Source organism: Mobula hypostoma, chromosome 3 (genome assembly GCF_963921235.1).
Source record: "Mobula hypostoma chromosome 3, sMobHyp1.1, whole genome shotgun sequence".
NCBI classification, from domain to species: Eukaryota; Metazoa; Chordata; class Chondrichthyes; order Myliobatiformes; family Myliobatidae; genus Mobula; species Mobula hypostoma.
The window spans coordinates 37710356-37854534 of NC_086099.1; the positions used below are offsets into that span (position 1 = coordinate 37710356).

The 144179-nt window shown below is 42.2% G+C and overlaps 1 protein-coding gene across 1 annotated transcript; it reads right to left on the reverse strand.

Moving 5' to 3' along the window:
- Positions 1–1392: 1392 nt before the first annotated feature.
- LOC134343940 (embigin-like) lies at positions 1393–64195 on the reverse strand. The gene is made up of 8 exons (XM_063042901.1): positions 64010–64195; positions 32261–32341; positions 26572–26749; positions 11028–11116; positions 8839–8969; positions 4825–5095; positions 1549–1570; positions 1393–1465 (listed from the first exon to the last, which is right to left on the reverse strand). The coding sequence occupies exons 1-8, from the start codon at positions 64083–64085 to the stop codon at positions 1408–1410; spliced, it is 906 nt and encodes a 301-aa protein (XP_062898971.1). The 5' UTR covers positions 64086–64195; the 3' UTR covers positions 1393–1407.
- Between the last annotated feature and the right edge of the window lie 79984 nt (positions 64196–144179).

The following is a 144179-nucleotide window of genomic DNA, read 5'->3' on the forward strand; positions in this document are numbered from 1 at the left end:
AAAACAACAGTACAATGTATCGGTGATGTGAACTACAGTATTGCTACTTTTTATACTTGCGCATCAAGGTTTTTGATATGCTTTCATTTGACCTCCATCTAATACATTCACTGTCATTCTTTCAGACATCTGGTAGCTTCAAATTAAACTAACCAATTATCATACAGTAGGTAGAGAGGATGCTTAAGAATTGTATCATTACAGTTCTTATGAATGGATTATAAGAATTATATGGATACCAGGGTTAAATTGGCATTGGAATTCTCTTCCTAATAGGGATGAAGAGAAAGCAGCACTAATATTCCTCAAATACATTGATGTTTCCTTTGAGCCATAATGATTCATAGCAAAATAAAGATGCTCCCATACTTTTGGTTGTTCATATTTTCTGCAATGGAGAAAATAAAGAATATTAAATATTATTTCTAATTTAAAAGTGCCTAAATTGCAACAAAGCCACAAAGTAAATTGCATACACAGAAAATTACATATAGGAACAATATCTACAGATTAATCGCAAATTTAAAATAAAAATCAGTTGGTTACCAATATTGTAGATGATCTGGTGATTTTCAGACACTGGTATTAACTTTCACTATGCTTTTATTGTGCCAATGGGTCAGTGCTAAAGGCATTTAACAATGCCGAAGGGGATCAGTAAAAATAGGCAAATCTCACTGGGCTACTCAACAGTCTTCTTAAATAATGGAACTAAGGCCAGCTACATGCATGACATATCCAGTGCAGAGTTGAAGTAAAAATAATAACTCAGAAGTAATCGGATAAATCACACAGCTTCCATTTTAAAGCTTCAAAACAGATATCAAAATGTGCTGCATTCTTCACTTCTTCCCATTTTGGAGAACTTTTCACCCAGGGTTTCAAAAGCACATGTCTAAAATTAGGGTTAGATTCTTTCTAAGTGCATTTCCCCTGAATTATATGGATTTCCGTAAGCATTTTCAGGTATATCATAAAGCAATTCTAAAGGACAGGAAGGAAAAGTCAACATTGGAAAGAGAATGTAGCTTTCTTTAGGAATTAAGCCACTAGTTAGGGAATTCAATGAATAGAGAACGAAATGGACTTTAGACCAGGCTGTTAGTACAAGCTCTGTAGCTTTGAAATGGCCACATTTCTGATTTATTCTCATCGTACTTTGTTTGTAATGAGCCAGATTAATTCTTAATCAAACTTTGATATATTTTTGACAAGAACAAGAAGGAGTTTCACTGAGTTTCTTTCCAATGTTATCACCTTCATTCTCACAGTGAAGTAGGCCAAAAAAAAGTTCAAGGGACATCCTCCACCTCTCATCACCAGTTTAGTAGAGCATTGGCTTTGCCTTGAATGATGTTTAAGGTCCTAATTTATATGAATCTTTTCACTCACTTGCAAGGAAATAAGTTAAGTCTTTCTATGCCGGGCTCCATTTTCAGTGGATTCAAGCAGCTCTTCTGTGGTGCTACAAAGTATTGACAGTTAATTAGAACAGAAAGAATTTCAAATCAAACTTGGTAATAAAATTTCTGGAAGTAAAATGCTTACTGGTTGTTTGAAGTGTTGTTATCTTATAAATTGATATCCATTTGCCAGAAAGTTTACATGAAAGAGAAAATGATAAAATGGAGTTACAAAGCAAACATCCTTGTGGATGGCCAGAGGCTCAATGTTTTTTCCTTAAACAGCTACCCAATCAGTTCCCCTGTGCCACCATAATTTTATTGACTGGCTAAATATTCTCAATGAACAACTTTTCTTTTAAGTCCACTCAATTCCTCCAAATCAATGGTGTAGCCTTGGGAATCCATATGAATCATGCACCGGACTTTTTGTGGAATACAATCTCATTCAGGTCTCATCCCTCATCTTTTTGCCCAGGTGCATTGATGAGTCCATTGGTGTGACTCTCAGTTTGTAAGGAAGCCAACAGTATGTGAAAATTCATTGCAAAGATACTGAAAACAAAAGTAGGAAGCCACACTTCTGTTATACAGGGCCCTGCCACACCTAAAGGCCTGTGCACACCAACACCACCTCACTCTCATATTCACCTGCTCTATCTCTAACTTTTCCCTTCCCTTACTTGACTTCCCTATTTCAATCTCCAGATATAGGCTGGCATCCCATATCCAGTTCACACCTCCATTCATGCAAAAATAAGACTAATGATCTTATCATTACCTCTATGACTCTAAATGACCCTCATTTGATTGCTGTACCTTTAAACAACTCACAGTTTAAAAGCCCAAAAACAATGCACCATGGCTCAGAATTGAAGAAGCCTTTCAGATGAGTGGTAATATGTCTTCTAGACAACAGAGCAAGTCAGTTGCTTTGAGTCCTGACGAAGCGTTCCGGCCCGAAACGTTGACTGATCGTTTCCACGGATGCTGCCCGACCTGCTGAGCTCCTCCAGCATGTTGTGACTGTTGCAGTTGCCTTGATTTACTACTGTTCGTTATACAATGACCTGGATGACTGAGAACCTTCATGGGTGTTTCTTTACCCTTAACTAATGGCGCTTTCTCAGCACCATAGTTCCACGTGGCTCTCAATCTACCTGCTCCATTTCCCACATGACTGCCTTCACATCCTCTCCTCCCACCTCGAGCAGGGAAAAGATCACCTTCACCTCCATGAGCAGCATTTTATTTCAGACTTCCAACGTCAGCAGTTCTTTTTTGCTTTTTGCTAATCACACAGAATTTGCTCAGTGTTCAGGGAGTAATTTATCCACATTCTTATTTTTATTGAGAGGTTGACAAATCAGTAGATGGAGTTGTGAGTTTTCTTTCCCTTGGATAACAAGGTTATGAGTTCAAATCCCACTAGAGAGACAAACACTCAGCTGGCAAGATGCGTCAGTGGAGCTGAGGAAGTGTTGATATTTCTTCAGGTGAAATGTGAAACTGAGACCCCTTTTCTTTTTCCAGATAGATTCAATACAACCACTATTTTTCAGATCAGAAGAGTTATTTCCCAAGGTCATAGAACATAGAAATCTACAGCACATTAAAGGCCCTTCGGCCCACAATGTTGTGCCAACCACATAACCTACTCTAGAAACGGCCTTGAATTTCCCTACTGCACAGCTCTCTATTTTTGTAACCTCAATGTACCTATCTAAGAATCTCTTAAAAGACCTTATTGTATCTGCCTCCACCACTGTCACCGGCAGTGCATTCCACGCATTCACCAATCCCTGTGTGAAAAACTTACCTCTGACATCACCCTTGTACTTACTTCCAAGCACTTTAAAACTATGTCCCCTCGTGTTAGACATTTAAGCCCTGGGAAAAGGTCTCTGGCTATCCACACGATCAATGCCTCTCATCATCTTATACACCTCTATCAGGTCACCTCTCATCTTCCATCGCCCCAAGGGAAAAAGGCCAAGTTCACTCAACCTACTCTCATAAGTCATGCTCTCCAATTCAGGCAACGTCTTGTAAATCTCCTCTGTACTCTCTCTATAGTATCTACATCCTTCCTGCACTGAACACAGCACTCCAAGTTCAATCAAACTAAGATCTTATATAGCTGAAACATCACCTCACAGCTCTTGAACTCAATCCCACGGTTGATGATGGCCAACACACCATACACCTTCTTAACAACACTGTCAACCTGAGCAGCAGCTTTGAGTGTCCTATGGACACAAACCCCAAGATCTCACTGATCCTCCACACTACCAGGAGTCTTACCATTAATATTATATTTTGGCTTCAAATTTGACCTACCGAAATTAACCACTTCACACTTAGGAGAATGGGCAAGAAAGCAGCAAATGAAATACAATGTTGGAAAATGCATGGTTATGCACTTTGGTAGTAGAAATAAATGTGCAGACTATTTTCTAAACGGGGAGAAAATCCAAAAATCTTTATTGTCTAAAAGTATCAATTCACTGTAATAAAGAGCTTGCCATTGAGTTATAGAGTAAAACAGCTCAACATACCCATGCCCACCTAGGCTAGTCTTACCCACATTTAGGCCATATCCTTCTGAACCTTTTCTGTCCATATACTTACTCAAATATATATTTAAATGCTGCCATTGTATCTGCTTCTATTTCTTTCTCTGACAGCTCATTTCATATACACACCACCCTCCTTGTGAAGAAGTTGCCCTTTGGGTTTCTTTACAAACTTTCACCTTTCACACTATACCTGTGTCTTCTAGTGTTTGGTTCTCTTTTTCTGGAAAAAAGACTGAGCATGATCACCCCATCTATGCCCCCCTATGATTTTTTATTCAGGCTCACGAGTCCTGATAACATTCTTGTAAACCTAAAAACATTGTCTAAAAACCGAGGAAAAGCTCTCAAGGTAAATCAAGGAACAACTGTGGAACAAGGAACAAGGGATAGGGAATTGGAATCATTCACATTGGGGTCATGAAGTTTGAAAACTAAATTTGAATAAGAAAAATATAAGCAACTTTTACTTGAGTAAGTCTCACTATAAGATGTTTGTACTTCTACTGTGTTGAATGATAAGCTTCATGCTGTTTCAAAAAAAAGGTCCTAGCTAATATTTTCTCCCAAGTCAATATCTTGTAAGGAAGCAGTTTATCCTGAAGTTATCACATTATAGTTTATGGGAATTTGTTGTTCTTAATTTGGTTATAGTGTTTACTACATTACAACAGTAAATATATTTAAATACTTTGGATGTCTCAAAACATCACGAGAACTGATAAGTAAATGCAAGTCCTTCATATTTCACAGGATATAGACAACTTGGAATTATAACATTAAAAACTGAATGGTTCAGTTTTGAAGAAAAGATAAATGCTAATAGCAAAAAGCCAAATTCTTACCAGCAGGTTCTTCCTTCTGCTTCATCCTTCTTTCACAAGCAAGTATGAAGACGACTAACACAATTACCTCAGCAACGATACACAGAAACGGGATAAGTGCAGCAGTGAGGTCGTGAACTTTCAGGTAGATCTGCAATGTACTGACCCCCACTGAGTAGACAGCTTCACAGTGGTAGAAAGTAGTATTATCCACGATGGCACTTTTTATTGAAAGCATTGATTTATTGCCATTACTGTGGATATAATATTCATCTGTCTCATTCATCAGTTTCTGCATAGATAGAAAATAAAACTTTTTTAAACACTTGCATGGATGCACGTTGGAAAATTTAAAGCAGACAGGCAAACACACACAGAATAATTCCTTGCTCACACTCTATTACAAGAAATGAACCCCTATCAGTGAACCTTTTAATTCATATATATGATACAAGACCATAAGCCGTAGGAGCAGAATTAGGTCACTAAATCTGCTCTGCCATTACAACATGGCTGATCTATTATCCCCCTCAACCTATTTTTAGATTGTTGGCAAAGCTACAATTAAAAGCTACCTGATTGCCTTTTAAAAGGATGGTATAGCTTACTGTTAGTACTTCATTGAACGGAGTGAGAAAAACTAAAGTATTGAATTGAACAAAATACTTTGACAATAATTATTTTCTGCACAAATTCTGTAGATAATTGGTATGCTTGCCCAAATAAAATAATAATTTTACCAATTCTTCTGCAGCATGTTGATCTTTAAATTAGTATCTCAGAAATAGTTTCCTTTGTTCATAATTTCTCAATGTCCCTTTAGATTCAGCATTCCTCTCCTGAGGTACTGGCTCTCATTGAAATACTCCATGACTACCAGTCTAACTATCATACCTTTCTGAAAGCTCCTGTTAACAAAACTCAGCCAAACGCAATCCAGCTGTAATCTGTAATCTCAAGAATATAGGAGCAGAAGATTGCTGACGTCCTGTGACTAGTGGTGTGCCACAGCGATCAGTGCTGGGTCCATTGTTATTTGTCATCTATATCAATGATCTGGTTGACAATGTGGTAAACTGGACCAGCAAATTTGCTGATGATACAAAGATTGGAGGTGTAGTAGACAGTGAGGAAGGTTTTCAAAGCTTGCAGAGGGATTTGGACCAGCTGGAAAAATGGGTTGAAAAATGGCAGATGGAGTTTAGTACAGACAAGTGTGAGGTATTGCACTTTGGAAGGACAAACCAACGTAGAACATACAGGGTAAATGGTCAGGCAGTGAGGAGTGCAGTGGAACAGAGGGATCTGGGAATACAGATACAAAATTCCCTAAAAGTGGCGTCACAGGTAGATAGGGTCGTAAAGAGAGCTTTTGGTACATTGGCCTTTATTAATCAAAGTATTGAGTATAAGAGCTGGAATGTTATGATGAGGTTGTATAAGGCATTGGTGAGGCCAAATCTGGAGTATTGCGTTCAGTTTTGGTCACCAAATTACAGGAAGGATATTAATAAGGTTGAAAGAATGCAGAGAAGGTTTACAAGGATGTTGCCGGGACTTGAGAAACTCAGTTACAGAGAAAGGTTGAATAGGTTAAGACTTTATTCCCTGGAGCGTAGAAGAATGAGGGGAGATTTGATGGAGGTATATAAAATTATGATGGGTATAGATAGAGTGAATGCAAGCAGGCTTTTTCCACTGAGGCAAGGGGAGAAAAAAACCAGAGGACATGGGTTAAGGGTGAGGGGGGGAAAGTTTAAAGGTAACATTAGGGGGGGCTTCTTCACACAGAGAGTGGTGGGAGTATGGAATGAGCTGCCAGACGAGGTGGTAAATGCAGGTTCTTTTTTAACATTTGAGAATAAATTGGACAGATACATGGATGGGAGGTGTATGGAGGGATATGGTCCGTGTGCAGGTCAGTGGGACTAGGCAGAAAATGGTTTGGCACAGCCAAGGGCCAAAAGGCCTGTTTCTGTGCTGTAGTTTCTATGGTCATCTACACAGTCCTGCCCAACCTCCACTACCTATTCTATTTGTCCAAAAGTCTATCAATCTCATTCTTAAATGTAATCACATATTGAGCATCCACAGCCCTTTTCATCAATCTCTCTTAAAGTCAGGAAGAGGCTGTATCAATATAGATCTGATTCCAGTCAAGATATGTTTAATTTTGTTCCCTTAGACAATCACGTCATTCTACTTTTGTGAGCTAAAATTCAGATTCTTATATATCCATTTCCGCCTCAGAAGACAAAATTCAAGATTGGTGCTGAAAAATGTATGAATAAGCAAAAGTTACAGGTCAAAATGAGACCTTGCAGAGGGATCAGAAAATAACCTGAAACATAATTGGGCTTTGGAAGACAGTGGCTTGCTCTAAACCTAAATAAGTAAGTGACTGGCCGAAATACCTAATTCTCTTCATTCGTCATGGGTTTGGGGATCAAGCTTTGTGATTTAACACCAACTGCTATGTGCTGATTTTCAGATGTGGGTCTCCTGAGAATTACAGTAACAATGACAAACATTTAAATCGGTGACTGAGACAGGTGTGGACGAAGAACCTCATTTTCCACAAAATAGGACAACCCAGGGGCCTACGTATGATGAATGTCCTCATGTGTCATGGCGCAGTACAGCAATGATGTGCTGTGAGTCCTCTGCCACAGTTTTCAGAAGCATAACTTCATGAAGAATACAAGAAGCCAAAGACTAGTGGAGAGTGGGATGCTGGTAAAGAGTAGAGGCAGGGTTGGGAGAGGAGCAGGTTGACAGTCAGCATCCTCAAACGTCTGGAAGCAAATCAATTTGACACCTTCACCTGGAGTTTCATTACTTAAACTTGCTTGTTCTAGGTGTCACAAATGCTAAGCGTTTTTCAGAATGCCATGTACTAATTTTCCATACTATATTCTAAAGGGAGTGTTCTGTCTGGAAAGGCATTTATTGATGTACATCTAATGCATATATTGCAGAAGAAGTATAAATTGTGACTGGCCAAATATCCAGAACGACAGAATTTAACTAGAAATGCTTCAAATTAGACAGATAGATGGAAACTTTATTGATCCCAAAAGAAACTACTGTGTCACAGTAGCATTACAAGTGCACAGATATACAATTATTGGAAGAGAAGTAAGAAGGAATAAAAATAAGTTACCTTAGAAATAAGATGTACAAAATTTACAAGTCAAAGATTATGATCACTTCCCTGGCTATAGGTTGACTCATTATAGAGCCTAATGGCCAAGGGTAAGAATGACCTCATATAGCACTCTTAGGAGCAGTGCATTCCTTACATTATTACCTTTCATTCCAGAAAAATCACTGATTTTCAGACATGAAACACTTAGATTTTCCTTATTATACTTACTGTGTGTACAAAAGTGTCATTAAAAAACTTTGTGTACTATTCAGGCAGCTCATGCTATACAAACACTAATAAACAGCATAATTTGTCATATTCTCTACACTAAAATTGGTGTAAACATAGATTCCATTCTACATGTTAAAATTCTGTAAAAATTTTAAATGATTCAGCTGAAATACTGAAAAATTATTTCACCGCTGTAACTTCAGTGACAGTTTGCAGATAAGAAGGGTTTGCCTAATACTGTGGCCATTTTACAAATTCAACAAGATAATACCCACAAGTGACACAGCTAATAAAGCCACTGACCCACAGCACCAGCACCACAGTTTCAATTCTGACTGCTTGTATGCGTGGACCATGCATACTCCCTTAAGGCTGTGTGGTTTCCAATTTACTCCCACCTCCTGACAATGAGTGGGTTGCCAGGTTAACTAACCACTAAAATGAGTCCCTAGAGTGCAAGTGAGTGGGAGGAGAGAGGAAACTTGATGACATTGTGAGGGTAATTTAAAAAATGAGATTAACAAAGGTGATGGTCTCCAAGAGTTTTCCTCGCAGTTTTAGAAGTAATGCTCCCCACCCTCATATCTGGCCATTTTAGTAATAATATATTAATATCAATTAATAATCTATTAATAATCAATTGAGATTTTCCATACCTCTTTGCTGTCATGGACTTCCTTCAACCAAATCCATTTGAGTGGAGCATATTGACCACTTTCACAAGTTAAATTAACTTGATCGTGATTTGAGCACATCACACTTTTCTTTTTGGTCCAGATAGGGGGAACTGGGAATAAACAAATAAACTAGATTAACTTTGGTCCCAGACCAAAATTGAACAGAATTAATTGCTCTGGAGGAGAAGATGGCGGTGCGACGGCAGCGCGCACGGCCTCTCCGGTGAATGATATCTGTAAACTGTCAAGTAGGGGACCATGCACAATTCTGATTTGATGGAGACGGATGTGAGAGTACGGAGGAACATCTGCAAAACTTCTGAAATGCCCGCTTCGCTGCCGCTGCTACTGTGTGGTAACCGGAATCTCTGGAGCAGAAGGCCCCGAATCCTCGGCTTTGCTTGTTTCAGCGGCCGGGGCGAGGTCGAAGGCGCTCGGCAGAGGATGGCACTCAGGAGGCTGTATCGGAGAGGCTGGTCGGAAGCTCGAAGCTTTCAGATGGATGGGCTTAGTGTCGGCTGCGGTCAGCTGCTTCCAAGGTATCGGCAAGTTGATGGTGCCTGCAGGTTTATGGCAGGGAGTTTCTCCCTTTTGTTGCCTGCTATCGGGGACTCGGGAGTCGATCGACTCGGGGACTTTGAGACTTTTTTTTACTGTGCCCATGGTTTATTCTTCATCAAATTATGGTATTGCTTTGCACTGCTGTAACTATATGTTATAATTATGTGGTTCTGTCAGTGTTAGTCTTTGGTTTGTCCTGTTTTCTGTGATATCACTCCGGAGAAACGTTGTATTATTTCTTAATGCATGTATGCATTTCTAAATGACAATAAAAGAGGACTGAGTGTTCTCGTAATCTAATCTTTAGATGTTTTGCCATCAGTTCATTAGGTGTAGACTTCTGTAATTGAGCTTACCATAACAGCAAATGAATCAGCATCTTTGGGAGCAAATAGATAGTCAGCATTTTGGGTTGAGACTTTGCCAGGGACTGGTGATGTCACCTGACCCACTGAGTTTCTCCAGCATTTTGTGTGTTGCTGCAGTCAATAAATCATTTTGTTTTATTAAACATAATCACTATGGTAATGTTGGAATTGCACAGATAATCTGTGCACAACAAACCAGAAACAATCATGTGTTAAAGGGCAGATGTTCTGTTTTCACTCATGTTGAGTGAGGGAAAGAATTTTGCCCAGAACACCACAGTAAACTCTACTCTGGCATAAAAAATGCACCTCCATTTATGCAGGGCTCCCTTTGCCCGACTGAAATTAATGGAGTGGGACAAGAATACACTACATTCTGATTTAAATACAATTGAGCCACAACACATTGTCTGATAGGATAGCTGGATGGATAATGGCCCAATAACACCTTGAACCCTTTTTAAAACCAAACCTGTCAATAGTTTTGCAAACTAATCCCCTTACTAGACAGGTTTTAAATACTAGAGCTCAGATTTAACAGAATAAGTTCAGTATTTTTCAGCACACCTAGAAAACTTTATTTTTCCCAAACCCTGTTATTCTTTCACATTTATTCCTGAACCAACAGGCCAGCTATTATGTCTTCATCCCAAAGGATATATGCCCTGGACTTGATGTTTCTCTTAAAAGATACACCAGTAAGCCATTGTCCTATGGTCATGGGCTGGCCACTTGAAGTGAACACTCCTACTCTACATCTGTTACTGAACTGCAGTCTTCTTTCATGCTGTAGTTTTTAAATATGACCAATGTTTGAAATAACATTGGTGTAGCAAATAAATTGAATGGTAAATATTACTCTATTTTTCCATTATTAATTATTCCTATTAGCTCTCAGGTGTCCCATCAGCAGTATTGGTCTCAGAAGGGAGCTTAAGCATCAGTAGCTCAGGTAAATCATCCCATTAATTTTATTGTTGCTAACTTTTTACCAAAAGTCCCCACGCTGACTTGCATTATTTAAGGTATATCACTGATATATTAAATACTTAGTGAGAATTTTAAAACCCATTATCTGGTTTTCAACTTATAATATATGGAGATTTATCAAAATATTCACTTATACCATACACATGGATAGAGCCAGAAAGTCACAAGATTGGATACTCAACCTAAGATATGACAGCAAGCATTGGTAAATATTGGGAACCTTTCTGTTATCACAGATAACAAACTCACTTTGTACTTCAAACCTGCCTTCCAATTCGGGGGCTGTGTCAAAGATACAAGAATAGTTCCCAGCATCACTGGCATTCTGAAAATCAAACCTGCAATCACAAATCATGACAATTACTGATGTTAAGGCCCCTAATCATTTAATTATTCTTAAGCACATGACATTTCCCCTACTCTTAATTCATAATAAATAATGTATGAGCAAGGAAGGATGACAAGGATATGTTGGCGGTGTGAAACAAATAAGTAAATTGCAAAGAAGTTTTATGCTGTTGAGACAAATTATCTATTTCTATTTTATGCCATAATATACTTTAAAAGCCTTGAAGGTAAGTGTACAATTTATTAACAGATAACCAGTTTGGATATGATTAGCTGTATGGCAGACAAATATTCACTTTTGGAAAAATATTGCCTTTTTTGCATCAATTGAATACATTTTTATCAAAAACAACTAATTTCCAAACTGCATATTAATTCTTATTTGCTTTCTTCCATTAAATCAGATTACATAGTTTAAAACATGAACTGATTCTAAATCTATCAACAACTTTAACTTCAAAAGTAAAGCCTTTTTCAGTTCTTAAGCCGTCCCACATAACCAAGGACATGGGCTTTAAAGGTGTTGCCATAGGTGGGAGCAGGAGGTGCTTAATGGGTTGTGCAAGCAGGTAGCTGCAATGTTGCACAAAATAATATGTTAAAAATATATACAAATGAATCTTAAATTAACAACATCAAGCAAAATTGCTGATGATACTTTTTTTACAACACAGTGGCATTACATGGTTAAATAGTCTATGGAAACTTTTTTGTTAACACTTAGAGCATTATTCAAGTATAACTAAGTTGCTAATGCCAACTAGTTCTATTGGTGTCTTCAGGGCTAAAGATTTTAAAACAATATTATCAAATCCTAGTGATATTATGATCCTGCTGTTAATGAGTTATAATTTATTGGTGCTTAGAACTAATTGTGTAATGCAGAACAATTAAAATTTCACTCTGAATGATTATTATCAATTAATTAGTCAAAGGATATGAGTTGGGAAAATTTGTCTGAGCATGTTATCAAGGACCTCTGGTAAAACTGAAGAACAAAGATTGGTATCATTACTTGTACAAAGTGATTATAAAACCTTAATCACAACACTTCACACTAAAGACTTTTTCTTTGTCTGTGTTAGTTCTTATTTAAAAAATTGTTGATGTGCATTTATTTATTTAGATTTACAACATGGAACAGGCCCTTTCGCTGTCCATAGCCCACCTGCTTAGCACTAATCACAGGACAATTTACAATGACCAATTAACCTACTAACTGGTGCATCTTTGGATTGTGGGAGGAAACTGGAGCACCCAGAGGAAATCAATGCCATCACAGGGAGAACTCATTACAGACTGCTCTGGAATTGAACTCTGACACGCTGAGATATAATAGCATCGGACTAACCTCTACACTACTCTTTAATTTAGGTTTTCTTGTAAATGCTGCTTATATAACACTATGTGCCTGTGACACTGCTGCAAATAAGTTTTTTTTCCATTGCACTTGTGCATAAATGTAGTTGCAAATTACAGTAATTTTGACTTAGTGTAGTGTCAGCTCAGAGAGAAATACCTGCATGTGAAGTGCATGTAATAGCGCCACCCTGTGGATCAGGTAGGGAAAGATACTTAAAGGAAATTATTTATCTTGGGCAGTTGTATAATGAATGGTACGTTGAAAATAATAGAATAATTTTGCAAAATGTAAGAAGCTTCAGCTGTTTCCACATCCAGAGTTATTTCCAGTCACCAAATTTGAACAGCTTTGTGCTTGTAAAAGGTTCCAATATACTTTACAGTTAATTTTTCTATGACTGAAGTTTAAACAAATTTTCATATTCTGCATCAAAGCTAAGTTTTGGTCTTTTGTCTGGAATGTGCGCCTTCCTAAAATCTAGAAAAAAATGGAGGTGGAAAATTGCATAAGATGTTATGAATATTACACATTCTTAAACCTTTCAGCTATCACAAACCAGAACAGTTCTTACCAGTTTTAAACTGAGATGCATTTTATGCCTCTTGTGCAACAATTAGAAATGATCTCAGGAAATTCTATTTCACATTATATACTCCTTGATAAAGCAATGAAATCTTAGGAACTACAAGAATTTATATAGGGAGTGCTGAGATGTTAAATGAAAAAGATGTCAAAAATGACAAAGACAGATTATTTCAAGGTGGATGAATCAAGAATAATGACCATCATAAGTATACTGATCCTCTATTCTTAGATAGAATAAAATAAATAACACATATGGCAACTATGTTTTCCTTTAAAGATGCACTGAGATAAATTTCATGGGTGCAGGAGCATGAGTGTTTGACTTCCGATCAATTATTCAAAGGGCCCATAATTCATTGAGATTGTTCAAATAACACCTTCTAAGCTGGATATGTTTAAATTCAATTTATCAAATAAATCTGGAATTAAAAAGCAATTATCGTAATTAGTGGCCATGAAATTACTAACTTGTCACTATAAAAACATTTACTTCACAAACGCCCTTCAGGAAGGAAATCTGCTAATATACACTGACTCTAAGTCCACCAGAGTTCAACATAAATTCAAAGTTCAACGTAAATTTATTATCAAAGTACATATATATTACCATATACAACCCTGAGAATCATTTTCTTGCAGGCATACTCAGTAAATCTCATAACCATAATAGAATTAATGAAAGACTGCATGAACTCCGGCATTCAACCAGTGTGCAAAAGAAAAGCCACAAATACAAAAAGGACATAATAATACTAAATAAATATGCAATAAATATCAAGAACATGAGATGAAGAGTTCTTGAAAGTGAGTCCATGGGTTGTGAGAACATTTCAATGATGGGGCAACTGAGGTTCAGGGAAGTTATCCGCTTTGGTTCGAGAGCCTGATGGTTGAGGCGTAATACCTATACCTGAACACGGTGGTGTGTGCCCTGAGGCTCCTGTACCAGAGGGAAGAGAGCATGTTCTGAGCTAGGAGAGCGGTGGTCCTTGATGATGGATGCTTCTTCCCTGTGACAACGCTTTGTGTGGATGTGCTCAATGGTGGGGAGGGCTTTAACCATGTTGCACTGGGCTGTACCCACTAGTTTTTTGTAGGATTTTCCATTCAAAGGCATTGGTGTTTCTATTACCAGGCGATGAAACAGCCAGTCAATATACTGTCCATTACACATCTAAAGAAGTTTGTCAAAGTTTTAGGTATCAGATATAATCTTAGGATCTACGCAAACTCCTTAGGAAGTAGAGGCACTGCCTTGCCCAGGACAGGTTCTCCAAAATAGTATCACCATGGCATTTAAAGTTGCTGACCCTGTTTACCTCAGATCCTCCAATGAGGACCTGCACATGATTCTCTGGTTTTCTCATCCTGAAGTCAACAATCTGCTCCTTCAGCAGACTATTGACATTAAGTGAGAGGTTGTTGCTGTGGCACTACTCAGCCAGTTTTTCAATCCCCCTCCTATCTGCTGAATCATCAGCACCTTTGACTCGGCCTACGACAGTGATGTTGTCAGCAAACTTGAGTAGGACATTAGAGCTGTGCTTAGCCTCACAGTCATAAGAGTAAAGTGAGTAGAGCAGTGGATAAGCACACAGTCTTGGGTTGCACCTTTGCTGACGGAGATTATGAAGGAGATGTTGTTGCCAATCTGAACTGACCAGGGTCTGCAAATGAAAAAATCGGGGAACCAATTGCATAAGGAGGTATTGAGGCCAAGGTCTTGAAGCTTATTGATTAGTCTTGAGGGGATGATGGTATTGAATGCTGAGCCATAGTTGATAAAAAGCATCCTGATCTATGCATCTTTGCTCTCTAGTTGAGTGAAGAGCCAGTGAGATAGCATCTGCTATAGACCTGTTGCATATTGGAGAAAACTCGTCATTTCTCAGGCAGGAGTTGATATTTTTCATCACCAACCTTTCAAAACACTTCATCACTGTGGATGTAAGTGCTACTGGATGATAGTCGTTGAGACAGGTCACCACGTTCTTCTTCGGCACTGGTATAATTGAAGCCTGCGTGAAGCAGGTGGGTACCGCACTCTGCCAAACCTAGAGGTTAATACTCCAGCCAGTTGATCAACACATGTCTTTAGTACCTGGCCATATACCCCATCTGGTCTAGATGCTTTATGTGGGTTCACCCTTCTGAAGGCTGCTCTTCTGCCAGTCAGCCTCAGAGACTGAAACCACATGATCATCAGGGGCTGTTGGAGTTTACGACACACCCTTCATGTTTTGATTGATAAAGCAAATACAGAAGGCCTTGAGCTCATCTGGAAGCAAAGCCCTGATGTCACTTGGTTTACTTTCTAAGGTGATAGCATTCAAGCCCTGCCACACTGTCAAGCATCCTTTGTTGATTCAATTTAGTCCTAATTTGCTACACAGTCTATGAGATGGCCTTTTCAAGATTGTACCTGGACTTCTTGTAACTTTCTTGGTCACCAGACTTGAATGCCTCTGATTTGCTTCTCAGCAGACTGCAGATTTCATGGTTCATCCTGGCTTCTGGTTGGGGAATGATTTTGTGGGTAGACACTCCTCTACAACTGTTTTAATATCATGACAACCATGGAGTATTCATTCAGATCCACAGGTGAGTCCTTGAACACGGCCCAGTTCACCATCTTGAAGGAATCCCGTGAGCTGCTCCTCTGCTCTTGCAACCACCTCTTTGTTGTCCTAATCTTTGGAGCTTTGCTCTTTGACCTCTCTCTGTATGCAGGTAGGACAAGGACAACCAAGTGATCACAATTACCAAAATGAGGTCTGGGCATGGTAGGCATTCCTTATCTTAGTATAACAATGGTCTAGTGTGTTGGGTGCACTGGTGCTACAGGTTGTATGCTGATTATAATTGGGAAAGGTTTTCTTAAAACAAGCCTGGTTGAAATCCCTGACTCTGACTTGAAATGCTTCAGGGTGGGCTGTTTCTTGTTTGGAGATGGCATCATGCAGTATCTCAAACACTTGGTTACAGTCGGCAGCTGGTGTTATGTAAACTGGGATCAGGATTATGAAGAACTCTAAGTAAGTAGACAGACAGCACTTGACCATTAGCTGTTCAAGATCTGGTGAATATGAGTTCGACAAAACACCACATCGGAACACCACCTATCATGAAACACAAACCTCCACCTTTTGCCTTTTCTAAATCATCAGTTCAGTCCAACCTGTGAACCTAGAAGCCTATGGGTCTGATCGTCATATCTGGCTGTGCTGAGAGTAAGCCATGTATCATTCAAACATAAGAGCACAACAATCTCCCATTTCCCCCGATACAGCAATTTTTGTCCTCTGCTCCTCAATTTTATTCTCCATTGATTGCACATCTGCTAACAACATGTTGGAGGTCTCATCCCTCTGTATTTCAGCCTGGCTTAGAGATCACCCCCCCCCCCACCTCCTCCCTTACCATACTGGCTTTGACAGACGAGTCCTTCAGAAAATCGTGAAATCTGAAAATCATTAAGTTGGTTGGTTCCCAACTGCCCTCTGAAATCACCCTGAATACCCCTCAAATCATGGGGCAGCTACAGAGAGAAATAAATGGGGGAGACTTGGGAGTGCATATACATAGTTCATTGAATGTCTCAGGTCGTCAGAGTGCTGAATAAGGTGCTTGGAATGCTTGCCTTCATCAGTCACCCTGCTACAGGAAGAATATCATTAAACTGAAGAGGTTGCACAAAAGATCCACTAGGATTTTACTGGCAGAGGAGTCTTGAGTTACAAGGAGATGCTGGATAGTTTAGGACTTTCTTTCTCTCGACTATAGGAAAGTAAAGGGTAACTTAGTAAATTAAATGGGTAAATTGGTTTATTATTGTCACAGGTGCCGAGTTGCAGTGAGAAACATACAGATCAGTTCATTGGAATATGCAAGGGGAACAGAAGGCCAAATAAAGTGTTACAGTTAGAGTAGAAGGTGCGATACAGGTAGGGAGAGGTTTATTAAATCACAGTCACAGAGCAGGGAAGCACAGAAACAGGCCCTTCAGCCAATCTAGTCTATGCCGAGCCATTATTCTACCTGTGTCATTGGACTTAACCTGGACCACAGCCCTCCATACCCACTCCATCTATGTACTTACGGAAACTCTCATAAATATTGCAATCAAACCTAAATCCACTACTTCCGCTGGCAACTCGTTCCACATTCACACTACCCTCTGAGTCAGGTTCCCTTTCAATATTTCATCTATCACCTTTAACCTAAGACCTCTACATCTTAGTCTCACCCATCCTAAGTGGAAAAAGCCTGCTTGCCTTAGCCCTACATATCTATACCACACATAATTTTGCATACCTCTATAAATGTCCCCTCATTCTCCTACTCTCCAGGGAATAAAGCCCTAATCTGATCTGATCAACCTTTCCCAGTAATTGGGGTACTCAAGTCCAAGCAATATCCTTGTAAGTTTTCTCTGTACTTTTTCAATGTTTTCCTGTTGGTAGATTTCCAGAACTGCATGCAATGCTCAAATTAGGCTTCACCAATATCCTATACAACTTTACCATAACATCTCAACTTCTGCACTCAATACGTTGATTTATGAAGGGCAATGTATCAAAATCGTTCTTAATGACCATTTCTACTTGTGACACCACTTTCAAGAAATTATGGTCAGATCCCTTTGTTCTACCATACTCCTCAGTGCCCTACGTACACTGTGTATATCCTACGCTTGTTTGTCCTCCCCAAGTGCAACACCTCATACATGTCTTCATTGAATTCCATCTGCCATTTTTCTGCCTATTTTTCCAGCTGGTCCAAATCCTGCTGATAGCCTTCCTCGTTGCCTCCAATCTTGCGATCATCCACAAATCTGCCGATCCAAATCATTAACATAGATGACAAACAGCCAAAGATTTTTCCCTGAGGGTAAGGGAATCCAAAACATGAGAGCAGAGGTTTGAAGTGAGAGGGGAAAGATTCCAGTCCTTGTACACCTCTGTCCCCCATCATAAAGCCCTTCACTTCTTTCTGGACAGCAGATTCAACCAGTTCCCCTCCACCACCACTCTCCTCTATCTGGCAGAACCCATCCTTAGTCTCACTACTTTTTACTTTGGCTCCTCCCACTTCCTTCAAACCAAAGGTGTAGCCATTGGCACTCGCATGGGTCCCAGCTATGCCTGCCTTTTTGTCGGCTATGTGGAACGGTCTATGTTCCAAGCCTACACCGGCATCACTCTCCAGCTTTTCCTATGCTACATCAATGACTGCAATGGTGCTGCTTCCTGCACCCATGCTGAGATCGTCGACTTCATCAAATTTGACTCCAACTTCCACCCTGTCCTCAAATTTACCTGGTCCATTTCCAAAACCTCCCTCCCCTTTCTTAATCAAACTGTCTCTATCTCTTGAGATGGTTTATCCACTGATATCTTTTACAAACCCACTGATTCTCACAGTTACCTGGACTATATCTCTTCCCACCCTGCTACTTGTAAGAATGCCATCTCCTTCTCTCAATTTCTCTGTCTCCATCACATCTGCTCTCAGGATGATGCTTTTCATTCCAGAACTAATGAGATGTCCTCCTTCTTCAAAAAAGTGGCTTTCCTTCCTCCAGCATCAACTCCACCCTCACCCACATCTCTTCCATTTCACGCACATCTGCCCTCACCCCGCCAGGGATAGGGTTCCTCTTGTCCTCAACTACCACCCCACTGTCTCCATAACTTCTGCCATCTCCAATGGGATCCCACCACCAAGCACATATTTTCCTCCCCTTCCATTTTCCACTTTCCACAGGGGAAGGCTTTCTACACGAATCCCCTGTCCATTCATCACTCCCCATTCATTGCCCTCCTTGTATTTATTTTTGCACGCAGAACAAGAGCCACACCTGTCCCTACACCCCCTCCCTCACTACCATTCAGGGCCCCAAACAGTCTTTCCAGGTGAGATGGCACTTCACCTGTGAGACTACTGGGGTCATCTTCTATATTCGGTGCTCCTGGTGTGGCCTCCTGTATATTGCTGAGACCTCATATAGATTGGGAGACCGCTTCGCCGAGCACTTAGGCTCTCTTTGCCAGAGAAAGCAGGATTTCCCAGTAGCCATTTCAATTCTACTTTCCATTCCCATTCCAACATGTCAGTCTATGGCCTGCTCTACTGCCACGATGAAACCACACTCAGGATGGAGGAGAAACACCTTATATTCTATTCGGATAGCCTCCAAACTGATGGCATGAACATCGATTTCTCAGACTTCCGGTAATTGAACCCCCTTTCTCCTTCACCATTCCCTATCTCACCTTATCTCCTTACCTGCCTATCACCTCCCTCTGGTGCCCCTTCCCTTTCATCCATGTTCTTCTGTCCTCTCCTATCAGATTCCCCCTTATCCAGCTCTTTATCTCTTTCACCTATCAGCTTCTCAGCTCTTTACTTCACCACTCCCCCCCTCCTGGTTTCACCTCTCACTTACTACCTTGTACTTCTTCCTCTTCTCCCCCCACCTTCTTACTCTGACCTCTTCTCTCGCTTATCCAGTTCTGATGAAGGGTTCTCAGGCCGAAATGTCGACTGTTTACTCTTTTCCAAAGATGCTACCTGGCCTGCTGAGTTCCTCCAGAATTTTGCATATATTACTTTGATTTCCAGTATCTGCAGATTTTCTCTGTTTGGGGAAAGATTTATTGCTTTCCCATGTACTACCTCAATACACTGTTGTAATGAATTGATCCACAGGAACAGTATGCAGGACAAGCTTTCCACTGTACTTCAGTGCATGTGACAATAACAAACTCATTTACCAATTTTAAAGTCATCTGAGGGGCAACTTCTTCACACAGAGGATGCAGAGCATATGGGATGAATTGCCAGGGGAAAAGGTAGCAGCAGGTATAATCACGTACAACATTTAAAGTGCATTTGGGCAGGCTTGTGGATAGGAGAGGTTCAGAAAGAAATGGACCAATTGGCAATTGGGATTAGCTTGATCATCGTGAATGAATTGGGCCAATGAATCTAAATGCTGCCCTTGCCAGTGATATCTATATCCGATGAAGGAATAAGTTACAAAAGAAGTTCATTGGAGAAAAGCACAATAAGAATTTGCAGAAAAGTTTAGTGCAACACAGAATGGCATCCTACAAGTGCATGTAACTGGACGGCCACATCTGCACAAGGTGTGTCGAGCCACAGCCCTTTAGAGAGCACGTGAGGGAACTGGAGATGCAGCTCAATGACCTTCGTCTGGTCAAGGAAAGTGAGGGGTTGATAGATAGGAGCGATAGGCAAGTAGTCACACCGGGGCCTCGGAAGACAGGTAAGAGGGTAACAGTCAGGAGAGGGAAAGGCAAGAGTCAGATACTAGAGAGTATCCCTGTGGCTGTACCCCTTAACGATAAGTACTCCTGTTTGAGTACTGTTGGGGCGGGGGGACAGCCTACCTGGGGGAAGCAACAGTGGTCGCACCTCTGGCACAGAGTCTGGCCCTGTGGCTCAGAAGGGTAGGGAGAGGAAGAAGGCAGCAGTAGTAGGAGACTCTACAGTTAGGGGGTCAGACAGGTGATTCTGTGGACTCAGGAAAGAAACGCGGATGGTAGTTTGCCTCCCAGGTGTCAGGGTGCAGGATGTTTCTGATTGCGTCCACGATATCCTGAAGTGGGATGGTGAACAGCCAGAGGTCGTGGTACATATTGGTACCAACGATATAGGTAGGATAACAGACTACAGGGAGTTAGCAAGGAAGTTGAGAATCAGGATCTCAAAGGTAGTAATCTCGGGATTACTGCCTGTGCCACGCAACAGTGAGTATAGGAATAGAGTGAGGCGGAGGATAAATGCGTGGCTGAGGGATTGGAGCAGGGGGCAGAGAATCAGATTTCTGGATCACTGGGACTCTTTTGGGGCAGGAGTGACCTGTATAAAAAGTACGGGTTGCACTTAAATCCCAGGGGGACCAAGATCCTGGAAGGGAAGTTTGCTAAGGTTAACACAAAATAATCTGCAGATGCTGGGGCCAAAGCAACACCCACAACAAGCTGGAGGAACTCAGCAGGTCCGGCAGCATCGATGGAAAAGATCAGTCGACGTTTTGGGCCGGATCCCTTCGTCAGGACTGAAGAGGGAAGGGGCAGAGGCCCTATAAAGAAGGTGGGGGGAAGGTGGGAAGGACAAGGCTGGTAGATTCCAGGTGAAAAACCAGTAAGAGGGAAGATAAAGGGGTGGGGGAAGGGAAGCAGGGAGGTGATAGACAGAAAAGGTGAAGAAAGAATAAGGGAAAACACAATGGGTAGCAGGAGGTGGAACCAAGAGGGAGGCGGTAGGCTGCTGGGGGAGGGAACAGAGTGACATAGGGATAGAGGAAGGGAGGGGGAGGGAATTACCGGAAGTTGGAGAATTCTATGTTCATACCAAGGGGCTGGAGACTACCTAGATGGTATATGAGGTGTTGCTCCTCCAACCTGAGTTTAGCCTCATCATGGCAGTAGAGGAGGCCATGTATGGACATATCTGAATGGGAGTGGGAAGCAGAGTTGAAGTGGGTGGCTACTGGGAGATCCTGTCTGTTGTGGCGGACGGAGTGGAGATGCTCGACGAAGCGGTCCCCCAATCTGCGTCGGGTTTCGTTCAGGGCCCCAAACAGTACTTCCAAGTGAGGCAACACTTCACTTGTGAGTCTGTTGGGGTCATCTATTGCACCCGGTGCTCCCGGTGCGGCCTCCTCTACATCGGTGAAACCCAACGCAGATTGGGGGACCGCTTCGTCGAGCACCTCCACTCCGTCCGCCACAACAGACAGGATCTCCCAGTAGCCACCCACTTCAACTCTGCTTCCCATGCCCATTCAGATATGTCCATTCATGGCCTCCTCTACTGTCATGATGAGGCTAAACTCAGGTTGGAGGAGCAACACCTCATATACCATCTAGGTAGTCTCCAGCCCCTTGGTATGAACATAGAATTCTCCAACTTCCAGTAATTCCCTCCCCCTCCCTTCCCCTATCCCTATGTCACTCTGTCTCCTCCCCAGCTGCCTACCACCACCCTCTTGTTTCCACCTCCTACTACCCATTGTGTTTTCCCCTATTCTTTCTTCACCTTTCCTGCCTATCCCCTCCCTGCTTCCCCTCTCCCACCCTTTATCTTTCCCCTTACTGGTTTTTCACCTGGAACCTACCAGCCTTCTCCTTCCCACCTTCCCCCCACCTTCTTTATAGGGCCTCTGCCCCTTCCCTCTTCAGTCCTGACGAAGGGTTCCGGCCCAAAACGTCGACCGATCTTTTCCACGGATGCTGCCCGACCTGCTGAGTTCCTCCAGCTTGTTGTGAGTTTGCTAAGGCTGTTGGGGAGAGATTAAACTAGAATTGCTCGGGGTGGGAACTGAACTGAAGAGACAGAGGAAGGGGCGGTTCGCTCACTAATGGAGAAAGCTTGTAGACAGTGCGAGAGGGAGGACAGGCAGGTGATAGGGAAGGGATGTGCTCAGACCAATGGTTTGAGATGGGTCTATTTTAATGCAAGAAGCATTATGAACAAAGTGGATGACCTTAGAGCATGGATCAGTAATTGGAGCTATGATGTTGTGGCCATTACAGAGACTTAGATGGCTTAGGGGCAGGAATGGCTACTTAGAATGCCAGGCTTTAGATGTTTCAGAAAGGACAGGGACGGAGGCAAAAGAGGTGGGGGTGTGGCACTGTTGATCAGAGATAGTGTCATGGCTACAGAAAGGGAGGAAGTCATGGAGGGATTGTCTACTGAGTCTCTGTGGGTGGAAGTTAGAAACAGGAAGGGGTCAATAACTCTACTGGGTGTTTTTTATAGACTACCCAATAGTAACAGGGACATCGAGGAGCAGATAGGGAGAAAGATTCTGGAAAGGTGTAATAATAACAGGGTTGTCGTGGTGGGAGATTTTAATTTCCCCAATATTGATTGGCATCTCCCTAGAGCAAGGGGTTTAGATGGGGTAGAGTTTGTTAAGTCTGTTCAGGAAGGTTTCCTGAAACAATATGTAGATAAGCCTACAAGAGGAGAGGCTGTACTTGATCTGGTATTGGGAAATGAACCTGGTCAGGTGTCAGGTCTCTCAGTGAGAGAACATTTTGGAGATAGTGATCACAATTCTATCTCCTTTACTATAGCATTGGAGAGGGATAGGAACAGACAAGTTAGGAAAGTGTTTAATTGGAGTAAGGGGAAATATGAAGCTATCAGGCAGGAACTTGGAAGCATAAATTGGGAACAGATGTGCTCAGGGAAATATATGGCAGAAATGTGGCAAATGTTTAGGGGGTATTTGCGTGGTGTTCTGCATAGGTACGTTCCAATGAGACAGGGAAAGGATGGTAGGGTACAGGAACCGTGCTGTACAAAGACTGTTGAAAATCTAGTCAAGAAGAAAAGAAAAGATTATGAAAGGTTCAAAAAGCTAGGTAATGATAGAGATCTAGAAGATTATAAGGCTAGCAGGAAAAAAACTTAAGAATGAAATTAGGAGAACCAGAAGGGGACATGAGAAGGCCTTGGTGAGCAGGATTAAGGAAAACCCCAAGGCATTCTACAAGTATGTGAAGAGCAAGAGGGTAAGACGTGAGAGAATAGGACCAATCAAGTGTGACAATGGAAAAGTGTGTATGGAACCGGAGAAGATATAAGAGGTATTTATGAATACTTTGCTTCAGTATTCACTATGGAAAAAGATCTTTGCGATTGTAGGGATGACTTACAGTGGATTGAAAAGCTTGAGTATATAGACATTAAGAAAGAGGATGCCCTGGATGTTTTGGAAAGCACCAAGTTGGGTAAGTCACTGGGACTGGAAGAGATAAACCCCAGGCTACTGTGGGAGGCAAGGGAGCAGATTGCTGAGCCTCTGGCAATGATCTTTACATCATCAATAGGGACGGGAGAAGTTCTGGAGGATTGGAGGGTTGCAGATGTTGTTCCCTTATTCAAGAAAGGGAGTGAAGATAGCCCAGGAAATTATAGACCAGTCAGTCTTACTTCAGTGGTTGGTAAGTTGATGGAAAAGATCCTGAGACGCAGGATATATGAACATTTGGAGAGACGTAATATGATTAACAATAGTCAGCATGGCTTTGTCAAATGCAGGTCATTCCTTACGAGCCTGATTGAATTTTTTTGAAGATGTGACTAAACACATTGATGAAGGTAGAGCAGTAGATGTAGTGTATATGGATTTCAGCAAGACATTTGATAAGGTACCCCATGCAAGGCTTATTGAGAAATTAAGGAGGCATGGGATCCAAGGGGACCTTGCTTTGTGGATCCAGAATTGGTTTGCCCGCAGAAGGCAAAGAGTGGTTGTAGATGGGTCATATTCTGCATGGAGGTCGGTCACCAGTGGAGTGCCTCAGGGTCTGCTCTGGAACCCCTTCTCTTCATGATTTTTATAAATGATCTGGATGAGGAAGTGGAGGGATGGGTTAGTAAATTTGCTGATGACACAAAGGTTGGGGGTGTTGTGGATAGTGTTTAGGGCTGTCAGAGGTTACAGCAGGACATTGATAGGATGCAAAACTGGGCTGAGAAGCGGCAGGTGGAGTTCAACCCAGATAAGTGTGAAGTGGTTCATTTTGGTAGGTCAAATATGATGGCAGAATATAGTATTAATGGTAAGACTCTTGGCAGTATGGTGCATCAGAGGGATTTTGGGGTCCGAGTCCATAGGACACTCAAAGCTGCTGCGCAGGTTGACTCTGTGGTTAAGAAGGCATACGGTGTATTGGCCTTCATCAACGTGGGATTGAGTTTAAGAGCCGAGAGGTAATGTTGCACGCTGGAGGAACTCAGCAGGTCGGGCAGCATCCGTGGAAAAGATCGGTCGATGTCCTGACGAAGGGTTCCGGCCTGAAACGTTGACCGATCTTTTCCACGGATGCTGCCCAACTTGCTGAGTTCCTCTAGCGTGTTGTGAGCGTTTGCTTTGACCCCAGCATCTGCAGATTATTTTGTGTTTAGGTCATGTTGCAGCTATATAGGACCCTGGTCAGACCCCACTTGGAGTACAGTGCTCATTTCTAGTCACCTCACTACAGGAAGGATGTGGAAACTACAGAAAGGGTGCAGAGGAGGTTTACAAGGATGTTGCCTGGATTGGGGAGAATGCCTTATGAGAATAGGTTGAATGAACTCGGCCTTTTCTCCTTGGAGCAACAGAGGATGAGCGGTGACCTGATAAAGGTGTATAAGATGAGAGGCATTGATCGTGTGGGTAGTCAGAGGCTTTTCCCAGAGCTGAAATGGCTAGCACGAGAGGGCACAGTTTTAAGGTGCTTGGAATTAGGTACAGGGGAGGCATCAGGGGTAAGTTTTTTACATAGAGAGTGGTGAGTGCATGGAATAGGCTGCCGGCGACGGTGGTGGAGGCAGATACGATAGGGTCATTTAAGGGACTCCTGGATAGGTACATGGAGCTCAGAAAAATAGAGGGCTATGGGTAACCCGAGGTAATTTCTAAGGTAGGGACATGTTCGGCACAGCATTGTGGGCCAAAGGGCTTCTACTGTGCTGTAGGTTATCAAGTCTTACTACCTTAAGGATTGCTTCTGATAAAGGGTTCCATTAATGTGATGGAACAACTTGGAATTTCATTGCAGTATTTCAACTTGTGTTTCTTTCATGTGTCTTTTAATGTTGTCTCATTCTGCAATTGTTGAAAGTAGTCATTCTAACACTAATATAACTGCAATTTAATTTATCAATAAACTACAGTGGATGTATTCATGTGGAGTTGAAGGTAAAAACTAATGATATTACTGAAGAAATACTTAACATGGCACCTCATGCCCCAGAGTTTCTGTCCTTAATGACAACAAAATTTTCAAAATTTACTGTTTTCACTCTGCAGAGATGGAAGCACCATCTCTTTTACAGTGGTTTACATTGCAATATTTCCAAATATAATAAACATATAATAAATGTTGGGCCAATGGAACATCAACATTATTGCTCAATACCGTTAATTGTCCCCAGAAAAATAATTCTTTGGCTGTTGATCTTGGTTCCTTGAAAAATACTTAAAAACTTCCTTTATTTTTAAAATTGAAATATATAATTTTTACATTTGGTATATTTCAGCCTCTCCTTCAATCCTATCCATTTGCATTTTTTATTCTTTTTTTTGTACAATGAGTAAACTGAATTAAATTTCATGCTTTGCTGTCCACAAGAATTTCTCAGTCTGAAATGCACATAACTTGGCTTTCAACTGCTATTTGTTGGATGCCAATGATCCCCTATAAATGACAACAGTGAGAGTGGGAATCATTGCTCTGGAATGTACAAGATTATTATCCATATTGTCCAGCAGATAAAGCAGCTCTCCAGGATAAAGGCAACGGTTAGACTATTAATTCATCAACTGAGGTGTTAACTATTTAAAATACAAACCTTGTTATTAAACTGGTAGAGCAACGTCAATTGTTCTTCCACTCTGGATACAATGACAAATTTTAGTTTAGTTAAAATGCTTGCTTGCATTTGTGTCATTCGTCTACTTACTCGTGGGATATAGAAGCAGCTTTCTGGTCAGACTCAATTTCCTTTTTAATGATCTCCTCGCCATCTTTTGCCCAATGGCCAGTTGTTGGAGATTTCTGTGCAGCTTGAACTGTCAAATTGCAGGTCAGCCTAATTTTTGTGGCCATTGTTATGTTCAACTTTTCAACTGCATTTTGTCCTGAGTATGTAAAGTAAAAAAAAATAAATAAAATCTCCAGTCGAAAACTTAAATATCCAACAAACTATTTATCCATTTAATCAACAAGTAACCTTAAGAGTACTTAAGTACTAGGATTTGAAGGCAAAGTTACTATTAATGGATATTAAAGTGTATACAAACCCATAAATTAGCAGTAATGAATGCAGGAAATTTTTAAGTTTTTATTCCTGTAACTTGTTTAGATGGTAGTTTATTGAAATACCATTAAAAATCTAAGCTGGTGAAAATTTTGCTAATTTTCTCTGTTTTTAAGCCACATAAAAATAGCAGCAGATTAACACACTGTGGCCACTTTATTTGGTATGCCCTGTACCTAATAAAGTGGCCTCTAAGTGTATGTTTATGGTCATCCATTTTAACATTTGACAAGTAGTGGGTTCAGAGATGCTCTTCTGCACAACAGTGTGGCGACTCGTGGTTATTAGAATTATTGTCGCCTTCTTGTCAGCTGCTACCAGTCTGATGATTCTCCTCTGACCTCTTTCATCAACACGGCATTTCCCCCCAAAGCACTGCTGCACATTGGATTTTTTTTTTGTTTATCTCACCAATCTCTGTAAACTCTAGATACTATTGTTTGTCAAAATCCCAGGCACCAACAATCATTTCATGGTTAAAATCACTCAGATTACATTTCTTTCCCATTCTGATGATTGTTTTGAAGAACAACTGAACCTCTTGACCATGTCTGCATGCTTTTATACAATGAATTGCTGTCACCTGATTAGCTGATTAGATATTTGCATTTGCAAGCAGATATACAGGTGTAACTAATAAAGTGGCCACTGCATGTATACGTCTGCATTCACCTCCCAATCGACATAAGACTTAAATTCTGATTTAAAAGAAGCATGGGGATTCCTGGTTTATTTTGCACGTTCGAGCTGGGATACAAACAGATTAAATGTGCCCCGAATTCGATATCTAATAGATATCATGCCAACACACTTGGTGGTTACTTTATTAGGTACATCTGTACTTCTCATTAATGTAAATATCTTGAAAAAATGTAAACTAGTGACATTTATCCACCATTTTGTTCATGCAAATAAACTTAGTGGCTACTTTATTAGGTACACCTCCTTGTCAATATGAATATCTAATCAGCCAATCATGTGGCAGCAATTCAATGCATAAAAAAAGCATGTAGACATGGTCAGAAGGTTCAGTTATTCAGACTAATATCAGAATGCGGATGAGATTTGATCTAAGTGACTTTGACTATGGAATGATTGTTTGTATCAGATGGGGTGGTCTGAGTAAATGCCGTTCTCCCTGGTTTTTCATACGCAAGTCTCTAGTGTTTGCAAAGGATGGTGAAAAAAGACTAAAAATATCAAGTCAGCAACAGTTCTGAGGGCAAAAATGCCTTATTAATGAGAGGTTAGAGGAGAATGGCCAGACTGGTTCAAGCTGACAGGAAGGCAAAAGTAACTCAAATAACCACGTGATAAAGCATTGGTGTGCAGAAGAGCTTCTCTGAATTCACAATACATCAAAACTTGAAGTCGATGGGCTGCAACAGCATAAGACCCCAAATATACACTCAGTGGCCACTTTATTTGGTACAAGAGCTACTAATAAAATGGCCACTGAATGTAATTTGACAACAGTTGCTACATCTTACTCCTCCTACTACTACTGCAGTAACCAAAAGATTAATAATTAAACCAGTTATAATCCAATACTAGATTAATAATTAAACTGGTTCTAGTCCAATACCAGATTAAGTAGTTCTGCTCCGTGTGTGACAAAGGATGAATGTTACACATCATTTAAAACAAATTGAATTGATTGACAATATTGGGAAACTAAATTAATATAAATGTATAAGGTTACTCCAATATATAACAAACAGCTTATTGGAGCTTTCAAATGCCATTTGTTGTTCTATTCACTGAACCATACCCTAATATTGCACAGTGAATGATGCCAAGCCTGACATCTTGTGGCCTTATAGCAGAATGCTATGTTGATCCATTGGGAGTTTAATTTGCAATGTTCAAAGGCTGAAGTTCACACATTTGTTCGGTGTATCAAAAGAACACTACGTTTAGAACTATCAGGTATTCTGTTTCCCCACAGAAGGTAATGAAAATGGATGAAAGGACAGAATAAAATCATCAAGGTAGAAGCACGGGGTAAACCAGGACCCGCACAGTAGCTGACAGGATCTCCCAGTTAAACACAGTTTCCAACACTTTGCCACAGACAGGTGACAGAAGGTCACCATGGGCTGCTATAACGCATCCTTTGAGGGAAGACAGTTTGCGGGAGAGAGGGACAAGAGCTCCGCATTTCACCCTGCACCATCCAGGATGTTTATAATGCATCAATATAAATGTTACTATTTAATTATTGCAATGATTCATTCAGAAACACAGACAGACACACACACACATACTCTAGTCACACACATATGCACATCACACAAAGACAATAATCCTGCAAAAATGGTCTCGAACATCACAATCTGACCTCATCCCTCCACTGGCATCTGACTCCCCATCACCACATAATTAACTTCCTCAATGTCTTTCATTTTGACCAAAGCCATGAGACCGGAGGAGCAGATTTAGGCCATTCTGCTTAAGTCTGCGCCGCTATTCAATAATAGACAATAGGTGCAGAAGTAGGCTAATCAGCCCTTCCAGCCAGCACCACCATTCACTGTGATCATGGCTGATCATCCACAATCAGTACCCCGTTCCTGCCTTCTCCCCATATCCATTGACTCCACTATCTTTAAGAGCTCTATCTAACTCTTTCTTGAAAGCATCCAGAAAACTGGCCTCCACTGCCTTCTGAGGCAGAGCATTTCACAGAGCCACAACTTTCTGGGTGAAAGGGTTTTTCCTCAACTCCATTCTAAATGGCCTACCCCTTATTCTTAAACTGTGGCCTCTGGATCTGGACTCCCCCAACATCGGGAACATGCTTCCTTCCTCTAGCATGTCCAATCCCTTAATAATCTTATATGTTTCAATCAGATCCCCTCTCATCCTTCTAAATTCCAGTGTATACAAGCCTAGTCGCTCCAATCTTTCAACATATGACAGTCCCGCCATCTCAGTGCGGAGAGGTATGAGCAGTGCAGCAGATCACATCTAGTTGATGCTGCTACAACTGAGTAATCACCAGCTGTAGTACCATTCCTACTGGTGTCAATTTACATTGGCTAATGGTTGGTGCGTATGTTTAATATATTCATCTGAAAGCAATCCATTTTAGACGTATAGATTTTGAGTAACTATTCATTTGTGCTTCTACATTGAATGCATTTTCCCATATCTAATATATTTCCTACTAGAATTCAACATTTGCAAGATTTTGCTGATTTTTTTTGCTGTTAATTCATGTAGGTGTTACTGGAAGCTTAGAGTTTTTAAATAGCTGATTTATTATCCTTTTCAGCCCCATTCTCCTTTTGTCTCCCATATCCTTTGAAGCCCTTATTAACAGCAATAACAGGCAAGCTACTCATACTGAAAATGATGCCCATCAGATTTACCAGCACAGAAATACAGTGGGTTTCCTCCAATAACTGAGGTGTAGAAGAGCCACCAGACTCCAAACCTCCTCCACTGTAAATGCTATCTGCAACTTCCAGCTCCATTCACTCACAAGTTTCATTTCTGTCTTCTACATCGCTTTCAATTTGATCCTTCAATTTAATCAGTACTTCACAATCAGGAATGCTGGGAAATGCTTGAGATTCCACTTGGTGGAAGAGGAAGCACATATCTGGAGCAACTGTGAGGAGCCGGGTGTTCATCTCTCTTTCCTTTGAGAGGTTTCCAGGCTCTACAGGAATGTTCATTCTTGCTGAAAGCTGCCATGAACCTTCCTGAGCCTGGTGTGAACCCTAACATTGCTAATCCCAAATAGGATTGTTCAGCTGACTAAATCCTCCACCCAAAATGACCTTTGGTTCTTTCTCTTTCAGCCACCATCCAGAATGGAGCAAGGACTGCATTTACATTGTCTGGTTCCTTTCCAAGAACAAAACTGGGGACATTTTGGTGGCTTCAGTAGTGTGCAGTTTAATCCTGAAGTAGACGGGTAAGTGAATAAACCAATCTTGTGTATCCAGTCTGTGTAATGTGTATAGGTGTTGTGGCTGAACACCTGGAGTGACCTTTTCAGATATGCTGTGTGCGAGAAAAATTAAATTTATACTGTACATTCTATATCTGCATCCTGATTGAGAAATTAATTTGACAGGCAAGTGCTTGGGATTATGTGCCTGATATTAATGGTGTAGATAATGGAATTTGACATTTAAAGGTAAATGTATTGACCTTGACCTCTGTGAGACAGTACGTCCAAAGTTCTGGGCCAATGTTTACAATAGAATCTACAGATTCAATAATAGGACCCATAACTTGCAATTTAAAAACTCTAAGCTTCCAGTAACACCTACATGAATTAACAGTAAAAAAAAATCAGCCATATCTTGCAAACGTTGAATTCTAGTGGGAAATATATTAAATATGGGAAATTGCATTCAATGTAGAAGCACCAAGTGAATAGTTATTCAAAATCTATACGTCTAAAATGGATTGCTTTCAGATGAATATATTAAACATACGCACCTACCCAGTAGCCAATGTAACTTGACACCAGTAGGAATGGTACTACAGCTGGTGATTACTCAGTTGTAGCAGCATCAACTAGATGTGTGATCTGCTGCACTGCTCATACCTCTCCGCACTGAGATGTACAGAAGATTCACCAGATCAATTCTAAACCCTTAAGTTATTTTGCACTGCATGGGTGATCTATTCTGTTTTGTTCCCACAGCAACTTGGATTGCTTACTGGAATCTAGATTATGATGACATTTATAGTTATTGCTAGTTATTGATGCCCTAGTTAAAAATTGTAGGAACGAGCAGTTTAAAAAATACATTGCATCAAATTTTTACTGAAAATAAGATCATAAAACAATAAGATAGGAAAATTTTTGACCATTGGTCCATTGAATCTGCTCACCGTTTGATTATGGTTGATTTATTTTCTCTCATCCTCCACTTCAAGTATACCTAATGACTTGGCCTCCGAAGACAACTATAGTTATAAATTCCACAAATTCTCCACCCTCTAGCTAAAGAAATTTCTCCTCATCTATTCTAAAAGGATGAGGCCCTCTAGTCCTGGACTCTCCCACTACTGGAAACATTCTCTCTATGCCCACTCTATCTAGGCATTTCAAAATACTTCAAAGCAAGTTTAAAAGAATCTATAAATACATCTCAGGATCTCGCTAAGTGCTGTAACACTTTGTCGAATTCTAGAAAGTATATTTAATAAAAATCTTCAAGACATTTGGAAAAAAATAACATTATTCAGCTGAAGGACATCATGCTCATTGTGATGACAATCCATGCATAACAAACTACACTGAAGTAACTTATGCTTACACAGGTAATTATGACATGTAATGAAGGAAATATCAAATTGAATTTACCTAAAAGAAGAAACATCTCCACCAAAGGTAACTTATCTCCATTGGTATGAGGTACTGGTGCTGGGGTTGCAAGTGAATAACCTGGAAATTTAAAATATTTAGATATTAATAAATTGTTCCACATATTGTGATTTTGACAAAAAATGTAAAATGACTTATCCAATTAATCACTGACTTGCTTTATAATTAGATGGATTTTCCTACTTAATTCATTATAACGGGAGGAGAAGATGGTGGCGCGACGCAGCTCGCAGCGGCCACTCCGGTGGTGATATCTGTTATTTGTCAAGTAGGGTGCCGTGCACAATCCTGATTTGATGGAGACGGACGAACATCTGGTGAAACTTCTGAAATGCCTGCTTCGCTGCTGCTGCTGCTACTGTGTGGTCCAGAATCTCCGGAGGAGAAGGCCCCGAGTCCTTGGCTTTGCTTGTTGCTCGGTGGCTGGGGTGGGGTCGAAGCGCTCAGCAGAGGCTGTGTCAGAAGGGCTGGTCGGAGGCTCGAAGTTTTCAGATGGACTCAAGAGTCCGCTGCGGTCCGGTGCTTCCAATGGTGCTGCATCAGCGAGTTGGCGGCGCTTGGAGGTTCATGGCAGGGAGAGTTCCTCCCTTCTGCCGCCTGTGTGAGATGATGAGTCTATCGGGACCTTGAGACATTTTTTACCGTGCCCATGGTCTGTTCTTTATCACATTATGGTATTGCTTTGCACTGTTGTAACTATATGTTATAATTATGTGGTTTTGTCAGTTTTAGTCTTGGTTTGCCCTGTGTTTTTCTTGTGATATCATTCTGGAGGAACGTTGTATCATTTTTAATGCATGCATTTCTAAATGACAATAAACAAGGACTGTGTGTCCTCATAATCTAATCCAATCTAATCTAATCTTCTACTCAACAAATCCAAGGCTTCTCCAAACTTTCTTCAAATTTAGACCCTGCTGCTCTATTTAAACTTAAGGATGTTCAAAGGAATCCAAGTAGATTTTTTTTTATCAAAGTATATATGTAGTATGCAGTATACAACCCTGAGATTCGTCTCCTCACAGACAGCCAAAAAACAAAGAAAGCAATGGAACCTGTTCAAAATAAAGCACCACCCCTCCCCCCACACACACAAGAAACTAATCATGCAAACAGCAACAAAATGAATGCGTGAAAACACAGAACTGAAAACACAAAATAAAAGAGTCCATATTCAGTTCAGCTCAGTGTTCATCATCTGCAGGACTCCCCAATTCAGCCCCTAGAAACACATCATGGTGTGAACTACAGTCGATGGCACAGAACACATTGAGTAAACTTTGCTCCAGTACTGTTCTCCAACAGCGTCGTCGGGGAGGGAGACCGGCACATGCAGACCCCTACTCTGGCAGCAGCAAGCGAGAGGCTGGTAGACGGCTCTGAACACTTGCTTGCCTTCCGCACTCACCTCGAGTTTTCAATCTCCTCTGATGCTTTAATAGGCGAGATCATTGAAAAATGGAGTTGATCATGGGCTTGCACACCATCTCAAAACTTCTTGGCCTCAAGGAGGCCGCTCAACTCCCAGCACCCTCTCAGGGACAGCAAAGAGCCAGGTCACTCAACTGGCCCAAAGACACACCATCAATCTGTATACCACAGGATTTAAAAGTACCAGAACCATATTTGAAAGAAAAAGGAGATGTAAAGGAAGTGAAAGAAGCAGTTTCATGGACCATCTTGAGGATGTCATCTGTGGTAGCCTTGTTTGCAGGCACCATCTTCTTTGCATCTCCTTCAATACCGATGAGCAAAATTGGGCAAACACCACAGAGTATCAAAAACTCAATGTAGTACTTCAGTTGATTACATTCTAATCATTTTGCAACCCTGTTCACTATCTTGGCTTTCTGGACTACTGCTTAGCATTGTTCGTGTATATTGAATGCTGACTTCTTGCCATTCATTACCTGCTACTGTCTGTCCCAACTAGCTCTTGGGACATACAGTAACACCCAAATTTAATATTTTGGGTGGCAGTTACTTGTAAGGTACAGTAAAATGGTTAGTTAACCACAAATATGATAAATGTAAGTCACTCTGCAAGCAGCTGTTTTTACAAGAAGTTAATTGTTAATTGTTAAACTGTGAGCAACGTTATCAGACTGGTGATATGAAAATTTAAACTAGGTTGTAAAAATAGAAAAAAGCAGATGCGGAAAATCTGGAACAAAAGCAGGAAGTACGTGAAATATGCACCAGCCCAGACTATATCTGTGGAAAGAAAAACAGGGTTAGTATTGCAGATTGACAACTCTTTCTTAGTTAGTTTTCAGTGCCATAGAAGATGGAGTAAGGGGAAAAAAGATCAAAGGGAATATTGGTGATAGGGTAAGACCAAATATGTAATCATAAAAACATAAGAGCATAAGAAGTAGGAGCAAGAGTAGGCCATCTGGCCCGTCAAGCTTGCACTGCTGATCTCTCCACCTACCTGCCTTTTCCCCATAACCCTTAATTCTCCTACTATGCAAAAATCTATCCAACCTTGTCTGAAATATATTTACTGAGGTAGCCTCCACTGCTTCATTGGGCAGAGAATTCCACAGATACACCACTCTCTGGGAAAAACAGTTTCTCCTCAACTTCGATCTAAATCTACTCCCCCGACTCGAGGCTATGTCCCCTAGTTCTAGTCTCACCTATCAATGAAAACAACTTTCCTGCCTCTATCTTATCTATCCCTTTCATAATTTTATATGTTTCTATAAGATGTCTTCTCATTCTTCTGAATTCCAGTGAGTACAATCCCAGGTGACTCAATCTCTCCTCATAGTCTAACACCCTCTTCTCTGAAATCAACCTGGTGAACCTCTGCACTGCCTCCAAAGCCAGTATATCCTTCAAGTAAGGAGATCAGAATTGCATGCAGTACTTGAGGTGTGGCCTCATTGATACCCTGTACAATTGCAGCATGACCTCCCTGCTCTTAAATTCAATCCCTCTAGCAATGAAGGCCAACATTCCATTTGCCTTCTTGATAACCTGCTGCAACTGCAAACTAATCTTTAGTGATTCATGCACAAGCACTCCCAAGTCCCTCAGCACAGCAACATGCTGCAATTTTTACCATATAAATATTAATCTGCTCTTTCATTTTTCTTTCCAAAGTGGATGACCTCGCATTTACCAACATTGTACTCCATCACTTAACCTATCTATATCTCTCTGCAGACTTTATTTTTCCACTCAATTTAGTATCATTAACAAATTTAGATACACTACACTCAGTCCCCTCTTCCAGATTGTTAATATATATAGTGAACAGTTGCGGGCCCAGCACCGACCCTTGCAGAACACCACTCACCACTGATTGCCAACCAGGATAACACCCAAGTATCCCAACTCTGTTTTCTGTTAGTTAACCAATCCTCTATCCATGCTAATACATCACCCCCAACTCTTATGCATCTTTATCTTATGGACAAGTCTTTTATGCAGCACTTTGTCAAATGCCTTCTGGAATTCCAAGTAAATAACATCCATCTGTTCCCCTCTATACACTGCACTCATTATATCCTCAAAGAACGCCAGGAAGTTTGTCAAATAGCACCTGCCTTTGCTGAATCCATGCTGCATCTGCCTGATGGATCCATTTCTTTCCAGATGCCTCTCTATTTCTTCTTTAATGATAACTTCAAGCATTTTCCCAACTACTGATGTCAAACTAACTGGCCTTTGGTTACCTGCCTTTTGTCTATATCCTTTTTAGAGTAGTGGCATGACATTCGCTGTCTTCCAATCTACCAGGACTTGCCCAAAGTCCAGAGAATTCTGGTAAGTTATCACCAAACCGGTACTATAACCTCTGCCATTTCTCTCAGTACCCTGGGATGCCTTCCATCAGGACCAGGGGACTTATCTATTTTTAAGCCCCTAGGTTTTCTCAGCACTACCTCTTTAGTGATAGCTATTGTATCGAGGATCTCACCTCCCATCACATCCATAACATCTCTCCTTGACATGTTAGATGTGTCCTACACCGTGAAGACCGCCACAAGATAGTCAAAATAGCTCTGCCATTTTCTCATTACCCAATATCAATTCCCACTTCTTGTCTTCCAAGGGACCTGCGTTCACTTTAGCCACCCTTTTCCACTTTATATAATTATAAAAACTTTTACCATGTGTTTTTATATTTTTTGCTAGTTTATTTTCATAATCTATCTTCCCTTTTATTGCTTGCTTACTGGTTCTTTGTTGTTTTTTTTAAATCTTCCCAGTCTTCCAGTTTCCCACTACTTTTGTCGAATTTGTATGTACGAACTTTTAGTTTGATGTCTTCCTTTAGTTATCCAAGGTTGGTTCCCCCCACACTTACTGTCATTGCTGTTAACTGGAATATATTTTGTTGAGCACCATGAAAAATCTCTTTGAAATTCTTCCACTGTTCCTCAACCGTTCCACCATATAGCCTGTGTTCCCAGACTACACTAGCCAAATCCTCCCTCATCCCATTGTAGTCTCCATTGTTTAGGCATAAAATACTGGTTTTAGATTGAACAAATGCACCCTCCATTTGTATGAGACATTCAATCATACTGTGATTATCTTTCCAAGAGGATCCCTAACTACAAGATCACTAATTTTACCTGTCTCATTGCACAGGACCAGATGTAAGATAGCACATTCCCTTGTAGGTTCAGTAACATGCTGACTCAATCAGAAACAGGTTTATTATTACTGGCATATGTTGTAAAATTTGTTCTTTTGCAGGAAAAGAAGTCAATAAGTAGTGCAAAGTATGAATAGTAGCATAGTTCTCATGGGTTCATGAACCATTCAAAAATCTGATGACAGAGCAGAACAGGCTATTCCCAAAATATTGACAGTGCACTTCAGGTTCCTGCATCTTTTTCCCCAGGGTAGTAACATGAAGAGAGCATGTTCCAGATGAGAAGGCTCCTTCTTGATAATGCCAGCTCCTTGAGCCACCCTCTCCTTATTATGTCCTCAATTGTGAGGAAGGCTGTGCCCTGGATGGATCTGGCTGAGTCTGCATTCCTCTGAAGACTCTTGTGATCCTGTGTATTGGAGCCTCCATACTGGCCGTGATGTCCCCAGTCAGAATGCTCTTCACATTGTAATCAATGCACAGCAGCCTGACATATGTCTTGCCAATGTCTTGGTGCTCCAAAGGCGACGGAGAGGCTGCTGGATTGTGTCCACTGTAAAACTGTTGTAGCGATAACCAAGTTGCAGTGGGTCAAGGTCTTTGCTCAGGCAGGAATTAATTCTGGTCATTACCAAACTCTCAAAGCACTTCATCATGAATTGAATTGATAAGAATTGCCTTCTGTAGGTTGTACCTGGATTACATGCGGGGTTCTGGATGGCTGCTCTTGAACACCACAGATCTACTCCTCAGCAGACTGGGAATCTCTTGCTCATTCAGAGCTTCTACTAGTCCACAGTTCATAGCAGAGTAAACTTCACTATCTGTGTAATAAAACTCTTCATATTTTTAATTGCAGTTTAAACTCATTAACACAATTAAAATGTGATCCTCTCTACCTCCAGAAAAGCAATACTCAAAATGTCTGCATGTAGAAAAAGACAAAGGACTCACAGGCAAATTTGTATGTTAATATTACAATGCAAAACAGGAGGTACAATAAGATATGTCTCTCCTGATTTCTTTTTTTCTTTTCTGGATGCAAAATAAACAGGAAGCATAAGGAAGAGAAATACGAGAAAGACTTGCAGAGAAAAGGGTAAGCATAGATTCCACTAAAAAATTGATAAGCTGAGTTTTAATGTGATTCAATGTGCATAAGGCATCCCCAATTACTTAGACAGAGGAGATGAGCGAGGGATAGGTAGAAAATGACTTTCAGCATGTAACATCCGTGTTGTTCATGAATCAACAATATTAATATGTTTCACCAACAATGATGCCATTTCAGTGAGATGCCATTCAGAATTTCATTGCCATGGTTCGAAAGAGCCACACCTTAAAAGCCTGCCATGTGATATAAGGAAAATTTTAGAGGGCCATAAGACCATAGGAGCAGAATTAGGCCATTTGTCCATCAAGTCTGCACCGCCATTTCAATATGGCTGATACAATTTTCCTCTCAGCCCCAATCTCCTGCCTTCTCCCTGTATCGCTTCATGCCCTGAACAGTCAAGAACCTATCAATCTCTGCCTTAAATAAGCATAAAGACTTGACCTCCACAGCTGCCTGTGAAAAATAATTCCACAGATTCACCACTCCCTGGTTAAAGAAATTCCTCCTCATCTCCATTCTAAAAGGGTGCTCCTCTAGTCTAAGAAAGAAGAAAGATTTAAAATTTTAAAAAATTAAGTGCAAAGGAGGACAGAGTTCCCTCACATGATATGGACAACCAGGGACATTCGCCCAGTGTAGAAATGGCTAATACGAGGTGTAAAGGGCTAGATTAATCAGACACCAACTATTTAAATGTCCGGGAGATGTGGTAATAAGTATACAAGCATAACAAAGTAACTTGAGCCTAAATTATTATCTTAAAATAGAAACGCAAATAAACCATGCAAAATATTACATAGCAAGTCACAAAGATTGCCACAAAGATTTCTGCAGGGCACCAAGGTTTTATGGCTCATGATTCTTAGTCACCACTTAATTGCTGCTGTTCTTGGCAGAACTCTGAAGTTTGACTCACTCATGAAACCACCCCTGGGCTTTAAGCACTGATCATGATCTCCAGTCCCAGTTGCAGTCCAACAAAGCTGGAAAAATCAGCACCATAAATACAAGTTACACAAGTGCAGAGACAACCTCTTTGATCTATTAGTCTCAACACCGCCCCTTTTTTTTCAAATATATTCTGTGTCCATCAACATATTCTTCATAAATCAGACATTTCCACATTCACTCATGTTTAGGCACACAACATTCCCTTGAACTTACAAAAGGGCATTAGGGTTTACATATAAGCGATAAGCCCGAAACCAAAAAGAATCATCAAGCCAACCATCAAACCACCTGACATTTGCATTTTAATGGTGCCTGAGATTAAGAAAGAATTCAGCTGCTATCACAAATATTCTTCAGATATTGGCGGTGTTAACTCACTAACTGGCATTACTCACTAACCGACATATAGACTCCACATGCTGTGAAAGCAAAAAGAGTTAAGTTGTCATTTTGACCTTCCAGACATTCATCCAATGTTTTACAAAATCTAATATGACACACAAGGGAGCATAATTTTATGGTGATAGGAGGAAAGTACAGGTGTATATCAGAGTTAAGTTTTTAACTCAGAGAGTAGTGGGAATGTGCTGCTGGGGCAGTGGTAGATGCCGATACATTAGAGGCATTTAGATGCTCTTGGACTGGCACATGGATGATGGAATATTTGAGGGTTATGTGGGTGGGAAGGGTTACATTGATCTTAGAATACGTTAAAAGATTGGCACAAAATCCTGGGCTGAAAGGCCTGTACTGTGCTGTAACGTTCTATGATTTTTTCAGATGAAACTTGACTGTTTCATGGTCCGGTCCGTGAAGTCCGTATTCCGGTTCACGGTCCGGTCCATCGACCCTTGATCCAGGTTTCCCTGCCTACCCTGTTTCTATTCCTGTTAAGCACTAATTAAGGCAGCTGATGCTAGTTGGGACTGGCTGCATAAATACCTCCAGAGACCAGGGCGTGGCTGCTGGATTGTTCTTGTCCTTACTCCTTGTATCCCTTTCCCTGCTTTCTGTTTCCTTGCCTGAAGCCCTGCCTTGTCTTGCCGGTAACTTTCGCCTCGCCTGAAGTTCTGTCTTGCCTTGCTTTGCCTGAAGCCTTGCCTTGTCTTGCTGTCTTGTCCTGGAGCCACCCTGTACCTAGCTCCCTTCCTGTCCCTTGCCTCCGCCCAGGTAAGCCAGGCCGTCTTGCTGTTACCTGGGGTTGGTTCTGTCCCATCCTGTCCCTTGCCTCTGCCTAGGTAAGCCAGGCCGTCTTGCCGTTACCTGGAGTTGGTTCTGTCCCTTCCTGTTCCTTGCCTCCATCGGGTAAGCCAGGCCATCTTGCCGTTACCTGCGGTTGGTTCTGTCCCTTGCCACCGTTGGGTGGTGATCCGCGCCCTGCCCAGGAGGAGCCAAGCCTCGTCTCAAGTCTCCAGCTCTCTGCCAAGCCTCGCCTCAAGTCTCCTGCCTCCAGCCTCCACTCGCCTCCTGCCTCCAGCTTCGCCTCACCTCCAGCCTCCAGCCTCGCCTCATCTCCTGCCTCCAGCCTCCAGCCTTGCCTCAAGTCTCCAGCCTCCTGCCAAGCCTAGCCTCAAGTCTCGTCTCCAGCCTCTTGACAAGCCAAGCCAAGTCTCTAGCCTCTAGCCTCTTGCCAAGCCAAGCCAAGTCTCTAGACTCTAGCCTCAAGCCTGAAGACTCCAGCCTCATCCTGCCTGCCTGTCAAGCCTCATCCTTGCCTAGTTCTGGGGTCCGAGCCAGAGGCAAGACCCAGGTACTGGGTCCTTGTCCAGTCTCTGGCTCGGAGTCCAAGCCCAGGCTCCTAGCTCTCTTGTTCAGTCCTGTTCCAGGTTCCTGGTTTTCGTGTCCATGTCCTTGCCATCACCCTGTATCCTAGTCCTGACCCTAGTACTTCAGTGTCTGTGTCTTGCACTTGGGTCCGTTCCCAGCCACCCCCATATGACAGACTGAACAATCTGTAACTACAGAGGAGTTACAGTTTTTTGGTCATATAGTTAAATAAATTCTTGTTAAATTGATATGCAACTGATGAATTCTTGTCAGTGTGATTTCAATGACCACATTCTCAATTCATGAGCCAGTGGGAACATAATGAAAGGAAAATCATGTCTGACAAATCTCATAGAATTTTTTGAGGATGTCACTAGTAGAGTGGATGGGGAGAACCAGTGGATGTGGTATATTTGGATTTTCAAAAGGCTTTTGACAAGGTCCCACACAGGAGATTAGTGTGCAAATTTAAAGCACACGGTATTGGGGGTATGGTATTGATTTGGATAGAGAATTGGTTGGCAGACAGGAAGCAAAGAGTGGGAATAAACGGGACCTTTTCAGAATGGCAGGCAGTGACTAGTGGGGTACCGCAATGACACGAAGCTAGGTAGCAGTGTTAGCTGTGAGGAGGATGCTAAGAGGATGCAGGGTGACTTGGATAGGTTAGGTGAGTGGGCAAATTCATGGCAGATGCAATTTAATGTGGATAAATGTGAGGTTATCCCCTTTGGTGGCAAAAACAGGAAAACAAATTATTATCTGAATGGTGACCGATCAGGAAAAGGAGAGATGCAACAAGACCTGAGTGTCATTTGTTACGAGAATACACATAAAATTAAGATGTTTGCTGGCCTGGGCTAGCATCAGTGGCATCAGCAGTTGGTCTGCCACCTGCCCTCAGGGGAAGGAGAGATAAGGAACAATGGAGCAGCGTCTGGAGATGTGTAATGAAGGGACGTGGGAGAGAGAGTTGTCTGGAGCGGCTCCCCCTTTGAACCCTGAACTGTTTGAAGTGATGGACAGGCGATACCCCAGCAGGGGGATAAAAAGGGACAGGTTCGCTAAGGCAGGACACACGCCACCCGAGGTAACGAGACCCTGGAAGCGGAGTGGGGTTCTCGTCCGCGATTTTGAACGCTAAATTTGGGACGGAGTAAATTGATTGGGTTAAAATTCCCGAAAGAAAGAAAAGACAAACAGCAGAAATGGAGGTTGAGGAATTTATAAAGGCGCCGACCTTGGAGGCATTAGAGGATGCCAGGAAATCGGAATTGATAGCTGTGGCCAAACGGGTGAATCTTGCCAAGGTGAAGTCGACAATGAGGAGAGAGGAGATACACAGAGCTATTGTAGAGCACTATGTATCTAAAGGTGTGTTTCCCCAAGGTGAGCTGGGGGTGGTGTCTATTGAAAAACCTGCTGGAGACGCGGTACAGGTACAGCTTGAAAAACTGAGACTCGAGCACGAGTTCCGGGTACGGCAGTTAGAACACGAAGAGAAGCAGTTAGAAAGGCGGGAGAGAGAGAAAGAGAGGGACAGACAGTTGGAGAGAGAGGAGAAACAGAGGGAAAGGGAATTTGAGCTGGAGAAGTTAAAGATAAGGGCCGAGCAGGGGCTCGTGCCGAACCAAGGTGGAGGGTTCCGGGCGACCCAGGAGGTTAGGCTGGTTCCCCCATTTGACGATACTGATGTGGATCGGTACTTTCTCCACTTCGAAAAGGTGGCTATAAGTCAGGAATGGCCGAGGGATAAGTGGGTTGTTTTACTTCAGAGTGTACTGAAAGGGAAGGCCCAACAAGCTTACTCCGCTTTATCCGCGGAAGATGCCCAGAAGTATGAGGTGGTGAAGGAGGCCATCCTCAGGATTTATGAGTTGGTCCCGGAGGCATACCGGCAGAGGTTCCGGAATGCGAGGAAGCGGTGGGACCGCACGTATTTGGAGTTTGCTCGCGAGATGCAAACATATTGTGAGCGTTGGTGCGCCTCGAAGGGGGTAAAGGGGGATTATGACAGACTGCTGCAGCTGATTCTGATTGAGCAGTTTAAAGGTTGTGTCCCTGAGGGTATGAGACCCTACCTCGATGAGAAAGAGGCAGCCACGTTAGCCGCAACTGCTAAGTTAGCGGATGAGTATGCGTTGACGCATAAAATGAAGGTTGCCCCGAGTAAAGGCTACCAGAAGGGTAGTCAGGACGGCGGGGAGAGTCCGCCGGAAAAGTCAGAAAGTAAGCCGGGGACTAGTGAAAAGGATAAGGTAGACCGGGAGCAGTCTGGTAGGAAGTCTCCTGGGGTCGTCTGTTATAATTGTGGGAAAGTCGGACACTTTGCGTCCAGGTGCTTTGCCCCAAGGAAGGAGACGGGGAAAGGAAAAGCGGAAATTTTGAATGGCTGTATTGAGCTGTTAAGCGAACCGCTAGGGAAGGACAGGTCTGAAAAAGTCCAGGAAGGGCGCGAGAGGTTTATCTCGGCCGGACTGGTGTCAGTGAAGGAGAGGTTAAAACCAGTTCCAGTGCGGATCTGGAGAGACACGGGAGCGTGTCAGTCACTAATACTGAAGAGTGTATTAGAGTTTAGCTCGGAGACCCAGACTGGGGAGGTAGAGGTCAAAGGTGTTGGGGAAGGGACAGAGTCGGTCCCTTTGCACCAGATACATTTACAGAGCAACCTGGTCTCTGGACTAGTCACGATCGGGGTGAGGTCCGAATTACCGATGAAAGACGTGGAAGTCTTGCTCGGTAATGACATCGCCGGAGGAATCGTGTTCCCAGTCGTGAGATTGACGGGTCAGCCTGCCAGCATGGAGGCCCCGCCCGCGATGGTGAATTTGGCTGAAACATATCTGCCAACCTTGTATGAGACAGGGTGTAGTGAGATAAGAGGTAGTGAGGGAGCTGGGACGGACGTAGCAGTAGCCAGGAAAGAATTTGTGCAGACGCAGGAGCGAGACGAGGGGCTGATGGTTTTTGCCGAGACCGCTCTCTCTGACACAGCCTTGACAAGCTATTGTGCGGATGAGGAAGTGCTAAGGAAGAAAGGGAAATCAAGTACAGTACCCGCAGATGAGGAATGGGGGGTGGTGCAAAAGAGTTATGGGGATGAGGTTTTTAACATGGCCCACGAGGTACCCCCCGGTGGACATTTTGCGGTGCTGGAGGAAACAGTTGGTGGAATCATGAAAGAGAGTTACCGGCTGCCCAGGGGGAAAAATGTTATTGATCATGACCGACGCGAACTGAGACGGTCACCGGCTTTTGATATGCTAACAAACCTAGTCGGTGTTAGCGTGGAAATCAATGAAGCTAGGGGCCCCTTGATAAGAGAAAAAAACCATTTTGAAAAGATTAGGATGGGATCGGTCAGATGGGAGAAGGCTATTGTTTTGGCCAGGTCTACTGATAAGGTCTCTCCCTTAATCCCCAAAGGAGTAATTAAACGACTCGCACCCATGTGTTTGATTGTCCCGAGGAAATGCAAAGAACTGGGACGTTGGGTGATTGTGGTTACAATAGGGCAGCCAAGTAAACAACACCCATATTTTTTGAGTAATTCAGTGACTAAAGGGCTGATGAACACAGAGGTGTGTATTGGCAATTTAATACGGCTGTCTGAAGCCAGCTTGATAGTGAACCTTGAAAAAAATGAATTCGGCCACACGAGGGTCACTTACCTGGAAATTGTGGTGACACAGGGGCAGCTGGCAGCGATGCAAGCTACACTGCAGGCTATCGCTGACCTCCCAACCCCGACAGACAAGAGGGCCCTCAGAAGGCTTTTGGAGATGGTGGGGTACTGCAGGAAGTTTTGCAATAACTCTGCGGTCAATACCCGTTCCCCTCCTACTAAGCCCCTGCGAGAGAAAATTGAGTCGGAATGGGACAACCCTTGTTGTTGTGGTCCGGGACAAAACCAAATGAGAGGTTACATTGGTCGCAATTCATCAGTGTTTTTGGCCACTATGAAGTTTGCTGAGTTGGAGCCTGGTCTAAGGGATTATTAATAACACGTGTAAAAGGAACAGAAAATGTGATGACTGTCTGTCAAGGTGTTGACAGCTTCAAATTCTCTGTATTAGCTAAATAACTGTTAAAGATGTATATTGTGTATGTATCAGATAATGTAGTCATGTTTGTAATTTTTACCTCCCGGTAAAAATCCTTAAAGGGGGGAAGTGTTACGAGAATACACATAAAATTAAGATGTTTGCTGGCCTGGGCTAGCATCAGTGGCATCAGCAGTTGGTCTGCCACCTGCCCTTAGGGGAAGGAGAGATAAGGAACAATGGAGCAGCGTCTGGAGATGTGTAATGAAGGGACGTGGGAGAGAGAGTTGTCTGGAGCGGCTCCCCCTTTGAACCCTGAACTGTTTGAAGTGATGGACAGGCGATACCCCAGCAGGGGGATAAAAAGGGGACAGGTTCGCTAAGACAGGACACACACGCCACCCGAGGTAACAAGACCCTGGAAGCGGTGCGCCTCTCACGAGTGGGTGAGAAGTGCCAGACAACGACAAGGGTGGAAAGGTACGATCAGCGGGAACCCGGTGTGTGTCCGCCCTTGCCTGGGTGCCGGGTTCACTGCAGAGGATCGACCGCATCTGGAGGAGGGGTCACAGTCGGTGACCTCAGGTGACATCACCAAGGACCCGCCCAAAAGCTGTTTGTGAGCCATCTCGCTGGTCTGTGAGCCATCTCGCTGGTCTGTGAGTGAAGCCGTTCTGAATGATAAGTTGTTCCTATTCTATGTCTCTCTTCCCCCACCTTGTCCATCGCCATGGCAACGATTACTGCGAACTGAACTACTAACTGGACTGAACTTTGAGTCATTTTGAAATTGGTCATTTACCCCTAGACAACGATAGAGCTTGATTGATGCTGTTATCTTAATGCTGTGCACATGTGTGTTTATCATCACTGAACTGTTGCATTTATTATCCTTTCGATTACTGTGTTGCTTGTTTCTTTAATAAAACTTTCTTAGTTCTAGTACTCCAGACTCCAACTGAGTGATCCATTTCTGCTGGTTTGGCAACCCAGTTACGGGGTACGTAACACATTATACACCAGTCATTGAAAGTGGGCATGCAGGTACAGCAGGTAGTGAAAACGGCGAATGGTATGCTGCCATTCATAGCAAGAGGATTCGAGTACAGGAGCAGGGAGGTACTACTGCAGTTGTACAAGGCCTTGATGAGACCACACCTGGAGTATTGTGTGCAGTTTTGGTCCCCTAATCTGAGGAAAGACATTCTTGCCATAGAGGGAATACAAAGAAGGTTCACCAGATTGATTCCTGGGATGGCAGGACTTTCATATGATGAATGACTAGATCGACTAGGCTTATACTCGTTGGAATTTAGAAGATTGAGGGGTGATCTTATTGAAATGTATAAAATTCTAAAGGGATTGGACAGGCTAGACGCAGGAAGATTGTTCCCGATGTTGGGGAAGTCCAGAACGAGGGGTCACAGTTTAAGGATAAAGGGGAAGCCTTTTAGAACCGAGATGAGGAAAAACTTCTTCACACAGAGAGTGGTGAATCTGTGGAATTCTCTGCCACAGGAAACAGTTGAGGCCAGTTCATTGGCTATATTTAAGAGGGAGTTAGACTTGTGGCTAAAGGGATCGGGGGTATGGAGAGAAGGCAGGTACAGGGTTCTGAGTTGGATGATCAGCCATGATCATACTGAATGGCGATGCAGGCTCGAAGGGCCGAATGGCCTACTTGTGCACCTATTTTCTATGTTTCTATAATATATTTACTATGAATTTAACCCATAAAGTGCAAGAGTTTTACAAGTCAGATTTGTGAGTGAAGTGGGTGAAGAGAGGATTACATGGCATGTAAAATGCCAAGGCTTCTGGTTTCAACTTACTTCAATTAAAAATTCAACAACAGATCAGATATCAGGCTGGAGCATCTACTGCAATTCAACCTAGGGTGCTCAACACATGGTGTTTGGGTAGTAACCTTTCCCAGCAACTTAATTCCATGATGTTACTGGGTCTGCTGACTGTAAAGTCCTAAAATTAAATGAAGACCTTAAGTCCTATCTGATATAAATAGCCACAAGTACTCTTGCTAAAGGGAGATAATACTATAGCTACCTGATCTTCCTTGTTTGCTTCCCCATTTATTTTCAACAGTGAATTTAGCTGCCAGTACCCACTACTTCAGCAGTGGATCCCTTCTCTCTGCCAAGAAGAAACTTCCAGTCAACAAAGTAGTTTAAAACATAGTTCATTTGTTTTCAGTGAAACATGTTTATATCCACACATTCTTAATACAAATGTAAAACTCTCAGAGGAACTCTATCTTAAACATTTCCAAATGACAAACCATTTCCAACACACAGTTACAATTCCTATAAACTGAAAAGACATACCAATGATGCAGGTGACGAAGTCATATGTTGCAGAAACCGAAACCAGAGGAATTGATTATATGATTGTTCCACATTTCATGATGGTCTTTACCCATTCCCGACAAGCCTGAATGGTTCTATACATTTAAACTGTTTCTCTACCACTTGGGTGACTTTACACATATATGATATTTTCGCCAGATACCCTTTTAACACAAACAGCCTAAAAGCAGCTTGGAGACATAATGTCACGGTCTGGTCCATGAAGTCCGCATTCCGGTTCACGGTCCGGTCGCCGGACTCTGGGTCTTCCAGCTGTTCTATGTTTCAGTTGGGCTTAATCACCGGCACCTGATGCTCATCTTGGGGCTGGGAATATAAGTGGCCCTGGGTTCATGTGTGGTTGCTGGTTTGTCTTGTCAGTATACAGTCCTTGCCTCCGTGGGGTAAGTCAGGCTGTCTTTGCCGTTACCCTGCAGTTGAATCTGTCCCTTCCTGTCCTTGCCTCCATTGGGTAAGCCAGGCCATCTTTGCCGTTACCCTGAGGCTGGACTGTTCCCTTCCCTTCTCCTCCTTTCTGAAGCTTTGCCTGCAACCTGTGTCTGGAGCCTTTGCCTGCAACCTGTGGCTGGAGCCCTTCCTGCAACCTTGTCAAGTTCTACCACCGGAGTGAGACTGGAGCCTTGCTGTGTCAAGATAAGGAGCTGTCTATTGTTGAGTTGGAACTGTCTCTGTGTCCACGCCTTTGCTAGGTAGGTCCGGCCATTTGCCACTACCTAGTGTTGTGAACCATCTCTGTGTCCACGCCTTCACTAGGTAGGTCTAGCTGTTTGCTGCTACCTAGTGTAGGGAACAGTCTCTTTGTGTTCAGCATTCTGTGTAGACCCCCGGCCTCAAGTCCTGTTCCCAAGGAGGGGTCCTGGCTCTGTGTTCTATGTCCCTGTGTTCCTGTCTCTCAAGTCCAAGGCTCCGTGTTCCTGTGCTCTAGACTAAGGCTCTGTGTTCCTGTCCTCCCCAAGACCAAAGCTGTGTTCCGAGATTCCTGTCGTCCCAAGTCCAAGGTTCTGAGGTTCCTATCGACCCAAGTTCAAGGCTTGGCTTTTCCTGAGTACCAAGTCAAGGCTTCGTATTCTGATAGTCATAGTCATAGTCATACTTTATTGATCCCAGGGGGAAATTGGTCCTGTGCTGGAGTTCCCTCATCTTGCCCAGGAGTCTCTCATTCTGTCCTGTAGTCTCGCCTAGTCCTGTCTCCCAAGACCACATCATGTCTTCGCCTATTTCTGTAGTCCAAGCCCAAGTCAAGAGCCAGGTTTTGGGTCCTTGTCCAGTCTCTGGCTCGGAGTCTGAATCCAAGCCTTGTCATGTCCTCGCCTCGAAGTACCCAAGCCATGAAGAACTCAAGTGATGTCTAGTCCTGTAGCCACGTCATGCCCTTGCCTAGTTCCGGGGTCTGAGCCCGTGTCAAGACCCAGGTTCTGGGTCCTTGTCCAGTCTCCGGCTCGGAGTCCAAGCCCAGGCTCCTAGTTTCCAGTTCCTTGTCCTGGTCCCGCTTGCCTAGCCAATGTCCTAGTCCTAGTCTGTGTTCTTGTCCATGCTCTCTAGTCAAGTCCTGTTCCTAGTACTTCAGTGTCTGTGTCTTGCATTTGGGTCTGCTCCCAGTGCCCCCTTATGACACATAAGTCTCAGCAGATGCTTTGAAGCTGACTTCTCTGAGAACATAAACTATCCAAAATTAATAGATCATGCAAATGATATTATCCCTCTGGTTTGCAAGCTTCCCTGAACTAAGCAACTTAGAGTCAGCTTGTCTGTTTGAAACAAGCCAAATTAAACAACCCATTGTCTAATACTGCACTTTGAGCCGCAATAAAGAAGGTATAGTGAGCTAGCATCCTACTTCCCACAGATAAAGCTTGTTCAATACAGAGCTTGTTCTCTAGACAGTACCTGCTTTTACTTCAAGCAGATTACTGCTTTCTATTTACATTTTAAGGACTGACTCCTATTTCTGACCGGTAACTAAAACAAACAAAGTGTCTTGGCCCAAAACTTTGGTTGTTCATTTCCCTCCATGGATGCTGCCTGGTTTGCTGAATTCCTCCAGCACTTTTTGTGTTTTTGCTGAAGATTTCCAGCATCTACAGAATCTTTTGTGTTTACCATTTCCATATTGTTCTCCACGGCCTTGTGATTTTTTTTCCACGACATACATTCTATCCAATTCCCCTTTGAAGGCAACAACAGTAGTGCCCTCCGGATCATAATCACTTGTAGCATAACGAAAGATATTTTCTCCCGTCACTCTTCATTCTTGTCTTTTGGTATTATCAGTGGCCTATACTCCTCAGCCCCTCAATCAAAACTAACAGTCTACCACTGTCAGCTCTGTCCAAATCTTCATCACTTCAGATTTCTGTCAATCCTTCTCAACCTTTTCTCTAACTGAAACAATGGAAACTATTTTCAAATATTTTCCGAATGCTCCCTAGTACTTTCACATTTATCCTACAATGTGGTGACGAGAACTGAACAGCATACTGTTCGAACATAAGGTAAACCAATGTTTCAATCAGGTTCAGTAAAACTTCCCTGCTTTTTCACTGTATTGAAGAAGTCTAAAGTTGTGAATTTTTACTTGGGAAGTAATAACACACATATATATATATATACACATAAAAATAAGAGACAAAATTTAAAATAGTACTTAAAGACATACATTATATGATATGAAATAAAATATAACCAAATATACCAAATTATAGAATTATAATCAACATCAATAGGCATTACGTAATCATAATAGGCCAAATTAAAAAAGCAAAATTTTAGAAGTGTTCTAAAATATTCCACAGTACTAGCAGTCAGTAGACTATTGCGAATTTTTGGTGCATAAGAGCAAAAGTCTGCATCACCAATTCTTAGATGCTTGGCTCAAGGAACATTAAGCAGATTGGTGTTTGCAGATCTAAGATTACAATTGGGGATGCAAGGGGAAAGACACACCAAAATATATAGAGGCTTATATAGAATTAAGATTAACTGGTTTCTCAACCTGTTCTGCCACTTTCAATGGTTTGTAGAGACAGTTCCTTTAGTCTATATCCTACATCCCCTTTCCTTACTCCTTGTATCAAAAGTCAAAACCTTGCATTTTCCTATACAGTATTAAATTTCTGCTGTCAAGTGTTTGCTTATTTCACCAATGTTCATTTTGCTGCGATGTGTCACTTTCTGCTTCACCATTCACAGCACTGCCACATGGTGTTATCCCAGTCTCTGTCATTCATCTTGATCAAAAACAACAATGCCAGCAGAAAATCAAAATTCACCTTCCTCCAGTTTCATAAACACCTACAGCCCTTTGTGTGTATTTAGTCAAATTCACATCCATCATTAAGGATTCCCACCACCCAGGAAATGCCTAGGAGGTACATCACCTGCTGAAAGCTGGATCTGTGGCATTCAAGTCTGGAGACCCAGGTCTGTACCAGAAAACCAGGTATGAATTGCGGAGGGCTAATTCATGGCCAAAAGAGACAAGATTGAACAAGGTTGGAGGCAACATCGGATGCACCACTCTGGCAGGGTTTGCAAGACATTACTTCCTACAAAGTGAAACCCAGTAGCATGAGTGGTAGCGATGTTTCACAACAATGAGATGAACTCAACGCCTTCTATGCCTGCTTTGAAAGGAAGAATATAACTGCAGCTATGAAGATCCCTGCTGCGCCCAGTGGCCCTGTGATCTCTGTCTCAGAGGCCGATGTTAGACTGTCTTTAAAGAGGGTGAACCCTCACCAGGTAGAAGGTCCTGATGGAGTACCTGGTAAGGCTCTGAAAACCTGTGCCAACCAACAGGCAGGAGTATTCAAGGACATTTTCAACCTCTCACTGCTGCCGTTGGAAGTTACCACTTGCTTCAAAAAGGCAAAAAGTACACCAGTGCCTAAGAAGAATAATGTGATCTGCCTTAATGACTATCACTCAGTAGCACTCACATCTATAGTGATGAAATACTTTAAGAAAACAACAGGAATTCTGCAGATGCTGGAAATTCAAGCAACATACATAAAAGTTGCTGGTGAACACAGCAGGCCAAGCAGCATCTATAGGAAGAGGCGCAGTCGACGTTTCAGGCCGAGACCCTTCGTCAGGACTAACTGAAGGAAGAGTGAGTAAGGGATTTGAAAGCTGCAGGGGGAGGGGGAAATGCAAAATGATAGGAGAAGACAGGAGAGGGAGGGATAGAGCCGAGAGCTGGACAGGTGATAGGCAAAAGGGGATACGAGAGGATCATGGGACAGGAGGTCCGGGAAGAAAGACAAGGGGGGGGGGTGACCCAGAGGATGGGCAAGAGGTATATTCAGAGGGACAGAGGGAGAAAAAGGAGAGTAGGAGAAAGAATGTGTGCATAAAAATGAGTAACAGATGGGGTACGAGGGGGAGGTGGGGCCTTAGCGGAAGTTAGAGAAGTCGATGTTCATGCCATCAGGTTGGAGGCTACCCAGACGGAATATAAGATGTTGTTCCTCCAACCTGAGTGTGGCTTCATCTTTACAGTAGAGGAGGCCATGGATAGACATGTCAGAATGGGAATGGGATGTGGAATTAAAATGTGTGGCCACTGGGAGATCCTGCTTTCTCTGGCGGACAGAGTGTAGATGTTCAGCAAAGCGGTCTCCCAGTCTGCGTCGGGTCTCACCAATATATAAGAGGCCACATCGGGAGCACCGGACGCAGTATATCACCCCAGTCGACTCACAGGTGAAGTGATGCCTCACCTGGAAGGATTGTTTGGGGCCCTGAATGGTGGTAAGGGAGGAAGTGTAAGGGCATGTGTAGCACTTGTTCCGCTTACACGGATAAGTGCCAGGAGGGAGATCAGTGGGGAGGGATGGGGGGGACGAATGGACAAGGGAGTTGTGTAGGGAGCGATCCCTGCAGAATGCAGAGAGAGGTGGGGAGGGAAAGATGTGCTTAGTGGTGGGATCCCGTTGGAGGTGGCGGAAGTTACGGAGAATAATATGTTGGACCCGGAGGCTGGTGGGGTGGTAGGTGAGGACGGAGTGAGAGCAGATGTACGTGAAATGGGGGAGATGCGTTTAAGAGCAGAGTTGATAGTGGAGGAAGGGAAGCCCCTTTCTTTAAAAAATGAAGACATCTCCCTCGTCCTAGAATGAAAAGCCTCATCCTGAGAGCAGATGCGGCGGAGACGGAGGAATTGCGAGAAGGGGATGGCGTTTTTGCAAGAGACAGGGTGAGAAGAGGAATAGTCCAGATAGCTGTGAGAGTCAGTAGGCTTATAGTAGACATCAGTGGATAAGCTGTCTCCAGAGACAGAGACAGAAAGATCTAGAAAGGGGAGGGAGGTGTCGGAAATGGACCAGGTAAACTTGAGGGCAGGGTGAAAGTTGGAGGCAAAGTTAATAAAGTCAGCGAGTTCTGCATGCGTGCAGGAAGCAGCGCCAATGCAGTCGTCGATGTAGCGAAGGAAAAGTGGGGGACAGATACCAGAATAGGCACGGAACATAGATTGTTCCACAAACCCAACAAAAAGGCAGGCATAGCTAGGACCCATACGGGTGCCCATAGCTACACCTTTAGTTTGGAGGAAATGGGAGGAGCAAAAGGAGAAATTATTAAGAGTAAGGACTAATTCCGCTAGACGGAGCAGAGTGGTGGTAGAGGGGAACTGATTAGGTCTGGAATCCAAAAAGAAGCGTAGAGCTTTGAGACCTTCCTGATGGGGGATGGAAGTATATAAGGACTGGACATCCATGGTGAAAATAAAGCGGTGGGGGCCAGGGAACTTAAAATCATCGAAAAGTTTAAGAGCGTGAGAAGTGTCACGAACATAGGTCGGAAGGGATTGAACAAGGGGTGATAAAACAGTGTCGAGGTATGCAGAAACGAGTTCGGTGGGGCAGGAGCAAGCTGAGACAATAGGTCGGCCAGGACAGGCAGGTTTGTGGATCTTGGGTAGGAGGTAGAAACGGGAAGTGCGGGGTGTGGGAACTATAAGGTTGGTAGCAGTGGATGGGAGATCCCCTGAGCGGATAAAGTTGGTGATAGTGTGGGAGACAATGGTCTGGTGCTCCTTAGTGGGGTCACGATCGAGGGGTAAATAAGAGGAGGTATCCGCGAGTTGTCGCTGTGCCTCAGCAAGGTAGAGGTCAGTACACCAGACTACAACAGCACCCCCCTTATCAGCGGGTTTAATAATAAGGTTAGGTTTAGTGCGGAGGGAGTGGAGAGCAGAGCGTTCCGAAGGAGTGAGGTTGGAATGGGGACAAGGTGCGGTGAAGTCGAGACGGTTGATGTCCCGTCGGCAGTTGGCAATAAAGAGATCCAGAGCAGGCAGAAGACCAGAGCGGGGTGTCCATGAAGAAGAGGAGGGTTGAAGACGGGAGAAGGGGTCATCGGTGGGGGTGGAAGAGTCCTTGCCGAAGAAGTAGGCTCGGAGACGGAGATGACGGAAGAAGAGTTCCGCATCATGGCGAACACGGAACTCGCTGAGGTGTGGGCGAAGGAGGACAAACGTGAGGCCCTTACTGAGAACAGAGCGTTCTGCCTCCGACAGTTGAAGGTCGGAGGGAATGGTAAAGACCCGGCACGGATGAGAGCTGGGATCAGAGGGGGGAGGGGGGAGGCTGGGTGTGTCAATGGAGAGGGGAGGGTTGGGGTGAGAGGAAGATGGAGCCTCTGAGGGCCCAGGAGCTGACGGTGGGATCTGAGGGAGACGGGATTGCAGAGTATTGGTGGGGGAAGGGGAGACGGGAGTCACAACAGCAGCACATAAAGACCCGGCCTGGAGTTCAAGGCTGGCGTCGCAGTTGGTGGTTGCGCAATCGCTGTGAAGGTGTCCATGGTCATTGCTGGAGTCCGGGTTTTGAATATGTCCTGAGGTGTTGGAGCCGCCGAGATCAATGGCAGAGGCCGCAATTGAAAGTTCATGCCTGCTAGCGTCGGGGCCGGCAGGCTCTGGAGTCCGTAGATGTAAGATCTTGCGATCTTTGCCTAACATGACAAAGTCAAAAAAACGGCGATTGCAGGCGTGAATCCGACGGAGGATGAAATAACGGGTAGGACCATTACAGACGGCGAAGAAAGTGTCCCGAAGGTGTGGAAGGGTCTGGGATAGGGACACCAAGTACCTCCTCATGGCGGAGAGCATCGCCTTCAGAGCTTGACGGGAGAAGCGGCGAGAGGCATAGTCGATAAAATGTGAGTACCTGGGATCCTCAGAAGGTCCAAATTGAGAGGCTTGGAAACGAATCCTAAAGCCAACTGGAGTAAGTTGGCGACGGAGGCACTTTCCAAGAAAGGATATATGGCTGTGATAGCGAGTTTGAGTCAAAGTGTGGTCGAAAAGTTGAAGAGCTGAAGAAATTACAGATGGGGAGCAGTGAGAGATGGTTTCACTGAACTCCCGTCGAAGAGAGGATCTAAACTTCTTCGGTGTAGGCATCACCGGAAGAGGCTTCGCAGTAGTGAATTTAAACGCAAACAACAGGAATTCTGCAGATGCTGGAAATTCAAGCAACATACATCAAAGTTGCTGGTGAACGCAGCAGGCCAAGCAGCATCTATAGGAAGAGGCGCAGTCGACATTTCAGGCCGAGACCCTTCGTCAGGACTAACTGAAGGAAGAGTGAGTAAGGGATTTGAAAGCTGGAGGGGGAGGGGGAGATGCAAAAAGATAGGAGAAGACGGGAGGGGGAGGGATAGAGCCGAGAGCTGGACAGGTGATAGGCAAAAGGGGATACGAGAGGATCATGGGACAGGAGGTCTGGGAAGAAAGACGGGGGGGGGTGACCCAGAGGATGGGCAAGAGGTATATTCAGAGGGACAGAGGGAGAAAAAGGAGAGTGAGAGAAAGAATGTGTCATGAGACAGGAGGTCCGGGAAGAAATACTTTAAGAAGTTAGTCACGACTAGACTGAACTCCTGCCTCAGGAAGGACCTGGACCCACTGCAATTTGCCTATCACCACAATAGGTCAACAGCAAACAGAATCTCAATGGCACTTCACACAGCCTTTGACTACCTGAACAATACAAATCCAGATCCTCGACTATAGGTCAGTATTTAACGCCATCATTCCCACAATCCTGATTGATAAGTTACAGAACCTGGGCCCCTATACCTCGCTCTGCAATTGGATCCTCGACTCCCTAACTAGAAGACCACAGTCTGTGTGGAGAGGTCATAATATCTCCTCTTTGCTGATGATCAACACTGGTGCACATCAGGGGTCTGTGCTTAGCCCACTGCTCTACTCTCTCTATACCTATGATTGTGTGGCTAGGCACAGTTCAAATGCCATCTATAAATTTTCTGATGGACCATTGTTGGTAGAATCTCAGATGGAGACGAGAGGGCATACAGGAGCGAGATATACTAACTAGTGGAATGGTTTCGCAGCAATGACCTTGCACTCAACGTCAGTAAGACGAAAGAGCTGATTGTGGACTTCAGGAAGTGTGAGGCAAAGGAACACGTTCCAAACGTTATAGATGGATCAGAAGTGGAGAGAGTGTGCAGCTTCAAGTTCCTGGGTGTCAATATCTCTGAGGACATAACCTGGTCCCAACATGTCGATGCAGCTATAAAGGCGGCAAGACAGCGACTATACTTCATTAGGAGTATGAAGAGATTTGGTATGTCACCAAAAACACTCAAAAACTTTTATAGGTGTATCGTGGAGAACATTCTGATTCTGACAGGCTGCATCACTGTCTGGTATGATGCAGAGGGTCGTAAATTTAGTCGGCTCCATCTTGGGCACTAGCCTACAAAGTACCCAGGACATCTTTAGGGAGCGGTGTCTCAGAAAGACAGCGTCCATTATTAAGGACCTCCAGCACCCAGGACATGCCCTTTTCTCACTGTTACCATCAGGCAGAGAAGCCTGAAGACAGACACTCAGCGATTCTGGACAGCTTCTTCCTCTCTGCCATCTGATTGCTAAATAGACATTGAACCTATGAACACTACCTCACTTTTTTACTATATACTAATTCTGTTTTTGCACGATTTTTAATCTATTCAACATACATATACTGTAACTGGTTTACTTACTTATTTAATTTTGCTTTTTTTCCTTTTGTATTGTGTATTGCATTGAAGTGCTACTGCTAAGTTAACCAATTTCACAACACATGCCAGTGATAAGAAACCTGATTCTGATTCTTCTCATTGTTACTGTCAGGAAGGAGGTACAGAAGGCTGAAGGCACACACTCAGCGATTCAGAAACAGCTTCTTCCCCTCTGCCATCCAATTTCTAAATGAACATTGAACCCATGAACACTACCTCACTACTTTATTGCTTCTTTTTGCACTACTTAAAGTTAACTATTTAATAGACATATTCAGTTTTACTGCAATTTCATTTTTTTCTATATTTATTTATCATGTATTCCATTGTACCGCTGCCATAAAGTTAACAAATTTCACGACATAAGAGCTTAAGATCATAAGACATAGGAGCAGAATTAGGCCATTCAGCGCCATCATTCCATCATGGCTGATCCCAGATCCCAGTCAACCCCATATACCTGCCTTCTTACCATATTTTTTGATGCCCTGACTAATCAGGAAACCATCAACTTCCACCTTAAATATACCCACGGACTTGGCCTCTCCACTGCAGTCTGTGGCAAAGTATTCCACAGATTTATTACTCTCTAGCTAAAAAGAATTCTTTCTTACCTCAGTTCTAAAGGTCGCCCCTCAATTGTGAGGCTGTGCCCTCTAGTTCCAGATACCCCCACCCTAGGAATCATTCTCTCCACATCCACCTTATCTAGTCCTTTCAACATTCGGTAGGTTTCAATGAGATTCCACCCGCATTCTGAGTATGCTGTTGGGGGGAGGAGAAGATGGCGGCGCAATGCAGCGCACACATCCGCTCCAATTGATTCGTATTTGTGAACTAGGATGCCGTGCACAATCCTGATTTGATGAAGAAAGCTGTGAAAAGCACGGAGGAACATCCGGAGAAACTTCTGAAATGCCCGCTTCGCTGCCGCTGCTACTGTGCAATCAAGAATCTCCGGAGGGGAAGGTCCCAAATCCTCAGCTTTGCCTTTTGCTTGTTGCCAGGGCCGGGGTCAAAGCGCTCGGCAGAGATGGTGCTCGGTGTCGGCGAGCTGGTCGGAGGCTCGAAGTTTTCAGACAGACTCAGAGTCGGAATGTGGTCAGGTGCTTCCAGGATGCTGCATCGGCAAGTTGGTGGTGCTGGAAGCTCATGGCAGGGAGAGTTTCTCCCTTCAACCGTCTGTGTGAGATGATGGGACTTTCGAGAGACTTTGAGACTTTTTACCGTGCGCATGGTCTGTTCTCCTATCAAATTATGGTATTGCTTGCACTGTTGTAACTATATGTTATAATTATGTGGTTTTTGTCAGTTTTTTTTAGCCTTTGTTCGTCTTGTGTTTCTGTGATATCATTCTGGAGGAACAAATTGTATCATTTCTTAATGCATGCATTACTAAATGACAATAAAAGAGGACTGCGTCTCCTCATAATCTAATCTAATCTAATTCTTCTAAATTCTAGTGAGTACAGGCCAAAGCTGCAAAACATTCCTCATATGTTAACCCCTTCATTCCTGGAATCATCCTCTGGACTCTTTCCAATGACAACAAATCCTTTCTGAGATATAGAGCCTGAAACTGTTACCATACGTGCAGCCTGACTAGTGTCTTATAAAGGCTCAGCATTATCTCCTTGCTTTTATATTCTATTCCCCTTAAAATAAATACCAACACTGCATTTGATTAGTTCAGTTATTGATTATAGTTGTATTGATTATAGTTCCACTGCTATGGCAGTGCTTGAAAAATTAGACACTGTGCAGTCCAAAGCACTTCGACTCTGTTGTGGAGCATTTAGAACAACATCAGTCCCTGCATTATGTGTGGAGATGGGAGAAGTGCCTCTACATTTAAGACGAATTCAGTTAGGTCTGCAGTATTGGGCGAAACTAAATGGCTTCAATCACAGCTGTCCATCAAAATGTCTTTTGTAGGGGAAGTCGGAGAGCCAAAGTAAAATGAAAAGGTATCCATTTTTAGATTTGGTTAATACCTGCGCTGTGAAATTGAAACTGATTGAGGAAGACATAGCTGACCAAATTTGCTTGCTATCCGTTCCTTTTTGGCTTTTGCCAGAACCAGAAGTAGACCTATTCCTCCTTTTTTAGCTTCAAGGAAGCAGAGCAATTTCAACAGCGTCGATCATAAATGAATATTTAAATAATAAATGGGGATCTTATCTGAAGATTTTTACTGATGGCTCAGTGGACTCAGAGAGCAGTAAGGCAGGATTTGGGATGTACGTGTCTCAACTTGTAGTTAAGATTGGTCACCGGGTTTCAGATGGTGTTTCTGTCTTTGCAACAGAATTATTAGCAATCCTCTGGGCTTTATGGTGGATAGAAGACTCTCGACCATGCAGGGTTATCATCTGTTTGGATTCTGCTGCTGCCTTAGAGGCTATAAAAGGTAATAAATCAAAAGCTCGTCCTGACATAGTTACTGAGATTCTCTTAGTTTTGTTTAGAGTAGAGAAGATAGGTTGTGAAGTCAGATTTACATGGACACCTGGGCATGCTGGGGTGGATGAATAAAATTGTGGATGGCATTGTAAAGTCTTCCTTACAGAGCACGCAAATAGAAATTAGAGTACCCATAGGCAGAGCAGAATTGAGAAGTAGGATAAGAAAAGGTATAGAGAAGAAGTGGCAGGAGGATTGGAAAAATAAATTAAAGGGAAGGGATTTCTTTTCTCGTCACCCACTAGCTAAAAAGGTCTCAGACTGTTACTTTTTAAATCGTAGAGATATGGTAAAATTAACAAGACTTATGTAGGGTTCTCAGTAATATTAGCTGGACTGTTAACTGTTAATTGCATATTAACAAAATGGCTTCTCTGAAGTGTTATACCAAAATGGCTTCTTATATGTTAACTGCTGAGAAGGTTCTCTCTCTAGCAGCTTGTTTGGGTTATATTACTGATAATGAGGAGTGTATTCATTTGTTAGCCAATGGAAGTCATGTTATATTATCTTGTATATGTGTGCTGAGTTGAGGAGCGCGGGCTTTCTCAGGAGGCAAGCAGAGAGAACGGACGTGCGGGGAACGGCAGATACTGGACCTCGGAGGATCGGATGGTGGCCAGAGTCTTGGAAGGACATTGCGGATGGAATTGTAGGCGTGAGCTCCAACGTATTAAAATATTATGTGTACATAAGTTACTTATGTGGCGCCTTTTCTTTTAGTTGTTGCTACTAACCCATCACCAAAACTTGCTATAAAGTATAATTCGTCACTCGCACTTGGTATATTGTTTGATATTTGTGTCGTGGCTGATCATTGGGTGCCTCACACCATATCTGCACCAAAGCATTTGCACTGTTGGGCGGGGTCGACGGCTAATCACCCTAGGAAACGGAAGTCAGTTGGGGCAAAGGCTGTTACACTTAGGGTGGGGCATTGTGGGCTAAACTATCATTTAAAGATAATAGAAAAACATCCTACTGGATTATGTGACTGTGGTAGTCCAGAGACAGTTCAGCATGTTTTGCTGAGTTGTAATCGATATAAAATTGAAAGAAGCATATTGTTCAAGAGACTGTCTGACTTAAATGTATTTTGTTTTTCTATTAAATCCTTGTTTGGCCACCAAGAGAACCACCATTTGATTGAAGAGTTTATTATTCAGTTTATATGTGCGACTAGTTTATATTTGAGAATTTGAGTTTCTTGACATTCTATAATTAATTATACATCCTGCAGAGGGCTGTAATACGCCTAGATGCATCTAAACAGCCGGAAATAGAAGAAGAAAAATATTGATTGCCTTCTTTACCACAGACTCAACCTGTAAATTATTCTTCTGGGATTTTTGCATGAGGACTCCTTTTACCAAAATGCATTATCATACACTTCCCAACACTGTATTCCATCTGCCACTCTTTTGCCCATTCTTCCAATTTGTCTAGGTCCTGCTGCAATCACATTGCTTCCTCGGCACTACCTACCCCTCCACCTATCTTTGTATCATCTGCAAACTTTTCCGCAAAGCCATCAATTCTAATATTCAAATCATTGACAAACAATGCGAAAAGTAGCAGTCCCAATACTGACCCCTGAGGAATACCACTAGTCAATGGTAGCCAACCAGAAAAGGCTCCCATTATTCCCACTTGCCCTCTTTTGCCTGCCAGCCAATCTGCTATCCACGACAGTATCTTTCCTGCAACGCATTAGGATCTCATCTTGTTAAGCAAACTCATGTGTGGCACCTTATCAAATGCCTTCTGAAAATCCAAATAAATGACATCCACGATCTTTCCTTTGTGCACCCTGCTTGATACTTCCTTGAAGAACTCTAACAGATTTGTTAAGCAAGATTTCCCTTCATAGAAACCATACTGACTTTGTCTAATTTTATCATGAGTCTCCAAGTACCTCGAAACCTCATCCTTAATAATAGACTCCAACACTTTTCCAACCTCTGAGGTTTGGCTAACTGGCCTATAATTTCCTTTCTTTTGCTTTCCTTCCTTCTTGAAGAGTGGAGTGACATTTGTAAGCTTCTATTCCTCCATGCCAGAATCAAGTGATCTTGAAAGTTCATGACCAATGCATCATTATCTCTTCAGCAACCTTTCCCAGCTCTTTGGGATGTAGTGCATCTGGTCCAGGTGACTTTTCCACCTTAACACCTTTCAGTTTGCCTAGCACCTTTTTCTTTTGTAATAGCAATGACAATCACTTCTGCTCCATGATACTCACGGACCCCTGCCACACTGCTAGTGTTATCCATAGTGAAGACAGATGCAAAGTACCCATTAAGTTCATCTGCCATTTCTTTGTCCCCCATTACAACCAGCATCATTTTCCAGAGGTCCAATATCAAAGCTCATCTCCCTTTCACTCTTTATATAACTGAAAAAAGAACTTTTGGTATCCTGCTTTATACTATTAGCTACTTTTCCCTCATATGCCATCTTTTCCCTTCTTATAGCTTTTTTCTGCCTTTTACTGGATTTCAAAAGCTTCCCAGTTATCCAACTTCCCACTCACTTTTGCTTATCTTATATGCGTCATGGTCCAGTCCGTGAAGTCCGCATTCCAGTTCACGGTCCGGTCCATGAGTCCTTATTCCAGGTTTTCCAGTTTTCCCTTGTTCTGTTGGGGTGCCTCAATTGAGGCACCTGATTCTCATTTTCCGCTGGCTACATAAATAGCTCCAGGGTTCAGCTTCATTAGCTGGACTGTTCCCTTCCCCTTCCTCCTGAAGCATTGCCTGCAACCTCGCTGCAACTCCATCAAGTTCAACCACCTGAGCAAGACTGGGGGCTTGCTGTGTCAAGATAAGGAACAGTTTGTCATTGTTTGGAATTTTGTGTCCTCACCTTCGCTAGGTAGGTCTGGCCGTTTGCCGCTACCTTAAGTCGGGAACCGTCTCTTCGTGTCCTCGCCTCCACTGGGTAGGTCTGGCCGTTTGCCGTCACCCTGAGTGGAGAACTGTCTTTTCGTGTTCAGTGTACAGTGTATAGAAAGAGCCCTGGCCCTTGGTCCTGTTCCGAAGGAGGGGTCACAGCTCTGTGTTCCATGTTCCTGAGTACCAAGTTCAAGGCTCTGAGGCTCCTGAGTTCCAAGTCCGAGGCTCCTGAGGTCCAGGTCCGAGGCTCCTGACTCCCAGGACCAAGTCATGGCTTCGTGTTCTCATCCTGTCCATGTGCCTCGCCCAGCCCTGCGCTGGAGATCCCTCGTTCGGTACTGGAGATCCTTCGGCCTGTCCAGGAGTCTCACGTCCAGTCCTGTAACCACGCCACGACCTGTAGCCATGCCTTGTCCTAGCCTAAGCCCGCGTTCTGGTTCCGACTCAAGACGCAGGTTCCTAGTCCCAACCAAGACCCAGTTTCCGGGTCCTTGTACAGGCTCTAGTTCCGGAGTCCCGTGTCCCTAGTCCAGGCTCCTTGTTCCTTGTCTGGATTCCATGTTTCCTGTCCATGTCCTAGCCCAAGGCCTGCATCCTAGTCTCGTCCAGGGTCTGTGTCAATGTCCAGCATCCTTTCTTCCCCACTTCCCCTGCTTTCTTGACACACCGAGTCCTGTTCCTAGTACTTCAGCATCTGTGTCTTGCGATTGGGTCCGCCACCAATGCCCCCTTATGACAATATGTGCTTTCCTTAGGTTTTATGCAGTCCTTAACTTCCTTTATCAGCCACAGTTGCCTTCCCCTGCCCTTTGAGAACTTCATCCTCTGTGGGACACATCTATCCTACACCTTGTGAACTATTTCCAGAAACTTCAGCCATCTCGGCTCTGCCACCATCCCAGGTAGTGTCCTCCTTCAATCCACCTCCATAAGCTCCTCTCTCATGCCTCTGTAATTCCCTTTCTTCCACTGTAATACTGATACATGTGAGTTACGCTTCTCCTTAAATTGCAATATGAATTCATTCATATTATGATCACTGTCTCCTAAAGGTTCCTTTACATTAAGCTCCCTAATAAGATCTGGGTTATTACACAACACCCAATCTAAGATGGCCTTTCCTCACGTAAGCTCAAGCGCAAGCTACTCTTTAAAAGAAGTATCTTGTATGCATTCAACAAGTTCCCTCTTGTAATCCGACACCAAACTAATTTTCCCAATCCCCTTGCATATTGAAATCCCTCATCACAATTGTGTTATTACCTTCATTACCTGCCTTTTCCGGATCCCTTTGCAATAATAGGGTTTTTTTTCCCTTGCAATTTCTTAACTCCACCCACAAAACCTCAACATTCTCTGACCTCTCTCTAATGAGTAGGCTGTTTAAATTTTTCAGCATGGACAAGGTGGACTGAAGGGCCTATTTTTGTGCTGTAGTTTTCTGACTCTATAATTAAGCTCGTCAGACCTCAATTACTCTAAAAGCTTTCCCATGACTGAGGTAAAATTCAGTGTCCGACGTTCTGGGGCTTGCAAGGAAAAAACACACACTTGTCCAGACAGCACTGTAACATTTTGGTCAGTGATCATCTTGCTTTGAACACATCAGGATGCATCACACCCTCTGCTGGTCCAATTATTTTTCAGTTCACCCAACTTTTCCAATACATCAATAAATGTTTCACCGTCTATTGTCTCAACTTTCTCCTATTTCACTAATACTTTGGAAACACACAATTCTGTAGCAAAATACACTTTGTTATCTTTACACTGCCCACAGCAACCAAGTGTGAGTTCCTATTTTTGTCTGCAAAGGCCTCACTCCACCATGCACTACCCTTTTAAATCATTCACGCCTTTGGAAAACTTGAAATGCCACTTCTTTTCTACTCTAGTTTTAGTGATCGTCTTCAGATTCTTTTCTAAGTATCCCGTTCTCGCCGGTATTTACAACCTGACACGTTTCAAAGTTTCAAAGTACATTTATTATCAAAGAACTTATAAATTATACGACCTTGAGATGTGTTTGTTCATAGCTGGCCATAAAGCATGAAACGCGAAAGAACCCGATTTTTTTTTTTAAAAATGTCAAAAACAGGCTATTTTTTATTTTGCGTTATCTTCCCTTGCCGCTCTTCGATATTTCCCCACAGCCCAACGCCTGTTTAATGCGAAAGGCTGCGGTCATCAGCAGCCGAGATACTGCAGCAAAATAACTCAATGCAGAGGAGGAGAGGGACACTAGCGCAGCCCCCGCAACGAGCGAGAACTCTGCTAAATAAGTGGGTCTCTGCAGTGGTGAGCGCTCCCATTTCGAGAGGGATCCGCGGGACAAGGGCGCACAAGGTCCTGTGAGCGGGCTCGCACGTCGCTCCATGTGACGCCAGTTTCATTAACGCCCGCGTGTACCAGTTTAAGGAGCGATCTGCCCCCATCCCATGAACGGGGCACTTACTTGTTTCAACCTTCCTCTGAAAGGAGATGATCAGCAGGAGCGCGGAGAGGGTCCGTTTTCCGAGTGGCCCGATCATCTCGGTCAAAGTGATGCCGGCCTGGCGATGCGCGTCCCTCTGGGGAGCTCCGCTACCGTGTGTCTGCTTCCTCCTTCCGCCGGGTGCTGCAGCTTCTTGCTATCGGATGCCACCCCCTTCTTCTCATTTCACTCCTCCCTCACCTTGTCCTCCAGATCAGCGTGAAGGTTAGAGAGCGCGCATCTTCCTATCCACGGCTCCGCCACTACAAACTCACAGCCTTTAGTAAACAAATCGAGCAATTACAGTAATATGTTTTTAAATTTAAAAGGTTAAGCACACAAAATGTTTTAACAAAGTAAAATATTTAGATTTGCTGAACTGGAACACCGCAAAGTCGGCTCTTCTTGCACACGTGTGAAAACCGGCGTCTCGGTTGGGAAACTTGCCCGCAAACCAACAGTTTATCATGTAGTGATAAAGCTTTTCCATCACGTCCTCAGAGTACGTCCAGCTCTACCTGCAGTAATAAGTCACACAGTCATAGAGCACTACAGTCCGGAAACAGACCCTTCAGCCCATCCAGTCCGTGCTGCCCTCCTTTTTTCCTGCCTAGTCCTATCTACCACACCTCTATAGACCTCTCATCCAAACTTCTCCCAAACGTTTCAGTTGAACCAGCATCCACTCCCTCCGCTGGCAGCTCTTTCCACACTTTCACCACACTCTGATGGTTTTGGGGTAATGGTGAATTTGGTGTTGTAAGTCCTGGGGGCTCCCTGTACCTTGTTCCTGGTGGCAGCAATGAGAGGAGAGGGTGATGTGGACGGTGAAGGTCTTGATACAGGATGCTGCTTTCCTGCAACAATGCTCTACATGTGTCAAGAGGCCTAGGCTAGAATGGTAAGGACCCAAGTGCAGGAGTATCTAAGACTAGAAGCAAGACACAATTTCAATATAAGACAAGAATAGGGTCACCAGATGCAGTAGGGATTCCAAAGATTTAATTTTATTCTCCCTTTCAAAGCACGCATTAAAAGACACTGAGTTTATCTAGAAGTGAAGCATAACAACCATACATGATATTGGGTTTTGCCTTGTAGGAAGTAATGGCATGCAAACCCTGCCAGAGCTGGCATGCATCCAATTCCATCCCTAACTTCAATTGGAGTTCTTTATTCCCTCTTAAAATACCCTCCTGTAGGCACACCTGGACTTCTTGTTTAGTTCTGGATCATTGGTCTTGAATGCCACAGATCTACCCTCTTCAGTCCATGAACCTCTTAGTTCATCCATGGCTTGTAGTTTGGATATGTTCTTGATACTTATTGCTTACTTATTTAATTTTATTATTACTATCTTGTTTTTTTCTCATTTTGTCTTTGAAAAGTTGATATCTTTTGCATGTTGATTGTTGTCCACCCTGTTGAGGACAGACCATCATTGATTCTATCATTTTTCTTGTATTTGTTGTGAATGCCTGCAAGAAAATGAATCTCAGGTTTGTATCCGGTCTGTTCTCAAAGGCACATGCTTATTCAGACAGGTCTTGATGAAGTTGGTGACAACTGTGGCATATTCATTCAGATCTGAAGATGAATCTCTGAATATTGTCCAGTCCACAAAATGAAAGCAGTCCTGTAAGCTCTCCTCCACCTCTTTTGACCGTACCTTCTTACTCCTCACCACTAGTGCTGAGATCTTTAGTCCGTGCCAACATACTGGGAGTAGAAGAATAGCCCGGTGATCAGGCTTTCCAGAGTACTGGTGGGATGGCACGGTAAGCTTTTTTGATGGTGGTGTAACAGTGGTTAAAGGTGTTGGCTCCTCTGGTTCCACAGGTGATGTGTTGGTGGTAAATGCTGAGAGACTTCAAGTTGAAATCCCCCGCAATGACAGGGATGCCATTAGGGTGCTGCTGATCACAGTGCTAAATTCCTCCAGTGCCTGCCTGATGTTGGCCTGAGGTGGAATGTAGACCGCTACCAGGATGATGGTAGAAAACTCACTTGGCAAATTATATGGACGAAACTTGACCGCTAGATGTTCCATGTTGGGTCAGCAGGACTGAAGCAGAATGTCACATCTGTGTACCATGATGAGTTAATCATGAAGCATCCTCCCCCTACTCTACCATTAAAATTCTCAATTGACCTGCCTTTGTGGAGAATGGGGAAGGCATTGAGCTGCAGTGCTGTGCCTGAAACGGCAAGGGTCAGCTGTTCTTCTGTGAAACAAAGTGTACAACCAGCACCCTCCAGATCATATACACCTCTCCACACAGGCCATGCTCTCTTCTCACTGCTGCCATCAGGAAAAAAGGCACAGGATCTTCAGGACCAGTACTACCAAGTTATTACCCTTCATTCATCAGGCTCTTGAACCAGAGGGGATAACTTCACTCAACTTTGTCCCATCACCGAACTGTTCCCACAAGCTATTCACTCACCTTCAAGAGACCTTCAAGAGAAATATAGCACAGAAACAGGCCCTTCAGCCCATCTAGTACATGCCAAACCTATTTAAACTAGATTGGTCCCATCAACCTGCACCTGGGCCATAGCCCTCCATATCCTTCTCACGACCCTCTGAGTGAATAGGTTTCCACTCATGTTCCCCTTAGACTTTTCACCTTTCACCCTTAACCCACGATCTCTGGTTGCAGTCCTAACCAGCCTCAATGGAAAAAGCCTGCTTAAATTAACCATATCTATACCCCTCATAATTTTGTATACCTCCATTAAATCTCCTTATAATCTTCTACGTTCTAAGGAATACAATCTTAACCTATTCAATCTTTCCTCATAGCTCAGGTCCTACAGACCCAGCAACATCCGTGTAAGTTTTCTCTGTACTCTTTCAACCTTATTTCCTGTAGTTAGCTGACCAAAACTGCAAAAGATATTCCAAATTAGGCATCAACAACGTCATATATAACTTCAACGTAACATCCTATCTCCTATATTCAATACATTGATCAATGAAAACCAATGTGCCAAAAGCTTTCTCTACGACCCTAACTACCTGTGACACCACTTTCAATGAATTATGGACTCGTATTCCCAGATCCCTTTGTTCTAGCACACTCCTCCGTGCCCTACTGTTCGCTGTGTAAGGCCTACCGTGGTTGGTCCTGCTGAAGTGCAACATCTCGCACTTGTCTGCATTAAATTCCATCTGCCATTTCTTCCGCCCATTTTCTCACCTGATGCAAATCCCACTGCAAACCATGATAGCTTCTCTTGCTGTCCACTATACCCCCAATCTTGGTGTCATCCGCACATCTTGCTGATCCAGTTGACCACAGTATCATCCAGATCATTGTTACAGATCACAAACAACTACGGACCCAGCACAAGATCCTGTGGCACACAACCAGTCACAGGCCTCCAGTCAGAGAGGCAACAATCTACCGCTACTCTCTGGATTCTCTCACAAAGCCAATTTCTAATCCAATTTACTATTCATGATACTGAGCATTTTTGCCCTTTAACTTAGCCCGGAACTCCCTATGTAAAACCTCGTCACTCGTCTTACCCATGTCATTAGCACCTGCATAGATCGTGACTTCTGGCTGTTTACCCTCCCAGAATACAGAGGATTCAATCTGAGATGTCCCAGACCTCGCCCACAGAACCTCCTTTCTGTTCCCTTAACTTTCAAATCCCCTATCTCCACAGTGCACCCTTCTTCCCCCATCTCTTCTGAGTCACAGAGACAGACTCCATGCCAAAGACCCAACCACTGTGACTTTCCTCTGCAAAGTCATCCCCCAATCGCAGATTATCCGAAGTGAAATACTTTTTGTTGAGGTGGATGGCCACAGGGGAACCCTGCTCTGGTTCCTTAACCCCTTTCCCTTCCTGACGTCACCCAGTTTCCTGTGTCCTGCACTTTGGGTGCAACTACCTCTCTATATATCCTATTTATCACCCCTTCAGGATCCCGAATGATCTAGAATTCATCCAGTTCCAGCTCCAACTCCTTAATACAGATTGTTAGAAGCTGCAGCTGGATGTACCTCACATTTATAATCATCAGGGATACTGGAGATCTCCCAGTCTTCCCACATCCCAAAAGAGGAGCATTCAATGATCCTGCCTGGCATCTCTACTGTCCTAGCTGAACAACTGTAAAAATGCAGGGGAAAAGATCTACCTTTTCTTATTAGCTTTCTCTGATTGAAGCTTGTTCTCACTGAAGACTCGAAGAGCTGAAGTCTCAAAATTTCTGTCCACTCCAACGATGGCTACTGCACATGCCCCCTGCCGTCCTCTAATTTGTTCCTGCTAATCAAACCCAAATGCTGATTGCTCGTTGGTCAGATCTCCAAAAATAAAATCTGCCACAAGTTGCAACCTTTTCAACTCTGTTAGTGAGCTTGAGTGAAATTCCATCCTCTCAAGCTTCTGATTTCCCGATTGGGCACTGTTCAAAGCCCCAAGAACATCCCACGTTTTTGATAATTATTGCTTATTTTTCTTTTCTTCCCTTTTTGTATTGTACAGTTTGTTGTTTTTCTCCAGACTGGTCGTTGTCCACCCTGTTGGCTGTGGTCTTTCAGTAATTCTATTGAATTTCTTGTATTTACTGTGATTGTCCGTAAGAAAGTGAATCTCAGGGTTGTGTACAGTGACATATATGTATTTTGAATTTTGAACAACAATCCCAGATGTCCCCATGGACTGCAATCTTGCTATGAGGTCTTCTGTTTTATTTTCCGAAGACTGTGCATTCATCAGCAAGATAGTCAGGAATGGGGGGGGGGGGGTGAGATCTAAGGCTTTATGTTTCAATTATACCTAATTTTGAGGATTGATAATTTTTTTAAACATCTTAAAATTGCGCTGGTTACTGAAGTACCCAAGGCATTTCAGCTGTAGTCGTCCTGAATGGAATATTTTATCATTTCCATCAGAACTGCACGCAAAGTGTCGCCACTTACCAATGACAACTGATATCATATTCTAGATTTGAAATGAATTGCTGTTAAATCACAAGCAATTTACTAATGCACTGACCAAAATTCTTTAGTTGCACTCCTACAGAAAGTTCTGCAAGGCTAATGCAAAACTGTAAAACCTACTCTCTGCAATAATTTGACAAAAATTGTGTGATGCCATTTATGTACGGAGTTCATGTGGAACAATAAGGCAATATCCATATTTGGCACCAAGAGGAATTCTCCAATTAGAAACTGTTTGCACCAAATGTGGCAAATTTGTATCATTGTCATGCTTAAGTTGAGGGTTCAAATACAAAATAAGAGAAAGAATGCAGAGATCTGAATAATTCGTCTCTGCTAATACAATTGCCTGAAAGCTGCACACAGTCCTGGGTATAACTCTAAACTGCAACCAGTGATGAAGCTCTGATTGGGGACTTTCAGAGCTTTGGGGAAAGTGGAGTTCCCCTTAGTCATTCATTGCTCCCAGGGCCGCTCTGACCCAGAACGGTAGCACCTGCAAGAGTTCCTGCTCAGGATACGAGCGGCCAACAGCAGATCCGGCAGGTTCAGTAACTGAACTTACGACGGAGAAGGCGGATGAGCTAGGACCTCAAATGACAATGGCTATAGTACAGGCGGGTGAATATTTGGGAAGAGAAATGGCGATTTCTTCAGTTTGCCCAACGGAAGGCAATAGCAAACCAGCGTTGCTAGATACTAGGTTTCCTAGAATCTATTTGCTCAGAAAACCATGGTCAAACTCACAGAATGTATCACACGACAACAGTGCCAAGAGGATCTTCAAGACAATTCTGAAGATGCTTCGCTCAGTAGGGCTGATTCTGGTCAGCAGGAGATCCCCGACCGTCATCAAGCTACTGCTCATAAAATTCAAGTAATACAAAAGAAAATTATTGCCACTTGGAATGTAAGAACCCTATATCAAGCAGGAAGAATGGACAATGTGATAAATGAAATGGAAAGACTAAAGAGTAACATCATGGGAATTAGCCTAGTTTGCTGGAACATGTCAGAATAGAAATAAAACACTAATTTATTCTTGCGGAACATCCCATATTAATGGAGTAGGAATTTTTATGGATGAAAACATGGCAAAAAGTGCTTTAGGACATTGGGCAATATCAGAAAGTGTGCTCCTTGTTAGATTCAGAGGACAACCATTTGATTTAGCAATTATACAGGTATATGCACCAACAATAGATGGAACAAATGAGGATATAGATAAATTCTATGAAGAGCTTGAACAAGCAAAGAATGGATGCAAATCTCAAGATATTGTTATCGTCATGGGAAATCTAAATGCTAAAGTAGGACTGGGTGCTGATGGAAATACGTAGGAAAATTTGAACTGGGGAAAGAAAGGAAAGAGGGGAGGAATGGGTAGAATGGTGCAAGGTGAATAAACAGGTCATTATGAATGCCTACTTTAAAAACCATCCAAGATGCTTGTGAACCTGGAAAGGTCCAGGTGATAACACCAGAAATCAAATTGACTTTATTACTATAAACCAAAGATTTATAGTTTTGCAAGACCACAGTACGTGTGCTTGCAACACTGTGTGTCCGACAGAGTGATCAGCAGCACTGGGGCTCCACAGGGGACTGTCTTGTCTCCCTTTCTCTTCACCATTTACATCTCGGACTTCAATTACTGCACAGAGTCTTGTCATCTTCAGAAGTTTTCTGATGACTCTGCCATAGGTGGTTGCATCAGCAAGGGAGATGAGGCTGAGTACAGGGCTACGGTAGCAGAATTATCTGCAGCTTAATGTGAAAAAGACTAAGGAGCTGGTGGTAGACCTGAGGAGAGCTAAGGTACCGGTGACCCCTGTTTCTATCCAGGGGGTCAGTGTGGACATGGTGGAGGATTACAAATACCTGGGGATACGAATTGACAATAAACTGGACTGGTCAAAGAACACTGAGGCTGTCTACAAGAGGGGTCAGAGCCGTCTCTATTTCCTGAGGAGACTGAGGTCCTTTAACATCTGCCGGATGATGCTGAGGATGTTCTATGAGTCTGTGGTGGTCAGTGCGATCATGTTTGCTGTTGTGTGCTGGGACAGCAGGCTGAGGGTAGCAGACATCAACAGAATCGACAAACTCATTCGTAAGGCCAGCGATGTTGTGGGAATGGAACTGGACTCTCTGACGGTGGTGTCTGAAAAGAGGTTGCTGTCCAAGTTGCATGCCATCTTGGACAATGTCTCCCATCGACTACATAATGCACTGGTTGGGCACAGGAGTACATTCAGCCAGAGACTCATTCCACCGAGATGCAACACTGAGCGTCATAGGAAGTCATTCCTGCCTGTGGCCATCAAACTTTACAACTCTTCCCTTGGAGGGTCAGACACCCTGAGCCAGTAGGCTGGTCCTGGACTTATTTCCTGGCATAATTTACATATTACTATTTAACTATTTATGGTTTTATTACTATTTAATTATTTTAGGTGCAACTGTAATGAAAACCAATTTCCCCGGGATCAATAAAGTATGACTATGACAATGACTAACTCAGTGACTCAATGCAAAACATATCCAGGTGCAGACTGTAATAGTGACCAAACCCAGTAATATGTAAAACTTAAAAAACTAAAGAAGCAAAAACCTTAACAATCTCTTGACTACTCGCAATTACTTAAAGAAAAAAACTTAAGACAAAAATTTACAATTGAAGTAAGGAATAGATTTCAAAGTCTAGAAATAGAATCTGTTGAAGATGATGGCAATCATGTAGAAATGAAGGTTAACTCTCTAAAGGATGCCTTGGTAGAATCAGCAAAGTCAGTGATTCCTGAAAAAGGAAAAAGCACAAAGAATAAATGGATGACAGAATAAATCAAGAATCTAATGGAAGAAAGGAGACGGAAGAAAGCAATTCCTATAGAATATAGGTCCTTAGATAAAAAAGTTGAAAGCTTACGTCAAAAAGCCAAAGAAGAATGGTTAAACCAGGAATGTGAGCAACTAGAAAGAATCCCTATTACTGATCCAAAAAGGTAACATCAACAAATCAAGAATATCACTGGTAAAAACCTCCTCTGTTCTTCAGGAGAATGTTTGAAAGCAAAGGACGGTACCATTATCATGGAAAAAGATGAGATTATGAACAGATGGACTGAGTATATTTATTGAATTGTTTGAAGACGATCGAGGTGAAAAACCAGAAATTAAGAAGAACATTGAATGTCCAAGTATTTTAAAATCTAAAGTTTGTAATGCAATAAATAAGATGAAGAAAGGAAAGGCAGCAAGTCCTGATGAATCAGTAATAGAACAAATTATCGCCCTTGAAGATTATGGAATTGAAAAACTTACTGATTTAATCAATGACATTTATGAGACTGGAATAATACCAGAAGAGATGAAAAAAATCAGTATTTATCACTCTTCCTAAGAAACCTGGTGCAATAGAATGTGAATTACATAGGACCTAAGTTTGATGAGTCATATCACCAAGATACTTCTAAGAATTTTGATGACAAGAGCTAAAAGTAAGATACAAGCTGAAATAGGAAAAGAACAATGTGGATTTGTGAAAGACAAAGGTACAAGAAACGCAATATTGATGTTAACGATACTATCAGAACGAGCTATTCAAGTGCAAAAAGATTTGTTTGTTTGTTTTATTGACTACACAAAAGCATTTGATAAAGTGAAGCACAATAAGTTATTTGAAATATTACAGGAGACTCTAGATCGAGATTCGAAAGACCTCCACCTAATCAGAAATCTGTACTGGGAACAAACTGTAAGAATTGATGGAGAAGTGGGTCAATTTACGAAGATTAAGGGAGGCACTAGAAAAGGGTGTGTTTTCTCCCCTGTTTAATGTGTACAATGAAACGATATTACAAAAAATAAGAGACATCTTGGGAATTAAAGTTGGCGGTGACAACATCGATAATTTCAGATATGCAGATGACACTGTGTTAATTGCAAGTGCGGAGGAAGAGCTACAAAACTTAATTGATATCGTTGTTGAAGAAAGTGCTAAATTGGGGTTATCTATCAATTGCAAAAAGACAATGTATGGTGTATCCAAAAAGAAGGAAAATCCTATCTGCAGGCTGAGAATAAATGGGGAAGGCATAAAACAAGTACAGAACTTTTGCTACTTAGGAAGCTGGGTGACATCAGATGGCAGGTGCAACATGGACATCAAAAGAAGAATAGGGATGGCGAAAGACACATTTACGAGAATGAAGAATATACTGACCAACACTAAACTAGGCATGACAACCCGCCTCAGAGTACTGAAATGTTACATTTATCCAGTTATGTTATATGGTTCAGAATGTTGGACAATATCTAGTAACATGAGGAAACAAATTGAAACAGCAGAGATGTGCTTTTTGAGGAGGATGCAAAGAATATCATGGACAAAATGAATATCTAATGAGGATGTCATGAACAGAGCAAGTACAAAAAGAGCAATAATGTATGAGATCATGAAAAGGTGATGTAACTTCATTGGACATGTGATTAGGAAAGAGGAGTTAGAATGCATGGTAATTATGGGAAAGATTGAAGGGAAGAAAGCAAGAGGAAGACAAAGACAAATGATGATGGAGACAGCAGCCAGAGAACTGGAAATAAATATCAATGAATTGATCCACTTGACCCGAAACAGGACTGTGTGGGCCATGGCAGTCAAAGCTCAAACTGGGCATGGCACCTGATGGTGATGATGATGATCTACTCAGTTCACACTATTCTACATCAGCAACACCACTGCAAACACTGCTGTGTGAACACTTAACAAGATGGCTGTACACATCAAGATTATTACTCTAAGCATCTTGACTCACAGTTCGCATTCATGATATCAGATCAGATATTATAATAAAATTCCTTCTCACTATCATTGCCAAGATTGCCTTCCTAGGAGTGCACATCACACACAACCTCTCATGGTCCCAGAACACATTCTACACAATCAGGAAAGCTCACCAACGTCTCTACATTCTGAGGAGGGTGAAGAGAGCTGGATGATGCACGTTTACACTCACGTCATTCTACAGGCGAACAGTAGAGAGCTTCCTAACAAGCTGCAGCACTGCATGGTATGGAAACTGTACTGCAACAGACAGGAAGGCTCTACACCAAATAATCAAAACGTCCTAGTGCATCACTAACAGTAGCCTACCCTCCATCAAGGACATATGTACAGAAAGGTGCTGGAAAAGGACCTGTAAGATCATGAAGGATCCAACCCAACCGACTCATAGACAGTTTGTCCCACTGTCATCAGGGAGGAGGCTATGTAACATCCTCACCAAGACCACCAGACTTAAAAAGAGATACTTTCCCCAAGCAGTAAAGCTGATCAACGTCTGCACCTACTTGGTTGAATTTCAAGTTCAAATTCAAATTTAATTGTCATTCGACCATCCATGAATACCCATGAATACAAAACAGAAAAGTGTTACTCCAGGACCAAGGTGCAACATTCAATGTTCAAAGTACATTTATTATCAATGTATGTATACTATATAAAACACTGAGATTTGTCTCCTTACAGACAGTCACAAATAAAGAAACCCAATAGAACTCATGAAAAAAAAGAAAGACCGTCAAACACAAAATGTACAGAAAGAAAACAAATCATGCAAACAATAAAAGTAAGTAAATAATATTCAGAACTGAAGTTCATGAAAGTAAGTCCACAGCCACAAAGCAGTCATCACTCCAGCCAACACAGGAGCCAATTATCTGCAGGCTTAGGCCTCAGTTTAATGGAGCAGCAAGCTGAACCACCCATCCCTTGCCTCTGGCTCTGACACTTGACCTTTTCAATCTGGCCTGGAGCTTAAATTGGCCAAACTTCAGGTGTTCCTCACATTTGGAAGAGGGCACTGCCACCTAGATTCTGCCCGTACACACCACCTTGCAACCATCATGCAGCTTCGAGACTTCGGATCGCACCGTAAAAGTGGCAGGTCATTTCGGCAGTTCAAAACCTCAAATCTGAAAGGGAAGTTACAGTCTATAAATTGCAGTGATCGTATCTGAGAAAAAATGTGACTGATACAGTAACGTATAGTTTTGTTTGCTACCAGCTGATTGTTGCTGCGCTTCACCAGTGGCATCTTAAACTGGACGTTTAAGACAGTACCCCATACACAGCACAATTTACATATAGCATTCATAAGATAGCAGTAAAAATACAGTCACAAGAAAAAATATAGTCTATATCCCTCAGTCCATGAATGTTGTTGCAGTCTGCCATCAAACACCATATGGCATGTCTTCTGTCGAGCAAACAGCGGGGGGGGGGTGCAGTACCAACTCTAACAAGGATGCTGTGCCACACCACCTCCGGCACACTGATGCATCTAGCTCTCCTGGGTGACCATAAACATGAGACATCTCATCTTGAGGCCCAGTCCTTACTACGACCCAGGCCATGCAGCTCTCCCGCCACGTGCCAGTTAACCAGTGAGTCTGCCTTGCAGCATTCCAGATTAACAATACGGTCTAGTGATCACAGGAGAGGTGACTAAGATGATGGCTCGCTGTTAGACTGCACACGACCCTAGCATGCTGACTCCTCCAACGCTACTCTGACGCAGACAGCAGCATGATCCGCACCAAGTCCTGCTCTTTCAGTTTCTCCACCAAAGAGCAACTCGCTGATGGGGTCAACCTGCAATACTTTAAGTTCTTAATGTCCAGCAGGGTCTTGCATTCATAAAAAACATGTTTAAAAAAGACAATAACATATTTGGTTGGCCTTGTCATAGCTGCTGCATCTGAGTGGCACGCTCTGAGGCAGCAGCTTATTGTTTTATCAGAAGTCTAACCCACCCCTCCACACTCTAACAATCACTACTTTATCATTTCCTGTCATTAACCTAATGTGCAGACACTCCTGTGCCTAGTGTCACTTAATGGACAAACAATCTATGTATATAAGCTATCTTATGTATTTAGATTTACTTTGCTTTATTTTTAATTATTGTGTTCTTTAACAGTGTGTTTGCTTATGCTGGCTCAGATCCAGAGTAACAATAATTTTGTTCTCCTTTACACTTGTGTACTGGAAATTACATTAAATAATCTTGAATCTTGTCACTTCTGTGCCTAGTTTCCCATTCAAAAATACAATATGATGAAGAAATGAAGGCAGCAGAGCCATGGCAAATCGAAGAACAGATCCCTGTCCAAACCAGAAAATATTCCAGGAGAATCACATGCTTTCATTAAATGTTAGAACTGACAATGCACTAATTATTGCAGAAGCATTTGCTCAATACTATAATCAATATTACTCTTGATTCAAATTAACATATTGTGAATTCCATTCCTTGTTCTGCTAAGGCTTAATTACCCATTAAAATCAATTGCCTGGACACTTTTTTTAAGGAGTATAATCAAACTTAACTAATAAGAAAATTCACCTCATATTAAAGTGCTTTTCATTCTCTTGTGACAGAGAATGAGATGTGCACAAACTTCAAGTGCTTCCCAATTAGCAAAAAGCAAAGTTGGGATTGATTAGATATTGGCAAGTAAAATAAATACGTTATAATGTGATCCACTTTGAATGTGTTGTAGTTTGTTTCTGTACATTAGAAGACCTAGCAGAATGGTTCACAACAGAATTTGGAGGTGCCACTGAGATTCACTTGTCTGGGTGTAGCAGTGACATGGGAAATTCTGAAGTCAGAACTGCGTAAGGGCAGCTCTTTGGGAGTAGCAGTTGTGCAAGGAAAAACACATTTCTTTCACTTCTGTGGATTTTTTTTACCCTTGGCTTTTTGACTTTGGTTTTGTCTCAGACTGCGATCAATGCTATCGTCTTGCATGGATCAGTTTCTCTCATCATGACTCCGACACATTTGGCATGATGACAGAAACTTTGAGTGAGAAGAAAAGTGAACACTTCAGGTTCACCTAGCATCTGCGACACATGAAAGAGATGTGCACAGAAGTGTTGGATGGTTTTAGTGTCAGCTAGATTCACATAGCATCAGGGACACATGAACATTTTCTGAGGTAATATGAGAAAGGAAATTAGTAAACTATCCAATAATGAAAAGGTGTCAAGGACACCAGGTGCTGGAACTCAATACTGAAATATATTAAACCCTTCAGTGAAAACTGGCAAGCTGATAGAATATTGATAAATGTAAATAGAATAAAGTAAGGATAAAGTAAGGGATGGGGCAGGGTGCATCTTTCACTGATTCAGAAAGAGAAATCAGCACATGTAAAGAAAAAAGTAACACAAGATATCAAACACGAGGAAATCTGCAGATGCTGAAATTTCAAGCAACACACATAAAAATTGCTGGTGAACACAGCAGGCCAGGCAGCATCTCTAGGAAGAGGTACAGTCGACGTTTCGGGCCGGAACCCTTCGTCAGGACTAACTGAAAGAAGAGATAGTAAGAGATTTGAAAGTGGGAGGGGGAGGGGGAGATCCGAAATGACAGGAGAAGACAGGAGGGGGAAGGGACGGAACCAAGAGCTGGAAAGTTGATTGGCAAAGGGATATAAGAGGATCATGGGACGGGAGGCCTAGGGAGAAAGATAGGAGGAGGGGACAAGCTCAGAGGATGGGTAAGGAGTTATAGTGAGAGGGAAAGAGGGATAAAAGGAGAGAGAGAAAAAAAAAATTATAAATAAATAAATAAATAAATAAATAAATAACCAACCAACCAACCGGTTGGGTACGAGGGGGAGGTGGGGCATTAGCGGAAGTTAGAGAAGTCAATGTTCATGCCATCAGGTTGGAGGCTACCCAGACGGAATATAAGGTGTTGTTCCTCCAACCTGAGTGTGGCTTCATCTTGACAGCAGAGGAGGCCTTGGATAGACATATCAGAATGGGAATGGGACGTGGAATTAAAATGTGTGGCCACCGGGAGATCCTGCTTTCTCTGGCAGACAGAACGTAGGTGTTCAGTGAAACGGTCTTCCTGTCTGTGTCGGGTTTCGCCAATATATAGAAGGCCGCATTGGGAGCACCGGACGCAGTATATCACCCCAGCCGACTCACAGGTGAAGTGTCACCTCACCTGGAAGGACTGTCCGCGGCCCTGAATGGTGGTGAGGGAGGAAGTGTAAGGGCATGTGTAGCACTTGTTCCACTTACAAGGATAAGTGCCGGAAGGGAGATCGGTGGGAAGGGATGGGGAGACGAATGGAGAAGGGAGTCGTGTAGAGAGCGATCCCTGCGGAAAGCGGTGGGGGGGGAGGGAAAGATGTGCTTAGTGGTGGGATCCCATTGGAGGTGGCAGAAGTTACGGAGAATTATATGTTGGACTCGGAGGCTGTTGGGGTGGTAGGTGAGGACCAGGGGAACCCTATTCCTAGTGGGGTGGCAGGAGGATGGGGTGAGAGCAGATGTGCGTGAAATGTGAGAGATGCGTTTGATAGCACAGTTGATGGTGGAAGAAGGGAAGCCCCTTCCTTTAAAAAAGGAGGACATCTCCCTCGACCTGGAATGAAAAGCCTCATCCTGAGAGCAGATGCGGCGGAGATGGAGGAATTGCGAGAAGGGGACGGCCTTTTTGCAAGAGACAGGGTGAGAAGATGAATAGTCCAGGTAGTTGTGAGAGTCGGTAGGCTTATAGTAGACATCAGTGGATAAGCTGGCTCCAGAGATGGAGACAGAAAGATCAAGAAAGGGAAGGAAGGTGTCAGAAATGGACCAGGTAAACCTGAGAGCAGGGTGAAAGTTGGAGGCAAAGTTAATGAAGTTTACGAGCTCAGCATGCGTGCAGGAAGCAGCGCCAATGCAATCCCATCGCTCCCTGCATGACTCCCTTGTCCATTCGTCCCTCCCATCCCTCCCCACTGATCTCCCTCCCGGCACTTATCCTTGTAAGCGGAACAAGTACTACACATGCCCTTACACTTCCTCCCTTACCACCATTCAGGGCCCCAGACAGTCCTTCCAGGTGAGGCGACACTTCATCTGTGAGTACTGCGTACGATGCTCCCGATGCAGCCTTCTCTTTCTTGGCGAGACCCGACGCAGGCTGGGAGACCGTTTCGCTGAACATCTACGCTGTCCGCCAGAGAAAGCAGGATCTCCCAGTGGCCACACATTTTAATTCCACGTCCCATTCCCATTCTGATGTGTCTATCCACGGCCTCCTCTACTGTCAGGATGAATCCACACTCAGGTTGGAGGAACAACACCTTATATTCCGTCTAGGTAGCCTCCAACCTAATGGCATGAACATTGACTTCTCTAACTTCCGTTAGTGCCCCACCTCCCCTTCATACCCCATCCGTTATCTATTTCTTTATTATTATTAATTTATTTTCTCTCTCGCTCTCTCTCTCTCTCTCCTTTTTCTCCCTCTGACCCTCTCACTATACTCCTCACTCATCCTCTGGGATTCCCCTTCCCCCTTTCTTTCTCCCTACGCCTCCCGTCCCATGATCCTCTCGTATTCCTTTTGCGAATCAACTTTCCAGCTCTCAGCTCCATCCCTCACCCTCCTGTCTTCTCCTATCATTTTGGATCTTCCCCTGCTCCTGCCCCTCCCACTTCCAAATCTCCTACTGTCTCTTCTTTCAGTTAGTCCTGATGAAGGGTCTCGGCCCGAAACAATGACTGTACCTCTTCCTATAGATGCTGCCTGGCCTGCTGCGCTCACTAGCAATTTTTATGTGTGTTGCAAGATATCATACAAAGTGTTTAAATCATTACAAAAGCTGCAGAGCCAACTTGCTGCACAGAGAGGAATAATATGTATTTTTCAATCAGAGAGGGGAAAAGGATGAATATGGAAATATGGATTGGAATGATGTAGCAGATATGGTGATCAGATATGGTTATGATAAGAGTCCCCCACCAACATACAACCAGAGCTGCAGGCTGCACAATTGGCCCCCATAGTTACTATCAGAGAGGGAGAAACCAGGGCAGGAAATCAAAAGTAAAGTACACTACCCAACTAACATACAGTACCCTGTTCGGGCTACAGGGGCTGAGGGACATTGCTAAGGATATCAGGACATATGTGCCCAGGGATGACCTTAGAGAGTTGTTCCAAATAATTAGTTACCAGAGAGCAACACACAGTCTAGGTGATAAACGAGGAAAGGAGATTAATAGCATCTGAACATACAGTCCACTTTCTCAGAAGCGCAGCCACATGCTAAGGCAATAAATCAAGAATTAAGGAATGCGATACACAAGAATGTAAGAAATAGGAGCAGGAGTAGGCCATCTGGCCCGTCGAACCTGCTCCGCCATTCGATAAGATGATGGCTGATCTGGCCATGGATTCATCTCCACCTACCTGCCTTTTCCCCATAACCCTTAATTCCCCTACCAAGCAAAGATCTATCCAACCTTGTCTTAAATATGTTTACTGAAGTAACCTCCACTGCTTCATTGGGCAGAGAATTCCACAGATTCACCACTCTCTGGGAAAAGCAGTTCCTCCTCATCTCTGTCCTAAATCTACTCTTGAGGCTGTTTCCCCTAGTCTAGTCTCACCTACCAGTAGAAAAAACTTTCCTACCTCAATCTTATCTATCCTTTTCATAATTTTATATATCTCTATAAGATCTTCTCTCATTCTTCTTAATTCCAGCGAGTACAGTCCCAGGCGACTCAATATCTCCTCATAGTCTAACCCCCCTCATCTCTGGAATCAATCTGGTGAACCTCCTCTGCACCACCACCAAAGCCAGTACATCCTTCAAGTAAGAAGATCAGAACTGCATGCTTCACCATGTCTGCATGCTTTTATGCATTCAGTTGCTGCCACATCTTCGGCTGATTTGGTATTTGCATTAATGAGCTGGTGTACAGCTGTAACTAATAAAGTCACAAACACAAGAAAATCTGTTGATGCTGGAAATCCAAAGCAACAAACACAAAATACTGTTGGAACTGCCTCCAAAGCGAGTATATCCTTCATCAAGTAAGGAAACCAGAACTACACGCAGTACTCAAAGTGCGGCCTCACCAATACCCTGTATAGTTGCAGCATAACCTCCCTGCTCTTAAATTCAGTCCTTCTACCAGTGAAGGCCAACACTACATTTACCTTCTTGATAGCCTGCTGCACCTGCAAACCAACCTTTCATGATTCATGTATAAGCACTCTCAAGTCTGTTTGCTCAGCAGCATGCTGCAATTCTTTTTTACAATTTAAATACTAATCTGCTCTTCCAATTTTCCTTCCAAAGTGGATGACCTGGTATTCCATCTGCCTGACCCTTGCCCACTCACTTAACCTATCTATATCTCTCTGCAGACTCTCCACATCTTTCGCATGGTTTGCTTTTCCACTCAATTTAGTATCATCTGCAAACTTAGATACACTACACTCGGTCCCCTCTTCCAGATCGTTGATTGATATCATGAACAGTTGTGGGCCCAGCACCAACTCTCGTGGCTCACCGATCACTACTGATTGCCAACCAGAGTAACACCCTTGTATCCCAATTCTTTGTTTTCTATTAGTTAACCAATTCTCTATCCATGCTAAAACATCACCCCCAACTCTATGACTCCTTATCTTATGGATAAGTCTTTTATACAGCACCTTGTCGAACGCCTTCTAGAAATGCAAATAAATAACATCCATTTGTTCCCCTCTATCCACTGTGCTCATCATATCCTCAAAGAACTCCAGTAACTTGTCATACAGGACTTGCCTTTATCACCAAAGCCTCTACTATCACTTCTGCCATTTTTTTCAGTACCCTGGGATGCACTCCATCAGGACCAGGGGACCTATCTATCTTCAGGCCCACAAGTTTGCTCAGCACTACTTTAGTGATAGCTACTGTATCGAGATCCTTATCTTCCATCGCATCTATAACATCTCTCTTTGGCATGTTAGATGTCCTCCACTATGAAGACCAACACAAAATAGTCTTTCAACTCCCCCTTCTCGTCCTCCAAAGGACCTACGTTCACTTTAGCCACCCTTTTCCGCTTTATATAATTATAAAAAATTTTATTATCCATTTTTCTATTTTGTGCTTGTTCATTTTCAAAATCTATCTTCCCTTTCTTTATTAGTCATTCTTTGTTGCTTTTTAAGGTTTTCCCATTCTTCTAGTTTCCCACTACTCTTGGTGACTTTGTATGCATGAGCTTTTAGTTTGATGCCTTCTTTTATTTCATTAGTTATCCAAGGCTGGCTCTCCCCACTCTTACTGTCCTTGCCTTTAACTGGAATATACTTTTGTTGAGCACCGCAAAAAATCTCTTTGAAAGACTGTTACAGGTAACAACAACGAAGAACCAATAGATGAGTTACTTAAATGTACCAGAGCAAAGGAGGAATTTGCATTCCGTTTGTGGATGGTGTTCCAATGGGTGTATGGATCAATATTAGATCGGGATTATTCAGAGCCAGAACCTACAAATAGATGGTTAAGAACATTACTGTATCCTATTACTGACAAATCTAGAAAGATGTTGGAACTGTTTAATCCCAGTGACCCTACACATACTGAGACATGGGTACTTAGGAAAATGATTGGAACATGGGAGAAAGAAATGCAGGAGTTAGATTTTAACTTTAGATATATTCCAGAGGCAGCTAAGGTGTTTCCCCTTTGAGAAAATATTCCGGATATTTTGTGGGGAAATGTAGGTCAGGGAAGAAGCCGCCAGAGAGATTGTAGAAGGAGAGTTAAACAACACTAGAGTGTGCCTTCACCCAATCAGCAAAGCTGTTTTCAGGGACAGTGCAGTGCACAAATCTGCTGTTTCATCTGTGGTAATGTGGGTCATTATGCTCAGAACCATACGAGCACTGCATTTAATCTAAATCCTAACAGAGATTGGAGTTACAGAAGGGTCAGAATATGTTGGAAGTTTGGTTAATGTGGGAATTCCATGCTTTAAACTTGTTGAATGTTATTTACTTGTGCATGATGAATAACTTCCAACATTTCTTTGTTTCAGCTTGCTTGTTACATACACCTGTTAGGGTGCATTCTCCAGATACCTTATAAGGTAACCGTAGCCTTCAGCCAGGAGCAGATGTCATCAGGTGGTTCCCAACCTTCACAGAGTGTTTCGACCATTAACCACGACGCTCTTCAGTTGGTGGGCCGGCAGTGCTGGCCAAATCACTGCCCATCTGGCTTCCAGCTTCCCTCCTCTCGCCTACTCCAAATCCAACAAGAGGCTCGTTCTGCCTCTTCCCCTATCCTACGAGCTGCTTGTTTTCTCTCCTTTCATCCAGGCCCTGAGCTGACAACAACCGCCATGCTGATTTGGCTGGGAAACCTCTGCAGCTGATCTCCACAGGGAACAACCATGCCTGCCATCCCTTGTCTTTACACTCCTACACCAAGGGCTGGTACTTCAAGGCCTTTCTCTCTTGGGCCTCTTCCCATCCCTCCTCCCATGGCACAGTCAGCTCAACCAGAATTGTTTTCTTGTCTTCAGTTGACCACAGTACAATGTCTGGGTGTAGGGCTGTGTGCACCACATCCGGGAACTGCAACCTCCTTCCCACATCGACCCTCATCTCCCAGGACCTGGCCGTTAGCAGCAGATTGGGCTTTGGTTGTTTGGTTACGAAAGGCCTGGCTCCCTCTTTGATGAAGGTGATGGCCTTCCTCTGTGAGGGGATCCAGGAGTACCCCTATTAACTGTTTGGAGAGAGACGTTTATCATTGATGGTTTGTTTGGAAAGGAGAGAGAGACAGAGTTATTTACCACTGATATGTTGCTTTTGAAAAGAGAGAGAGAGAGAGAGATGAAGATTAACAGTTGGACTGTCACTTTAAGGCATTGGAAGTAACTTTGGATTTTTACTGAGTTTGGAGTTGGAGACAGCACCGAGCAGCTCGAAGGTTGCTATGGTGACCGAAGGCAGTGTTAATTAATGGACATTCGATGTTATGATTTTCAACTGGTTATTGATGTTACTTCCAAGGACTTGTTGCCTGCTTGTGCACTCCTTTACAGACAAAGGAAGGAGGGACTCTTTGAATGACAGGTGATGCTCAGCCTGGTGAAATAAATGGGAGGTCAGATGATACAGACCTCAGGACTCATGATCTGGACACTGAATGAGCATTGTTGTGCCCGCAGAGAAAGTGGGTTTTGGAGGATCAATCAGACGGATTGATCCCAACTTGCTATTCCAGTTTGAAGGAGAAGGGGTTGACTGGTAGGGAGTTGTCCATGTGTCCACCCTCACCTGGGTGATAGCTCCACCACAGAAAACCGGTCCCCCCTGGTTAAAGTCACAGTCGGTGACTTGTAAAGGATTTCGGAGGTCGACGAGAAGATCGACGGCATCAGTTCACCTGAAGACTCTCTCTCTCTCTCTTCATCACTACTCAACTAAATACCACAAACTGAACTGAACTTTACTCAACATTGTAAGACTGTATCTTTTTACCCCTAGACTTAAAGCTTGGTTTTTCATACATATGTACTCCACGCTTACTTTTGTATATAATCATTGCTAACCTGTTTGATTTATCTACATTTATATTACTGTATTGTGTAGTTACTAATAAATATTATTAGTTTATAGCAATACTGGACTCCAAAGTGTTTTCCATCTCTGCTGGTTCTTTATTCCGGTCACGGGGTACGTGACACCTCAAATCTGTGCTAGCCATCCTCTTCTTGCATCTCTCTTGCTCTAGTGTGTCAGCAAGAGCCAGAAGCACCTTATCATGGCACCACCTATACCGTCCTTGAGTTAGAGCTGTCTTACACCCGGACAGTATATGAGCCAGTGTCCCCTTTTGACCACAGAGCTTACAGTTCGGGTCCTCTCTCATCCCCATGTGTACAGATGTAATGGTGAAGGAAGGGTGTCATACTTGGATCTCAAGAAGGAAATATGGAAGGGCATCAGTCTCCATAACTCTGCCCATGAGATCTTGCACTTGGGCAGATCCCATTTTGTCCAGGCACCCTGGGACCCTTGTTCCACTGCCTTTGACATCCGCTTCTCTTCCTCACAGATCCGTACTGCTGCCTGTACCATGTCTCGCCTGTTCCTTATGCTTGCGTTTCCCCACTGCTGGAAGTGAACTAAGCTGAGGCCTTACTGCCCGACACAGGGATTGCCGATGATATCTCACAGCTTCAGAGAACACACTGCCTGCTCCACAGCTGTGTTGGCTGCCCACTTGTGCCCGGATCTGGTTGTAACGCCTGCATGCTTTACCAAGATGTCATTGGAATCTCTCAAGCTTAATAAGGCTCTGCATTTTGCCACCTTGAATTCCTCCACAACAGATTGCAGAGGAATATAGAGGCCCTTTGAAGAAAAGCTTGGGGAAACTCCCAACCATCTCCGCAGGTGCTTGTTGGCTTTCCTCTCGATGCCCTTTACGGCAGTCATGGGGAACTCACAAAGTGTGAAGAGCCAGAGAAGCCTGGGCAGAATGCCGTATTGGTACAGCCAGGTCTTGAATTTACTGGGAGGTCCAGATTTGTCGATCTTCTTCAGCCATTCATCTGTCTGCTTCACAGCATTGGTGACATTAGCCCCATCTGTCAGTGACACATTAAACCACTTCCCTAAGCATTTTTTCAAGTTATCTTCTAGTAACACATTTCTGCAACATTGTTGAATTGTAACTAAATATTGTTGTGACAGTTTAACCCGTCAGGAAAGAGATTTTTGGAAATAGTTTGAAGTGTGAATGGTTTTTATGTTTCAAGTGTGGCCACACTGTGAGTTCATTTGATGGAGAGTGTGAGTGTGAGACCATTTATTCAACACTTCCATATGATGTAATTTGACCCACTTCAAACCTATTCTATTACTCTTAAATATATGGAGAGAGGAGCGGAGTCAATGACACTAATGGTCCTATCAGACATAACACAACAGCCCATGTCTTTTTCTTTTCTTTAGTTTAGTTGATTAGTATTATTTAGAGTAGTGTTTTGCCTTACCTGTGGTTTTTGGTTTTCCATGGAATGGATTTTAGAGAAACACAGATTTCATATTGGCCCGGTGCTGTTGCAATGAGGCGTTGGGGGTGGACCTAAGTGCAGGACAGAGGCACGGAGAGCGGGTTAGGATTTTTATGCAGGCTTGAACATTGACTTGGACTCAGAGCCTGGACTTGGACTTGACCGGAACACAGAGCGACAAAACCAAACAACGACAGTCAATTCGTATCGCGGCTCGGAGCAGCGGCAAATGGGCTGCAATAATCAGCCAGACACAAGATGACAAAAACAAACAATGACAGACAATTCGTAATGGCCAGCAATACTCAGCCGAACACAAGACAACAAAAACAAACAACGACAGTCCATTTATATCTCAACTCCAGGTAGCACATGAAGCAGCAAATGGCCGGCAAAACTTAGCTGGACGGCAAGCTCTCGACTTGACCCAGGAACTGCGAATGGCAAGCTCGCAACTCAACCCAGGAACTGCGGGCAACAGGTTCTTGACCCGACCCAGGTACAGCGGATGACAGGATCTCGACTCGACCCATGAACTGCGAACAGCAGGCTGTCAGCTCATTCTCGGCGGCTTGGAACAAGCATCACCACACTGATGAGGTGACAAACCAGCAGCGAGTAGACATAAGCCGGAGTTTTTATGCTGCCGGTTCGATTGAGGATTAGGTTCCCTAATCAACGAGCCCAGTGGAACACAGGGAAAAGGACATTAACTGAAATGAGGAGTCAACGGATCAGACCATGACAGGTGTAAACTGGATTGAGGTGAAAATTTGTGCATCTGGATTCTGGAAATGAGGTGCACACATTTCTGAGGGAAATAGGCATTTGGGGGGCGGGGGAGGAATTGCTCTTTGGTGGATAATTAAATTTGAAACTTAAAATTCACACTTTTGGAAAGTTTCGAATATTTTTGGGAGGAATTCTGAAAGTTGCTTTACTAATAAGACTGTTTTCTTTTATAGAATGTAAAAGATGTTGCCCGAGACCTTTGACATATTGATTTTGAGTTTAAGATTCTTTGGAAAATAGTTTTGATGCAATCAGTGCTTTGTTATACAAATTAAAAATGGAAAAAGTTGAAGAGTTTCCCAGGGAGGCTCAACTCTAATACAGTACGTGGATTACCTCCTGTCAACCTTCCCAGGCAAGAAAACTTGTGAGCAGGACTACCTCTACCTTTTTCATAAACTAGCTAAGAGAGGTCATAAAGTATCAAAACAGAAACTTCAGATAGTACAATCAGAAGTTACTTATGTGGGACATACCTATTGCAGGATGCAAGGTCATTAAGACTCAGATTAAAACAATAGTTAAAGACGCACAATCAATGACTCATAAGGAAATGAAGCATTTCCTGGGAATGACTGAGTATTGTAGACAGTGGATTTTAGATTATGCCACTATTGTTATTCCCCTCCAGAAAATATCTCCTCCCAGTCAACCAGATCTGTTATACCCCAAAGCTGAGGAAATACTTGAACGTATAAAAAAGACAATGATACCCCCCTCAGCTTTGGGCCTTCCAGACTTTAGTAAGGCATTTCACCTATTAGTTCAAAGGCTAATTGTTTATTTCAGTGCTCAGACCCAACAGCCAGACATTTACCGGGTTGTCTTTCAGTGGTAGCAGCCTGTTACTTTGCTGTTCCGCACATGCAGTCTCTGAATCTTAATTATCTTAGTCATGTCTATGTCCCACATTCAGTGGACTTGCTGTGCCACAAAACAGCTTAATCCCATGAGGCAACTAACGAGGAAATCGAGTTATTAATAAACCCGAATGTATGAGTTACTCACTGTGCAGCTCTGGGTTTGTACTGATGTCCAGGAACATGGGCGTGCCATTTTTACCATTCCCTTTAATGGAACAGAGGTGAACTGACTCTAATCGGTCCTGGCTCTCTGCCCTGAACTTATTGGTACAGTGACGAAGGGACTCAGAAATATTAACTCCCTTCCTCACCTTATCAGTCACTGGGATAAGCTGGGTATATAAAATTGAAACAGTGAATGTTTTAGAGGAAGATATATACCTCTGTGAGACAATGCTGGAGAAGGTAGCACTTGCCTATGGAACCGGTAAAGCAACATGGAAGCTGGTTAACATGGCAACAGCATCAGAAAACTTAGCCAGGAAGAGGATAGTGGGCAACTATCCCACATTACGGTGTCATCATTGGTATTATAATAATAATAGCTCTTATTCTTTTGTGATTTTTGTGTAGTATAGTAGGACTAAGAAGGAGGGTATATTAAGAATGGGTACCTGCTGATTGGAATTAGAAAAAGGGGATTTTGCTTAACTGAAGTTCTGAGACTGTATCATTATATAAATGTTTGAAATCACATTGAAAACTGTACTGATACCTTAACAATTGTTTTTTGATGATTATAGTGTTGTCCTGAAATGACAAAAAGGAGTGAATGTAGAAATACATCTGGAACCCTGAAGTCTTCATGAATTTGTAACTTCTATAAAATGTAATGTGACAAAATGGAACCTATGAAATCCCAAGATGCTTTGCTGATTTGGATAGGAGGCTTACAAGCTTCTTTGTGTTTTATGATAAGAAGCTGTGTGTTTTTTTTAAATGACAGGAGATGTGTTTTATGGTGGGAGGTTGTTTTAACAACAGAGATAAGCAGGACACAGCTTCTAAAGAACATATGTCAGAATAAGATAATGATGAATATTATGGAATAGAGCAACCTAATTTCGGTTCACTGTAAAAAAGTATAAAAGTGCTTTGTCTGATACACAAGATTGAAGATATTTTCCAGACACTTGTCTAGGGATAGAACTTCCCTTGCAAGTAAAATAATAAATGTGTTATAATGTGATCCACTCTGAATTAGTCGTAGTTTGTTTCTGTATATTGAAAGACCGAACTGAATGACACACACAACCTTTGTGAGCTCCCAGTGGAACTGATTTTTTAATAAATTTCCATCATAAGATTTTGTATTGCTTTATCTTTCCTTTATGTTCCTTGATCCCAACCTCCCAATTGTACCATTGATAGGAACATACTGGCCTGTGTCCTCAGTACTGCTTTCTTGATTGCCTCTCACAGATTCTTCAAGTAGCTGTATCCAATTCCATTTTACTAAATTGTGCACAGATGAATAAAAGTAGCTTCATTCCACTTTAGAACTATTACTTCTGGTTTATATTCTTCCTTTTCCATTAATAATCTTTTCAATGAATAATGATTGCTGCGTCTGATACGCTCTCCCACTGCCACCCTTTCCATCTGCCTGGATTCCTCAAAATCTGTCTGTATTTACCCCAGTTCCTTAATTCTCCAGGTCATGCAGAATTTAACAGTAGTTACCACCTTCACTCAAATGTAGAGACTAACTGCCATGGGTTATGAAATAAGGAAAACCTCTTGTATTCATTAGCAGAAGATATCTCCACAGCACCAACTATCAGAGAGTCTTTTACTGTTGCTTTACTCCACACGTATTTTTGCTCAATCCATTTCAGCCATTTAGTAATCTGGGTGCAATTTGTACAGGCTGAGGAATAGTTGAAGAATTGAGGTTTATGGGGGACCAGCACAAAAGAGTTGTTGAGGGGAATGTAGATCAACTGTGACCATTTTAAATGGTGGGCCAGACTTTGGGGATCTGTGATCTACTCCTGCTTCTGCTTTCTTTTGTGGTGTCTGAGTCAATGTGATCTTTGGAAAGGAAATCTGAAGGAACGTCACCAATTAATAAGTTATTTTAAGCGGTTCTGTTAATTGAATTCAGGGAGCTTCCCTTTGACATTTGAGAACTGATGATTTCAACTGCTTCCTGATCCCTCACAATTGTTGGGACTAATCTAGGGCAAGAGTTCCTCTGACTAAACCATATATGAAACATTGTGATGATTTTCTGTTTTTAAAGAAATCCATCTAAAAGTAGTGAGATAAAAAAATTCTAACATTCAGAATGATTTAGGTATATGGATAGGGAAGGTTTGGAGGAATATGGGCCAAACACATAAATGGGAATATCTTGGATAGCAATCTTGGTCAGCATGGACCAGTTGAGCCGGAGGGCCCATTTGCACATTGTATGAATCTGTGACTCCAACCCAACTTATTCCTAGAGCTAGAATATAAGCTACCTAAATGTGGACCTTGTATAGACCCTAGGTATCATAAATAATGTGCAGGAACGTCAGGAGAACACTAAATCATCTGACCTTATGTAACCCAGCATAGACAATCCCTTTGGGCTTTACTTTAGGTAACTAAAAAAAAAAAATCAGATACTGGCAATGGTGCTGAGAACAGTGTTATCTGGAATTCTGAAAGCAATACTATACAGCAGTAGGCTATTGGCCTCGCATTTACTTGATATTTTACTCATGAGCTTTCACTTCAACAGAGGCAGCATTTTTCATTTTAATATTTCTGTAATTAAGTGCCTTATATTTGTAATGAAATAGCAGACATACAATATTGTTAGGACTTGTGTATTCACTTTTTAATGCATTTTGACATCTACATCCATCATTCAGTATGAACTTCAAAACTCTTCCAGGTGATGAAAGCACACTACAGGTATTATGTGACATACAATATCATGAGATTTAGATTTAAACACTTTACCTGTACAAATGAAGCTAAACATAGGGATTTCCTAAAATAAAATGGGGCTGACACTTTGTAAATAGAAGTGTAATTTTATTGGTGAACATCTGTTTGAAGGTGTGGGTGATACAGCTGCAAACAAATGTTATAAATAAAAGAAAATTATAAAATGATAAGCAATAAGAGCAACTGAGAGGCACAAAGATAGAAGGAGTAACCATGACAACTGGGAGAAAGTAATGAGTTAGTATGGGTGGTGAGGGTGTGCGTAGAAAATCATGTGAAGAAGAATTTCAATTATTATTGTACATAAGCAATGAATGTCTAAAAAGAAAGCACACTTCGGAGAAGAGGAGAAAGGAAAATAGAAAATTAAAAAATATATAAAAATAAGAAGAAATTGAAGGGCTCGAAAAGTTGTTAACACCAAAATGAAGAAGAAACAAGAGGAAATTATCAAACTAAAAGAGAAGTTAAACAGACCTAAAAATTCTTTAAAAGACAATATGAAAGAGGTTGGATATAAATAAGACAATATATTACTTTACATAAAGTGTACAAATCCTAAAATATTAACATTTTTCTCTCTATAAAACCAGTTTGACCTACCTTCCATCTCAAAAGTCCTTCACTGTTGGTTTGAGGAGAGGAACTGATTATTGATTACTGTGTACTTGTCATGGTCCAGTCCATGAAGTCCACATTCCAGTTCACGGTCCGGTCCATCGTTCCTTATTCCAGGTTTTCCAGTTTTCCCTTGTCCTGTTATGTGCCTTAATTGAGGCACATGATTCTCATTTTGGGCTGACTACATAAACAGCTCCTGGGTTCAGCTTCAGTTGCTGGACTGTTCCCTTCCCTTCCCCTTCCTTCTGTAGCCCTCACCTGCTACCTTTGTTTGAAGCCTCGCTTCTGTCCACGCCTCCACTAGGTAAGTCCAGCCATTTGCCGCTACCTTGTGTTGGGAGCTGTCTCTGTGTCCACGCCTTTGCTAGGTAGGTCTGGCCATTTGGGGCTATCTTGAGTTGGGGACTGTCTTTGTATCCACGCCTTCACTAGGTAGGTCCAGCTGTTTGCCGCTACCTTGTGTTGGAAACTGTCTCTTTGTGCCCTCATCTCATCTGGGTAGGTCCGGCTGTTTGCCGCTGCCTTGAGTGGAGATCTGTTTTTCAGTGTTCTGTGTATGAGTCCTGATCCCTAGGAGGGGTCCTGACTCTGTGTTGAGCCCCAGCCCTAAGTCCTGTTCCCAAGGAGGGTCCCAGCTCTGTGTTCCATGTTCCTGTTCTCCCTCGACCAAGGCAAGGCTTTGTGTTCTCGTCCTGTCCATGTGGCTCGCCCAGCCCAGGAGTACCTCGCCCAGCCCGGTGCTGGGGTTCCCTCGTCCTGTGCTGAGGTTCCCTCATCCTGTGCTGGGGTCTCACGTCCAGTCCTGTTGCCACTCCTCATCCTGTAGCCAAGCCTTGTCCTTGCCTAGATCCGGGGTCCGAGCCTGAGTCAAGACCCAGGTTCCAGGTCCCTGTCCAGACTCTGGCTCAGAGTCCTTGTCCAGGTTCCAAGTTCCTAGTTCCTCGTCCAGGTCCCACTTTCCTAGTCTAGTCCTAGCCCAAGCCCTGTATCCTAGCTTCGTCCAGGGCATGTGTCTTGTCCAGCATCGTTTCTTCTCCACTTGCCTTACTTGCTTGACACACCTAGTCCTGTTCCTAGTACTTCAGTGTCTGTGCCTTGCATTTGGGTCTGCCTCCAACACCTCCCTTATGACAGTACTCTCCTGCTGTGGACAGTCAGATTATGGGAAACCAAAATGGGATACACTTTTGTCTACAATTTGCTTAAAATTACAGGAGGGCATTAGCATTAGATTATCCATTTCATTTTGATTTGGTCTTGAGTTTACTAAAAGTGGTGCTTTCATTGGCACTGGAATGTAAAATGCCTGTCAAAATGATGTTTTGCTAGATTGTTGACAACTATTCACAAAAGGACAATTATTTTTTGATAAACTTATAACTACCTTTTAAAAATATTTTATTGCTTTTACAATCTCTAATGATTATATATAATTTCCTTAGATACAAGAAAAGGAGTATAGTCCCTCATGTCTACCCAGCCATTTAAAACAATTATGCCTGATCTACCCCATGCCTCACCTCCTCAATTTTTCCAGATCCATTAAATTCCCTAATCTATCAAAAGATTATACTTTTGCACACAGTATATGGAATAAGTTAGATGAACTTGTAGCACAGTTGTAGATTGGCATGTCTGATGTTTTAGGCATCACTGAATCGTGGCTGAAAGGAGATTATATCTGGGATCTTAATATCTAAGGATACACAGTGTATTGAAATGACAGGCAGGTGGTGGTGGTGTGGCTCTGTTGGTAAAAATGATATCAAATCATTAGAAAGAGGTTACATATGGTCTGAAAGTGTTGATTCATTGTGATAGAGCTAAAGAACTGCAAGGGTAAAAAGACCTCAGTGGGAGTTGTATACAGACCCCCAAACTGTAGTAAGGATGTGGTCTACAAATTATAACAGGAGACAGAAAATGCATGCCAAATGGGCAATATTACAATAGTCTTGGAGATTTCAACATGCAGGTAGATTGGCAAAATCAGGTTGGCACTGGATTTCTGGAGGGGGATTTTCAAGAGTGTCTGCAAAATGTCTTTTTTAGAGCAGCTTGTGCTTGAGCTCATAGCCTAAGGTAAAAGAACCCTTATGAGCAAGTTATCATAATATGATTGAATTCACCCTGAAATTTGAGAAAGAGAAGCTAAAGTCGGATGCATCAGTGTTACAGTGGCGTAATAGGAATTACAGGGGCATATGAAAGGAGTTGGTCAGAATTGATTGAAAAGGAGCCCTGGCATGGATGATGTCAAAGCAGCAATGGCTGGAATTTCTGAAAGCAATTTGGAAGGCACAGGATATATACATCCCTAGGAGGGAAGAAGTATTCTAAAGGCAAGATGGCACAACTGTCGTTAACAAATGAAGTCAAAGCCTGCATAAAAGCCAAAGAGAGGGCATATAATAGAGCAAAAATTAGTGGGAAGCTAGAGGATTGGGAATCTTTTAAATTCCAACAAAAGACAACTAAAATAATCATGAAGGTAAAGATGGAATACAAAAGAAAGGTAGCCAGTAATATTAAAGAGGATACCAAAAGTACCTTCAGATACATAGTGTAAAAGAGAGGGAAGAGTGGATATCAGACTGTTGGAAAATAGCACTGGTGAGATAGTATTGGGGGGACAAGGAAATGGCGGACAAATTGAATAAGCACTTTGCATCAGATATCACCATGGAAGACACTAGGTATGGTGGAATTTCCTGGTGTCAAGGGTCATGAAGTGTGCAAAGTTACCATTACTAGAGAGAAAATGAAGGCACGAAGGGACTTGGGAATCCTTGTGCAGGATTCCCTAAAGGTAGAATTACTGGTTGATTCTGTGGTGGGGAAGGCAAAAGTAGTATTAGCATTTGTTTGAAGAGGACTAGAATATAAAAGCAATGATGTAATATTGAAACTTTATAAAGCACTGGTGAGGCCTCACTTGCAGTATTGTGAGCAGTTTTGGGCCTCTTATCTTAGAAAGTGTGTGCTGAAACTGGAGAAGGATCAAAGGAAGTTCACAAAAATGATTCCAGAATGGAATAGCTTGTCACATGAAGAGTGTTTGATGACTCTGGGCCTGTATTCACTAGAATTCAGAAGAATGAGGGGTAACTTCATTGAAACCCATCAAATGGTGAAAGGCCTTGATAGAGTGGATGTGAAGAGGCTGTTTCCTATGATGGAAGAGTCTAAGACAAGAGGACACAGCCTCAGAATAGAGAAGTATCTTTTCAGAATGGAGATAAGGAAAATTTATTTAGCCAGAGTGTGGTGAATCTGTGGAATTCTTTGTCACAGGCAGCTGTAGAGTCCATGTCTTTATGCATATTTAAGGCATAGGTTGATAGATTCCTGATTGGTCAGGGCATGAAGGGGTATGGGGAGAGGGCAAGAGATTGGAACGGAGGGGAAAATTGAATCAGCCATGATGAAATGGCGGAGCAGACTCGATGGACCAAATGGCCTAGTTCTGCTCCTATACCTTATGGTCTTCTGGTCTTTTACTGCATCTACTCTGAGTATCATGCGAGTAGGAAGTTCGTTATACACTGGTGAATATGACAATATAGTAATCAGAATCTGGTTTTCTGACCTGCTGTTGATGTCACAGTACATCATCAGCAGGTGCCGTGCCCAGTTTGAGCTTTGACTGTCATGGCCCACACGCTCCTGTTTCAAGTCAAGTGGATCAATTCATTGGTATTCATTTCCAGTTCTCTGGCTGCTGTCTCCATTATCATTTGTCTTTGTCTTCCTCTTGCTTTCTTCCCTTCAATCTTTCCCATAATTACCATGCATTCTAACTCCTCCTTCCTAATTACATGTCCAATGAAGTTACACTCACAACATGCTGGAGGAACTCAGCAGGTCGGGCAGCATCCGTGGAAAAGATCGGTCGACGTTTCGGGCCGGAACCCTTCGTCAGGACAGTAGAGGGAAGGGGCAGAGGCCCTATAAAGAAGGTGAGGGGAGGGTGGGAAGGAGAAGGCTGGTAGGTTCCAGGTGAAAAACCAGTAAGGGGAAAGATAAAAGGGAGGGGAAGGGAAGCACCGTCCACTCCGTCCGCCACAACAGACAGGAACTCTCAGTAGCCACCCACTTCAACTCTGCTTCCACTCCCATTCAGATATGTCCATACATGGCCTCCTCTACTGCCATGATGAGGCTAAACAGGTTGGAGGAGCAACACATTATATACCGTCTAGGTAGTTTCCAGCCCCTTGGTATGAACATAGAATTCTCCAACTTCTGGTAATTGCCTCCCCCTCCCTTCCTCTATCCCTATGTCACTCTGCCCCCTCCCCCAGCTGCCTATCACCTTCCTCATGGTTCCACCTCCTTCTACTACCCATTACTACCCTTCTTCACCTTTCCTGCCTATCATCTCCCTGCTTCCCTTCCCCCACCCATTTATCTTTCCCCTTACTGGTTTTTCACCTGGAACTTACCAGCCTTCTCCTTCCCATCCTCCCCCCACCTTCTTTATAGGGCCTCTGCCCCTTCCCTCTTCAGTCCTGACGAAGGGTTCCGGCCCGAAACGTCGACCGATCTTTTCCATAGATGCTGCCTGACCTGCTGAGTTCCTCCAGCTTGATTATTTTGTGTTTCCAATGAAGTTACATTGCCTTTTCATGATCTCATACATTATTTCTCTTTTTGTGTTTGTTCTGTTCATGACATCCTTATTTGCATCCTCCTCAAAAACCACATCTCTGCTGCTTCAATTCGTTTCCTCATATTACTAATTATTGTCCAACATTCTGAACCATATAACATACTGTACATAAATGATCCGATTAAGTTCTCTGCAACGCTGACACATAATATACCTTTGGTGATACTTCTACTGTGATATCACAGTTGTGTCATGGGGATATGGATTTGGACAGCTTATATTGGAAATGTTCATTGCCTGGCTTTTGTTTTAGCCAGGTAACACCAGAATGAACTCCAAGATCTTTCTACGTTAACAAACACTGCGCTTAGTTGCTACAACCACATTTTCATACACCGGACTTCCTTTGTTTATATATTTAACATCAATTCTGATTTGTCTTTCCACTGGCTGCCATTACATACAGTACAGACTTTCGTTAGGTTTTCACACCAAAAGAAAACTGTCTCTGTGTTGTGGCATTAGTCTTTAATCCTTTTCTTTTAATCTTAATCATACCCAATGTAAATGTTACTTACCTACAATGTTTGCTTCCAGTGCACACTTTGCGTGATCTACCCAGTAAGTCTGTCAGAACTCCAAACCATGAAGATAAAGGAAAACAGAGCACGACCCAAATAGAAAATGATCATCTGTGGGCAATCTGGTGAGGGAATGGATCTTAAATTTGAAAAAAAAACAATAAGAAAGGACATTAAAAAACCAGAAGGAGGCAATATTCTGGATAGGGGCAGGGCAGATAAAGTCACAGATAGGAGCACGAATGGTACCTTACAGAGCAGATAAAGTCACAGATAGGAGCACGAACGGTACTTTACTGGCTTAGGCTATGACTTGTCTGTGATCGTCTTTTATTGCCCTTTTGTTCAGAATTGATGGTGTTTTCCACATTTCATTTTAACATTGTAAACCCTGGCTATCACTGAGAAGTCTTTCAGACATTTAAGAATAATCTTGTGACGCACACAGATGACGTTTCCATTGTTTTGTGTTACTTGGCAAGTCAGTACATCTCAACATAATTAAAGAAATTAAGGCCTGATGACATATTTCTTTTGAACAAGAATCAAACAGTTGTCATCTTCAAGCTGTTAGACAGATGTGGATAAGACAGAAGCATAGTCAGAGAAGAACAGCACAGGAACGGGTCCCTCTGCTCATCTAGTCTATGCCAAGCCTTTTAAACAGTCTATTCCCATTGACCTGCATTAGAACCATAGCCATCCATATTCCTACTATCCATGTACCTATACAAACTTCCATTAAATGTTGAAATTGTGCTGGCAGCTCATTCCACACTCTCACAACCTTCTAGTGAAGAAGATTCCCCTCATATTCCCCTGAAACCTTTACCTTTTGTCCTTAACCCATGGCCTTGAGTTATAATCCCTCCCAACTGCAGTAGAAAAAGCGTGCTTGCATTTATCATATTGATACCGCTCATAATTTTGTATACGTCGATCAAATCTCCATTCAATCTTCTACATTCCAAGGAATAATGTCCTAACCGAGTCAATCTTTCCACAGACCTCAGGTCCTCCTGAGCTCTGCCCAGCAACAATTAGAAGCTTGAGAAGAGGGAGTTTCACTCAAGTCCACAGCCCAAGTAGAAAAGGAAATAGTAGGACGTGGTAGCTTAACTGAGCTTCCATCAGCAACAAACCCAGATACTGAAAGTTTGAGAGGAGGGGTGTTTCATTCTGATCTACTGCCTGAGTAGCGAAGGGAGCAATGGGTCACAGTAGCATAATAGAACTCTGAGCAGCGACCAATCCATGTTTGAGATTGATTAGCAAAAGCAAATTAAAGGAAGGCAAGGGCAAAGGCAGTGGCCATCTTCTGGAAGCTTCAGCGAAGAGGCGTCAGTCAGAGAAAGCAAAGAAAAGAAAGGCTCTAGGTCAAGTTATTTTCCCCACCCATCCCTTCTTTATATCTGCTTAGCTAGGACAGTAGAGATGCCCTTCAGGATAGTGCAATGTTCCTCTTGCAGGATGTGGGAAGACAGGGAGACCTCCAGTTTCCCCGACAACTACACCTGTGAGAAGTGCATCCTGCTGCAGCTTCTAACAATCCGCATTAAGGAGTCGGAGCTGGAATTGGATGAACTCTGGATCATTTGGGAGGTTGAAGAGGTGATAGCTAGGACCTATAGAGAGGTAGTCACACCCAAGGTGCAGGACACAGGAAACTGGGTGACAGCGAGGATAACGGAGTTAAGGAGCCAGTGCAGAGTACCCCGTGGCTGCCCCCTCAACAACAGCTATGTCACTTTGGATACTGCTGGAGTGGGGAAGGGATGACCTAACAGAAGAAGAGTCACCGTGGTGGGGTCTCTGGCACTTCATCTGACTCTGTGACTCAGAAGGGAAGTGGGAAGAAGAGGCACGCAGTGGTGATAGGGGATTTGTTAGGGGAACAGACAGGAGGTTCAGTGGGTGAGAATGAGATTCCTGGATGGTATGTTGCCTCCTGGGTGTGAGGGCCCAAGATATCTCAGACTGAGTCCTTAGCGTTCTTAAGTGGGATAGTGAACAGCCAGAGGTCATGGTCAATGTGGACACCAATAACATGGGTAGGACGAGTGATAAGTTTCTGCATAGGAAGTTCAGGCAGTTAGGTGCAAAGTTAAGAGTAAGACCTCATGCATTGTGATCTCAGAATTGCTACCCATAACACATGTTAGAGAGGCCAGAACTAGGAAGATAATACAATTTCAAACAAGACAAAATCTTAAGGTGCTTGAAATCGAAGCCACACACACAAAATGCTGGAGGAACTCAGTAGGCCAGGCAGTATCTATGGAGAACAGTACAGTCGATGATTTAGGCCAAGACCTTCAGCAGGACTGGAAAAAAAAGATCAGGAGTAGATTTTTTAAAAATTGTACAATTTAATGCTTGGCTAAAGAGTTGGTGTAGGGGGGAGGGCCTACTGAGATATTTGGATCATTGGGCACTCTTCCAGTGAGGGTTCGGACTTATACAGAAGGGATGGTTTGCACCTGAACAAGAGGGGGACTAATATCTCAGCGGAAAGATGTGTTAATACTGCATGACAGGGTTTAAATAAGAGTTGCAGCGGGATAGGAACCAGACTGCCATAACAGTTCATGGAGAGGTTGTAGAGACGGATGTTAGTAAGACCTTAGAAAAAGTCAGGAATCAAAAGGTTGAGCATAGGGTAAATAGTGTTCTGAGCTGCGTATATTTCAATGCAAGAAGTATCGTAAGAAAGGCGGATGAGCTTGTGGGCATGGATAATGCCTGGAAATATGATGTTAGAGTCATTAGAGAGACTTGGTTGCAGGAGTGGCAGGACTGGCAGCTCTATATTCTGGGGTTCTGTGTTTTAGAAGTAACAGAATGGGTGGGATTAAAGAAGGAAGGGTGGCTTTACTAGTCAGGAAAAATATCACAGCGGTGCTCCATCAGGACAGACTGGAGAACTCGACTAGTGATGTTTTATCAGTGGAAGTGAGAAACAAGAAAGGTATGACCACATTAATGGGGCTATATTACAGACCACCTAACAGTCCTAGGGATTTAGAGGTACAAATTTGCAACAGGCTATTGTAGACTGCTGCAAGAAACACAAGGTTGTTATAGCAACACACATCAAAGTTGCTCTTCCTTCAGTTAGTCCGACGAAGGGTCTCGGCCTGAAACATCGACTGTACCTCTTCCTAGAGACGCTGCCTGGCCTGCTGCGTTCACCAGCAATTTTGATGTCTGTTGCTTGAATTTCCAGCAGTGCAGAATTCCTGTTGTTTAGGTTGTTATAGCAGGTGATTTTAACTTTCCACATATTGACTGGGAATCCTTCACTGTAAAATAACTAGATGGGATAGAGTTTGTCAAATGTGTTCAGGAAAGTTTCCTTCATCTGTACGTAAAAGTCCCAATGAGAGAGTGTGCAATATGTGATCTGCTATTAGGGAATGAGACAGGGCAGGTGACAAAAGTTTGTGTAGGGGAACACTTTGCATCTAATGACAATAATGTCATTTTTTTAAAAGCAAGTATGCAAAGAAGTATGTCTGGTCCAGAGATTGATTTTCTAAATTGGAGAAAGACCAATTTTAATGGTGTCAGAAATGATCTGGCAGTGTGGATTTGGACAGGCTGTTTTCTGGCAAAGGTGTACTTGTAAATTGGGAGGCCTTCAAAACCAAAAGTTTGAAAGTGCAAAGTTTGTATGGGCCTGTCAGAATAAAAAAGGAAAGATAACAAGTGTAGGGAACCTTGGTTTTGAAGAGATATTGAGGCCTTTGTTAAGAGAGAAAAAAGGAAGTGCAACAGTAGCTATAGGCAATTAGGAACAAATGAGCAGCTTTTAGTGTACAAAAGAAGGTATGAAGTTGCTCTAGCAGACAAGGTGAAGGAGAATCTTAGGGAATCCTACAGGTATATTAAGAGTAAAATGATTTCTAAGGGCAAAATTAGTCCTGTAGAACACCGGAATGGTAATTCATGTGTGGAGCTGAAACAGATGGGGGAGATCATGAATGAATTATTTGCATCTGTATTTACTCAGAAGATGGATACAGAGTCTATACAACTGAAGCGAAGTGTCATGAACTTCATGGAAACCTGTACAGATTACAGAAGAGGTATTGTTTGCTATACTGAGGCAAATCAGGGTGGATAAATCCCCAGGACCTGACAAGGTGTTCTGTCAGAATTTGCTGGGGCCCTAAAAGAGATATTTAAGACATCGTTAGCTCGAAACAGAAACTGAAAAATTATAGACCAGTGAGTCTGATATCAATTGTGGAAAGTTTTTGAAAGATATTCCAAGGGACTGGATATACAAGTATTTGGATAGACATGGACTGATTAAGGATAGTCAGCATGGCTTTGTGTCTGGTAGGTCATGCCTAACCAAAGTTGTAGAGTTTTTTGAGGAAGTTACCAGGAAAGCGGATGAAGGCAAGGCAGTGGATGCTGTCTACATGGATTTTAGTAAGGCATTTGACAAGGTCCCGCACAGGAGCCGAGTCAAGAAGGTTCAGTCGCTCAGCATTCAGGATAAGGTAGTAGACTGGATTAGACAATGGCTTTGTGGAAGAAACCACAGTGGTAGTAAAGGGTTTCCTCTCTGACCAGAGGCCTATGACTAGTAGTGTGCTGCAGGGATCAGTGCTAGGTCCTTTGTTGTTGTCATCAATATCAATGATCTGGATGACAATGCGGCTAATTGGATCAGCAAGTTTTTCAATAATTCAATACTTCCATTTAATATCACACGTGTGTGCAATATTCAACCTGAAATTCTTGATCTTTGCAGACATTCACAAAAACAGAAGAGTACCCCAAGGAATGTTCGACAGTGAAAACATTAGAACCACAAAGCCCCCTAACAACCCCCAAGCATAAGCAGCAATGGAGCAACGACCCTCCCCCTTTCTTGCAAAAAAACAAGCATTGGCAGCCTCCACCCATCAAGTGAGCAATAGCAAAGCCCTCAAGAAAGATCATGATCTGCAGCACGACAAAAATGAATTGTTCACCCGACAATTCAACATACCATAGGCTCTCTCTCTTCCTAATAAAGGGACAGAGGAGTGATACCCTTTCACAGCGAGGGGAAGACCAACAAAGACAAGCAACTCACTGATTTAGGTGTTAAAGTCTGCCGCAGCACTTTGTTTGGCTGAGTTTTCCGACTTGAGAATCGGCAACAAACTCTCCCTAACAAGGGAAAGAGAGAGAGAGCGTAATTCACTGAGTACAGAGCCTCCGACAGATGATCCACTGTTCCTGATGTTCTGCTTTCTCCCACAATGCTTCGGTCTGTGGCACAGGCATAGAATTGGCTCTCCAGGGCCACAGAGACTCAATACCTCGAAGGTGTGCTTGTCTTCTAGGCTGCGTCCTTGGGATATTGAAAAATAACCAATCGATGAGTCAGTTTAGCAGGTCCCATCACCACAAAGAACTGAAGTTTGAGTGAAGCTTTAGATCAAGGTCTTTGACAGAATCCCTACCACCTTGAAAAGGAAAAAGAGAGACATTAGAGGTAGAAATTAAGCTGTTACCACAGATGAGCTCAAAGGAGTCGCTGCCGGAGCACCCTTGCAGCTCCACCCATGTAGCACGTTGCAGATGACACCAAGATTGGGGATAGTGAACAGTGAGGAAGACAATTATGGCTTGCAGAGGGATCAGTATCAGCTGGAAAAATGGACTGAAAAGTGGCAGATGGAATTTACTGCAGGCAAGTGCAAGGTTTTGCACTTTGGAAGGACCAACCAGGGTAGGTCTTATGCAGTGAATGGTAGGGCACTGAAGAGTATGGTAGAACAAAAAGATCTGGGAGTACAAGTACATAATTCATTGAAAGTGGCATCAGAGGTAGATAGCGTCATAAAGAAAGCTTTTGGCAAATTGACCTTCATAAATCAATGTATTGAGTACAGAAGATGGAATGGTATGTTGAAGTTATACAAGACTTTGGTGAGGCCTAATTTGAAGTATTGTGTGAGAGGAGATTTGATAAAAGTATACAAAATTATGAGGGCATAGATAGCATAAATGCAAGCAGGCTTTTTCCACTGAAGTTGGGTAGGACTACAATCAGATGTCGTGGTTTAAGGGTGAAAGGTGAGAAATTCAAGGGGAACACGAGGTGACACTTCTTCACTCAGAGGGTGATAAGAGTGAGGAGTGAGCTGCCAGCAAAAGTTTCCATGTGAGATCGATTTCAACTTTTAAGAGAAGTTTGGATGGGTAAATGGATAGTAGAGATACAGAGGGCTATGGTCCCAGTGCAGGTCAATGGGAGTAGGCAGTTTAAATAGTTTTTGGCATGGACCAGATGGAGTGAACGGCCCATTTCCGTGCTGTACTTCTTTTTGACTCATGACTCCAGATCCAGCAACATCCTTGTAAATTTTCTTAAACAGCAGAACAACACTAGCTATCCTCCAACCCTCTGGTATCTCACCCGTCTCTTGGATGAGTTAAATATCTCTGCTAGGGCCCCAGCAATTTCTGCATTTACCTCTCACAGGGTCCAAATGAACAGCTTGTTAGGCCCTGGGGACTTACCCACACTAATTTGCCCCAAGACGTCAAGCACCTCCTCCTCTGTAATCTGTGTATAGTGTCCATGAAGTTGGTACCATTTTGCCTTACTACTTTAGATTCTGGAGCTGTCCCCTGAGTAAATACAGATGCCAAAAAAAATTTAAGATTTCCCCCCATCTCTTTGGCTCCACACATGAATTAACATTCTGATCTTCCCCAGGACCAATTTTATCCCTTGCAATCCTTTCTCTCAAGATATCTGTAGAATCCTTTAGGATTCTCCTTCACCCTGTCTTCTATGGCCTTTTTTTTAGCACTCCTGATTTCTTTCTTAAGTGTTCGCTTGTATTTCTTATACTCTATACGCACCTCATTTGTTCCTACCTGCCAATACATCTTTTTTTCTAAACCATGGCTTCAATATGTCTTCAAAGCCAAGGTTCTCTGTACCTGTTATCTTTACCTTTATTTTGACAGGCACATACAAGCTTTGTACAGTACTCCAGAAATTTCACTTCTGAGGGCCTCTCACTGACCAAGTCCACCTTTGCCATAAAACAGCCTTTTCCAATCCACACTTGCCAGATCCGTTCTGATACCATCAATGTTGACCTTTCTCCAATTTAGAATCTCAACCCATAGACCAGACCTGTTTCTATGCATATTCACTTTGAAACTAATGACATTGTGATCATTAGATGCCAAGTGTTCTCCTACACCAACTTTTGTTACCTGCCTTTTCTCATGCCTTAATAGCAGATCAAATATCACCTTATCAAGTAAGGACTTCTTTCTACTGATCAGGAAAACTTACCTGAATGCACTTGGCAAACTCTATCCCATCTTGTCCTTTTACATATGGAAGTCCCAGTCAATATGTGAAAAGTTAAAAACCACTTACTACAATGACATTATGTTTCTTGCAACAGTCTGCGATCTCTCTCCAAATTTGTTCCTCTAAATCCTTCAGACTGTTGGGTGGTCTGTAATAAGATCCCATTAACATGGTCATACTATTTTTATTTCATGTTCCTACCTCTCATCTGTACTGTTCCAAACTGTGTAACTATGAAGAATGACAAATAATAAACTGTAGGGGAGAAAAAACTCTACCTACAACTTTACTTTTGCCTGCCCTCACTCAAGCATGAGGCTTCAGCCAGGAGAGTAAGCCAAAGCCTTAAAATCTCCATTCTAACTCTAACCATTCCAACAATGGCCACTCCAACAATGGCCATTCCGCTTGTCCCTACTTTACTATAAATTTGTTCTTGTCAATCAATCCCGTACACCAATTGGCCGCTGCTCAAATCTCCAAATGGCTGTGAGTCACTAACTTTTCTACTCAGTCGGAGAACATGAGTGAACTACATCTTCTCAGACTTCTGATCTCTCTGATTGGCCGCTGTTGAAAGCTCCAAACTGCCTTTTCTACTCAATCAGCAAATATAAGTAAACCATGTCTTCTCAGGCTTCCAATCTCTCCAATCAGCCACTGCTCAATAAGCACATTGATCTTGGAACTGGTGTGTAAAACCACTGGAAAGTTCATAAAAATCTATACTCAAATGTTTACAAGGTCTTTTCTGAATGTGCATGAGAATAGCAAGCAATGTTCCCCTAGATTTGCCCACGGTAGGTGTCGCGGAAAGGAGTACTCGGACCTGGAGGGAAGTTACTTCAGAAAATCTTTATTGATGCATGATATCATGGAGTTCCAAGATCCTGCTTTTAGGAGCAAATTGACTTTGTACATGTGCCTGCTGAAAGGAGGTTTAAGTATATATTGGTAATAGTAGACATGTTTTTCAGATGGGCAGAGGCCTGTCTAACTAGGAGGAATGATACAAGAACTGTGGTGAACATATTGATGAAAGAAATTATACCTAGGTTTGGAATTCCCCTAGGGATAAATAGTGACAGGGGAACCCATTTTACAAATAAATTAGTACAGGGACTTGGCTCTTATTTATTCAGGGAGAAGATCGATTCAGTTATATTCTGCAAACTTCAATGATATACTAACAGATAAATACACATGGCTAAGGACAAAATAAAATTCAATTCTTTTAATGTCAATGGGCTGTTGAAACTAGTCAAGCGCAGCAAAATTCTATTAAAAATGAAAACAGAACAAGCCCATGTAGTATATTTACAGGAAACTCACTTAGGTGATAATGAGCATGGAAAATTAAAGAGAATGGGCTTCACTAATTTGTTTTTCTCCTCATATAAATCAGGACATAGAAGAGGAGTTGCTATTCTCATCTCAAGCAAGCTAAATTTTGAAAAAGTATTCGAAATGGGAGATAAGGAGGGCAGATATATTCTGGTTAGGGGGAATATAGACGGAAACCCAGTTACTTTATTGAATATATACGCACCCCAGGAAGTGATATTAGTTTCTTCCAGAAAATTACTAATATTATGGTAACGGAAACAGAAGGTCTCTTGATATGTGGGGGAGAATTAATTTACAATTACAATCAAAGTCAGACTCTTCCAACAAAAACGCTTATGAAACAACGTCCATACATAACTGAAGCTGAACTAAAAACTTCAATTAGTAGGCTTAAATTAAGCAAGTCACCAGGATCAGAAGGATATACGGCAGAGTGGTATAAAGAGTTTAGAAATGAGTTAAGCAACACACATCAAAGTTGCTGGTGAACGCAGCAGGCCAGGCAGCATCTCTAGGAAGAGGTACAGTCGACGTTTCGGGCCGAGACCCTTCATCAGGACTAACTAAAAGAAGAGCTAGTAAGAGATTCGAATGGGGGAGGGGGAGGGGGAGGGGGAGGGGGAGATCCAAAATGATAGGAGAAGACAGGAGGGGAGGGGTGGAGCCAAGAGCTGGACAGTTGATTGGCAAAAGGGATACGAGAGGATCATGGGACAGGAGGGATAGAAATCATGGGATAGAAGTGAGTTAATCCCGGTTTTACTCCCCACACTGAATTGGGCTCTAAGAAAGGCGCAAATGCCACCCAGCTGGAAGGAGGCGATAATCTCCGCTATACCAAAAGGATAAAATGGAATGTGGGTCATTTAGACCAATATCTGTTCTTAATGTGGATTATAGAATATTTACCTCCATCATGGCCAAATGATTAGAAGAGTTTCTACCCACACTGACACATAATGATCAGAAAGGTTTTATATAACAACGCCAAACATAAGACAATATACAAAGGACACTTCACATTATGGATCATATAAAAAAAATGAAATTGAAGCAATAGTGATAAACGTGGACGCTGAAAAGGCATTTGATTCGGTTAATTGGAATTTTCTTTACAGAGTTTTACATAGATTTGGTCTACATGACACAATTATAAAAAGTATACAGGCACTATACGACAATCCTACTGCCAGGATTAAAATCAATAGAATATTTATCTAATAGAAAGGGGCACGAGACAGGGTTGTGCATGGTCACCGCTACTCTTCGCATTATATCTGGAACCATTAGCTCAATACATCAGACAAAATGAAGATATCAGGGGAATTACTATTAAAGGGACAGAACATAAACTGGCCTGGTACGCAGATGACATTTTGATCTATCTAGGGCAACCAACATACTCTTACCTAAATTGATGCAATCCTTTGAACAATATGGCCAATTATCAGGATACAAGATCAACATAAATAAAACCCAACTACTTTCATATAACCATAGCCCACCAAGAGAATTTGAAAGTAGATATCCTTGGGCATGGCCACAGAGTCCATCAAATATTTGGACATTATTATGCCAAAAGATTTGGCAAAATTATCAGAATGCAATTATTGGCTTATATATAAAAAAAATTCAGGAAGATATAACAAGATGGAACCTAATTCCTTTTCTTGGTCTCAGTTCAAGGATTGAATCTATTAAAATGAATATACTGCACAGACTACTATATCTCTTTCAGACCCTACCAATAGAGATTAACCAAAATCAATTCAATGAATGGAACAAGATGCCATCAATATATATATATAGCAAGGTAAAAGGCCTAGGGTTCATCTCAAAACTTTGCAATTAGCCAAGGAAAAGGGGGGATGGGGCCTACCTTCTCTCAGAGATTATTATTTTGCAGATCAGTTGAGAGCCGTGATATGCTGGTGCAACCCATTATATGACACTCAATGGAAAAACATTGAGGAGAGGATACTTTCCATCCCCATACAGGCAATTTTGACTGCTAACAACCTACAAAGTTACATAAATAATATTGATAACCCATAAGTGAAATGGACTCTTAAAATATAGAAAACTATTATAAAAGAATATAAACTAGAGAGAGACATTGCAATTCTTAAATGGTGTGAAATATGACTCAGATTTTACGCCGAATAAACTCGATGCTAGATTTAAGGACTGGACAGCTAAAGGAATAACAGCTATTTGCAATATAATGAAAGAAGGAACACTGTTCAGTTTTGAAATGCTCAAAGAGAAACACTTATAAGAAAAACAAGACTTTTACCGGTACTTACAGATGCGACAGTATGTTAATAGGATGGTTAAAAATGTAACCAAGGCAAGTATGTCTGATAGAGCTATTTAGAAAAGTATGTAATTCAGACAACGGTAGTAGAATAATTTCAAACATGAATAAGGGTTTGTCAAATCTTAAAACACATTCAACTTCATACATTAAAACAAAATGGGAGAAGGAAGGAGGGATAATAATATGAGGAAGACTGGACAATAATATGGAAGTATCAATGGAAGTGTACCAGTTCACAGAAATGGAGGGAGTTTGGGTGGAAAAACTTGATAAGATATTTTATTACACCCTCTCAGAAATCCCATTATGATAGTAACCCCCCTGTTTGCCGGAGAGATTGTGGAAATCAAAATGCAAACCATTATCATATTTTCTGAGAATGCCCCGTTATCAGAGACTATTGGAGTGGGATACACAATGCCCTACAAGAGATCTTTAAATGTGAAATACCCTTAGAGAGTAAGACCATATATTTTGGGTATATACCTCAAGAATGGTTGAAAAGAGATAAATATTTAATGAATGTACAGCTGGTGGCTGGTAGAAAGACCCTTAGCAGGAAATGGTTATCACAGGAGAGCCCAACTTTAAATGTATGGATGGAAATTACAATGGACATTTACAAATTGGAGAAGATAACAGCATCTGTTAATCATAAGTTGGAACAATTTTATTCATACTGGAAAAAATAGTTTAACTACATAACACACCATAGGCCTGATTCTATTCTCACAAGTCAATGAATATGTTGTAAAAAAAATCACTCCCTACTCTGTACATAGTTTTCTTCTTTTGATTGTTCTTTCTTTCCTCTCCTTTTTAAAAGTGTATACCTCAGATGAATATTATGCGGAGATTTGTGACAAATATATGATATATATGTACAGTATCTGAAATACATCTTATGGAAATGTTTGTATGATGGTGAAATTCAATAAAAAATAAATTACAAAAAAAAACAAAAACTATAATCATTTATCTGTGAGTAATGAACACAGTGTAACTGAAATGTGCTCTGTAGCCAGCATGTGGAAATAATTATATCTGTGCTTCTTTGTTCTTTGTTCTGAGAATTATCACATGTCTGTGACTGAGCAAGTCTGATATACCTTTCTGGGAACCAACACTTAAGTAAAATGTATAACCTTTCAAGCACATATTGTGCTACTTCGCTTTTCTGTAGAATTGCAGTCTATATTCCTCTTTACAGCTTTAAGTGCTTCTTGTCACATACGTCTGAGGTATGAATAAGAGTGTACTCTATTGTTGAGCAGAGTTCCAAGATCCTGCTTTTAGGTGCTTGGGCTCTCCATGATATCATGTAAATAGTCATAGTCATACTTTATTGATTCCGGGGGAAATTAGTATCTAAATAAAATCCTTTAATCTGACACAACTCTCTGAGTCGGCCTGATCTATTCTGTCTGCTGCTCCTGAGACTTATCCGCAACAGTTGGGCCTGAGTCACCAAATTTCTGGGTGGTTTTAACTCATTCCCCTTCAATACCAGTGACCAGAGAAACCCCAACAGATTATCCAAGAGCAGGAGCAGTCTCAACTTTATCAGATCAGAAAAGTGTACATAACACAGGAAACAACAGACTAAAGAGGCAGCAACAAGAACTTCCATCTTTCCTCCCATATTTGACCTCATGAGATAGCCCTTGTATTCGCAGTGGCCACTGTATCAGGTACCTCCAATATCTAATAAAAATGGCCACTGAGTGTATGTTCGTGGTCTTCTGCTGCTATAGGCCATCCACTTCAAATTATGACATGTGCATTCAGAGATGCTCTTCGCGCGCCACTCTTGTAATGCACGGTTATTTGAGTTACTGTCACCTTCCTGTCAGCTTGAACCAGTCGGGTCATTCTGCTTTAAGCTCCCTCATTAACAAAGCATTTTCTCTCACAGAACTGTCGCTCATTGGATGTTTTTCATTCGTCACACCATTTGCGGTAAACTCCAGAGACTGTTGTGCGTGAAATTTCCGGGAGATCAACATTTTCTTAGATGCTCAGACCACCCTAATTGGCAGCAACAATTATTCCACCGTCAAAGACACTTTAATCATATTTCTTTCCCATTCTGATATTTGCTCTGAATAACAAATGGACCTCTTGACCATGTTTGCATACTTTCATGTGCTGGATCTAAATTTAGCTTGGTGATAGGAGGAAGAAAGTGATGGGTTCTTTCTGCGATTAAAAGCCCTCTGTGATTGGGAGCCTATGGCCACTGGTGTACTGCAGGGATCAGTACTGGGACGCCTACTGTCAATTACGGAAAAACATTGAATGCAGGAAGTGTGATTTGTTTGTTCACAGTTTACTCAAAGGCTGGTGGAGCTATTGATAATGAGAAGGAAAGTCTTTGGCTATGAAACTATATAATTATATCATTCAATTGGCAATTAAAGTCAAGGAAATGGCAGACAAAATTCAAACCTAAAACAAATGAGGAGATACTTTGAGGTGAGATAATGTCAGGGTATATAGGATGAATGGGGGAAACCAATATATTAGGATGGATATTCACTGGCCAGGGGCAGGGAGGATGGGGCCTTTTTGCCAGCAACTAGAACTTCCAGAGTTCAAAGTTATTTTTGACCAAGTTAAGTTCCCAAACAATATTCCTTGCTCAGCTTCCTGTCATAAACAAGAACCAGTTTTCAGTTCTTCGTATAAATCAGGCAATCAGTCTGAAGTTAAAAAGACAGCTTTACTCTGTCTATAGAGCATAGGCTGCTGGCCCACAGCATGGGGCTGGCTGCTCTAGAGATACAGTGTAAGACAATGGAAGTGTCTTGATTGGGTCTGTATCAAGCTAAACAACACTGGCTAAGTCATATAATTCAGGGAAGCTTGCATACTAGTCTGATACTATCACTAACACATCAAATAGTTGATCTAACAATTGTTGGGAGGTTTGGGTACTCAGAGAGTTAGCCTACACTGCATTAATTTTGGGTGTCTGAGAACTCTGTCTCCAGAATCTATTAGACTAGCTGTCTGAAAATTTACGGTACTCTGCAAAAGTCTTAGGCACTTGTAAAGAAAATCTGTAAAACAATGAGGCTTTCAAAAATAATGGAATGGAAAGTCTTTAAATATCAAAAAATACTGTAAACAGTAAAAAAAAAAAAATCAAATCAATATTTGGAGTGACCACCCTTTACCTTTAAAACTACATGGCTTTTTGGCAGCAACTCTTCCATGAAAACCACATTGACTAGACTTTCCTGGACTGTAAAAGGGTGTACTTCAGCTCCAGTAGTTTCTGAGTTCAGAGCTGATAGTGGTGCTGGACTTCTTCCAATTCAGAAGAGATATTAGTTTCATGTATCTCTCATCTGCTGCACTCAATTTCTATGGCCAACCACAGCATTTCTGGTCCTCAACCTTGCCTATTTCTTTGTGCTTCTTCAGAAAAGCTTGGACAGAATATCTTGAAACTCCATCTGCTGCAAATTTGTTTCTGCTTGGGAGATGCAGGATGATTGTCTTGTTACTATTCTGTCTTGCCACTATTCTGTCTTGCCACAGTGTAATAGCTGATGATTTGAAGATTAAACTGTCAAACCTGCCACAACCTCACCTTTTAGTTTGGTTATCCTTCACCCAGTTTGATCCTTTCACACCCATTTATGTTCAGATAATCAGTTTAGTTCATTCAACTCATTATGCCATTGATCATTAGCACCTGTTTGTTATCTTTGTTTAATCATGCATTGGGATATATGCCTAGAAATAATCAAGTTGTCATTTGAAAAATGGTTTATTGCTTAATAAATTACTTTCTTTAACAAAATGCAAAAAATCCTATGTAACATTAAATGTTTTGGAAAATTAATTTTTGAAAATCTAAAATTTGCTCTTTTCTACTGGCACACTAATGGAGAAGACAAAAAATAAACATCTAAAACATTTTTATAAAAAATTCAGTGTGTCTAAGACTTTTGCATCACAGTACTATATCTGAAAAAATATTCCCAAATACACTTCCTCCCTTACCACCATTCAGGGCCCCAAACAGTCCTTCCAGGTGAGGCATCACTTCACCTGTGAGTCGACTGGGGTGATATACTGCGTCCGGTGCTCCCGATGTGGCCTCTTATATATTGGTGAGACCCGACGCAGACTGGGAGACCGCTTTGCTGAACATCTACGCTCTGTCCGCCAGAGAAAGCAGGATCTCCCAGTGGCCACACATTTTAATTCCACATCCCATTCCCATTCTGACATGCCTATCCATGGCCTCCTCTACTGTAAAGATGAAGCCACACTCAGGTTGGAGGAACAACACCTTATATTCCGTCTGGGTAGCCTCCAACCTGATGGCATGAACATTGACTTCTCTAACTTCCGCTAGGCCCCACCTCCCCCTCGTACCCCAGCTGTTACTCATTTTTATGCACACATTCTTTCTCCTACTCTCCTTTTTCTCCCTCTGTCCCTCTGAATATACCTCTTGCCCATCCTCTGGGTCACCCCCCCCCCCGTCTTTCTTCCCGGACCTCCTGTCCCATGATCCTCTCGTATCCCCTTTTGCCTATCACCTGTCCAGCTCTCGGCTCTATCCCTCCCCCTCCTGTCTTCTCCTATCATTTTGCATCTCCCCCTCCCCCTCCAGCTTTCAAATCCCTTACTCACTCTTCCTTCAGTTAGTCCTGACGAAGGGTCTCGGCCTGAAACGTCGACTGCGCCTCTTCCTATAGATGCTGCTTGGCCTGCTGCGTTCACCAGCAACTTTGATGTATGTTGCTTGAATTTCCAGCATCTGCAGAATTCCTGTTGTTTACACATGTAAAAGAGCTTGTTAGGAATAGTCAAGGAATGATAAGAAGAATGACAGAAAGACAGGCCGATTAGAATCCATTCCTCTTATTTCTGTGATGGACAACTTGTTCATTTGCAACTCATTGGTATGCCTTTTTAGCTCAGAGGAATTGTACCTGTGTTTTGGAATTCCTTTATGTTTTAGAAATCAGTTGTAATTTGGAAATCTTTTATAAGATCGAAAGCCTCTGTGTCTTAAATGTGATTTAAGAACTTTATTGAAATTTAAATGATTATCACTTAAAATAAATAAGCTGTTTTTAAACTATTTTGTTAGCTGGAGGTATTTCCTCCTTGCAAGGGAGGGGAGAATTACCCTGCAATCAAATAGTTGACGTTGGCTGCTAAGCTTTCCATGGAGGGTAAAGAGGGAAGTGATTTATCCTTTGAATAGTAGCTGGCTACAGCATAACCTCCCTTTAGAGAGAGTACCCATAACTAACTATATCAAATAGGGCTTAAGACCTTCGTTTGAGTTCAGAACTTCATGGACACGGTATTGGGGGTAAGGTATTGGTGTGGGTGGAGAATTGGTTAGCAGACAGGAAGCAAAGAGTGGGAATAAACGGGACCTTTTCAGAATGGCAGGCGGTGACTAGTGGGGTACCGCAAGGCTCAGTGCTGGGACCCCAGTTGTTTACAATATATATTAATGACTTGGATGAGGGAATTAAATGCAGCATCTCCAAGTTTGCGGATGACACGAAGCTGGGTGGCAGTGTTAGCAGTGAGGAGGATGCTAAGAGGATGCAGGGTGACTTGGATAGGTTGGGTGAGTGGGCAAACTCATGGCAGATGCAATTTAATGTGGATAAATGTGAAGTTATCCACTTTGGTGGCAAAAATAGGAAAACAGATTATTATCTGAATGGTGGCCGATTAGGAAAAGGGGAGGTGCAACGAGACCTGGGTGTCATTATACACCAGTCATTGAAAGTGGGCATGCAGGTACAGCAGGCGGTGAAAAAGGCGAACGGTATGCTGGCATTTATAGCGAGAGGATTCGAGTACAGGAGCAGGGAGGTACTACTGCAGTTGTACAAGCCTTGGTGAGACCACACCTGGAGTATTGTGTGCAGTTTTGGTCCCCTAATCTGAGGAAAGACATCTTTGCCATAGAGGGAGTACAAAGAAGGTTCACCAGATTGATTCCTGGGATGGCAGGTCTTTCATATGAAGAAAGACTGGATGAACTGGGCTTGTACTCGTTGGAATTTAGAAGATTGAGGGGGGATCTGATTGAAACGTATAAGATCCTAAAGGGATTGGACAGGCTAGATGCAGGAAGATTGTTCCCGATGTTGGGGAGGTCTAGAACGAGGGGTCACAGTTTGAGGATAGAGGGGAAGCCTTTTAGGACCGAGGTTAGGAAAAACTTCTTCACACAGAGAGTGGTGAATCTGTGGAATTCTCTGCCACAGCAAACTGTTGAGGCCAGTTCATTAACTATGTTTAAAAGGAAGTTAGATATGGCCCTTGTGGCTACAGGGGTCAGGGGGTATGGAGGGAAGGCTGGGTTCTGAGTTGGATGATCAGCCATGATCATAATAAATGGCGGTGCAGGCTCGAAGGGCCGAATGGCCTACTCCTGCACCTATTTTCTATGTTTCTATGTTTCTATGACAGCAAACCCAATATCATCACAATATATGTCCCACAATCACTGAAGACAAAAGTACCATGGTTACATGTAAGATGGTTTGAATGTATGGGCATAGTTGTCTTCATTAACCTGGGATGAAGAAGCTGTAAGATTAAAATACAATCATGTCAGTCATTAGTTATGCCATAGCTGAAATACTAAATGTAGTTCCTGTCACCACATTTGAGAAAGGATGTGAATGCACTAGAGAGAGTGCAGAGGAAAATTGTCAGAAATGAAGCATTTCAGCAACGAAGAGAGATTAGATAGGCTGAGTTTGTTTTACTTTGAAGCAGAGAAGGTTGAAGGTGACCAGAGAGAGGTATATAAAGGGGTAGATTGTAAGAATATTTCCGCTTTTACGGATGTATCATGACATCATGACTGGAGGGCATCTGTAGGTTTAAGGTAGGACTGGAAGATTCAGAAGAGTTTCAAGGAAGAATCCTTTTTTCACCAAAAGGTGGATGAAATCTGGAATCCACTGCTTGAGGAGATGGTAGAGAAAAATAGACTTTAAGTAGTGAAGAAATGTTTAGATGAGCTCTTGAAACTTAATGAAATAGAATGTTGGGATATGGGAAGAGCAGAGATGGTGCTCGATAGCCAGCATGGATAGAGTGAGCTGAAAGTCCTGCTCTTGTGCTGTTTGGCATTGCCTCTGTGAATGTGTTCAGCTGGAAGTGATTCTACATTTCAGTCGTGGGAATGATATGGTAGTATCATCCAAAGAAAGCAAAGAAGCTTTCACAGCACTTTGGAAGGACAGTGTTTGTGGGATACTGCTTCCTTATACAAAGTCAGGAGGCTGACAGAGAAGTGTATGTAAGGCACAACAGCCATTATAAATGACTGTCATTTTGAGAGTCCTGAAATGCAGAAGATGTCTCTTCCAGTGATGTGTGTAAAGGCTAAGTTTATGACAAATGAAAGGTTTTACACTTGCCCCTTAGGCTGCTTTTGACTCATGTAGTGCAGCCATGAATAGTAAAGCATCACATGTAATAATAATAATAATGATAATATTAATAATAATAACAGTAACTTATTTATAGAACACTTTCATGTAAAAGATTTAGCTCAAAGTGCAAATATATATCAAGATACAGCCCAGAAGTGTCCTACAGCCAGGGTTTTGAGAGTGTGATTGACACCAATTTAGATTGTGTGACTTGCGTGCACCTTTGTGTGAGACTGTTCTTGTGGTTTTCTTTTGATATTAAATACAAAACAAACGTCATTCCTTTGTCTTCCTGTCTGCAGTATTAGTTCTAAACTAAAACAAATATTAGGCTAGACATCGGTTCTGTACATTTGAAATTTTGCACTGCATAATAAAAAGGTACTGTATAAAATTACCATTGTTCAATGCTCAATGCAGTCTTGCAATGCTCCTTAGGTTACTTTAAGGAATATTAACTATCTATTATTTATATGATAACAATTGTAGCTTGTGAATTGTATCTTCAGTTTATCCCTCAAAATTTTCAAGAAAGAACTTGCTAACACTTCTCTCGAGTTCTTTTTCTCTTTAATGTTTCTTGAATCACAGGCTATTTTCTCCCTCTTACTTAATCTCCAAGACTTTTTGATCTTTTCTTTTAACTTTTTCTGATTTACCATATCTTTCAAGTCTGCAAGGATGCCATTTTCAGTGTTGGAGCTTATGGCAACCCAAATTGAGATACTGACAATTTTTTGAAGAAGTTGTATGGCAAGCACAAAGAATCACATTTTACACATAAACAGTAATGAGGGATCTGACCATGTGATTTGGGATATTGTGGACCAGTAAACGGCTGAGTTTCTCATTCTTCTTTTAAACATTCCATATGAGAAGATTTTCCATCACCTAAACAGGCAATGATCTTAAAGTCTGGAATAATGATTTGAAAATCTCACAGAGTGCCTCTAAAAGGAGCTTGTATTGATGTTTGACAATTCCTGAAGATGCAGTGACTTAATTGAAACATCAACTCTGTTTCTCCTTCCTGAGTTGCTACCTGATCCGCTGAGCTTTTGTTTTGAATTTCTTGCAATTCTTTGATTTTCAGTGTTTGAATTTCAGATTGCAGCAACATATTTACACCTCAACTCACATCAATGAGGGAAAACACTTGCAATTTCAGGGCTCTTCTAATATTGAGCTTTTGCTAAGGTGCCTATGAGCTGCAGTGAAACAAAACACACAAACACTCATAATTAAAAGAGGAGTTGAGTAATATCTGAGAAACTGAATGAAATCACAGCCTCTTAGGTCTGGAGAAATTGGTTGCTGATCTAAGCACATGTTACTCAGTAACACAACCAAATTGGGCTGAAGGACCTGCTTCCATGTTGTATAACTCTATATAGACCCTGGAAAATATCATAATTTGCTGAGAAGGATAGAAACACAAACCTGTACACAATGGCTGACAGATTCAGTAAACCCTGAACTGTAATTTCCTTTCACTTCAAAGTAGAAAATAGTTAGACTCTGCAGGATGGATTATCAGCCTTTGAACTTAGAATTAATTCAATTAATTACAGAAGGTCATGCAAAAGGATACTGCAGTTGTGTAGTCCTTTTTTTAGTCATTCCAACACTTGAGTTCAGAACATAGCATGGTAACTCACATAGGAATAATATCTTGTTGGTTCTGTTGCAGTACCAGCTTATTCCTGTACCTTATAGGTGTTTCTGTGGAATTTTTGGCATTAAGAATGGCTTCTGCAAATTAATTTTTCTTAACTGAGACCTTGCCAACTGCTTAGGAGATGCAACAGTCAACACCTGTATGCAACAAGCTGGATGGCATTTAGATGTGATAAGCAATAAGAAAAAAATGATGACTGTCCATCAAGACAGAGTTTAAGTTTCTACCTTCGATATTTAGTGGTAGTACTTTGGCCTGTAATCCTAAAAGTGTATAAGAGCTAAGGGATCACCTTCATTGAAAGTAACAGCACAGGCTGAAAAAGTGTGTAAGAAAGATAGGGAATCCTGGGGCTTTATAAAGAGAGACAGCATGGAAATACAAGGAGGCTACGGTGAACATTCATAAAAATCTGGTTTAAGCCTCAAAATATTATGTTCACTTCTGAACATCGTGCTTTAAGAAAAAAGACAGAGAGCGAAGTAAAGTCAAGATGGCACTAAATGGCGATTCCTTTGCTTGCATCTTCAGAAACAGCTCTATTTCTATCTTTGATATCTCTTATTCCTTTTCAAGGTTCTTTTGAAGACCCTGACCTGGAGTTACATTCTGACTTTGGTTCTTTGCATGAATGGAACCCACTCTCAGGGCTTTACGACTAGCTGCTTTTTGTTAACCCAAGGACGCGGCCTGGAAGACTTGTCTGCCTTCAGGGCGCCGGATTTTCGTGGCTCTGGAGATGAGCTGATTCAAGGCTGGTGCCCCTGACTGAGGCATTGCATTAGGACACGAAACATCGGGAGCAGCAGTTTGGCTGCTGGCTGTGTGTCCAGAGACCTGAGACCCTCTGGGTGTGAGCTCAGAAAAAGTGACGCAACAGGCTTTTAACACCATAAATCGGTGAGTTATTTGTTATGTCTCCCCTCTTGCTGTGAAATGGGGACACCTCTTTTTTCCTTATTAGGGGGGGAGAGAGCCTATGGCATGTTGAATTACCAGATGAACGAGTAGTCTTCGGGGTACTACAAGTCTGTGTCTTTGCTGCACACTTGAGTGCTCAGTGGAGGGCGCTGATGCTTTTTTCTGGTGAGGTGGGGGTCGTTGCCTTGCTGCTGCTTGTGCGCGGGAGGGGGAGCTGAGGGGATCTTTGGGGTTCTAACATTTAACTGTCATTCATTCTTTGGGGCATTCCTCTGTTTTTATGGATGTTTGCGAAGAAAAAGAATTTCAGAATGTATATTGTATACATTTCTCTGACATTAAATGTACCCATTGAAAGATGTAACAACCGCAGAGAGGAGGAGAGGATGCAGAAGAATATTTTGAAAATGATTAAAGGAATGAAGGAATTTGGCTGGAGAATCTGCCATTGTTCTTGTTATGTTTCGTAATTCTAGAAACTAAGCAAAACGACAGCTGGGAATCAAGTCTACTTTGTTTTACTTTCCTTTTCTTTAGTGAAGCAGTCACATATGATGTGGTGCCATAATGATATACACCATTCACATACATCTTACATATAATGAATTATGTGAGTTAACAAAGAATGCTCAATCAATCAATATATTTACATATTAACCAAATATTACTGAAGTATTAAATACACTACACACCTCCCTGCTTAGCTATAAACTCCATCTCAACATAAAATGCATCTCAACATACATGTAATGCCCTAGTCCACGTCTTTACTGTTAAGCTGTAGGTATTTCATTTAGCAGTTCTGTAAGAGCAGTCTGTTCTGCTTTCAGTCTGTTTGGGTTATTGTTGAAGATAAGGGATGATGAGGAATGTAACTAGGATGGTGGAACTGGGGGGAGATTTTTTTGGTGAGGGACACTAAGGTTGGTCTTGGAGTTTTTGTTTGGTGGGAGATAAAGGGAGAAGATGCTGAGAAGAACCTGTCATAGAATATGACCTGGTAAGAACTTGTCGTAGAATATGACCTGGTGGGAAACCTGTTTGTTCGAGATAGATTGTGAGTGATGTTCGGAAGGTGGTGTGTGCTGTAACAGACCGAAAGCCCAGCACGTGAGTGACAGAGAGTTCAAGATGAGCTCCAATTTGTGTATATTTAACTGTTTCAATTAACTGTTAACTGTTCAATTTTGCCAATCAACTTTCCAGGTCTTAGCTCCATCCCTCCCCCTCCTGTCTTCTCCTATCATTTCGGATCTCCCCCTCTCCCTCCCACTTTCAAATCTCTTACTATCTGTTCTTTCAGTTAGTCCTGACGAAGGGTCTCGGCCTGAAACGTCGACTATACTTCTTCCTATAGATGCTGCCTGGCCTGCTGCATTCACCAGCAATTTTTGTGTGTGTTGCTTGTTTATTAATTTGCCATTCACTTCTGGTGTAAACCATATTGATTGTCTCATGTCAATATTCACATTGTAAATTTCAAGGCTAACCAGTCCTGTGTTATTGACATTATTATCAGAATTTTCATCAACAGCATACAGATGAGATTTTTGAAAATGCAACTTGACTTTTTAGCCTTTCCTCTTCCCTGTGTAGTCCATTTATTAGTCCCAAAAGCTATTGGCACAGCACAGTAGATTTGTGTTGAGGTCCTATGGACTTTGCGAATGCAATATATATCAGCTAGATGGAAATGGCATTTCAAAGATAAACATAGAAAACATAGAAAATAGGTGCAGGAGTAGGCCATTCGGCCCTTCAAGCCTGCACCGCCATTTATTATGATCATGGCTGATCATCCAACTCAGAACCCTGCACCAGCCTTCCCTCCATATCCCCTGATCCCTTTAGCCACAAGGGCCATATCTAACTCCCTCTTAAATATAGCCAATGAACTGGCCTCAACTGTTTCCTGTGGCAGAGAATTCCACAGATTCACCACTCTCTGTGTGAAGAAGTTTTTCCTAATCTCAGTCCTAAAAGGCTTTGCCTTTATCCTCAAACCGTGACCCCTCGTTCTGGACTTCCCCAACATCGGGAACAATCTTCCTGCATCTAGATACTGAACTGAAACCTGCAGATATCCAACTAAGAACTTATACTGGAGAAAAGACAACTCCCATGTGAATGACATTCATAATAGTGAAATACAACAAACAACAAGCCACATTGGGCTTGTGTGGTAAAAGCAGGAAGTCCAGTATTGCCGGATTGTGATTGGCTGAGCCAGCTACAACTTGATTTGCATGCCACATCCTCTGCAATAGAGGTAACTGAAAGAAAATTAGGAAAGATACTGAATGATGGCACAGTGGAAACCTGCACTAAGGAGCACAGGGGGTTTTCCGTTTATGTTACGCAGAAAAATCGACAGTAGCAGAAAACTACATTCTCAATGGCCATAGGACTGCCTAGTAAAGAAAGCCATTGAAATAAAACTGGAGAAAATTTTTTTAACAAAGACGTAAGTAAGAACTAAATTCGATTGTAAACAAGGTGGGAGAGTGGAAATCTGATTGGTTAGTCCTCATCCAATCAGGAGGGACAGAAAACAAAGGTATAAATACCACCAGACTAGACTTGCCCGGGTATCATCCCTGAAGAAGGTGGCAGAGTTTGTCATCAATACATCCATTACAATCAATACCTGTAGCTGGCTTGAAGCCTGAGAAGAGTTTATTCGATATAGATTGTGATATAGATATCTCATTTATTGGGAAGTAAGGCTAAGCAGGTACAGAGATTGCAATGTGGAAAAGTTAGCTAGTTTATCTGTATTGGTTTATCTTGATGAGGCGATGCACCTTGATAAAGATAGTTTAGGGTATGTGGTTATAATGTATGAGCTTATATTTCACCTCTGCTTAGATCTTATAAATTTCAGAGATTTGGGTAGGTTGTGGCAGTATGTCATGGACAACTAAGATGTAGAAAGAGTGAGCGGGACAGAGGTATGAAGATTGTGAAGAAGGTGTAAGGTTTCACTGTCCAAGTTGTGGAGGAGAACATAATGCAGCTTATAGAGGTTGTGAAGTGCTTAAGAAGGCAGTTGCAATTCAACAGGTTAAAGTACAGTTGGGTGTTCTTATACAGAGGCCTTGCAAAAAGTTAAGATGAATGTTGATAAAGTGTTACCAGTCTGGGAACAGACTGTGAAGTCAATGGATTTATGTTGGCATCACAGTTCTCTTACTAAAGATATTTCACTCATGGATAAAATTAAGTTCGTAATGCTGATAATGGATATGGTGAATTGCACTGCTCAGACATCTAGTTGTGCTGAGAAGATCAAAATTACTGTGAAAGCTGCAGCAAGTTATACCTCGTGTCATGAGGGAAGCTGTGAGAAGTTTGATTCCTAACGGTCAAGACTTTAAGAAATTTATTTCTGGTCTGTCAAATACAACGTTATGTGTATTCAGGAAACCTGGTTGAATCAGAATCAGCTTTATTATCACCGGCACGTGTTGTGAAATTTGTTAACTTAGCAGCAGCAGTCGAAGAAATACATAATATAGAAGAAAAATAAAGTAAAAATAAATAAACAAGTAAATCAATTACAGTATACATATATTGAATAGATTAAAAATGGTGCAATAACAGAAATATATATTAAAAAGGTGAGGTAGTGTCCATGGGTTCAATGTCCATTTAGGAATCAGATGGCAGAAAGGAAGAAGTTGTTCCTAAATCGCTGAGTGTGTGCCTTCAGGATTCTGTACCTCCAACCTGATGATAACAGTGAGAAAAGGGAATACCCTGGGTGCTGGAGGTCCTTAATAATGGATGCTGACTTTCTGAGACACCACTCCTTGAAGATATCCTGGGTAATTTGTAGGCTAATACCCAAGATGGAGCTGACTAAATTTACAACCCTCTGCAGCTTCTTTCGGTCCTGTGCAGTAGCCCCCCATCCCCCAGACCAGACAGTGATGCAGCCTGTCAGAATGCTCTCCACGGTTTATCTATGGAAGTTTTTAAGTGTTTTTGTTGACATACCAAATCTCTTAAAACTCCTAATGATGTATAGTCACTGTCTTGCCTTCTTTATAACTGCATCAATATGTTGGGACCAGGTTAGGTCCTCAGAGATCTTGACACCCAGGAACCTGAAACTGCTCACTCTCTCCACTTCTGATCCCTCTATGAGGATTGGTATGTGTTCCTTCATCTTACCTTTCCTGAAGTCCACAATCAGCTCTTTCGTCTTACTGACATTGAGTGCAAGATTATTGCTGCAATACCACTCCACTAGTTGGTATATCTCACTCCTGTAGTCCCTCTCATCTCCAAAGAGATTCTACAAACAACAGTTTTTATCATCAGCAAATTTATAGATGGTACTTGAGCCATGCCTAGTCACTCAGTCATAGGTATAGAGAGAGTAGAGCAGTGGGCTAAGCACACACCCCTTAGGTGCACAGGTGTTGATCGTCAGAGAGGAGGAGATATTATCACCAATCTGCACAGATTGTGGTTGTTACCACATTTAAGTTTCTCTTTGCAGGATTATATTGCTATTGGGCGAGATAGGTTAGTTGGTGAGGGGGTGGTGTTGTTAGTTTTAAAGGAAAGGTATAGACTTGTGAAATTAAATTAAATGTATGCTGTAGAAATATTTGATTTGACAGATAGTGATATTAAGGCGATTAACTTTTACACCCCTTGAGGAAAACTTTCTATTGATTTGTGAGAAAGTTTATGTAGCTCTGGTTCACTCAGGGTTGTATGCTGTGGGGATTTTAACGCATATAGGTTAGAGTGGGATTGTTCATGGAATGATGGTAATGGTTTGATTATAGAAGAATTTTTAGATATTACTCTTCTTGTGTGTCTTAATGATGGGAGGAGTATACATTCTAATGGTGTTAATAGTTCTGATACTGCTATAGATTTAAGTTTAGTTTTGAATATATGGGCTGGAATAAGTATGTGGGATGTCATGGGTGATGAAACATTGGGGAATGATCATTTTCCTCTAATTATAAGCTTAGGTTTGGATTTATATTGGGGACAGGAGGCCACTTTTAGGAGGTAGAGTTTTAGTAAACCAAATTGGGAGAAGCTTAAGGTCATGTGATGAACATCAGTCAGGGCTGAATGTTGAGAATGATGTGGATTTTTGTAATGAATAGTTATGTCACATTATTCATCAAACTATGTTGGAAGTGATTCCTATTACAGAGGGCACTAACAGGAGAAAGGCTGTGCCATGGTTGACTAAGAAGTGTGCAGGGGCAATTAGAGAGAGAAAAAAGGCATTTAGGAAAGGTAAGAAGTATCACTCTCCAAGTGACCTTATTAAGTATAAAAGGGCTGGGGCTGTGGTGAGGAAAGTGGTGAAGGTTTCAAAAAAGTTTTACTGGACGTCATGTAGTGATAAAATTGGAAGGGATATTAAACCTGAAGATATTTGGGGAATGATTAGGAAAATTGCAGGGGGGGAGGAATTTGTTGGGATGATAATACGCCAGTATTGATTGATGATGGTAACATGATTGTTACTGAAATAGGGAAGGTTGAGTTACTGTCTAAGTCATTTGCTGCAATTCATAATCAATATAATTTAAGTGAAGAGGCTCAGGGATATAGTTCCAAGTGAATACACTGATGCGTTGGAAGCCAACTGTAGTAATGATAATATTACTGACATAGGGTTTTCTTAGTATGAATTTACAAAGATAATGATTAATGCAGACCCCAGGAAAGGTAGGTATGTGCTATTGTATGATTAGATGTATGACTGACAACTCTCTTGAGATGATATTTAAGTTTTTGAATCATGGAAATTGGCAGTAGTAGTGCCTCTTCTAAAACCTGGGAAACTCCCACTGGATCCTTCAAGTTATAGGCCTATATTGTTAAAATCTAAATTATGTTAACTTATGGTACGTATGGAAATAGAGAGTTTGAATTATATTTTGGAAAAGGGAGGTGATAAGAGAGGTTTATCAAAGTGGATTTCAGGAGGAGTAGAATGACAATTTTATGTTTGGAAGATGATGCTAAGAAAGCATAGGCAAATAAAGAAGTTGAAATTTTTGATATTGAAAAGCCATATGATATGTACAGAAGGAAGGGCTTTTGATTAAATTATGGAAATTAGGAGTGAGGGGGAGATAGTATAAGATTTCTCTGAGTTTTCGTTGGTCAGTCTCTGCAAGTAAGGGTGGGCAAGGTATATTTGGGTTTCTATGGGATAGAGAATGGGACCTCACGAGGCAGTGTTTGTAACCCTTTATTATTTAATATTACGATTAATGATATTTTCTCTGAGATGAGTACTGGGGTGAGTAAATCATGATATGCAGATGATGGAACTTTATGGATTAGAGGTAGAAATTTCAATTTTACTGTATATAGGGTGCAGTTAACAATTAATAAGTTTAAGCAGTGGGCAAATTGATGGGATTTAAGCTTTTAGTAGCTAAAACTCGAGTTACGTGTTTTACAAAGAGATAATTAATAGACATGCACTTAATCCAAAATTATATGGTCAAACTCTTGCAGAAGTGTCAACGATAAGATTTCTTGGCATTTGGCTGGATAATAAGCTGACATGAAAGCACTACATCAGTCGTCGTGGCTATCCCTCGAGGTCGAGGATGATGGTCTTCGTTCTGTTGATCTATTTATGGGCTCGCAAGTGGCTTATGAGTCCAATCTTGGCTTCGAAAGTTCTTCTGCATTCAGGACAGGTAGTTCCAGATGGCAGATCGGGCTTTGATTGTTGCTGTCTCTCTTTCCATTTTCTTCTCTTTTCTTCTAATTCTGCACATCTGTTGGCTTCGAAAGTTGCTGTTCCTTCTCGGATGATGGCTTGCCAGAGTTTCCTGTCCTTGGCATTGGTTTCCCAATTGTTGATGTCGATGTTACATTTCTTCATGTTGGCTTCTAAGGCGTCTTTGAATCTCTTCTGTTGTCCGCCTCTTTTACGTTTGCCTTCTTTAAGCTGGGAGTAGAAGAATTGTTTCGGCAGATGTTCGTCTTTCATCCGAGCAACATAACCGCTCCAACTTAGTTGGTTCTTGATGATGTAGGCTTCAATGCTTGTTGTTTTTGCTTCATTTAGCATGCTGACATTGGTTCTTCTATCTCCCCAGCTGATATTTAAGATGTAAGATGACTTACATCAGTAAAATAATTGATAAATCTAAAGGAGCATTAACTATTCTCAGGTGTCTCTGTGAGTATTCTTGGGATGCTACACAAAATACTTTGTTGACCATTATATTTGTTTAATTAGATCTGTTCTTGTTTAGGCTGTATGGCATATGCAGCAGCTTCATCTATGACTTTAAAATGTCTGGATGTGATAAAGCTCAGTCTTTAATATTGTGTTGTGGTGCAATAAGGTCATCCTATTTCAGCTTTACTGGCTGAAATGGGACAATTGCCCTTACATTTGCGGTGTTTGAAGTTGATGTTAACATACTGGATTAATTTGAAGGGGCAAAGAAATCATCATCCTGTTAAAGGTGTTGGAGAACTGTTGGGAACATCACAAGAAAAGTGGTTTCAGTTTTGGGTGGCAGGGTTCTTATCATGCTAGAATATGGGTTTGTTGGATTATGCAATATATCCCACTGTAACTTTCTCGGTAACCCCACCTTGGCTTTTTCCGATGATTTCAGGTAATTTTAGATTATACTATTTCATAAAGTTTAAGGGTTTTATTATGCCTATGTCTGTTAGTTCATCAGAATATTAAGGAAAATTATTATGATGTGTTAACCATTTTTTACAAATGGATCAAAAAATAATTTAACTGGAAATGTTGGTGTACGGCTGTTTTTGTGCCTGTTTTACGGGTAATGATAAAGAAACAACTTACTAACCATTGATTGATTGCCATCATTTTAGGCTTACAGTGCATGGAGGAAATTTGTCCTTACAAAGTTGTAATTTGTTCAATTTCTTTTTCGGTTTTGATGGGCCTTAGAACAGGGCCTTCTAACAGTAGGTCAGATTTTACTGTTGAAAGCTCATCAAACATTATTTCATATACAAAGTATTGGCTTACATGTTTTCTACTTATGTACACAGAGATGTTGAGGGGAATGAGTGAGTTGATTGTCTAGCTAAAATGCTGTTAAATTGTTGCAGGACAAGATATCAAACTGAAGGCATCTGATTTACATATTTTGGCCTTTAGCTCTCTTATAGCTAGGAGGGTGCTTTTGTTTAAATGGAAAGATGTTTTTCCTTCTACCCATACTCAATGGTAATGCCACTTTATGTCATGCTTAGATTTAGAGAAGATTCGTTGTTCAATTTCTGAGTCTTGTCAAGACTTTTAAACGTTGTGGGGACCTTTTCTGAATTATTTTCAAAACCTTCAATTCATTGTTTAAATTCAGATGTTGACTATTATTAATTTTTATTATATGAGAAGGTATTTTACTTTTTTTTTTCTCCTTAATAAACAACTTCGGTCTTGCTAGGGGTTAGACTCTATTTTTTGTAATAAATTAGTATACTTCAATATAACTATTGATTAACTTACATGAATACAGGGTAATGAGATTGTTATTATGAATAAATATAATGTAATTGGTAGTTTTATAAAATCTTTTTTGACCTTTTATATATACTTCCTTGCACTCTATATTCTTCTATGTAGAAAATAATAAAAATATTGAAAAGAAAGAAAAGTTCAGCTGTGGATGTAGACCTTTACTTAGCAAATCAGAAGCTAAGCGTTTGGTAGAGTTAAGAATTAAGGGGTTATGGCAAAACGTGGGCTAATGGGCATGAGAGGAGATCCCTTTACAGAATACATATAGCTATTGGGTTTACGGGAGAAGGGGGTAAAACAAAAAGGGATGGAATTATATTGGCACAACTTAGAATTGGGCATACTAGGCTTAATTATTCCTCATATCTTGTTGGAAAACATCATTCTGGGTTGTGTAGGTTTTGTCATCGTTATGAAACAGTTGAACATATACTATTACAGTGTGAAGCATTTAAGGCTGACAGAAATCAAATGCAGGCTTCATTACAGTCTTTGGGGGTTGATAATTTTCATTTAAAAACTTCATTAAGTTATGGGAATGACAAATTTAATTCACAGTATCGTCTATTATTGCTTATAATCTATAGGGCTTTTTGGGATAATTTAATTTTCATTTGAAAAAAGAAGTAGTAAGTGATCTTTTTCCCCCAATTCTCTACACCACTATAGTTGGTGGCAGTAATGCACCTTTAAGTTGGTCTGCCAACCACCATTAAAAGTCAAAAGAAGAAAAGGAAGAGGAAAAGGGAGAAGGAGAAGGAGAAGGAGGTTTGGTGCTCAATTGTCAGCTAAACTTTGAATTCTTGTCTAGCATCTAGTTTAGAACCCAGTCTTCGTTTCAGTTTGATTTGTATATTGATTCTAATCTCGGATACTCCTGCACTTGGGTCCTAATCATCCTTACCTAGGTCTCTCATTACGGTATGATTGAGCCTAACATAGACACAGTGGAGTATCAGAGCCTCTCATCAGCTGTGGCTAGCCACAGTGAGACAATCTCTAGACAACGCCTGGAGATACACCACCTCTAAGTTTCCATGTGCCAACAATTGCAAGGAGGAAGCCAGAGTCGCTTGGGTGAGGCTGTCATTTGCTCTGTGGAGTCACTCCATCTTCCAACCCTGGAGAGATTCAGTGGTGACCCAGGCTCTTGCTGCAGTTTCCTCACTCAGTGTTCCTTGGTGTTTGAACTCCTGCTGTCCCAGTTCCCTGTGGAACATGTAAAAAAGAACTTTCATAATCTTTCTCCTGACCAGGAGAGCCCTGGCCTGGGCCACCCCTCATTGAGAGTGGAGGTCAGAGATTTGCTGGAATTTGGAGGAACTTATGGGCGTCATGAAGAGGGTGTTCCATCATCCCGCCAGAGCAAACAGAGCCTCGGACCATCTGATGAAGATGGTCAAGGGTAGTTGGTCAGCAGCTGACAATGCTATTGAATTTCGGACTTTGCCTGAGGAGAGTTTGCGAGAATAGGGAGGCATTGGCAACTCAGTACTGCCAAGGACTCTGAGGCAAACTAATGGATTCCTTTGCCTTGGGAAAGCCAGTAGAGGACTGAGAGGCTCTGATCAGCCAGTCCATCTGGTTGATAATTGCCTGGCAGAGTGAGACTACCTCAAGAAGTCAAAGGGGACTAAACTGAGCCCAGCCTCAACATATTGCAGTTCAACTCCCAACCTGGGATAATAATCTGCCTGTCTCCTGTTCAGGATCATGTCGAGCCCCTGCAAATCAGCTGCACGATACTCTCCGCCGACGAGAGGTCCTGGCTTCAGAGTTGAGGTTGCTGACTTTGCTGTGGGGAAGTAGGTCATCTGTGGCTGAATGTCCAAAGCTGCAGCTGTCACTAAGATCATCCAGTGTCGGGCGGATTGTGATGGTAGCAGCCACTACTCCCAGCCCTACTGATCCTGGTGTCAGGCAGAGATATCCTGGAGCAAGAACCAATGAAAAGTAAATGCCTTTGTGGACTCCAGGGCAGCTGGTAGTTACTGGACTTGGGGACTGCCCATCAGCTCAATATACCTCTGCAGGAGTTGAGATATCCAGTGCCCACAACAGCCCTGGATGGTCATCATCTTGGCTCTGGTCAGATCCTGCGGCAGACATCGGTTCTGCAGATGAGAACAGAGGAACACACAGAGGACATTTGTTTCTATGTCATCGATTCTCCTCACACACCCCTGATCCTCAGACACCTTTGGCTGTCCCAGCATAACTCATTCATCAACTGGAAGGAAGGGAATTGCATGGTCCAGTAGCTGCAAGAAGTTATGCTTTCTGCTTGGTGTTCTGACCCCAGACTCGCCCAAAACCAGCGGCCAACAGGGAGGCAGAGTTTTCTCTGGGGTAACCTGGAACCTAGGCTCCAGTCCTGCCTCCAAGGCAGACAAGCCGGCTGCAACCAACACAACTATGCAAGTACCAACCCTGGAACGAGAGAGCGAGCGAGTGCGAGAGTGAGAGAGAAAGTCAGTAAGTCAGTCTCTAGTTCAGGAGCAAGCCAATGAGGTGCCCAAATGACCCAAGCCTAAGGAATCCAGTCACCAGGTTCCATCTAAGGGAAAGGCTCCTAAATATAGACCTTTGGAGCCTGGTCCCAGGAGCACAAAGAACATTTATAGGGTCTTGTTGCCATTGTCTAAGGATATGGCTGAGGATCTGAACTCTGATTTGGTCTCTATTTCAACTAACAACTCTATGTGAATCTATGGAGGAGATTCTGAGGTCTACCAACTTTCCCCTGTTACCTAAGGTGCCCCAGAGGTTGTCCTTACACTTTGCAGCTCCAAAAACCCTTATGATCAATCCCACCTTCTACATTTCCAAATTAAAACATTTAAACACCAGTCCTTTGGCCCCACCAACTCCCAGGTTTGTTGATGGGGAACAGATCTTCACGGTAAACAGAATTCTGGATTCACCAATTGTTCAGAGTGTTTGGCAGCTTCTCGTGGACTGGGAAGGACTCAGACACGAGGAATGGTGCTGGGTCCCGAGACGGGAGATCTTGGATCCAGCGCTCAAATGTGACTACCATCTTCATCTCTCCAAGCAGCCAAGGCCATCAGGAGTTGGATGTGTGAGATCTAGGCAACTGGACAGTAGTCATTCAAGACTTTCAGTCAGCCCTTCTTGGATACTGGGACCAGACGATGTTTTCCACACGATCGGGGCCCTTTCCAGACTGAGTTTCAGATTGAAAATGCACTGGAGAACTTCACACAGCTTCTCGGCACACTTCTTCAGGACCTTAGGGTTCACACCATCCAGTCATGATGCTTTGTAATGTCTGAGTTTCCCCGGAGTCCTTCTCAAACTGCTCAGTAGGAAGGTGAATCCACAGTGACCGGGGAGTAGGTGGAAGTGGGGGCTAGGGGAGGTGTAGGTCATGACAATAGCAGTTGATATGTGGAGATGTGGATCGTTGATGCAGGGGAAGGAGGGGCTGTGAACAGTGGCAGCCCAGTTGTTCGTCCATGTGTTGAAATGGAGGGGGAGAGGAGGAAGGAGAAGGGGAGGCGTTGGTGCCGAGGAAGCATTGAGTGCCTTGGCACCAGGGCTGGTGTGCTAGGGGGGCGGTGTGAACAGGAGGGCAATTGTCAAACCTGTTGAAGAATTAGTTTAACTCATTAGCCCATTCTTGGCTGCATTCCAGGGCTCTACAGCTAGGCTGATTGAAGCCAGTGATATTATTCATGCCTCTCCACATGTCCCATGTGCTACTCTGCCCAAGCTTGTTCCCCAGCTCTCTCCTGTATTCCTCTTTAGCCACCTGGATCTTCTCCTTTAGTTCCCTCTGCACAGGCTTCAATTCCTCCCTGTCTCCGCATCTAAAGGCTCTCCTTTATGGTTGAGAAGAGCCTTTAGATCACTGGTGACCCATGGTTTGTTGTTAGGGAAACAGCAAACAGTCCTTGATGGCATTACAGTGTCTATACAGAAGTTGATGTAGCCAGTGATGCTATCAGTAACTCTGTTAATGTCCTCCCCATATGGCTCATAAAGCCCCTTCCCGTCAGTAACCTCAAAGCAGGCCTTCAAGGCCTCACAGGCCTCTGGAACCATTACTGTCTTGGCAGTAAGTAATTGTTGCTGTATTTTGGGCTTGTACAAGGGCATGAGGTAAACCAGGTTGTGATCATTGCTGAACTATTGCTGCACAGTGGCATGGCCTGTCCAAAGATTCAGAGTTGTTGTTAATAAACATATAATAAATATTTCTTGCTTAGCTTTTTGTTGTAAACAAGAACCTGTTTCTAGTTCTTAATGTAAATTCCAAGCAGCAATCGGTTTGACGTTGGAAGCACAGCTTTACAAACCCTGTTAGAGAATAGCCCGCAAGAGGCTGCCTGTTCAGAAATCTGCTTTGCAAAGTGTGGTGACCAAGAGACTGCTTGTCTGCATTGGCCAAATGCAAGACAGTGAAGTTATGTCACATCAAGCATGGCTACAAGTTCAGCTACTTAGAAGGTCAGCTGCCTCTGCATTAATTGTGGATATTTGGGATCTCTGTTTCCAGAAGCTTTGAAGACCACTTGTGTGAGTTACTTTGTCCTAGCAAGGGTATATGAAAACATCATATGCAGATTATTTCATTTAGTAGAAACTTGTATAAGTATCACAAGCACTGTCAAGGATAATGACAGAAAGATGGGGTTACAGAAAGTAAAAAACTAGAATTAATTCCTTAAATGTCAGTTTCTGTAATGGATGATACGTTCATCTGTAGCTTGTTGGTATGATCTTCTAATTCATAGGAATTGTACTTCTGTTTGGAAAATCCTTTGCAGTTTGTAAACCTTTTGTAATTTGGAAATCTTTTATAAATTAGAGATCCTCTGTGACGGTTAAATTTGTGTTAAGAACTATGTCTAAATTTAAATGTTTGTCATTAAAACTAAAATAACTTTTTTTAACTATTTTGTGAGCTGGATCCATCATTCAAGCTACCAATAGTGGGTATTGATAGCTACACTTCGGTGCAGAGACTAGACGGGGAAATAAGTAGGTCTTTGAAGAGCAAGTGGGAGACAGTGTAATCTCACTAGAGTGACGGTACCCATAGATCCCTATATTGGATAAGGCTTAAATTCTTCTTTTGAATTAGGGCATTGCAGACAGGGAACCCAATACCATCACACAATTTATATGGCCAATTAACTAAGCAACCAGCGCATATCTGATTATTTTGGTATTGAAGCAGCTGGAGGAAATCCACATGGTGACAAGGAAACTCCACACAGATACACCAAAGGTCAGGATTAAAACCATCTCATTAGAGTCATGTTGCAGCAGCTCTATTGGGTGTTGTTCTCACCACCTGCCTCACTACAAAGGTTCTTGAAATAGGTAGTTCAAGGAAATAAAATTCATATTCAAAATAATAGTGGAATAAAAAATATATGCTTTGTATTGAAAGGTATGGAAAACAATCTTAGCAACTATTTTAGAAGAGGAACTTTGAAAGTGTCTAGCAAAACTCTAAAACATTGAACTGAACCATATGAGCCTTAGTATATCTGGCTTCCATCTATTGCTTTCCCATCCTGATGTCAACCTCCATAATCACTCAATTTCTTGGGAAAAAAAGCTGTCTTTCAAGAGGGTGAACCCTCGCAGGTTGACAGACCCCAATGGAGTACTTGGTAGGACTCTGAAAACCTGTGCCAACCAACTAGTGGGGGTATTAAAAGACATTTTCAATCTCTCCTTGCTACATTCGGAAGTTACCACCTGCTTCAAAATGGCAACAATTCTACTAGAACCTGAAGAAAGCAGGATGAGCTGCCGTAATGACTGTTGTCCAGTGGCACTTAAAAATCTATGGTGGTGAAGTGCTTTGAGAGATTGGTTTTGGCTAGAAGTAACTCCTGACTCAGCAGGTCCTGGACCACTACAACTTACCTATCATCAGAATAGGTCTTTGGCGGATGTGACGTCATTCGATTTTCATACAGCCTTGGCTCCCTGGACAATACAAATATCTATATCAGGATGCTGTTTAATGACTGCAGCTAAGCATTGAACATACTCATTCCTACAGTTCTGATCAAAAAGCTCCAGAATCTGGGCCTCTGTACAGCCCTCTGCAACTGGATCTTCGACTTCGTAACTGGTAGACCACAACCTGTGCAGATCAGAAACAACATCTCCACCTCACTGACAATCAACACTGGTGCACCTCAGGGATGTGTGCTTAGCCCACTATTCTACTATGTCTTCACTCATGACTGTGTGGCTAGACACAGCACAAATAGTGTAAGTTTGCTGATGATACAACCACTCCTGGCAGAATTTCAGATGGTGACAAGAAGGCGTATAGGAGTGAGATATGTCAGCTAGTTGAGAGGCTTTCTAGCAACAACCTTGCAATCAATGTCTGTAAGACCAAAAAACTGATGCTGAACCTCAGAAATGGTAAGAGGAGGGAACGGACAAAAGTCCAAATAGAGGACTATGGACAAAAGATGGTGCCATGTATGGCAGCTGTGTTGTGTACTCCGAATTGGCATTGTAATTTTTTGCTTACCTCTCTACTTTTTTCTGCACTTTTCTTACAAGAAGCTAAAAGTCACATCAGGTATGATCAATTGACTCTTTTGAACGTTGGAAAGATGGCATTCAATCATAACGTGCCGCCTTTCTTCCACTGGGACCCCCTGCTTGCACGAACCATGGGAGGATCATTCACCACACTGGCATTACTGAGGAGACATCATCGGAGGTGAGGAAGAAGAGCCAGCATCTTGGTTAGGTTAAGACGGCGTGCAAATTGGCTGCCACTCCCTAGCATACTCCTGGCCAACGTATAGTCTCTGGACAACAAGCTGTGTGAGCTGAGAGATAGAATATCCTACCAATGGGAAACAAAGCACTGTAACATCCTCTGCTTTCCCTAAACCTCGTTATCAGGGGAAATACCAAACCAAGCCATTGAACCCATTGAGTTCTCTGTGTTCCAAGTGGACAGGTCTAAAGACCTCTCTGGAAGTAAAGGCGGGGGAGTATGTTTCATGGTGAACGATGCTTGGTGCACACCCTCCAATCGTTTTGCTCCCCAGATCTGGAGTACCTCTATGTCAACTTTCTTGGCTGCCTGGAGAATTCATGTCTGTTATTATTACAGCTGTGTACATCCCACCACAGGCTGATACCAACTTGGCTCTTAGTGAACTTTGCAAAACCATCAATATCCATGAAACCACACACCCAGAGGCTGCTTTCATCATCACTGGAGACTTTAACCAAGCATTGCTGACCAGAGTTTACCGGAAGTTCTGCCAACACATCGCGGTAAGAACATGGGGAGGAAGCGTACTTGACCATTGCTACTCTCCCTTCCACAATGCTGACAGAGCACCTATCCACCCTCCGTTTGGAAAGTCTGATCATTTCTCCATCTTGCTCTTGCCCGCCTACAGGCAGAAATTGAAGCAGGAAGTGTCCATAGTGAAAACTATCCACTGCTGGTCCAACCAGTCAGACTTAATGTTATAAGACTGCTTTGACAGCATCACCTGGGAGGCATTTCGGCTGAGAACATCTCTGAATACATGGAGGTGGTCACAAGCTTTATTTGGAAGTGCATTGAAGACAATGGTCCCCAAAACTTTGTCCGAGTTACCCAAGTAAGAAGCCTTGGATAAGTAGTTCAGTGAGCGTTGCTCTCAGCACAAGGGATAAAACCTTTGCCTTTGGAGACCAACAGGAGCTCAAGAGATGCCACTATGATTTATGTAGAGCCATCAAGGTGGCAAAACACCATCATGGACAAAACCCAGTCACAACTCTGCAGCAATGACACATGTAGCATATGGCAAGCACTGCGCACCATCGTGGACTTCAAGAGGAAATGTAGCAGTACAGCCAACGTTGCCGCCTCACTCCCGGACGAGCTGTATGTTTTTACGCTCCAGTTGAGGTTGATAGGACTGAACCCCCGAGGAGAGCTGCTGATGAGACCTGAACCTTGGTCATCTCTGAGGCTGGGGTACGTAGAACATTCCAACGTGTCAACAGCCGCTAGGGAGCAGGACTGGACAGCATCCCAGGGCGCATCCTCAAAGTGTGTGCTGAACAGCTGGCTGGTGTGTTTACAGACATCTTTACTCTCTCCCTCTCCCAGTGTGTAGTGCCCTGCTGTTTCAAATTGTCCATCATTGTCCCTGTACCTAAGAAAACCAAGGTAGCATTTCTGAACGATTGGCACTCTGTCACACTCACTTCAATTATAAGCAAGTGCTTTGAGAGGCTGGTTAAAGACTACATCTGCAGCATGCTACCACCATCACTGGACCCCCTACAATTCGCCTACCGACGTAACTGGTCTACTGATGATGCCATAGCCACAGCACTACACACCATCCTCACTCACCTGAAGAAAAGGGATGCATGCATTAGAATGCTGTTCCTGGACTACAGTTCAGCATTCAACACCATATTTCCCTCCAGGCAGGAAGCTTAGAGACCTCGGCCTGCACTCCACCTTGTGCAGCTGGATCCTAGACTTCCTATCGGATCGCTGACAGGTGGTAACAACACTGCCCCTCTGACCCTCAACACAGGTGCCCCCCAGGGTTGTGTCCTGAGCCCTCTTCTCTACTCCCTTTACACCCTTGACTGTATTGCCACACACAGCTCCAATCTGCTGATCAAATTGACAGATGACACGACTGTGATCAGCCTTATTTCTAGCAGTAATGAGACAGCTTACAGAGGAGAGGTTGACACCCTGACACAGCGGTGCCAGGCTAACAACCTCTCCCTCAATGTACAAAAGAAAAGAGCTGATTTGTCGACTACAGGAAGAATGGAGACAGGCTCCAACTGAACAATACCAATGGGTCTGCAGTTGAGGGGGTGAATAGCTTCAAGCTCCTCGGTATACACATCACTGATGATCTCACCTGGTCTGTACACACCAGCTTTGTAGCAAAAAATGCGCAACAGCATCTCTTCCACCTCAGTTGACTGAAAAAGTTCAGCATGGGCCCCCAAATCCTTAAGACTTTCTACAGGGGTACCACTGAGAGCATATTGACTGGCTGTATCAGCACCTGGTAGGGAACTGCACCGGCCTTGATCGCTGGGCACTGTAGAGAGTGGTACGGGCAGCCCAGCACATCTGTAGATATGAACTTCCCTCCATTGAGGACATTATTTGCAGTAGGTGCAGAAAGAAGGCCTGGAAGATCATTGGTGACACCAGTCACCCCAACCATAAACTCTTTCATCTGCTTCTGTCTGGCAAATGTTACCTCAGCATTAAAGCCAGGACCAACAGGCTATGGGACAGCTTCTTTCTACAAGCCATTAGACTTTTAAATTTACACGTCCGTACATTATCACAGAGTCATAACGCAAAGATTTTTACTCCCTCATGTGGGATGGATGTGAGATTTATATAAATTCTATGGATACCTAAGGAAGGGATCAGAAGTGGAAAGCGTGAGCAACTTCAAATTCCTGGGTGTCAGTATCTCTGAGGATCTAATATGGACCCAACATATAGATGCAGCTATAAAGACGGCACGACAGCGGCTATAGTTCATTAGGCATTTGAGGAGACATGGTATGACTCCAAAAACACTCAAAAATCTCTACAGATGTTCCAGGGACACATTTCTAACTGGCTGCATCACTGTCTGGTACGGTGGGGGGGTGGGGGTGCGACTGTACAGGATTGAAGCAAGCTGCAGACAGCTGTAAAATGAATCTGCTCCAACATGAGCACTAACCTCCTTAGTATCCAGAACACCTTGAAGGAGTGATGCCTCAAAAAAGCAGCATCAATCACCCTCCCAGGGCATGTTTGTCCTCATTGCTACCACCAGGAAGGAGGTACGGAAATGTGAAGGCACAATGATTCCAGTACAGCTTCTTCCCTTTCTGCCATCCAATATCTTGATGGACATTGAACCCACCAACACTGTCTCGCTACTTCTTTATTTCTACTTTCGAACTACTTATTTAACTACTTTAATATACATATCTAAATTCACAGTTTTTTCTTTTATATTATATAATGCATTGCACTGCTGCCCCAATGTCAACAGCTTGAATAAAGCTTTGAGAATCGGCAGTCATAGCGACAGAGCACTACATCACAGAAACAGTCCTTTCATCCCAGCTAGTCCCTGCCGAACTATTATCCTGCCTTGTCCAATCAACTTACACCTGGATCATGGCCCTCTGTGTCCCTCACAGAAACTCACAGATCCCATTATTCTCAATGGTTTGAAATGTTCTCACACTGAAGTCTTGTCCAACTTCATTTAAAGGACTGAGAGGAAATCGTTGTTGAAGCAAATTAATAAAAGGGATAAAAGGTGAAAATTAACTTGTGTGAATTGCTAATGTGCAAGATTTTATTTGATTACCCCTTATATCTTTTTAGTACCACATAATAGCTAGTTTGTCAGAAAAAAAAGCTTCTTCAAGTATTGTTAAACAAGACAGTAATATGTTCCAAACTGGAGAATTTCATTCATATTTTATCAAATTGCAAATTGCTTTTGGACCTCCAGATGGAGCTCTTTGTGAATCGAGACGAGACTAGAGCCTCAGAAGTGAATCAAAATAGTGTTACCAAGAGTCACTCTGATAACTGTAATTCTATTGCCAATAGTGAGTGGGCTGTCATTAAGTTCTCATGGTTTAGCTTACAACCAGAGCTGACAAAGTCTGCGTTGTGGAATTGAGTTTTCAGATCTGAGTGAGATATAGCCCAAAGTATTCCCAGGGAGATGGCAGTGAAAGTTTCATCAGGGAAATAAATGTTCTTTAAATAATTGGTATAGAATATTCAGTTTATTTTTAACCATTTTTAATATTCATAATTTTAATATAACTTGTTCTTTCCTACCTCTGTGAATTTTATTGGTGTTAGCACAAAAATAAAGTCTACTATATTTTAGTCTGCAGATTTTATATTAATAATTAAAAGCAATATTTAATTAGCATCTTTCATTCTCAGAACATTCCACATGATGACAGTATTTCCTGTACAATTGATTGGATGGACTCAATAATTGAGTATGAATATATTAAGAGGCTGATGATCCTCAAAGGCAGCTTGAGACTCTTAAACATATTTCCATTGTGACTGTCGGAGAAGTTCCGAGTTCTTCATAAGGTCAGTCTGGGCTCTTGACACACTAGGTAAAGACTAAATAAGCATCCACTGGAAGTAGAAGAGATGGAAAGAATTGGGAGACAAGGATAATTACTAAAACACAGTGTCAGGTCGATTAGTTTATCTTATTTGATTTTTTTAAAAATTTAACCTTATGATAGAAGGCTTAAAACTATAACTGTATCTGCTCCAAGGAAAATAACCTATCCCATTTCCTCCTTTTGGTGAAAGACTCTATCTCAGGCACAACATCCCGATGAATGTCCTTTGCATCTTCCCAGTGCAATCTCATCATTCCTATAGTGTGTTGACAGAACTCTACGGAGTGCTTCCGTCCAATCCATGTTTTAGAAAGTTGGACCGTAACTTCCCTACTTTTATATCTATGCTACCTGGCTAATGAAGACAAGTTTCTCACATGCCATCTTCAGTACCTGCTAGCCTTGGGGATCCTTGTACTTCTACACCAATGTCCCTTTATTCCCCTTTACTCTTTAAGGTCCTACCATTCATTGCATACTTTATCATTGCTAGTCTTCCCTAAATTCATCACCTTGTCATTATCAGGACTGAATTCCATCTTCCATTTCTCTACCTTTTGGCTAAATGATCAATATAATCCTGCAGCCTAAGAACATCCTCTTCAGCAATAACACTTACCACCTTCAAGTCACCCTAGTGGTTTTTAGGTTGAAGTTTGGTTTTATTATCATGTAAACACATTCGCATAGCAGGTAGTGTAATACCAGTGACCCAGGTTCGATTCTGCGGCTGTATGGAAAGAGTGTGTATGTTCTCCCCATGACTGCGTGCTTTCCTCAGAGTTCCCCAGTTTTTAAAGGTGTATGGGTTGGAACGCTATTTGGTCACATGAATGAAATTGGGCAGCCTGGGCTTGTTGGGCCATGCTCTACTGTATATTTAAATAAAAATAAAATACAAATCATAAAATGGGGAGCTTGGAACTATGAGGGAAAGGGGTAGTTAAGGTTATTGGTATCATTTTGCCATGTGGAGAATGGGAAGTGAGGGGATCTCCTCATTTTCTTCTTTTTCTCTGTACTCTTCGTTGATTATTCTAACCTCTGGTGATAGCACGGATTAATCCCTTACATGGCCTAATAATGCAGATGAGCCAGATTCCTGCCACATCCTGGTTACAATGCCATCTGGGTATTCATGCCATATCCTCTTCCAGAACAGTCGAAGAGTTAAAGGTGTTACTTAAAAAATACCAGCTGTGTGTGCCATGATGTTCCTTATGGTGAGGTGACTCGGCCAACTGTACATGGATGTGAGACTCTCAGGATGCAGTTACGAGCTACGCCTGAGGAAGTAAGCCCCTTTGCCCATGGTCATCCTTTAACATGTTGGATTGAGCCAAGTGTAAATGGCACAGATGACCGCTGCAGAATGAAAGAATTGTGACCACTGCCTCATTAACAGGAATTTACCCATATGTTACCCGTAGCCTCGAGCACATTGATGTGAATAAGTTAACTACTAATGAGGGATCTCTAGTTCATAGAAAATATTTGCAATGGATGCCTACAAAGATCTCCGCCATGGGTGGTCCCAAGTCCGGCTACGAAATGAGGAGAAATGGGAATGAGGCTAACAACCTACCCCATAAAAACCCCATGCTACAGAAACACCAACAGAAGCTCCAAAGACCTCATTCCTGGGAGAGGAAGGATAAACCAAGAAGATGGACTACACCTGAGGACAATGTGAAAGACTGGCCCAGGACAGAGGACTCTGGCCCTGTCGCTGCCTGTGGCCCAGTAGGGGTGATAAGCTTAATGAATTTGTTGAAACTTTGGGGGTTGAGGATGTCCTGACAGAAGTACAGTATATAAGATTGAGAGGCATAGATGGGGTGGATAATCAAATACATTTTTTCTCTCATGGTAGGTGTATCAAAAACAGAAAGACATAGTGTTAACGAGAAAGAAAGAAATCTTAAAGGAGATTTGAGGGGAGGGTATAACTTTTATGTGTAGGTGTATGTAAGCCTACAAAGCAATGAATATTAGTCAATGGCAGCCTGCTGCAAGGGGAATCCTCAGATTCAAGTAAATCCCCATGCTTGCTCCATTTGCCTCTCTCTGGCAAGAGGAAGTGATATGAGCGTCCCTCAGGAGCTATCATCACCTTACGGAGCAACAGAATAGACCTTGAATATGTGAATAAGTTAACTACTAATGAGGTTTCTGCTTCCTGTATTTAAGGAAGCATCTAACCTGCTTAAGCTGAAATATACACTTTTCTCTTGTAACCAGTGCTCAGTTTAATTATAAACCAGAGTTAAGAAAGTTTATTTTTGAGCCAGCTCAAATACAGTGGGCTGTAGTGAGGGAACAGACCTTCCTTATTTGAAATATTTGCTGGCATCACAGACTTATTGTCAACGTTTGTGTTATTGGTCTCTCCACTGACTGGAAATATTGTCTTCGTGCCTGCCTATTAGCCAAGTGTCTGCAAGTTCTTTCAACCTTGGAAGTTAGCATATTTTTAAGAAGCAAAAGGCAAAGAGAGTTCTATTGGATACAAATATAAACCCTTTCATGGAAACGCACAGCACAGAGACAAGCCCTTGGGGCCCATTTTGTCCATACTGACTGTGATGTCAAACTATCTGTGCTAAGCCCGTATCCCATTGCTTCTTTCCTATTGAAGTACCCATTCAAATGATTTTTAATCATTTTAATCTTTGTTGAACATGCTCCTCTGGTAGCTCATTCCAAATACTCACCATCCTCTGTGTGGGAGAAAAATTTACCTCTCAGATCTCTTTTAAGTGCCTTCCCTCTCACCTTAGTCTGGTTCTTGACTATTCTGCCCTGGGATAAGTGTTCTGGCTATCTGTATCCTTTCATAATTTAATGAACCTCAATAAGGTCACCCCTCAGCCTCCTGTGTTCCAGTAAGCGTTACCTACACATTCCCCTCTGATGTTGCTCAACCTGCATAGTTCCTTCAGCAGATTGTTTGTTGTGCCCAATCTCCATTCCCAGCAATATCCTGGTGAATCTCTTCTGTTGCCACGTATTTTCTGTAGTGTGGTGGCCAGAACTGTACACATACTCCCAAACTGATGGCAAATGTAATTGCAACATGAAGCCTCAACACTTATACTCTATGTCTCGGCCTATAAAGGCAACATACCAAATTCCTTTTTCTCTCCCTTAATCACTTGCACCTCCATTATCAGGGCACAATAGACTTGTGCCCCAAGGTCTCTGTATAAATTGAAGCTATTAAGGTCCCTATTCTCTATACATCAAAGCTCCTAAAGTCCCTGCCAGTTACTCTGCACATCCTAGCAGAATATGAAGTCTTACTGTGCATTGCTTTCCACATGTTTGGTTTGAATTCCATCTGACACTGCTCCACCCAATTTTCGAGCTGATTGACGTCCCAACGTATGTTTCTCTATCATCTAGAATTCCACCATTTTTTGTGTTGTCTTCAAGCTTACTAATTATACCCCCTACGTGGAAAATCTAGTACTACAAAGCAGATGTTTGTTTTGGCAATAACATGTGAGCTGGCAATTTAAGAAACCTGTTTGCAAAGCAAGAGTGGAATTCCCCTAGATCTGCCAGCACACTAAATTTTGAATTTTCTAAAACAATTACAATATATCGATATACAAATGAAAGGTTTCTGAAAACATCTTTGTACATTTATGCATAAAAGAAAACTAAAGCATCATTAGTACTGGCTCTTCATCTTTTGTAATTAGTTGAGAATTGAAGCAGAGCTTATTATGGAAATAATTGTATTTTAAAACTTACAGAATGAATCACACATCAGTTTTTAATTTTTTTTAAGGTGCACTGGTTCCTTTGTCACTTGTCTTCTCAAAGGAATCTATTTGTGTTTTCTCGACATTTTTAATGCAATATATATGATTTGATTTAGGAATTTGAAAGTAGTAAAATTAATGGAATGTTCAAAAATAGGAAGTTGGAGTAACTGAACCATATGCTAACACTGAACCAGACAGCATGAGACAAAGAGCTTGAGGTTACCAGTTCAAATCTAAATGTGTACTGGGAGCAAACTTCCTGTCAAACTGACTTGTGTCGACTTGATTACAGTTAAATTAAATTGTCTGGATTTGGTAAAAGTTCATTTATACATCTTTGTGTTTCTTATCCATTTCTCCAGTTTTTCTCCTTTGTGGTCATTGGCTCTAAATCCCTGAGATACTCCACGGGTGTTGAGAGTCTCTCAGGACATGGGTTGACTGATCATCTCCAATGAGTGGACATACCTGAGATCCATCAGCTGGCCTTTCTTCAGGGTTGATACCATGGCTAAGCCTCACTCAATGCATTTCCCTCCTCTACGAATGCAATTTCATCAGCTTTGTCCAATTAGTTCTCTTGTTACATTGCAGCTGGAGAAAAATGTTTGACCAAAAAGAGAGAGAAACTTTAAATGTTAAATTTTTTTCTAACTCAGTGGACAAATATGGGATTTATTTCACATGTCAGGAGGACAAATCTAGTGTCTCATTTTCTTTGAAGTTGGTAGCTATCCTTCTTGTTAGGCAGTTTCTACTCATGTTTTTGGGATCCTGGCATGACAGATGAAGCTACTCGTACAGATGAGCTAAGAGGTGTCTGATGCAGCAGGTAAGTGGAAATACGATGTGATGGCGTGCTCCACCTGCTAATTCTTCAGTGCACCTGTGTGCTCCCAATACATGGTCTTGAAGTTTTGGCCCTGAGTACTCCTCCTCCACTTTGATCAATTTTGGGCCAGAGATTCCCAAGTCAGTTGGGGTTGCACTTCAAGGTGCTAATCAACTTACTGACTTGAGTGATTCCAATTTCCCTCTCTTTAAACTATGTCCCTTTAATTTTCCCATTAGAACCACAGTCAGGTTTATTAACACTGACATATGTCATGAAATTTGTTGTTTTGCTGCAGGGTTTCAGTGAAGAATTGCTGTAAGTTAAAATAAGAAACATATATATAAAATATAAATAAACAAATTTTTGCGGGCAGCCAAATTGAAGAGAGTGCTGTTTGGCCCCTCCTGATTCCATGTCAGCAGGCTGAGAGTAGCAGACACCAACAGAATCAACAAACTCATTCGTAAGGCCAGTGATGTTGTGGGGATGGAACTGGACTCTCTCACGGTGGTGTCTGAAAAGAGGATGCTGTCTAAGTTGTATGCCATCTTGGTCAATGTCTCCCATCCACTACATAATGTACTGGGTGGGCACAGGAGTACATTCAGCCAGAGACTCATTCCTCCGAGATGCAGCACAGAGCGTCACAGGAAGTCATTCCTGCCTGTGGCCATCAAACTTTACAACTCCTCCCTTGGAGGGTCAGACACCCTGAGCCAATAGGCTGGTCCTGGACTTATTTTATAATTTACTGGCATAATTTACATATTACTATTTAACTATTTATGGTTCTATCACTATTTATTATTTATGGAGCAACTGTAACGAAAACCAATTTCCCCCGGGATCAATAAAGTATGACTATGACTATTTGTGGAATCAAAGGCTTTTGTGAAAAAGGCCATCTGTAGCGACTCCTCCCTGGATTTCTCTGAGTTGCACGGTGTGAAGATCATGTCCATAGAGAATCTAGATGGAAAGAAGCTGCAGCGTGATTCCTGGAGCAGCTTCTCAGCCACTGGGAGGACTCCTTTTCTGAAAGGTTATAGCATTGAGGTTCCCTGTGTCAAAATGCAAAGAGGTCCCTCAGTAGTTGACACAGTTGGATTTATTTCTTTTTCTGGGTAGGGCAGAGGAGAGGCGGACAGCAGTGGTAGAGATGCGCAGGAAATGTGAATATTTAATCATTTATGAAATAATAAAAAAAGGTAAACCAGCCTGCTCATGTCATTATCTCCCCAATATCATTGTGAACTTAACCTTGTTACTCTATGCTCCCTCAGTGCAGTTGAACATTTCCTTATAGAGAGTTCCAATTTCTACGGTCTTATCCAAGTACAATCTGATTCCCTTTGAATTATGGTAGAACTTGGCATAAAAACAAATCCCTGCAGAAACACAGTTCTTCCTTATACAAGATAAATTACATACTTGTAATCTTTTCTGAAAATATCTGTTCTTTACTTTGCACAGTGGCATAGGATTTAGCATTGTTGCCTTACAGTTCCTGGGACCCAGATTCAATCTGAACCTTGGACAATGCCTGTGTGGAATTTGTATGCTCTCCATAACCACATTGGTTTCTTTCAGGTATTCTGGTGTCATTGCACATTCCAATAAGTGCTGGTAGACTAACTATTTTTTGATTACGCAATAAACTGGGGGCAATAAAGGGGCAAATATCCCCTTTGAGTAGTGTCAAAGGGACTTAAGGGAGAATTGATGAGTGTTTAAAAGAAAATGGTATGTAAGGAAATAAGAAGAGCATGAATAATTGTAAAAGGAGCTGGAAAAGGCATGTAATAAGGGTAATGACACAATTGTAATGGGGGACTTCAATGTGCAAGGGGATTGGGAAAATCAGGTTGGTGTCAGACTACAGGGGAAGGAACTTGTTGAATGCCTACAAAATGGCTTTTTAGAGCAGCTTGTGCTTACACCTGCTTGGGGAAAAGCTATCTTAGATTGGGTGTAGTGTAATAACCCAGATCTTATTAGGGAGCTTAATATAAAGGAACCCTTAGGAAGCAGTATTCATAATATGATTGAATTCATTTGGCAGTTTGAGAGGGGGAAGCATAAGTCAGATCTATCAGTATCGCAATGGAATAAAGGGAATTACAGAGGCACGAGAGAGGAGCTTGCCTAGGCGGATTGGTGAGGATACTGTTAGAGATGGCTGGGGTTTCTGGGAATAGTTCACAAGGCGCAGCATAGATATGTCCCACGGAAAAAGTAGTTTTCAAATGGCAGGGGTAGGCAACGGTGGTTGACAAGGGAAGTTAAGGACTGCATAAAAGCTAAAGAAAGGGCATATAAGGTAATAAAAGTGAATGGGAAGTTGGATGATCGGGAAGCTTTTTAAAATCCAACAAAAGGCAACTAAAAAAGCTATAAGGAGGGAAAAGATAAAATATGAGGGCAAACTAACCAATAATATAATGCAAGATACTAGAAGTTTTTTCAGTTTTATAAAGAGTAAAAGGGAGGTGAGAATTGATATTGGACCACCGGAAAATGAT

What these genes read in the sequence shown, in the direction of transcription:
- LOC134343940 (XM_063042901.1), bottom strand. Translation starts at nt 64,085, where the DNA reads ATGATCGGGCCACTCGGAAAACGGACCCTCTCCGCGCTCCTGCTGATC. An exon ending in TCAGAGGAAGGTTGAAACAA is followed by an intron (nt 32,342 to 64,009) that starts GTAAGTGCCCCG and finishes TTAAATTTCCAG; the next exon opens with GTTATTCACTTGCAACCCCA. An exon ending in GGAGATGTTTCTTCTTTTAG is followed by an intron (nt 26,750 to 32,260) that starts GTAAATTCAATT and finishes TTACATACTCAG; the next exon opens with GACAAAATGCAGTTGAAAAG.